Here is a 144,179-nt window from a genome sequence, read left to right on the forward strand (position 1 = left end):
TAACAAAGAGTTGCAGTCTGTTTTGGAATGGATGGCCAGTAATAAACTGGTCTTGAACATCTCTAAAACTAAGAGCATTGTATTAGGTACAAATCATTCCTTAAGGTCTCGACCTCAGCTGAATCTGGTAATGCATGGTGTGGCTGTTGAACAAGTTGAGGAGACTAAATTACTTGCCGTTACCTTAGATTGTAAACAGAGCGGCACATCTTGCTCTTCATTGTAATCAAAGGGCTGATATTAATACTATGCATGCCAGTCTCTCTTGGCTAAGAGTTGAAGAGAGACTGACTACATCACTTCTTTTTATAAGAAACAATGTGTTGAAAATCCCAAACTGTTTGCATAGTCAACTTACACACAGCTCTGACACACACACTTATCCCACCAGACATGCCACCAGGGGTCTTTTCATCGTCAACTTACACACAGCTCTGACACACACACTTATCCCACCAGACATGCCACTAGAGGTCTTTCCATAGTCCCCCAATCCAGAACAAATTCAAGAAAACATACAGTATTATATAGAGCCCTTATTGTCATGGAACTTCCTTCCATCTCATATTGCTTAAATAAACAGCAAACCTGGTTTTAAAAAACAGACAAAGCAACACCTCGCAGCACAACGCCTCTCCTCTATTTGACCTAGATAGTTTGTGTGTATGTGTTGATATGTAGGCTACGTGTGCCTTTTTAAAAATGTATGTAGTTCTTCATGTTCTGTGTTTTGTGTTCTGTATTATGTGCCATGTTCTGTGTTCTGTGCTCTGTGTTCTGTGTTCTGTATTATGTTTCATGTTCTGTATTATGTGCCATGCTCTGTGATCTGTGATCTGTGTTCTGTGTTCTGTGCTCTGTGATCTGTGTTCTGTGTTCTGTGCTCTGTATTCTGTATTATGTTTCATGTTCTGTGTTCTGTGTTCTGTGTTCTGTGTTCTGTGATCTGTGTTCTGTATTATGTTTCATGTTCTGTGTTCTGTGTTCTGTGTTCTGTGTTCTGTGTTCTGTGCTCTGTATTCTGTATTATGTTTCATGTTCTGTGTTCTGTGTTCTGTGTTCTGTGTTCTGTGCTCTGTATTCTGTATTATGTTTCATGTTCTGTGTTCTGTGTTCTGTGTTCTGTGTTCTGTGATCTGTGTTCTGTATTCTGTATTGTTCTGTATTCTGTATTATGTTTCATGTTCTGTGTTCTGTGTTCTGTGTTCTGTGCTCTGTATTCTGTATTATGTTTCATGTTCTGTGTTCTGTGTTCTGTGTTCTGTGCTCTGTATTCTGTATTATGTTTCATGTTCTGTGTTCTGTGTTCTGTGTTCTGTGTTCTGTGCTCTGTATTCTGTATTATGTTTCATGTTCTGTGTTCTGTGTTCTGTGTTCTGTGATCTGTGATCTGTATTCTGTATTATGTTTCATGTTCTGTGTTCTGTGTTCTGTGTTCTGTGCTCTGTATTCTGTATTATGTTTCATGTTCTGTGTTCTGTGTTCTGTATTATGTTTCATGTTCTGTGATCTGTGTTCTGTATTCTGTATTATGTTTCATGTTCTGTGTTCTGTATTATGTTTCATGTTCTGTGTTCTGTGTTCTGTATTATGTTTCATGTTCTGTGTTCTGTATTATGTTTCATGTTCTGTGTTCTGTGTTCTGTATTATGTTTCATGTTCTGTGTTCTGTGTTCTGTATTATGTTTCATGTTCTGTGTTCTGTGTTCTGTGTTCTGTGTTCTGTGTCTGTATTATGTGTCATGTTCTGTGTTCTGTGTTCTGTATTATGTGTCATGTTCTGTGTTCTGTGTTCTGTGTTCTGTGTGGACCCCAGGAAGAGTAGCTGCTGCTTTTGCAACAACTAATAGGGATCCTAATAAAATACCAGAAATAGCTAAATACCACAACCCAGGACCATAACACTACACTACAACACTAAACCACAACATTACACCACACCACCACTACACCAGAACACTACAACACTACACAATAACATCACAACACCACAACAGGACAACACAGACAGCAGCTGCTCCCACTACTGTACTACTGTCCCATTTACTGCCACATTACTACATGTTGCTGAGGACTGTCTGATCCTGTCATGTTTTGGTTGGAGAGCTCCAAAAATACTCCGTTATGATTCCCCATCCGGAGACATTTGTTGGAATTGTAGCAGGACAATGTGGTTGACACGAATGCATTTATTTTCGTTAGCCATTGTTCCTCAGTGCCCAGTTTGACTGCTCCTGTTGCCTTATTTAGTTCAGTGGAGTCAGACTGACGGCTACCAGTGTGTGTGTGTGTGTATGCGTGGTTGCACACAGACAAACACACACGCACACACACACACAGATACATATACAGTACATCCATGCTACACATAGATCACAACTACCAGACTGTTAATACACTGCCCCATCACCCCCCTGCACCAATACACATGTACATATTGGACTTACTATACTCTACTCTACTCTACTCTACTATACTATACATTGTACCTTTCTCTATTATACTTAACCTAAGTCACTATAACACCTGTAACCTCCCCCCGAGAGGTGAAAGAGGTCGGCATTCGACCATCAGGTCCAAGATGGGGGAACGACGGGGCGACACTTCCACTGGAGAAAAGCAGAGAATATTGTAGTTTCCATAGTCCTCCATTTTACTATGAAGTGAATATACAGTTGAAGAGGGAAGTTTACATACATTTAGGTTGGAATCATTCAAACTTTGTTTTTTTCAATCACTCCACAAATGTCTTGTTAACTAACTATAGTTTTGGCAAGTCGGTTAGGACATCTACTTTGTGCATGACACAAGTCATTTTTCCAACGATTGTTTACAGACAGATTATTTCACTTATAATTCACTGTATCACAATTCCAGTGGGTCAGAGGTTTACATACACTTTGTTGACTGTGCCTTTAAACAGCTTGGAAAATTCCAGAAAATGATGTCAAGCTTCTGATAGGCTAATTGACATCAGTTAAGTCAATTGGAGGTGTACCTGTGGATGTATTTCAAGGCCTACCTTCAAACTCAGTGCACCTTTGCTTGGCATCATGGGAAAATAAAAAGAAAACGGACAAAACCTCAGAAAAGAATTGTAGACCTCCACAAGTCTGGTTCATCCTTGGGAGCAATTTCCAAACGCCTGAAGGTACCATGTTTATCTGTACAAGCAATAGTACGCAAGTATAAACACCAAGGGACCACGCAGCCGTCATGCTCAGGAAGGAGACACGTTCTGTCTCCTAGAGATGAACGTACTTTGGTGCGAAAAGTGCAAATCAAACGCAGAACAACAGCAAAGGACCTTGTGAAGATGTTGGAGGAAACAGGTACAAAAGTATCTACATCCACAGTAAAACGAGTCCTATATCGACATAACTTGAAAGGCCACTAAGCAAGGAAGAAGCCACTGTTCCAAAACCGGCATAAAAAAGCCAGACTACGGTTTGCAACTGCACATTGGGACAAAGATCATACTTTTTGGAGAAATGTCCTATGGTCTGATGAAACAAAAATAGAACTGTTTGGCCATAATGACCATCATTATGTTTGGAGGAAAAAGGGTGAGGCTTGCAAGCCGAAGAACACCATCCCAACCGTGAAGCACAGGGGTGGCAGCATCATGTTGTGGGGGTGCTTTGCTGCAGGAGGGACTGGTGCACTTCACAAAATAGATGGCATCACGAGGAAAGGAAAATTATGTGGATATATTGAAGCAACATCTCAAGACATCAGTCAGGAAGTTAAAGCTTGGTCGCAAATGGGTCTTCCAAATGGACAATGACCCCAAGCATACTTCCAAAGTTGTGGCTTAAGGACAACAAAGTCAAGGTATTGGAGTGGCCATCACAAAGCCCTGACCTCAATCCCATGGAAGATTGGCGGGCAGAACTGAAAAAGCATAAAGCATGTGCGAGCAAGGAGGCCTTCAAACCTGACTCAGTTACACCAGCTCTGTCAGGAGGAATGGGCCAAAATTCACCCAACTTATTGTGGGAAGCTTGTGGAAGGCTACCCGAAACATTTGACCCAAGTTAAAAAATTTAAAGGCAATGCTACCAAATACTAATTGAGTGTATGTAAACTTATGACCCACTGGGAATGTGATGAAAGAAATAAAAAGCTGAAATAAATCATTCTCTCTATTATATTATTCTGACATTTCACATTCTTAAAATAAAGTGGTGATCCTAACTGACCTAAAACAGGGAATATTTACTCAGATTAAATGTCAGGAATTGGGAAAAACTGAGTTTACATGTAATTGGCAAAAGGTGTATATAAACTTCTGACTTCAACTACATATTGGCCAGTAGAAAGGAGAGAAGAGCTGGACGGTTCTCCTTTCACCTTAATCTTGCCAGGATCCCCCCTCTCTTGCCTCTGTAACTCCGGCTCTTCCTCTTGGGTAGCCAGAAAATTGGTTCAGAATTACAGAAAGAGCCCAGGGCAGATGAGTCGAAGTTAAATTCAGGTAAGTATCTTCCGATCTGATTGTCAAATTGTAAGAAATTATAGCGGATACATTGAGAAAATAAACTTAAATAAATGACAAACTAATCACAAAAAGGCAAAGAATTGGCGGGGCTGGCAAAACGCCATCCAGTACGGCGCCATCTTGTCACGGCTGGTTTATAGTCCAGGGGAGAGATCCTAGTAAATAATCATTAGGGAAAACCAAAGTACATCACAGGAGAAAATTGTTTAATGATGTTACAATGGCTTGTTCTAAATCAAGATGTATGGCTGAGATATTTAGAAAGATACACACTTCTTTACTCGTAGGACAGAACCCAGTGGTACTTGAATCTCTCTCTCTCTCTCTCTCTCTCTCTCTCTCTCTCTCTCTCTCTCTCTCTCTCTCTCTCTCTCTCTCTCTCTCTCTCTCTCTCTCTCTCTCTCTCTCTCTCTCTCTCTCTCTCTCTCTCTCTCTCTCTCTCTCTCTCTCTCTCTCTCTCTCTCTCTCTCTCTCTCTCTCTCTCTCTCTCTGTCTCTGTCTCTGTCTCTGTCTCTCTCTCTCTCTCTCAGGTTGCAATAATAAGGGATGGTACCCGCCTGACTCATCTTGAAACTATAAACCACTCAGCAGCATATTCCCAGTGTTTCAACAGTATTTGTCTTCTCTCTCGGTCCACAGAGCCATGGTCCTGCAGTGTTTCACAGTATCGGTCTTCTCTCTCGGTCCTGCAGTGTTTCACAGTATCGGTCTTCTCTCTCAGTCCACAGAGCCATGGTCCTGCAGTGTTTCACAGTATTGGTCTTCTCTCTCAGTCCACAGAGCCATGGTCCTGCAGTGTTTCACAGTATCGGTCTTCTCTCTCGGTCCTGCAGTGTTTCACAGTATCAGTCTCCTCTCTCGGTCCACAGAGCCATGGTCCTGCAGTGTTTCACAGTAAGCACTTCTACACTCTTAGAAAAACAGGTGCTATCTAGTACCTTAAAGGGTTCTTTGGCTGTCCCCATAGGAGAACCCATCAGACGGTTCAACATGGAACACAAAAGGGTTCTACCCGGAAACAAAAAGGGTTCTACCCGGAACCAAAAAGGGTTCTACCTGGAAACAAAAAGGGTTCTCTTATGGGGACAGCCAAAGAACCCTTTTGGAACCCTTTCGGAACTCATTTTTCTTAGATCAATCAAATGTATTTATAAAGCCCTTTTTACAAATGCCGATGTCACAATGTGCTCTAAGAGAGTGTGGGCCTCAACCTCATGTCCTTATTATCTTGATGTTTCCACAGAGGTCACACGATACGTTCTATAGACAATGTCGATGTCACAATGTGCTCTAAGAGTGTGTGGGCCTCAACCTCATGTCCTTATTATCTTGATGTTTCCACAGAGGTCACACGATACGTTCTATAGACAATGTCGATGTCACAATGTGCCCTAAGAGTGTGTGGGCCTCAACCTCATGTCCTTATTATCTTGATGTTTCCACAGAGGTCACACGATACGTTCTATAGACAATGTCGATGTCACAATGTGCCCTAAGAGTGTGTGGGCCTCAACCTCATGTCCTTATTATCTTGATGTTTCCACAGAGGTCACACGATACGTTCTATAGACAATGTCGATGTCACAATGTGCCCTAAGAGTGTGTGGGCCTCAACCTCATGTCCTTATTATCTTGATGTTTCCACAGAGGTCACACGATACGTTCTATAGACAATGTTGCACTCTGATTGTAGGACCTGAGCTACAGAGGGTCAGTGAGCACAACATACAGCAGCTAACTGCCAGAATAATGGAAACACTTGAGTCACTTGAGGATACTAAATGTATTGAAAGCAGGTGCTTCCACACAGGTGTGAACCACCTGAGTTAATGAGTTAATTAAGCAATTAACACATTCCATCATGCTTAGGGTCATGTATAAAAATGCTGGACAGGTCATTATTTTGGCTACCATGGCTATGCCCCTATAAGATGACAATGCCCCCATCCACAGGGCACGAGAAGTCACTGAATGCTTTGATTAGCAGGACAACTATGTAAACCATATGCCATGGCCATCTCAGTTGCCAGATCTCAACCAAATTGAACACTTATGAAATATTCTGGCGCTGCGCCCAATGCTCTATTAAGGCACTTTATGTTGGTGTTTCCTTTATTTTGGCAGTTACAGTGAATTTGGAGTAAAAGGTTACAACCTTATTCTAAAATGTATCAAATATTTTTTTTCCCCTCATCAATCTGCACACAAAACCCCTTAATGGCAAAGGAAAAACCGTTTTTTTTTTAAGTTTGCAAAATTAGAAAATATAAAAACTGAAATATCACATTTATTCAGAACCTTTACTCAGTACTTTGTTGAAGCAGCTTTGGCAGCGATTACAGCCTCGAGTCTTCTTTGGCATGACGCTACAAGCTTGGCACACCCGTATTTGGTGAGTTTCTCCCATTCGTCTCTGCAAATCCTGGCAAGATCTGACAGATGTTCGACTGGGTTCAAGTCCAGGCTCTGGCTGAGCTACTCAAGGACATTCAGAGACTTGTCCCGAAGCTCCTGCGTTGCTGTGTGCTTAGGGTGGTCTTTCCTCGATTCTGACTAGTCTCCCAGTCCCTGCTGCTGAAAAACATCCCCACAGCATGATGCTACCACCATGCTAGTGATGATGCCAGGTTTCCTCCAGATGTGATGCTGGGCATTCAGGCCAAAGAGTTGAATCTTGGTTTCATCAGACTAGAGAATCTTGCTTCTTATGGTCTGAGAGTCTTTAGGTGCCTTTTGGCAAACTCCAAGAGGGCTGTCATGTGAATTTTACTGAGGAGTGGCTTCCGTCAGGCCACTCTACCATAAAGGTCTGATTGGTGGAGTGTAGCAGAGATGGTTCTCATTCCGGAAGGTTCTGCCATCTCCACAGAGGAACTCTAGAGCTCTGTCAGAGTGACCATCGGGTTCTTAGTCACCTCCCTGACTAAGGCCCTTCTCCCCCTTTTGCTCAGTTTGGCCAGGCGGCCAGCTCTAGGAAGAGTCTTGGTGGTTCCAAACTTCTTCCATTTAAGAATGATGGAGGCCACTGTGTTCTTGGGGATCTTCAATGCTGCAGAAATGTTTTGGTACCCTTCCCCAGATCTGTGCCTCGACACAATCCTGTCTCTGAGCTCTACGGACAATTCCTTCGACCTCATGGCTTGATTTTTTTTCTCTGACATGCACTGTCAACTTGTGGGACCTTATATAGACTGGTGTGTGCCTTTCCAAATCATGTCTGATCAATTGAATTTACCACATGTGGACACCAATGAAGTTGTAGATACATCTCAAGGATGATCAATGGAAACAGGATGCACCTGAGCTCAAATTCGAGTCTCATAGCAAAGGGTCTGAATACTTATGCAAATAAGGTATTCTCTCTCCCAAGATCAGAAACCTCATCCCATGAGAAGCCCATAAGAGGTCCATGAGAGGCCCATGAGAGGTCCATGAGAGGTCCATGAGAGGCCCATGAGAGGTCCATGAGAGGTCTCTCATGAGAGGCCTATGAGATGTCCATGAGAGGTCCAAACCCTGGTTGCCGCCCACAGTGCCTGGCTGACCATAAAACAGGTTAACTCTGATAATAAACCATCTAAAACCATCTAAAAGGCCCAGCACCAGAACCCAGCCTCACCCCCCCCCCCCCCCCCCTCAGCCCAGACGTCACACAGTCAAGAATAACTCCTGGCTCTAAAACATGATTTCATTCAGTACATGATGTTAGCATAACGTAATACCTTAAAGTGATTTAAATAAACACAATGATGAACACAGAGAGAAAGATCCTAAAACAACTAACGGATCTCAGATGCATAACGTTCGCCTGCAGAATGACAAACAGACCGTGAGATTTGAACCATGGCGGTACCAGCGTGAGATTGGGATGCTCTCAAGTCCTATGCGTGTAATGGTAAATACAAAGCATACTGTGTTTAAACAGAACGAAGGGTGTATAAGTCATGTGAATTGCAGGACTTGATGGATATATTGCAGGATATATATACATCTCGGCTGCTAGGCCATGGAAACCCATTTCATGAAGTTTCTTTCAGATGTGATACTTGGCATTCAGGCCAAAGAATTCAATCTTGGTTTCATTAGACCAGAGAATATATAACCAATATATATTTTGGCCACGGTGGAGAGTTTGGAATCTGATTGATTGATTGCTTCTGTGGACAGGTGTCTTTTATACAGGTAACAAACTGAGATTAGGAGCACTCCCTTTAAGAGTGTGCTCCTAATCTCAACTCGTTACCTGTATAAAAGACACCTGGGAGCCAGAAATCTTTCTGATTGAGGGGGGGTCAAATACTTATTTCCCTCATTAAAATGCAAATCAATTTATAACATTTTTGACAGGTGTTTTTCTGGATTGTTGTTGTTGTTATTCTGTCTCTCACTGTTCAAATAAACCTACCATTAAAATTATAGACTGATCATTTCTTTGGCAGTGGGCAAATGTACAAAATCAGCAGGGGATCAAATACTTTTTTCCCTCACTGTATATATATATATATATATATATATTGATGATATATGGCAGGGTGTTATATAGTTATATATATTGATGATAAATGGCAGGGCGTTATATAGTTATATATATTGATGATATATGGCAGGGTGTTATATATATTGATGATATATGGCAGGGCGTTATATAGTCATATACTTTTGGACTATTTGCATTGACCCCCTCTCACCCTCACCCCCATTTTTAATGTGATGCTACTCTTTGTTTATTATCTATGCATAGTCACTCTACCTACATTTTAAGTTTACTGAAAATAAACGCAGTTGAAAGTGAGAGAACGTTTATTTTTTTGCGGAGGTTACCGGTGCCCCCGCACACTGACTCTGTACCGTAACACCCTGTATATAGCCTCCACATTGACTCTGTACCGTAACACCCTGTATATAGCCTCCACATTGACTCTGTACCGTAACACCCTGTATATAGCCTCCACATTGACTCTGTACCGTAACACCCTGTATATAGCCTCCACATTGACTCTGTACCGTAACACCCTGTATATAGCCTCCACATTGACTCGGTACCGTAACACCCTGTATATAGCATCCACAGTGACTCTGTACCATAACACCCTGTATATAGCCTCCACATTGACTCTGTACCGTAACACCCTGTATATAGCCTCCACATTGACTCTGTACCGTAACACCCTGTATATAGCCTCCACATTGACTCTGTACCGTAACACCCTGTATATAGCCTCCACATTGACTCGGTACCGTAACACCCTGTATATAGCATCCACAGTGACTCTGTACCATAACACCCTGTATATAGCCTCCACATTGACTCTGTACCAGTACCACCTGTATATAGCCTCCACATTGACTGTACCAGTACCACCTGTATATAGCCTCCACATTGACTCTGTACCGTAACGCCCTGTATATAGCCTCCACATTGACTCTGTACCGTAACACCCTGTATATAGCCTCCACATTGACTCTGTACCAGTACCCCCTGTATATAGCCTCCACATTGACTCTGTACCGTAACACCCTGTATATAGCCTCCACATTGACTCTGTACCGTAACACCCTGTATATAGCCTCCACATTGACTCTGTACCAGTACCCCCTGTATATAGCCTCCACATTGACTCTGTACCGGTACCCCCTGTATATAGCCTCCACATTGACTCTGTACCGGTACCCCCTGTATATAGCCTCCACATTGACTCTTTACCGGTACCCCCTGTATATAGCCTCCACATTGACTCTGTACCGGTACCCCCTGTATATAGCCTCCACATTGACTCTGTACCAGTACCACCTGTATATAGCCTCCACATTGACTCTGTACCGGTACCCCCTGTATATAGCCTCCACATTGACTCTGTACCGTAACACCCTGTATATAGCCTCCACATTGACTGTACCAGTACCACCTGTATATAGCCTCCACATTGACTCTGTACCGTAACGCCCTGTATATAGCCTCCACATTGACTCTGTACCGTAACACCCTGTATATAGCCTCCACATTGACTCTGTACCAGTACCCCCTGTATATAGCCTCCACATTGACTCTGTACCGTAACACCCTGTATATAGCCTCCACATTGACTCTGTACCGTAACACCCTGTATATAGCCTCCACATTGACTCTGTACCAGTACCCCCTGTATATAGCCTCCACATTGACTCTTTACCGGTACCCCCTGTATATAGCCTCCACATTGACTCTGTACCGGTACCCCCTGTATATAGCCTCCACATTGACTCTTTACCGGTACCCCCTGTATATAGCCTCCACATTGACTCTGTACCGGTACCCCCTGTATATAGCCTGCACATTGACTCTGTACCAGTACCACCTGTATATAGCCTCCACATTGACTCTGTACCGGTACCCCCTGTATATAGCCTCCACATTGACTCTGTACCGTAACACCCTGTATATAGCCTCCACATTGACTCTGTACCAGTACCCCCTGTATATAGCCTCCACATTGTACCGTAACACCCTGTATATAGCCTCCACATTGACTCTGTACCGTAACACCCTGTATATAGCCTCCACATTGACTCTGTACCAGTACCCCCTGTATATAGCCTCCACATTGACTCTGTACCGTAACACCCTGTATATAGCCTCCACATTGACTCTGTACCGTAACACCCTGTATATAGCCTCCACATTGACTCTGTACCAGTAACACCCTGTATATAGCCTCCACATTGACTCTGTACCGTAACACCCTGTATATAGCCTCCACATTGACTCTGTACCGTAACACCCTGTATATAGCCTCCACATTGACTCTGTAACGTAACACCCTGTATATAGCCTCCACATTGACTCTGTACCGTAACACCCTGTATATAGCCTCCACATTGACTCTGTACCAGTACCCCCTGTATATAGCCTCCAAATTGACTCTGTACCGTAACACCCTGTATATAGCCTCCACATTGACTCTGTACCGTAACACCCTGTATATAGCCTCCACATTGACTCTGTACCGTAACACCCTGTATATAGCCTCCACATTGACTCTGTACCAGTAACACCCTGTATATAGCCTCCACATTGACTCTGTACCGTAACACCCTGTATATAGCCTCCACATTGACTCTGTACCGTAACACCCTGTATATAGCCTCCACATTGACTCTGTACCGGTACCCCCTGTATATAGCCTCCACATTGACTCTGTACCAGTACCACCTGTATATAGCCTCCACATTGACTCTGTACCGGTACCCCCTGTATATAGCCTCCACATTGACTCTGTACCGTAACACCCTGTATATAGCCTCCACATTGACTGTACCAGTACCACCTGTATATAGCCTCCACATTGACTCTGTACCGTAACGCCCTGTATATAGCCTCCACATTGACTCTGTACCGTAACACCCTGTATATAGCCTCCACATTGACTCTGTACCAGTACCCCCTGTATATAGCCTCCACATTGACTCTGTACCGTAACACCCTGTATATAGCCTCCACATTGACTCTGTACCGTAACACCCTGTATATAGCCTCCACATTGACTCTGTACCAGTACCCCCTGTATATAGCCTCCACATTGACTCTTTACCGGTACCCCCCTGTATATAGCCTCCACATTGACTCTGTACCGGTACCCCCTGTATATAGCCTCCACATTGACTCTTTACCGGTACCCCCTGTATATAGCCTCCACATTGACTCTGTACCGGTACCCCCTGTATATAGCCTGCACATTGACTCTGTACCAGTACCACCTGTATATAGCCTCCACATTGACTCTGTACCGGTACCCCCTGTATATAGCCTCCACATTGACTCTGTACCGTAACACCCTGTATATAGCCTCCACATTGACTCTGTACCAGTACCCCCTGTATATAGCCTCCACATTGTACCGTAACACCCTGTATATAGCCTCCACATTGACTCTGTACCGTAACACCCTGTATATAGCCTCCACATTGACTCTGTACCAGTACCCCCTGTATATAGCCTCCACATTGACTCTGTACCGTAACACCCTGTATATAGCCTCCACATTGACTCTGTACCGTAACACCCTGTATATAGCCTCCACATTGACTCTGTACCAGTAACACCCTGTATATAGCCTCCACATTGACTCTGTACCGTAACACCCTGTATATAGCCTCCACATTGACTCTGTACCGTAACACCCTGTATATAGCCTCCACATTGACTCTGTAACGTAACACCCTGTATATAGCCTCCACATTGACTCTGTACCGTAACACCCTGTATATAGCCTCCACATTGACTCTGTACCAGTACCCCCTGTATATAGCCTCCAAATTGACTCTGTACCGTAACACCCTGTATATAGCCTCCACATTGACTCTGTACCGTAACACCCTGTATATAGCCTCCACATTGACTCTGTACCAGTACCCCCTGTATATAGCCTCCACATTGACTCTGTACCGTAACACCCTGTATATAGCCTCCACATTGACTCTGTACCGTAATACCTCGTATATAGCCTCCACATTGACTCTGTACCGGTACCCCCTGTATATAGCCTCCACATTGACTCTGTACCGTAATACCCTGTATATAGCCTCCACATTGACTCTGTACCAGTACCCCCTGTATATAGCCTCCACATTGACTCTGTACCGTAATACCCTGTATATAGCCTCCACATTGACTCTGTACCGGTACCCCCTGTATATAGCCTCCACATTGACTCTGTACCGTAATACCCTGTATATAGCCTCCACATTGACTCTGTACCGTAATACCCTGTATATAGCCTCCACATTGACTCTGTACCGTAATACCCTGTATATAGCCTCCACATTGACTCTGTACCAGTACCCCCTGTATATAGCCTCCACATTGACTCTGTACCGTAACACCCTGTATATAGCCTCCACATTGACTCTGTACCGTAATACCCTGTATATAGCCTCCACATTGACTCTGTACCGGTACCCCCTGTATATAGCCTCCACATTGACTCTGTACCGTAACACCCTGTATATAGCCTCCACATTGACTCTGTACCAGTACCCCCTGTATATAGCCTCCACATTGACTCTGTACCGTAACACCCTGTATATAGCCTCCACATTGACTCTGTACCGTAACACCCTGTATATAACCTCCACATTGACTCTGTACCGTAATACCCTGTATATAGCCTCCACATTGACTCTGTACCGTAATACCCTGTATATAGCCTCCACATTGACTCTGTACCGTAATACCCTGTATATAGCCTCCACATTGACTCTGTACCGGTACCCCCTGTATATAGCCTCCACATTGACTCTTTACCGGTACCCCCTGTATATAGCCTCCACATTGACTCTGTACCGGTACCCCCTGTATATAGCCTGCACATTGACTCTGTACCAGTACCACCTGTATATAGCCTCCACATTGACTCTGTACCGGTACCCCCTGTATATAGCCTCCACATTGACTCTGTACCGTAACACCCTGTATATAGCCTCCACATTGACTCTGTACCAGTACCCCCTGTATATAGCCTCCACATTGTACCGTAACACCCTGTATATAGCCTCCACATTGACTCTGTACCGTAACACCCTGTATATAGCCTCCACATTGACTCTGTACCAGTACCCCCTGTATATAGCCTCCACATTGACTCTGTACCGTAACACCCTGTATATAGCCTCCACATTGACTCTGTACCGTAACACCCTGTATATAGCCTCCACATTGACTCTGTACCAGTAACACCCTGTATATAGCCTCCACATTGACTCTGTACCGTAACACCCTGTATATAGCCTCCACATTGACTCTGTACCGTAACACCCTGTATATAGCCTCCACATTGACTCTGTAACGTAACACCCTGTATATAGCCTCCACATTGACTCTGTACCGTAACACCCTGTATATAGCCTCCACATTGACTCTGTACCAGTACCCCCTGTATATAGCCTCCAAATTGACTCTGTACCGTAACACCCTGTATATAGCCTCCACATTGACTCTGTACCGTAACACCCTGTATATAGCCTCCACATTGACTCTGTACCAGTACCCCCTGTATATAGCCTCCACATTGACTCTGTACCGTAACACCCTGTATATAGCCTCCACATTGACTCTGTACCGTAATACCTCGTATATAGCCTCCACATTGACTCTGTACCGGTACCCCCTGTATATAGCCTCCACATTGACTCTGTACCGTAATACCCTGTATATAGCCTCCACATTGACTCTGTACCAGTACCCCCTGTATATAGCCTCCACATTGACTCTGTACCGTAATACCCTGTATATAGCCTCCACATTGACTCTGTACCGGTACCCCCTGTATATAGCCTCCACATTGACTCTGTACCGTAATACCCTGTATATAGCCTCCACATTGACTCTGTACCGTAATACCCTGTATATAGCCTCCACATTGACTCTGTACCGTAATACCCTGTATATAGCCTCCACATTGACTCTGTACCAGTACCCCCTGTATATAGCCTCCACATTGACTCTGTACCGTAACACCCTGTATATAGCCTCCACATTGACTCTGTACCGTAATACCCTGTATATAGCCTCCACATTGACTCTGTACCGGTACCCCCTGTATATAGCCTCCACATTGACTCTGTACCGTAACACCCTGTATATAGCCTCCACATTGACTCTGTACCAGTACCCCCTGTATATAGCCTCCACATTGACTCTGTACCGTAACACCCTGTATATAGCCTCCACATTGACTCTGTACCGTAACACCCTGTATATAACCTCCACATTGACTCTGTACCGTAATACCCTGTATATAGCCTCCACATTGACTCTGTACCGTAATACCCTGTATATAGCCTCCACATTGACTCTGTACCGTAATACCCTGTATATAGCCTCGTTACTGTTATTTTATTGTTGGTCTTTAATTATTTTTTTATATTTTCTTTAGTTACACTAGCAGGCTAGTGATTGCTCAAATCAAATCACATTTTATTGGTCACATACACATGGTTAGCAGATGTTAATGCGAGTGTAGTGAAATGCTTGTGATAGACAAGGATTCCTTCCAAACAACTCATTGTTGAATTTGCAATTTTCAACTTGTTGTGTAATGTTTAGGTCCAATGGCCGATGAGCACCGATAAGTTCTCTATAATTTCTCTTCATTATTTATCGTCATATGTCAATGATTAAAAAGGATTTGCCAATAGATTGTCGACTTGATTTATGATGATGATGCTAGCTAAGATTTTGAAAGTATGATGTTGACATGATCAAAGCTACTGTCCAATCAAATCTACTGTAGATATCACGTGATTTGACGTCATTTTACCGGTGGCCAATGACCTTGAGCCTTCTTGGATGGGCACTCCTAATGTAACTCTATGGCAGCACCCAAGGGGCTTGAATTTTCGAGCTCTACCCTTAGACTTGGCGTTGAAGTAGTGTCCCCATGAGTGACAGAACACTGAGCCAATCACGGCACAACCAGAGAACATTACCAACACCCACACCCTGTATTTTCCACTTGGCTGCCCAACCACCACAGAAAACACTGAGCTGTGCTGAAACACCTGCATTTTTGGAGCTGCCTTTCTCATGAAAACAAAAGAGATCATGTACGTAGAGTATGTGGCTTAATTAACTCAATCAAAATAAAAAATAAACATTTTTACATTGTTTGCAAACTGATATGACACATAAATCCCAAAATAACATGCAAAACAGGCAAGCCGAAAAAAAGAAGAAAAACAAGTGGGGCTCATAACAAGTGTGGCTCTGCCCCACCTGTCCAGAATGACGGGTCGCCATTGATCTCAGTTACCAGCAGAGCAAGGTATCAAGCAGCTTGCAGGATTTTTACAGTGAAGAGCGGGCAGCACTGTTAACGTGTCAACGACAGCCTACACAAACTCTCCAAGCATCTGTCTCTCTGCTTCTCTCCGTTTCTCTCTTTCTTTCTTTCTTTCTCTACCTAATTTAACCACCTCTCTCCCCATGTAGGTTAAAGTATATTTCGCCATCTTTTGATATTGTGTTTAAAAGGTTAAAACGCATCAAATCAGTGCATATTTTTACCTTGTCTGCTCGGGGACTCGATCCGACGCTCTAACCACTAGGCTACCTGTTTCCCCAAATGGTTATATACAGAGCCACAAAAATGTGCGTATAATATTGATTGATCCAGAAATTGATCAAGTTTTATGTGTTCTTGTTTGTTTTTTTAATGGTCGAACTGATAAACTACACAAAATAATTCTCAAAGACCACTCACTTTATATAATTTACCTTCACAAAATATGCTCATAGCCTGCCTCAGAGCACACAGCAAACATCTCCAGTTATCACACAGTAGACCCAGCAAAGTTGTCACAGTTATCACACAAACTCACCAGACACTCTTTTGTTGATAGTGATTCCCGAAGATGAGTTATTCCACTCCAAATGTACCGCAGACAACCTAATGATACAGAGTGAGAGAAACGGACTGCTGCAAGCCTTGAAAAAGCGAAGTGAGGTGAGATGTCTACACATTGTCCCCCTTCCTCACGTTATAAACAAAGTCCGCATGCTGGTCTGGGAAGGCCACTCCTCCAATAGTCAATTACACTCCATGTTCCTGCGCTGCGCTTCCCAGCCCCTCCCGTACTCTCGCCAAGAAAATATCTGCTTATTTCACTCATGACGCACGCCGGGTGGGAACAAAGTGTTTGTGCAGGTGACAGTATTGGTTTGGTAATATAACAACGGGCAGAGACAAGTCATTAGTTTTATTCAGCAAGTTATTCCACCCTTCCAGTTCCAAATGATGAAAAATACAAATATTCAAAATGATATTTTTTTTAATTATAAAAATACAGGGTATAGAAAAGTTGTTTTTATTTTGCATATAGGTTGTAAGGTGCATGTATTAAAATTCAGATTTATATATATAAAAAAAACATTTAGATGATTACAATTATAAACACACAGGCAACACTCTCAACTTACTCTGAGCTTAGACCTCAGTGGATGATCCAGAACCATAGAGACAGATTGACTAGATTCTCCATAGAATTAAAAGGATTCCGCTTCTCATTCTATGTTCTATAGTTCCATCTCTATGATCAAAACTGGAGAGGCCTCGGAGGTACAGACAAACGTAACAGAATTCAGAATAAAATATTCCATTATCCAACTTCATAAACTTTGGATATTATTGTTATAGTATAGCATATACTTTCACTTCAATGGTGTGATGGAAAAATCAGTGGTTGGAATGGCTGGAATGAACAGGCACTGGTTTTACATTGAGTTTCAACATGGCTAGCACCCTTTTGAGTAAAAAAGAAGAATAATGATAATAATTACAAATGTAAAAATGTCAGGATAGACTTTTGTCTATACACAATCAATAAGATGGTAGGTACACTTTTCTAGAACACTGTAGACATTCCTTATCTCCTTGATTATACGACAACAATAAGTCAAGTATATTGTAATGACTATGACTGTAAAATATTCATAAAACAAAGGACAGGACTAACATTAACATAATCATGAGATGTTTCCTTTTATAATATAACACAAGCGGAAGGATATTTAGGAGTGAAAACCTTATTCTCGAGACCGTAAACAAAGTAGTCGTAGTCTTTTCCACTGTAGGAATAGAAGGCGTGCGTGATGGGAACCAACTCGATGGTTTGACGCTGTGAACAAAACAGAAGCATTTGAGTAGATATTACTACACAGGATCAACAGAGCCTCTATCCCAGGAAGGATCTGTTATATTTATTGTCAGTGCTGGCCTCTAGTGGCCGTTAAAGGTAATCACATTTTTGTTTTTTTACGACACATGATCAGCCTACCTCCTCATGCCTTTTGCACACAATGTATATAGACTCTCCTTTTTTTCTACTGTGTTATTGACTTGTTAATTGTTTACTCCATGTGTAACTCTGTGTTGTTGCAAATGAGAACTTGTTCTCAACTAGCCTACCTGGTAAAATAAAGGTGAAATAAAATTAAAAAAAATAAACAGAGCCTCTATCCAGGAAGGATCTGCGATATTTATGTCAGTGCTGGCCTCTAGTGGCCGTTAAAGGTAATCACATTTTAGGTTTTTTTAAGGAAGAAAGGCTGCAGTTGAACAGTAAAGAAACAAGCCTCTATGGGCCTCAGGTGGGGCGAAGTCCGTTCAGGAGTATTACAGGCTGAGATACCCTTTCCACACTATCATCTTGACCCAAATGAAACTGGGTTGACTCCAGAAACTCTGCTGGAAAAGTAATCAGGCTAGCTCAGTACGGCTTGGTCTGACTCGGCTTGGTTAGGTTCGGTATTGTGAAAAGCCCTAGAGCAGACTCACTGGCTGCAGGATGCGACTGACAGAGGAGAGGACGAAGGTAGTAAGAAAGAATGCAGTTGAGTAGTATTGGGACAGAACCCTTACAGGTGTAACTCATATTGCAGGATTCTACTGACAGAGGAGGAAGGAAGGAAAGGAAAGATGGAAGAAAGCAGGAGTATTAGGAAAGGTCCCTAACAGGGCTGAAAGACTAGAAGAACACCTGTTGTAGGATACGAGAGAGAGAGAGAGAGAGAGAGAGAAAATCATGAGTATTGGACCAGGACACTAGCTATAGGCCCAGAGATAACTCACCTGTTGTAGGATGAGTATTGGACCAGGACACCAGCTATAGGCCCAGAGATAACTCACCTGTTGTAGGATGCGACAGGGAACTTGCTGTGGTGAGAACTTGCTGTGGTGTTCCTGAGACGCCTTCCTGGAGGCGTCACAGATCTCCTGGTCAGGAAAACCCACGATGGGGTACACCTGTGGGAATGAGCCCGGTAAGGTTAGAGTATGATAACATAACACCACAGTGACAGGCATGTAGCCTGATGGGAGTTCTAGCCAACCTCTCTATCATGGTCACATACAGATCTGGGATCAGGTTAACACATCTTTACAGCCCTTCTACTCGAGGAAAATAAAATAGATATTTACCAGAATACTTTCATCAACGAAGAAGGCGTCCCCAGACACCTTCTCAAACTTCTTGAGAGGGAACTCAGGCAGCCGGTCCGGTACGAACTCAAACACGTGGTTCTTCCTGCAGGAAAATGGAGCAACGGGATGCTTCTGTTTCAGTGTTTCCCCTATATTCATTTACCAGCTGCCACGAGGTAATATGATGGAATCATTTGAGTCTATATTTTTTGGGCTGAGACGCTCTTAAATGGATAGTCGTTAGCTCAACGACTGGAAGTCTATGGGAATAGCTAGCATGTAATTGCGCTAACCCATTGCCACCACTGCTGAAATAAATCCTAGGGGAAATCCTTGCTTCTGTTGCTTTAAGAGTTTACACAATATTACACGTTACACAAATAGTGTTCAGCAGGACAATGACATGAACTGTTTGTTCAGCTTGTAATATGACTCTTCAGTTCAGTTCAGCAGGACAATGAAATGAACTGTTTGTTCAGCTTGTAATATGACTCTTCTGTTCAGTTCAGCAGGACAATAACATGAACTGTTTGTTCAGCTTGTAATATGACTCTCCTGTTCAGTTCAGCAGGACAATAACATGAACTGTTTGTTCAGCTTGTAATATGACTCTCCTGTTCAGTTCAGCAGGACAATAACATGAACTGTTTGTTCAGCTTGTAATATGACTCTCCTGTTCAGTTCAGCAGGACAATAACATGAACTGTTTGTTCAGCTTGTATTACGACTCTTCTGTTCAGTTCAGCAGGACAATGACATGAACTGTTTGTTCAGCTTGTAATATGACTCTTCAGTTCAGTTCAGCAGGACAATAACATGAACTGTTTGTTCAGCTTGTAATATGACTCTCCTGTTCAGTTCAGCAGGACAATAACATGAACTGTTTGTTCAGCTTGTAATATGACTCTCCTGTTCAGTTCAGCAGGACAATAACATGAACTGTTTGTTCAGCTTGTAATATGACTCTCCTGTTCAGTTCAGCAGGACAATGACATGAACTGTTTGTTCAGCTTGTAATATGACTCTTCAGTTCAGTTCAGCAGGACAATAACATGGACTGTTTGTTCAGCTTGTAATATGACTCTCCTGTTCAGTTCAGCAGGACAATAACATGAACTGTTTGTTCAGCTTGTAATATGACTCTTCAGTTCAGTTCAGCAGGACAATAACATGAACTGTTTGTTCAGCTTGTAATATGACTCTTCAGTTCAGTTCAGCAGGACAATAACATGAACTGTTTGTTCAGCTTGTAATATGACTCTCCTGTTCAGTTCAGCAGGACAATAACATGAACTGTTTGTTCAGCTTGTAATATGACTCTTCTGTTCAGTTCAGCAGGACAATGACATGAACTGTTTGTTCAGCTTGTAATATGACTCTCCTGTTCAGTTCAGCAGGACAATGACATGAACTGTTTGTTCAGCTTGTAATATGACTCTCCTGTTCAGTTCAGCAGGACAATAACATGAACTGTTTGTTCAGCTTGTATTACGACTCTTTGTGGCGTTAAGATCATCGTAATACCCTGACTACACCGCTCACGTTGCAAAATAAATGTAGAAATCTATATTATTCAATTATTTCACCCACACTGCTCACGCGCGCCAACGATTGTCTGCGTTGCCAAGGGCTAAAATAGAAGTCAGTTCTATTTGTGACGCAGATCACGCTGCAGGTCTTGCCTCTCCCATCTCCTCATTGGTTCATAGAAACAGGTGCCCACGTGCCATCTCCTCATTGGTTATACCCTCGTGGGTGATAGAAAGACGAACGAGTTTGGTGGCGGTAAGACACCTAATTTATGAAAGTTGACAATCGCAATATAAAGCCCAGAGAAGAAAAAGCCTGGAAGGAGCAGAGATGACTAGAATCGATTCGGTTGACCGTTTTATTTGTGGATTAATTGTCAGAGTAGAGGACCTTGTGCATCTCAGGTTAAATAACAACTCAATGTTTATGTCCCAGGACAAATTAGCTAGCAACAGAACGCTAGCTAAATAGGACAAATTAGCTAGCAAGTGTAAGCTAGCTAGCTAAATTGCCATAACAGTTTAATGTTTTTCGACCTGTCCCCAAATTAATGTAATTGGTTAAGAGTTTGTTTTGATATTTTAACCTGCATGTTGCGATCGCGTTTGGTGTGCGGGGACAAAATAAATGTATGCATGATAGAACAAGATGGCGCACACGAGCAGCCGACCCATTGTGACATCTTCGGGCCGTTAAAGGACCGACACTTTGTGACATCTTCGGGCCGTTAAAGGACCGACACATTGTGACATCTTCGGGCCGTTAAAGGACCGACACTTTGTGACATCTTCGGGCCGTTAAAGGACCGACACATTGTTAAAAACACTTGTAGGCTTAGGTTCCATCGGGGAAACCGGGCCCAGTTCAGTACCATGTGATGGTGAGCTGAATGAAGTGCATCAGGATTCTGTTGCCCTGACAGGTGGGGCAGGTCTTGTGTCCGTGTCCATGGCAGAACGTGCATCTAGAGGAGAGACATCAATCAATCAATTAGCCAATCAATCAATCAACAAATTAATAAATGATGTCCATGGCAGAACATACACCTGAATGAAAGAGACATTAATAAATCTATTAGCCAACCAATCAACAAAAGGTACATCTGGAGGAGAAAACTGGAACAAAGGAGAGTTTTAATCATCGAAACTCAAGTGGATATAATCAATCAATCACTAAATAAATCACTTAATCATAATTGATACAATACAATTTGCAGCTTATATACTGGTGCTGTCCTTTTACTGAACATGGAATATAATGACGTTACATTTCCAGGAAAATGTCTTAATGTCTTAACTAGTTTTTGATATCATGAACAGAGAGATTGTGAGTATCGCATTGTGATGAGGAAGCTCTTCTCTTGTCCTGGCACTGCAATGGTGGAACTAGCACGGACGACATAGAGCCAGTCAATTGAAGAGAAATGTACTTAATATGAATGTGATATGTGGCTGTTTTCACCTAGCTATCTTAAGATGAATGCACTAACTGTAAGTCGCTCTGGATGAGAGCTTCTGCTCAATGTAAAATATACTGTAAATGTAGGTGTCCTGCACCTCTTCCTTCCCCTCCCTTGGCAGCTGGAACATCTGTTGTTTCCGGCCCTGTTGTTACGTCCATGTCCTGTTGTCCTGCGACCATGTCCGTGGCAGAACGGACACCGCCTCTGAAACAGGGGACAGTCTATTAATACCTCTGAAACAGGGCCAAGAGGTTTCCCTGGCAACATGTCCGGACCCAAAAAACAACTCTGCACCCTGGTAGTTATAACATACGGGGTGATTCTCGGACATAGAGAGAATCTGCATTGAGAAGGCTTTTTAAGTCAGGATAGGCTTTAATTTATGTACGGAAAACCACCCCTATAACTTGCTGGTCAGGTCGCGTTGCTCAGGAAAACAACTCCTGGGCCTCCTAGACTAAAATGTCTAAAGAGAAGCGAGAGAGAGGGGATGTAAATAAGGAGGGAGGAGTTGCTACTTACATTTCCCCTCCCTGCACAGTGTGTGCAGCGCGTCCTACCACAGCCATGGCACCGGTGGCACGTCTGAAACAACCACAGCAGTGGTGAGGAGCGGAACACGCACACACACACAGGGACACACACACACACACGGGCGCACACACGGACACACACACACACGCACGCACACACACGCACGCACACACACGCGCACGCACACACACACATGGACACACACACACGCACACACACACACACACATGTATAACACAGACACACACACACGTGTCACACACAACCTTTACAACAGAATTTTGGACTCGGAAAAATGGCTAAATTACTGAAAAGCAGAGATGATGTATATTTTACTGAAAAGCAGAGATGATGTATATTTTACTGAAAAGCAGAGATGATGTATATTTTACTGAAAAGCAGAGATGATGTATATTTTACTGAAAAGCAGAGATGATGTATATTTTACTGAAAAGCAGAGAGGATGTATATTTTACTGAAAAGCAGAGAGGATGTATATTTTCCTGAAAAGCAGAGATTATGTATATTTTACTGAAAAGCAGAGATGATGTATATTTTACTGAAAAGCAGAGATGATGTATATTTTCCTGAAAAGCAGGGATGATGTATATTTTCCTGAAAAGCAGGGATGATGTATATTTTACTGAAAAGCAGAGATGATGTATATTTTACTGAAAAGCAGAGATGATGTATATTTTCCTGAAAAGCAGGGATGATGTATATTTTACTGAAAAGCAGAGTTGATGTATTTACTGAAAAGCAGAGTTGATGTGAAGGACGTAAGACTCTTTCCTTTCAGGAGGTATTAACGTAGACATACCTTTACAAAGGAGGAATGAGGGACACGCACTTTCAGGATCACATCGATGTATCTCTGCGGCTGTTGCACCGGGACGTCCCACGGAGGAGGGCTCATCCCGTACTGAGGTCCGTCTACCACCTGGCCTGAGAGATCGGAGGAAGAAACGCCATGGGATACCTCGCCTAGTTGCAGATCTGTGTGTGTTTTCTAGTTAAGCCAACTCCGTTGTCATGCGTTGTTGTGCCATACAATAGATGCCATACGCATGCTGTATGGGTACAAACTGGAACTTCTCAGATATGTGTGTATTTTGTAACTGACAGCAAATATATCAGTTTCTGACAAAACACCTTGTCTAGTTATTTGAAACAGACAAAGAGCTGTCCTGAGACAGTATGAAATTACCAGTAAATGGCTCCATCTCCCAGGCACTGGATCTGGACTCAGTATATGTCTCCAAACGATACTGCCAACAAGAGGTTTCATAAGAGATACTGCCAACAAGAGGTTTCATAAGAGATAATGCCATCAAGAGGTTTCATAAGAGATACTGCCAACAAGAGGTTTCATAAGAGATACTGCCAACAAGAGGTTTCATAAGAGATACTACCAACAAGAGGTTTCTTAAGAGATATTACCAACTAGAGGTGTCATAAGTGACACTACCAACAAGAGGTTTCATAAGAGACACTATCAACTAGAGGTTTCATAAGAGACACTACCAACAAGAGGTGTCATAAGAGACTCTACCAACAAGAGGTGTCATAAGAGACTCTACCAACAAGAGGTTTCATAAGAGATATTACCAACAAGAGGTTTCATAAGAGATATTACCAACAAGAGGTTTCATAAGAGATAATACTAACGAGAGGTCTAGTATGAAGGGCTAGTTAGCAGACTTACCCGATACATTGTAATAGGTTGTAACTCCTTGAAGGTCAGGTTTCTGGCAGGCTTGCTGCTTTTGGACCATTTGGAGCCCACAAACTTCAGGAGAGCTTCCCTAGCCACACTCTCTGACACTTGAGGTACCCTGTAGAATACATACTGTGAGGTCCAAAAGTATTGGCACCCTTGATAAAGATGAGAAAAAAGTATTGGCACCCTTGATAAAGATGAGAAAAAAAATACTGTATGAAATAAATAATATAAATACAGATATATTGTATTCTCAAACAAATGAAAAAGTATATATATTATACAATTGCTCAAATAAATAGATTTTTATTAACAAGATATGGGGAAAAATTATTGGCACCCCTCATAATAAATCATAGCCAAGAACATTGTACTGGAATTCTACTTCAAAAACAAATGTATCTCAGCTTAAAGCCCCCATGCAGTCTTTCTAAATGTATACTATTATAAATCATCACTGTGTGTCTAATAAATCACTCTGTGTGTTTATTTCCCTGGACTGCCTCTTGCCGTTGAAATGCTCAGTCTGATCGTGTGGGCGTGTTGTTACAAATTCTTCTATATTTACATACACAACCCTGATTGGCGGATAGGATTGTTTAGGCTCTTGAGCCTACCCCGCTTCCCTCTTAAAAGTAGGAGGATACATATGCAAATAAAAGATGACTAGTCATTGGTCAGAATAATCAGATCAGACTGAGACAATAAAAATATTGTGGGGGCTGTTTTGTCAGACTTCCATGCGGCTTTTGACATTATCGATCATAATCTGCTGCTGTAAAAATGTATGTGGTATGACTTTACACCCCCTGCTATATTGTGGATAAAGAGTTACCTGTCTAACAGAACACAGAAGGTGTTCTTTAATGGAAGCCTCTCCAACATACGGTGGATTGCGAAAGTATTCACCCCCCTTGGCATTTTTCCTATTTTGTTGCCTTAAATTGATTTACACAACATGCCTACCACTTTGAAGATCCAAATGATTTTCCTTGTGAAACAAACAAGAAAAAATACAAAAAAAAAACCTTTTCACCCCCCAAAGTCAATACTTTGTAGACCCACCTTTTGCTTCAATTACAGATGCAAGTCTCTTGGGGTATGTCTCTATAAGCTTGGCACATCAAGCCACTGGGATTTTTGCCCATTCTTCAAGGCAAAACTGCTCCAGCTCCTTCAAGTCTGATGGGTTCCGCTGCTGTACAGCAATTTTTAAGTCATAGCACAGATTCTCAATTAGATTGATGTCTGGGATTTGACTAGGCCATTCCAAGACATTTAAATGTTTCCCCTTAAAACACTTGTGTGTTGCTTTAGCAGCTTAGGGTAAATATCCTGTGGAAGGTGAATCTCCGTCCCAGTCTCAAATCTCTAGGTTTCCCGCAAGAATTTCTCAGTATTTAGCACCATCCATCATTCCTTTAATTCTTACCAGTTTCCCAGTCCTTGCTGATGAAAAACATACCCACGGCATGATGCTGCCACCACCATGCTTCACTGTGGGGATGGTGTTTTTGGGGTGATGAGAAGTATTGAGTTTGCGCCAGACATAGTGTTTTCCTTGATGGCCAAAAAGCTAAATTTTTGTCTCATCTAACCAGAGTACCTTCTTCCATATGTTTGGGGAGTCTCCCACATGTCTTTTGGTGAACAAACGTGTTTTCTTCTTTTTTTCATTTATTTCTTTCTTTAAGCAATGGCTTTATTCTGGCCACTCTTCTGTAAAGCCCAGCTCTGTGGAGTGTACGGCTTAAAGTGGTCCTATGGACAGATACTCCAATCTCCGCTGTGGAGCTTTGCAGCTCCTTCAGGGTTATCTTTGGTCTCTTTGTTGCCTCTCGGAAACCGTTGAGTGTAGGGGGCAGTATTTTGATGTTTGGATGAAAAACATACCCAAATGTCTTTTTCTCAGGCCCAGAATCTAGGATATGCATATAATTGTCAGATTAGGATAGAAAACCCTCTAACGTTTCCAAAACTGTCAAAATATTGTCTGTGAGTATAACAGAACTGATATTGCAGGTGAAAACCTGAGGAAAATTCAACCTGGAAGTGCTGTTTTTCCTGAAAGCTCTCTGTTCCTTTGCCTGCCTTCGCTCCATTTAAAGGGATATCAACCAGATTCATTTTCCTATGGCTTCCACATGTTGTGAACAGTCTTTAGAAATAGTTTCAGGCTTTTATTTAGAAAAATGAGCGAGAAAGATCACATCGCATCATTGGATGGCTGGGTGCCAGCAGCATTTCGCATGCGCAACAGCTTGGAGCAGACATTTTCTCTCTCTCTCCTATTGAAGAAGCTACAGTCCGGTTGAGATATAATCGATTATATATTGTAAAAACAACCTGAGGATTGATTATAAAAAACGTTTAACATGTTTCTACGAACTTTACGGATACTATTCTGCCCGGTCGTGACCTGTGGATTTATGAACATAACGCGCCAACCAAATGGAGGTATTTTGGATATAAAAATAATCTTTATGGAACAAAAGGAACATTTATTGTGTAACTGGGAATCTCGTGAGTGCAAACATCCGAAGATCATCAAAGACAAGCGATTCATTTTAATGCTTTTCTGACATTCGTGACCAATCTGCTTGGCTGCTAGCTGTTTGCAATGTTTTGTCTACTGAGAGAGATGTTCTTACATAAACACTTGTTATGCTTTCGCCGAAAAGCTTTATTGAAATCTGATACGCCAGGTGGATTAACAACAAGCTAAATTGTGTTTTACTATATTACACTTGTGATTTCATGAAAATTACATATTTGTAGTAATTTAATTTGAATTTGGCGCTCTGCAATTCAGCGGATGTTGACAAAAATGATCCCGCTAACGGGATGGGTGCATCAAGAAGTTTTAATGCCCTCGCCTGTTCCGTGAGTTTTGGTGGGCGGCCCTCTCTTGGCAGGTTTGTTGTGGTGACACATTCTTAAAAATTTTTAAAGAATGATTTAATGGTGCTCCGTGGGATGTTGAAAGTTTATGATTTTATTCTTAACCCAACCCTGATCGGTACTTCTCCACAACTTTGTTCCGGACCTGTTTGGAGAGCTCCTCGGTCTTCATGGTGCCGCTTGCTTGGTGGTGTCCGTTGCTTAGTGGTGTTGCAGACTCTGGGGCCTTTCAGAACATATACTGAGATCATGTGACAGATCATGTGACACTTAGACTGCACACAGGTGGACTTTATTTAACTAATTATTTAACTTCTGAAGGTAATTGGTTGCACCAGATCTTATTTAGGTGCTTCATAGCAAAGGGGGTGAATACAAATGCACGCACCACTTTTCCATTTTTTTTGTTTGTAGTTTTTTGAAACAAGTAATTTTTTTCCATTTCACTTCACTAATTTGGACTATTTTGTGTATGTTCATTACACGAGAGCCAAATAAAAATATATTTAAAATTACAGGTTGAAATGAAACAAAATAGAAAAAATGCCAAGGGGGATGAATACTTTCGCAATCTACTGTAAATGCCTGGAGTTTGCTAAACAACATTAGCTCTTGGATTGCCATGGTCAGATACAATAATAGATGACACTATAATAGATGACACTATATGACACTATAATAGAGCTCTGTGGCCAAGCACACCAGTGGTGGGTTTGGCGTCGAAAGTAGGATGCATATTTAGAAAATAACCTCATCCTTACTGTAAAATATGGTGGTGGATCTTTGATCTTTACTGGCCTATTTTGCTTCCACTGGTCCTGTGGCCCTTGTTAAGGTCAACATAACAGGACATTTTAGGCCGAAACTTGTTTGCCTCTGCCAGGAGGCTGAAACTTGGTTGCCTCTGCCAGGAGGCTGAAACTTGGCTGCAAGTGGATCTTCCAGCAAAACCATAACCGCGAACACACATCAAAATCCACAAAGAAATGGTTAATTGCCCACGAAATTAACATTTTGCAATGGCCATCTTAGTCTCCGGACTTCAATCCCATTGAAAACCTGTTGATGTTGAAGGACATCAAGGATCTGGAAAGATTCTGTATGGAGGAATGGGCTACGATCCCTCCCAATGTGTTCTCCAATCTCGTAAAACATTTTAGAAAAAGGATGTGACGTTATCCTCGAAAGGAGAGGGTGGCGAAGTACTGAAAACAGAAAATCTCTTTCTCTGAGTATTAGAATAAAATAATTTCCCAAAATAGTTTGCATACAATAACTCAATATTTGTATTATTTACTTAATACAGTATTTTTTGCTAATGTTTATCAAGGTAGTCTGGAGTGTAGTAGCAGTATAGTACTGTAGTCTGGGGGTGTAGTAGTACTGTAGTCTGGGGGTGTAGTAGTAGTGTAGTAGTACTGTAGTCTAGGGGTGTAGTAGTACTGTAGTCTGGGGTGTAGTAGTACTGTAGTGTGGGGTGTAGTAGTACTGTATTGTGAGGTGTAGTAGTACTGTAGTGTGAGGTGTAGTAGTACTGTAGTGTGAGGTGTAGTAGTACTGTAGTGTGAGGTGTAGTAGTACTGTAGTCTGGGGTGTAGTAGTACTGTAGTCTGGGGTGTAGTAGTAGTGTAGTAGTACTGTAGTGTGAGGTGTAGTAGTACTGTAGTGTGAGTGGTCTAACGGTCTTCAGCTGCTGCCTCTGGAGCACATGTACGATGTACAGCTCACAGCATGGTTTCAATTCCAGCCCACTGCTCTTTCAGAATTCTCTTTATCCAATAAACATAGTAAATACTTCTATATTACATAGCACAGTACTGTATCTAGTCTCACCTGACGTTAGGGACGGATGCATTCCTGTCATTCTCAGGTTGAGGGTTGTAGGCAGGAGGAGGAGGGTACAGCTGGTCTCCTGTATCTGAGGGAAATACAAGCATTTCAGTCATTCATATGAAGGCAATCATGAAGTTATTTTGGTAATTAAACTTCAACACAGACGGGTTAAACACTAGAATCTACAGCCAAGTCAATCACCTTGTCTGCTTCAGAAATGGCACCCTATTCCCAACACAGTGCATTACTTTTGGCCAGTGCCACATAGACATCTGGTAAATTGTAGTGCACTATGTAGGGAATAGGGTGCCATTTCAGACAGTTTCGATCACATTCAGTGTAGTGTTCTAAATGACAGCATAGTGTTCTAAAGGACAGCATAGTGTTCTAAAGGACAGCATAGTGTTCTAAAGGACAGCGTAGTGTTCTAAATGACAGCATAGTGTTCTAAAGGACAGCATAGTGTTCTAAAGGACAGCGTAGTGTTCTAAAGGACAGCGTAGTGTTCTAAATGACAGCATAGTGTTCTAAAGGACAGTGTAGTGTTCTAAAGGACAGCGTAGTGTTCTAAAGGACAGCGTAGTGTTCTAAATGACAGCGTAGTGTTCTAAATGACAGCATAGTGTTCTAAAGGACAGCATAGTGTTCTAAAGGACAGCATAGTGTTCTAAAGGACAGCGTAGTGTTCTAAAGGACAGCATAGTGTTCTAAAGGACAGCGTAGTGTTCTAAATGACAGCGTAGTGTTCTAAAGGACAGCGTAGTGTTCTAAAGGACAGCGTAGTGTTCTAAAGGACAGCGTAGTGTTCTAAAGGACAGCGTAGTGTTCTAAAGGACAGCATAGTGTTCTAAATGACAGCGTAGTGTTCCAAAGGACAGCGTAGTGTTCTAAATGACAGCGTAGTGTTCTAAATGACAGCGTAGTGTTCTAAATGACAGCGTAGTGTTCTAAATGACAGCATAGTGTTCTAAATGACAGCGTAGTGTTCTAAATGACAGCATAGTGTTCTAAATGACAGCGTAGTGTTCTAAAGGACAGCGTAGTGTTCTAAATGACAGCGTAGTGTTCTAAAGGACAGCATAGTGTTCTAAATGACAGCGTAGTGTTCTAAAGGACAGCGTAGTGTTCTAAATGACAGCGTAGTGTTCTAAAGGACAGCGTAGTGTTCTAAAGGACAGCATAGTGTTCTAAAGGACAGCATAGTGTTCTAAAGGACAGCGTAGTGTTCTAAATGACAGCATAGTGTTCTAAAGGACAGCATAGTGTTCTAAAGGACAGCGTAGTGTTCTAAATGACAGCGTAGTGTTCTAAAGGACAGCGTAGTGTTCTAAAGGACAGCGTAGTGTTCTAAATGACAGCATAGTGTTCTAAAGGACAGCGTAGTGTTCTAAATGACAGCATAGTGTTCTAAAGGACAGCGTAGTGTTCTAAATGACAGCATAGTGTTCTAAAGGACAGCGTAGTGTTCTAAATGACAGCATAGTGTTCTAAATGACAGCGTAGTGTTCTAAAGGACAGCGTAGTGTTCTAAAGGACAGCGTAGTGTTCTAAATGACAGCGTAGTGTTCTAAATGACAGCGTAGTGTTCTAAATGACAGAGTAGTGTTCTAAATGACAGCGTAGTGTTCTAAATGACAGCGTAGTGTTCTAAATGACAGCGTAGTGTTCTAAATGACAGTTTAGTTTTCTAAATGACAGTGTAGTGTTCTAAATGACAGCATAGTGTTCTAAATGACAGCGTAGTGTTCTAAATGACAGCGTAGTGTTCTAAAGGACAGCATAGTGTTCTAAAGGACAGCATAGTGTTCTAAAGGACAGCATAGTGTTCTAAATGACAGCGTAGTGTTCTAAATAACAGCGTAGTGTTCTAAATGACAGCGTAGTGTTATAAAGGACAGCGTAGTGTTCTAAAGGACAGCGTAGTGTTCTAAATGACAGCGTAGTGTTCTAAATGACAGCGTAGTGTTCTAAATGACAGCGTAGTGTTCTAAATGACAGCGTAGTGTTCTAAAGGACAGCGTAGTGTTCTAAATGACAGCATAGTGTTCTAAATGACAGTTTAGTGTTCTAAATGACAGTGTAGTGTTCTAAATGACAGCGTAGTGTTCTAAATGACAGCGTAGTGTTCTAAATGACAGCGTAGTGTTCTAAAGGACAGCGTAGTGTTCTAAAGGACAGCGTAGTGTTCTAAATGACAGCATAGTGTTCTAAAGGACAGCGTAGTGTTCTAAATGACAGCATAGTGTTCTAAAGGACAGCGTAGTGTTCTAAATGACAAGCGTAGTGTTCTAAAGGACAGCGTAGTGTTCTAAAGGACAGCGTAGTGTTCTAAAGGACAGCGTAGTGTTCTAAAGGACAGTATAGTGTTCTAAATGACAGCGTAGTGTTCTAAATGACAGCATAGTGTTCTAAATGACAGCGTAGTGTTCTAAATGACAGCATAGTGTTCTAAATGACAGCGTAGTGTTCTAAAGGACAGCGTAGTGTTCTAAATGACAGCGTAGTGTTCTAAATGACAGCGTAGTGTTCTAAAGGACAGCGTAGTGTTCTAAATGACAGCATAGTGTTCTAAATGACAGTTTAGTGTTCTAAATGACAGTGTAGTGTTCTAAATGACAGCGTAGTGTTCTAAAGGACAGCGTAGTGTTCTAAATGACAGCATAGTGTTCTAAAGGACAGCGTAGTGTTCTAAATGACAAGCGTAGTGTTCTAAAGGACAGCGTAGTGTTCTAAAGGACAGCGTAGTGTTCTAAAGGACAGCGTAGTGTTCTAAAGGACAGTATAGTGTTCTAAATGACAGCGTAGTGTTCTAAATGACAGCATAGTGTTCTAAATGACAGCGTAGTGTTCTAAATGACAGCATAGTGTTCTAAATGACAGCGTAGTGTTCTAAAGGACAGCGTAGTGTTCTAAATGACAGCGTAGTGTTCTAAATGACAGCGTAGTGTTCTAAAGGACAGCGTAGTGTTCTAAATGACAGCATAGTGTTCTAAATGACAGTTTAGTGTTCTAAATGACAGCGTAGTGTTCTAAATGACAGCGTAGTGTTCTAAATGACAGCGTAGTGTTCTAAAGGACAGCGTAGTGTTCTAAAGGACAGCGTAGTGTTCTAAATGACAGCATAGTGTTCTAAAGGACAGCGTAGTGTTCTAAATGACAGCATAGTGTTCTAAAGGACAGCGTAGTGTTCTAAAGGACAGCGTAGTGTTCTAAATGACAGCGTAGTGTTCTAAATGACAGCGTAGTGTTCTAAAGGACAGCGTAGTGTTCTAAATGACAGCATAGTGTTCTAAATGACAGTTTAGTGTTCTAAATGACAGCGTAGTGTTCTAAATGACAGCGTAGTGTTCTAAATGACAGCGTAGTGTTCTAAATGACAGCGTAGTGTTCTAAAGGACAGCGTAGTGTTCTAAATGACAGCATAGTGTTCTAAAGGACAGCGTAGTGTTCTAAATGACAAGCGTAGTGTTCTAAAGGACAGCGTAGTGTTCTAAAGGACAGCGTAGTGTTCTAAAGGACAGCGTAGTGTTCTAAAGGACAGTATAGTGTTCTAAATGACAGCGTAGTGTTCTAAATGACAGCATAGTGTTCTAAATGACAGCGTAGTGTTCTAAATGACAGCATAGTGTTCTAAATGACAGCGTAGTGTTCTAAAGGACAGCGTAGTGTTCTAAATGACAGCGTAGTGTTCTAAATGACAGCGTAGTGTTCTAAAGGACAGCGTAGTGTTCTAAATGACAGCATAGTGTTCTAAATGACAGTTTAGTGTTCTAAATGACAGCGTAGTGTTCTAAATGACAGCGTAGTGTTCTAAATGACAGCGTAGTGTTCTAAAGGACAGCGTAGTGTTCTAAAGGACAGCGTAGTGTTCTAAATGACAGCATAGTGTTCTAAAGGACAGCGTAGTGTTCTAAATGACAGCATAGTGTTCTAAAGGACAGCGTAGTGTTCTAAATGACAGCATAGTGTTCTAAAGGACAGCGTAGTGTTCTAAATGACAGCATAGTTTCTAAAGGACAGCGTAGTGTTCTAAATGACAGCATAGTGTTCTAAAGGACAGCATAGTGTTCTAAAGGACAGCATAGTGTTCTAAAGGACAGCGTAGTGTTCTAAAGGACAGCATAGTGTTCTAAAGGACAGCGTAGTGTTCTAAATGACAGCGTAGTGTTCTAAATGACAGCGTAGTGTTCTAAAGGACAGCATAGTGTTCTAAAGGACAGCGTAGTGTTCTAAATGACAGCGTAGTGTTCTAAAGGACAGCGTAGTGTTCTAAAGGACAGCGTAGTGTTCTAAAGGACAGCGTAGTGTTCTAAAGGACAGCATAGTGTTCTAAATGACAGGGTAGTGTTCTAAATGACAGCATAGTGTTCTAAATGACAGCGTAGTGTTCTAAAGGACAGCGTAGTGTTCTAAATGACAGCGTAGTGTTCTAAAGGACAGCATAGTGTTCTAAAGGACAGCATAGTGTTCTAAAGGACAGCGTAGTGTTCTAAATGACAGCATAGTGTTCTAAAGGACAGCGTAGTGTTCTAAAGGACATCATAGTGTTCTAAAGGACAGCGTAGTGTTCTAAAGGACAGCATAGTGTTCTAAAGGACAGCGTAGTGTTCTAAATGACAGCGTAGTGTTCTAAAGGACAGCGTAGTGTTCTAAAGGACAGCGTAGTGTTCTAAAGGACAGCGTAGTGTTCTAAAGGACAGCGTAGTGTTCTAAAGGACAGTGTAGTGTTCTAAATGACAGCGTAGTGTTCTAAATGACAGCATAGTGTTCTAAATGACAGCGTAGTGTTCTAAATGACAGCATAGTGTTCTAAATGACAGCGTAGTGTTCTAAAGGACAGCGTAGTGTTCTAAATGACAGCGTAGTGTTCTAAATGACAGCGTAGTGTTCTAAAGGACAGCATAGTGTTCTAAATGACAGCGTAGTGTTCTAAATGACAGCATAGTGTTCTAAATGACAGCGTAGTGTTCTAAATGACAGCGTAGTGTTCTAAATGACAGCATAGTGTTCTAAATGACAGCGTAGTGTTCTAAAGGACAGCATAGTGTTCTAAATGACAGCATAGTGTTCTAAATGACAGCGTAGTGTTCTAAAGGACAGCGTAGTGTTCTAAAGGACAGCGTAGTGTTCTAAAGGACAGCATAGTGTTCTAAAGGACAGCATAGTGTTCTAAATGACAGCGTAGTGTTCTAAAGGACAGCATAGTGTTCTAAATGACAGCATAGTGTTCTAAAGGACAGCATAGTGTTCTAAATGACAGCGTAGTGTTCTAAATAACAGCGTAGTGTTCTAAATGACAGCGTAGTGTTCTAAAGGACAGCGTAGTGTTCTAAATGACAGCGTAGTGTTCTAAATAACAGCGTAGTGTTCTAAATGACAGCGTAGTGTTCTAAAGGACAGCGTAGTGTTCTAAAGGACAGCGTAGTGTTCTAAAGGACAGCGTAGTGTTCTAAAGGACAGCGTAGTGTTCTAAATGACAGCGTAGTGTTCTAAAGGACAGCGTAGTGTTCTAAAGGACAGCGTAGTGTTCTAAAGGACAGCGTAGTGTTCTAAAGGACAGCGTAGTGTTCTAAATGGCAGCGTAGTGTTCTAAATGACAGCGTAGTGTTCTAAATGACAGCGTAGTGTTCTAAATGACAGCGTAGTGTTCTAAAGGACAGCGTATTGTTCTAAATGACAGCGTAGTGTTCTAAATGACAGCGTAGTGTTCTAAATGACAGCGTAGTGTTCTAAAGGACAGCGTAGTGTTCTAAATGACAGCGTAGTGTTCTAAATGACAGCGTAGTGTTCTAAATGACAGCGTAGTGTTCTAAATGACAGCGTAGTGTTCTAAATGACAGCGTAGTGTTCTAAATGACAGCGTAGTGTTCTAAATGACAGTTTAGTTTTCTAAATGACAGTGTAGTGTTCTAAATGACAGCATAGTGTTCTAAAGTGAGTCACACAGACAGCTGAATGAGCTGAAAAAGGAGGAGACAAACTGACTGAGACTCATCCCCTCCTTTCGTACTTCGTCACAGTTCAGTGTGTATGTGTGTGTATGTGTGTGTGTCTCTCACCTCCCCCTTTGGGCTCGTCGTACCCTGTCACACAGTCCAGCCAGCCAGGAGGGGGCGCCGACGGACCCTCCTCTGGAATGTTGGGATCAAACGCCCCTGTTGATGTCAGGGAAACATCTGGTTCATGTCCCAACTATCCATTAGACCACGCAACAGAAAACAACAAATTCCAATAGTACCTCCCCATTTCACTCTGTTTCAGACTGTTTCCTTTTGGTGCCTAATGGACATGACCCTGATATGAGTGGGAACAGGAGTCATTCCTGACTAATATCCGGGTCCGGGAGTGTTTCCTGACTCTAATAACCGGGGCCAGGAGTCATTCCTGATGCTAATAACCAGGGTCAGGATTCTTTCCTGACTGTAATAACCAGGGCCAGGAGTCTTTCCTGACTCTAATAACCGGGGCCAGGAGTCTATCCTGACTGTAATAACCAGGGTCAGGAGTCTTTCCTGACTGTAATAACTGGGGCAGGAGTCTTTCCTGACTGTAATAACCGGGGCCAGGAGTCATTCCTGACGCTAATAACCAGGGTCAGGAGTCTTTCCTGACTCTAATAACCGAGGCCAGGAGTCATTCCTGACTCTAATAACCAAGAGTCTTTCCTGACTGAAATAACCAGGGCCAGGAGTCTTTCCTGACTCTAATAAGTCTATCCTGACTCTAATAACTGGGGCCAGGAGTCTTTCCTGACTGTAATAACCGGGTCCAGGAGTCTTTCCTGACTGTAATAACCAGGGCAGGAGTCTTTCCTGACTGTAATAACCGGGGCCAGGAGTCTTTCCTGACTGTAACAACCGGGGCCAGGAGTCTTTCCTGACTGTAACAACCGGGGCCAGGAGTCTTTCCTGACTGTAACAACCGGGGCCAGGAGTCTTTCCTGACTGTAACAACCGGGGCCAGGAGTCATTCCTGACTGTAACAACCGGGGCCAGGAGTCATTCCTGACTCTAATAACTGGGGCCAGGAGTCTTTCCTGACTGTAATAACCGGGGCTAGGAGTCTTTCCTGACTGTAATAACCGGGGCCAGGAGTCTTTCCTGACTGTAACAACCGGGGCCAGGAGTCTTTCCTGACTGTAACAACCAGGGCCAGGAGTCTTTCCTGACTGTAACAACCAGGGCCAGGAGTCTTTCCTGACTGTAACAACCAGGGCCAGGAGTCTTTCCTGACTGTAACAACCGGGGCCAGGAGTCTTTCCTGACTGTAACAGCCGGGGCCAGGAGTCATTCCTGACTGTAACAGCCGGGCCAGATTCTTCAAAGTTCAGGTCTGGTCAGAAGAAACCCAGTTATGACAGAGACTCCGATGTCAAAGTTCAAAGATCAGGGGGCACTGGTTGAATTTGAACCCTGGGAGAAGAGCAGGGTTCTATTCTCCTAGAGAAGCAATAGCCGAAGCTGTTGGATATAGGCAAGGCCCTGGTTATAGTCCAACTTAAATGGCTTTATACTCTATGTTACAAGTTTAACAGAGCAGTAAACAAATTTGATAAATGTCCAATAGTGAAGTTTGTGTCTTAAACATAAGGGATTCAGTTCTAATACCAGGCAAACAGTCATTGCGGAAAACAACAGCCCCGGTCATTCTCATCATTGCTAACATTCTCTCTCACTGTGGTTTGTCTCATTAAAACCTTTGATACAGAATTGAATAATAGAGACAAAAAAAAGAAGATAAATGCTCGATTGAAAATAGTCATCATTCGGGATTGTCACATCATTAGAAACTTCTCTCAGTCAGGCCAACAACATTAGCCTACATCATAACATGAGTATCTGGCAGGCCTGAGTCATGGAAATGCCATTGAAATAGAAAAACCAACCACCGGCCCAGCTGACAGGCCCAGGCCGATAGTGGTCAAGTTCCTGAGGTTCAAAGGGCAACGTAACTGTTCTGGAAAGAGACAAGAACTTCAGAGGAACGTACATCTTCCTCAACAAGGACTGTCCTGAAGCCAGAAGAATAAAAAATAACTTATCCCAGCAATGAAAGTGACCAGCGCGTGTGGGAACATTACTTACATCCACTATGACAGGCTCATTGTCCACCCTCCCTCCCAGAAGCCTGGAAGGGGTGAGAGAGCCAAGCCTATAGCACACACACACACACACACACACACACACACACACACACGCTGTATGTTCTTTTTTTGTGTTATTTTCCATATTATGTCTACCTTTGATCAGCTACCCAGGAAAGGGCTGAAAATAGCCCATATTAACATATGTAGCCTTAGAAATAAGGTTCATGAAATCAATAACTTGCTAACATCAGATAACATTCATATATTAGAGACTCACATAGATCATTAATTTGATGATACATCAGTACCAATACAAGGATATAACATCTCTTTCTTATTTACCTTTATGTAACTAGGCAAGTCAGTTAAGAACAAATTCTTATTTTCAATGACGGCCTAGGAACAGTGGGTTAACTGCCTTGTCAGCTCGGGGGTTTGAACTTGCAACCTTCCGGTTACTAGTCCAACTCTCTAACCAATAGGCTACCCTGCCGCCCCTATAGAAGAGACAGAAATGCTTATGGGGGACAAGTTACTGTATACGTCCCTGTAATGCTTAGAGAAGATCTCATGTCAGGTGTTATTGAAGTGTTGTGGTTGCAGGTTCACCTGCCTCATCTAAAGCCTTTTCTTTTGGGGTGTTGCTATAGACCACCAAGTGCTAACAATCAGTATCTAAATAATATGTGTGAAATGCTTCATAGTGTTTGTGATGTAAACAGAGAGATCTACTTTCTTGGCAACCTGAATATTGACTGGTTTTCATCAAGCTGTCTGCTCAAGAGGAAGCTTCTTACTGTAACCAGTGTCTGTAATCTGGTTCAGGTTATTAACCAACCTACCAGGGTGTTTACAAACACTACAGGAACAAGATCATCCACATGTATTGATCCCATGTTTACTAATACTGTAGAACTTGGTTCTAAAGCTGTATCCGTACCCATTGGATGCAGTGATCACAATATATAGTGGCTATATCCAGGAAAGCCAAAGATCCAACAGCTGGACCTAAAATAGTGTATAAGAGATCATACAAAAGACTCTGCTGTGACTCTTATGTGGATGATGTTAAAAATATGTGTTGGTCTGATGTGATTAATGAGGAGTATCCAGATGCTGCACTTGATGAATTTATGAAATTGCTTCTTCCAATTATAGATAAACATGCACCTGTTAAGAAACGGACTGTTAGAACTGTTGAGGCTCCATGGATTTATGAGGAATTGAAGAACTGTATGATTGAAAGAGATGGGGGGGCAACAGGAAGTGGCAAATAAGTCTGGCTGCACATCTGACTGTCTGACTTACTGCAAATTGAGAAATGATGTGACTAAACTGAACAAAAAGAAGAAGAAACTGTATTATGAAGCCAAGATCAATGATATAAAGAATGATGGGAAAAAACTATGGAGTACTTTAAATGAAATTATTGGCAGAAAAACCAATTATTCATAAGCAAACCATTTGATGTTGCAAATTATTTTAATGAATACTTCAGGCCTGGAGGGAAGCCAAAGTAATTCCTTTACCCAAGAGTCATAAAGCGGCCTTTACTGGTTCTAACAGCAGACCTATCAGCTCGCTGCCAGCTATTAGCAAACTGTTAGACAAAATTGTGTTTGACCAAATAGAATTCAATTTTTCTGTAAACAAATTGACAACAGACTTTCAGCATGCTTATAGAGAAGGGCACTGAAAATGTACTGCACTGACACAAACGACTGATGATTGGTTGAAATAAATTGATAATAAGATGATTGTGGGAGCTGTACTGTTAATTCCAGTGCTGCTTTTCATATAATTGACCTATAAATAACCTGTTGTTGAGACAACGTACTGTATGTTTTATGGATGTTCAACCTCTGCCATATCATGGATTCAGAGCTATCATGGATTCAGAGCTATCTATCTAATAGAATTCAAAGGGGTTTTCTTTAATGGAAGCATCTCTAATGTCAAACATGTAAAGTGTGGTGTACCGCAAGGCAGCTCTCTAGGCCCTCTACTAGTTTATATTTTTATCAATGACCTGCCGCTGGCATTAAACAAAGCCTGTGTGTCCATGTATGCTGATGATTCAACCATATACGCATCAACAACCACAGCTAATGAAGTCACTGAAACCCTTAACAAGGAGTTGCAGTCAGTTTTGGAATGGGTGGCCAGTAATAAACTGTAAACTGGTCCTCACCCTCTACAAGAGCATTGTATTTGGTACAAATCATTCCCTAAATTCTAGACCTCAGCTGAATCTGGTAATGAATGGTGTGGCTGTTGAAGAAGTTGAGGAGAATAAATGTACCTTAGATTGTAAACTGTCATGGTGAAAAAATACAGTGCTTTGTAAAAGTATTTACCCCCTTGGCATTTTTCCTATTTTGTTAAATTACAACCTCTAATTGAAATTGAATAAAATTGTCCAAATTGGTGAAGTGAAATGAAAATAATGACATAAAAAAATTATAAACAGAAAAGTGGTGCGTGCATGATCTGTCACATGATCTCAGTATATATATACACCTGTTCTGAAAGGCCCCAGAGTCTGCAACTGTCACGCCCTGGCCTTAGTTATCTCTGTTTTCTTTATTATTTTGGTTAGGTCAGGGTGTGACATGGGGGATTTATGTGTTTTGTCTGGTCTAGGGGTTTTGTATGTTTATGGTTGCCTAGATTGGTTCTCAATTAGAGGCAGGTGTTTATCGTTGTCTCTGATTGGGAACCATATTTAGGCAGCCATGTTCTTTGGGTATTTTGTGGGTGATTGTCTTCTGTCTTTGTGTCATTGCACCAGATAGGACTGTTTCGGTTTTCACATTTATTGTTTTGTATTTTGTAGTGTTCTCGTTTATCATCTATATTAAAGATGTTGAACACTAACCACACTGCATTCCTTCAACGGAAGATAACCGTTACAGCAACACCACCAAGCAAGCGGCACCATGAACCTACGGAACCATATTGTACCTACTGAACTTACTGAACCATATTGTACCTACTGAACTTACTGAATCATATTGTACCTACTGAATCATATTGTACCTACTGAACTTACTGAATCATATTGTACCTACTGAATCATATTGTACCTACTGAACTTACTGAATCATATTGTACCTACTGAACTTACTGAATCATATTGTACCTACTGAACTTACTGAATCATATTGTACCTACTGAACTTACTGAATCATATTGTACCTACTGAACTTACTGAATCATATTGTACCTACTGAACTTACTGAATCATATTGTACCTACTGAACTTACTGAATCATATTGTACCTACTGAACTAGCAAGCAGCACTATGAAGACCAAGGAGCTCTCCAAACAGGTCAGGGACAAAATTGTGGAGAAGTACAGATCAGGGTTGGGTTATACAAAAATATCTGAAACTTTGAACATCCCACAGAGCACCATTAAATCCATTATTAAAAATGGAAAGAATATGGCACCACAACAAACCTGCCAAGAGAGGGCCGCCCACCAAAACTCACAGACCAGGCAAGGAGGGCATTAATCAGATGCAACAAAAAGACCGAAGTTAACCCTGAAGGAGCTGTAAAGCTCCACAGCGGAGATTGAAGTGTCTGTCTATACGACCACTTTAAGCCGTACACTCCACAGAGCTGGACTTTACGGACTTTACCATCGCTTAAAAAATAAAATTGCAAACATGTTTGGTGTTTGCTAAAAGGCATGTGGGAGACTCCCCAAACATATGGAAGAAGGTACTCTGGTTAGATGAGACTAAAATTGAGCTTTTTGGTCATCAAAGAAAACGCTATGTCTGGCGCAAACCCAACACCTCACATTACCCCGAGAACACCATCCCCACAGTGAAGTATGGTGGTTGTAGCAGCATGTTTTTCATCGGCAGGGACTGGGAAACTGGTTAGAATTGAAGGAATGATAGATGGCGCTAAATACAGGGAAATTCTTGAGGGAAACCTAGAGATTTGAGACTGGGACAGAGGTTCACCTTCCAGCAGGAAAATTACCCTAAGCATACTGCTAAACCAACACTCAAGTGGTTTAAGGGGAAACATTAACATGTCTTGGAATGGCCTAGTCAAAGCCCAGACCTCAATCCAATTGCTGTACACCAACGGACCCCATCCAACTTGAAGGAACTGGAGCAGTTTTGCCTTGAAGAATGGGCAAAAATCCCAGTGGCTTGATGTGCCAAGCTTATAGAGACATACCCCAAGAGACTTGCAGCTGTACTTGCTGCAAAAAGTGTCTCTACAAAGTATTGACTTTGGGGGGTGATTATTTATGCACGCTCAGGTTTTCTGTTTTTTTTGTATTTGTTCTTGTTTGTTTCACAAGGAAAATCATTTGTATCTTCAAAGTGGTAGCCATGTTGTGTAAATCAAATGATACAAATCTCCCCCTAAAAAAACTATTTTAATTCCAGGTTGTAAGGCCACAAAATAGGAAAAATGCCAAGGGGGGTGAATACTTTCGCAAGACACTGTATAGATCCAATGGTTGTAAAGATGGGGGAGATCTGTCTCTCATAGACAGACACCGTACTCCACAAAGCAAGTCCTGCAGGCTCTAGTTTGGGCTTATCTTGATAATTGTCCAGTCATGTGGTCAAGTGCTGCAAAGAAATACCTAGTTAAGCTGCAGCTGGCCCAGAACAGAGTGGCACATCTTGCTCTTCATTGTAATCAGAGGGCTGATATTAATACTATGTATTCCAGTCTCTCTTGGCTAAGAGTTGAGGAGAGACTGACTGCATCACTTCTTCTTCTTTTCATAAGAAACATTGTGTTGACAATTCCAAAATGTTTGCATAGTCAACTTAAACACCGCTCTGACACACACTTATCCCACCAGACATGCTACCAGGGGTCTTTTCACAGTCCCCAAATCCAGAACAAATTCAAGAAAGTGTACAGTATTATATAGAGCCATTATTGCATGGGACTCCCTTCCATCTCATATTGATCAAATGAACAGCAAACCTGGTTTTAAAAAACAGATAAAGCAACACCTCGCCCCTATTTGACCCAGATATTTTGTGTGTATGTTTTAATATGTAGGCTATGTAGTTCTGTCCCTGAGCTGTTCCTGTCTATTAAATGTTCTGTATGATATGTGTCATGTTTTGTATTCTGTGTTCTGTGTTCTGTGCTCTGTGTTCTGTGTTCTGTGCTCTGTGTTCTGTGTTCTGTGCTCTGTGTTCTGTGCTCTGTGCTCTGTGTTCTGTGTTCTGTGCTCTGTGTTCTGTGTTCTGTGCTCTGTGCTCTGTGTTCTGTGTTCTGTGTTCTGTGTTCTGTGTTCTGTGCTCTGTGTTCTGTGCTCTGTGTTCTGTGCTCTGTGTTCTGTGCTCTGTGCTCTGTGTTCTGTGCTCTGTGCTCTGTGCTCTGTGTTCTGTGCTCTGTGTTCTGTGCTCTGTGTTCTGTGTTCTGTGTTCTGTGTTCTGTGTTCTGTGCTCTGTGTTCTGTGTTCTGTGTTCTGTGCTCTGTGTTCTGTGTTCTGTGCTCTGTGCTCTGTGTTCTGTGCTCTGTGCTCTGTGTTCTGTGTTCTGTGTTCTGTGCTCTGTGTTCTGTGTTCTGTGCTCTGTGTTCTGTGTTCTGTGTTCTGTGTTCTGTGCTCTGTGCTCTGTGTTCTGTGCTCTGTGCTCTGTGCTCTGTGCTCTGTGTTCTGTGCTCTGTGTTCTGTGTTCTGTGTGAACCCCAGGAAGAGTAGCTGCTGCTTTCGCAACAACTAATGGGGATCCTAATAAAATACCAAGTTATTAGTCATATGTGTGGGATACGCAGGGTGGTAAACACCGTCCAACGTAATGCTGACTAGCAGGTTCCTTCTGGACAATGCAACAACAATAAGAAATAATAAAATATAACAATACTAACATAAAGTAAATGGCTTAGTAGAAGAGAATAAAACATTTTATCATAAGTATAATACCGGAATAATAATAATAATAACAATAATAACTGGCATATGGGTGGACTGGACAGTGCTCTCTCTCTCTCTCTCACAGGAAAAACAGACATTCGTTAGGAGGGAGAGTACAGGATGTTATATTGTCATCCACCAACAATCCTACTCTGTCTGGCTTCTAAAGATCACGTTGGATTTGAAAGGTCTAGGCTAGGGAGTAGTCAGGCAAACTTTTTAATCAAACAATATTTATTTCCAAGAACTGGAAGGCCGGGAGAGAGTCGAGCAACATAAGGTATATTATATTAACCAATAAACTTTATACTACAGTCATATTATTAGCAGCTAATGTCCATGTAGGTAGACCTGTCATGTGATGTTTACGTAGTATAATTTACATGCATTGTTTTACATACACACACACATGATGTGTAAACACTGTCGGTGGAAACATCTTTGTCCTCACATGACCCAGGTTTGATACAGCCTGAGGGAATAAGGAGTGGCTCCTAGATCTAGATAGATCAACATTATGTATGAGTTGCAAATGCCAATCCCCCACACACAGACTACTTACCTACTGATCTACCTTTGTATTATATATATATATACACACACACACACACACACACACACACACACACACACACACACACACACACACACACACACACACACACACACACACACACACACACACACACACACACACTACTTACCTACTGATCCACCTTTGTAATCTGTCTTTGTATCTTCATGCACAGTGATTCAATTAAAAAAAAAAAAAAATATTATTTAACAAGGCACGTCAGTTAAGAACAAATTCTTATTTAACATGACTGCCTACACCGGACAACGTGATACAGCCTGGATTTGAACCAGGGTCTGTAGTGACACCTCTAGGACTGAGATGCAGAGCCTTAGACCGCTGCGCCACTCGGGAGCCCCTAGTACACAAGCTACTTCGGTTTTAGTTATCATCATATAACATCATCATCACCACTCGGGAGCCACTACTACAACAAGCTACTTCGGTTTTAGTTATCATCATATAACATCATCATCATCATCATCACCACTCGGGAGCCCCGACTACAACAAGCTACTTCGGTTTTAGCTATCATCATATAACATCATCACCACCACTCAGGAGCCACTACTACAACAAGCCAATCATCACACTACTACAACAAGCCAATCATCACACTACTACAACAAGCCAATCATCACACTACTACAACAAGCCAATCATCACACTACTACAACAAGCCAATCATCACACTACTACAACAAGCCAATCATCACACTACTACAACAAGCCAATCATCACACTACTACAACAAGCCAATCATCACACTACTACAACAAGCCAATCATCATGGTGCCACTCAGGAACCTGTAGGGCCCAGACACCATCAACATGGTGCCACTCAGAACCTGTAGGGCCCAGACACCATCAACATGGTGCCACTCAGAACCTGTAGGGCCCAGACACCATCAACATGGTGCCACTCAGAACCTGTAGGGCCCAGACACCATCAACATGGTGCCACTCAGGAACCTGTAGGGCCCAGACACCATCAACACGGTGCCACTCAGGAACCTGTAGGGCCCAGACACCATCAACATGGTGCACCTCAGGAACCTGTAAGGCCCAGACACCATCAACATGGTGCTACTCAGGAACCTGTAGGGCCCAGACACCATCAACACAACATGGTGCTACTCAGGAACCTGTAGGGCCCAGACACCATCAACATGGTGCTACTCAGGAACCTGTAAGGCCCAGACACCATCAACATGGTGCTACTCAGGAACCTGTAGGGCCCAGACACCATCAACACAACATGGTGCTACTCAGGAACCTGTAGGGCCCAGACACCATCAACATGGTGCTACTCAGGAACCTGTAGGCCCCAGACACCATCAACATGGTGCTACTCAGGAACCTGTAAGACCCAGACACCATCAACATGGTGCTACTCAGGAACCTGTAGGGCCCAGACACCATCAACACAACATGGTGCTACTCAGGAACCTGTAGGGCCCAGACACCAGCAACATGGTGCTACTCAGGAACCTGTGATCAAGTGGTGGCTTTGTCTTCGTGCACCAGAATGCCCTTTTCATTCCATTGACCATGTGCACTACACAGCACCACCTTTTCCCTATGTAGTGGCACTATCTTTTGAACAGAGCTCTATGGGTCCTGTTTTAAAAAAGGTGTGTATAGAATAGGGTGTTGTTTGGGATTACAGTCCATGTGTACTACAGAAGTATTCATACGTGGGCTTTTCCCATTACTTCCAATTGTTAGTTTTGAATGTGCCAGCGTACAGAGCTAAATATACTACAAACTGGCCATTGGTGTCACTGAACACAATACCGTCACCAGTCTATAGAAATACCAAATGAGAAGCAGTTTCCCTTGCACTGTTATGAGATGGGAGTTTAAGATTATAGGTGATATATATGTCACTTAGCAGAGGCCTTTATCCAAAACAACTTACAGTACAGTATGAAACCAGTGTAAAAATGACTCACTACTGTAAGTGTCTCTGGATCAGAGAGTCTGCTAAATGACTCCCTACTGTAGTGGCTCTGGATCAGAGAGTCTGCTCAATGACTCACTACTGTAGTGGCTCTGGATCAGAGAGTCTGCTGAATGAGTCCCTACTGTAGTGGATCAGAGAGTCTGCTAAATGACTCACTACTGTAGTGGATCAGAGAGTCTGCTAAATGACTCACTACTGTAAGTCTCTCTGGATAAGAGAGTCTACTAAATGACTCACTACTGTAGTGGATCAGAGAGTCTGCTAAATGACTCACTACTGTAAGTGTCTCTGGATCAGAGAGTCTGCTGAATGAGTCCCTACTGTAGTGGATCAGAGAGTCTGCTAAATGACTCACTACTGTAGTGGATCAGAGAGTCTGCTAAATGACTCACTACTGTAAGTCTCTCTGGATAAGAGAGTCTACTAAATGACTCACTACTGTAGTGGATCAGAGAGTCTGCTAAATGACTCACTACTGTAAGTGTCTCTGGATCAGAGAGTCTGCTAAATGACTCACTGCTGTAAGTGTCTCTGGATCAGAGAGTCTGCTAAATGACTCACTGCTGTAAGTGTCTCTGGATCAGAGAGTCTGCTAAATGACTCACTACTGTAAAATGTCTCTGGGTAAGAGAGTCTGCTAAATGACTCACTACTGTAGTGGATCAGAGAGTCTGCTAAATGACTCACTACTGTAAGTCTCTCTGGATAAGAGAGTCTGCTAAATGACTCACTACTGTAAGTGTCTCTGGATAAGAGAGTCTGCTAAACGACTCACTACTGTAGTGGATAAGAGAGTCTGCTAAATGAGTCACTACTGTAGTGGATCAGAGAGTCTGCTAAATGACTCACTACTGTAAGTGTCTCTGGGTAAGAGAGTCTGCTAAATGACTCACTACTGAAGGTCTCTCTGGATCAGAGAGTCTGCTAAATTACTCACTACTGTAGTGGTTCTGGAGCAGAGAGTCTGCTAAATGACTCACTACTGTAAGTCTCTCTGGATAAGAGAGACTGCTAAATGACTCACTACTGTAGTGGATCAGAGAGTCTGCTAAATGACTCACTAATGTAAGTGTCTCCGGATCAGAGAGTCTGCTAAATGACTCACTACTCTAAGTGTCTCTGGATAAGAGAGTCTGCTAAATGACTCACTACTGTAAGTGTCTCTGGGTAAGAGAGTCTGCTAAATGACTCACTACTGAAGGTCTCTCTGGATAAGAGAGTCTGCTAAATGACTCACTACTGTAAGTGTCTCTGGGTAAGATAGTTTGCTAAATGACTCACTACTGTAAGTGTCTCTGTGTAAGAGAGTCTGCTAAATGACTCACTACTGTAGTGGATCAGAGAGTCTACTAAATGACTCACTACTGTAGTGGATCAGAGAGTCTGCTAAATGACTCACTACTGTAGTGGATCAGAGAGTCTGCTAAATTTTATTTTATTTATTTTTATTTTATTTTACCTTTATTTAACCAGGTAGGCAAGTTGAGAACACCTTTATTTAACCAGGTAGGCTAGTTGAGAACACCTTTATTTAACCAGGTAGGCAAGTTGAGAACAAGTTCTCATTTACAATTGCGACCTGGCCAAGATAAAGCAAAGCAGTTAGACAGATAAAACGACACAGAGTTACACATGGAGTAAAAACAAACATACAGTCAATAATGCAGTATAAACAAGTCTATATACAATGTGAGCAAATGAGGTGAGGAGGGAGGTAAAGGCAAAAAAGGCCATGATGGCAAAGTAAATACAATATAGCAAGTAAAATACTGGAATGGTAGTTTTGCAATGGAAGAATGTGCAAAGTAGAAATATAAATAATGGGGTTCAAAGGAGCAAAATAAATAAATAAATAAAAATTAAATACAGTTGGGAAAGAGGTAGTTGTTTGGGCTAAATTATAGGTGGGCTATGTACAGGTGCAGTAATCTGTGAGCTGCTCTGACAGTTGGTGCTTAAAGCTAGTGAGGGAGATAAGTGTTTCCAGTTTCAGAGATTTTTGTAGTTCGTTCCAGTCATTGGCAGCAGAGAACTGGAAGGAGAGGCGGCCAAAGAAAGAATTGGTTTTGGGGGTGACTAGAGAGATATACCTGCTGGAGCGTGTGCTACAGGTGGGAGATGCTATGGTGACCAGCGAGCTGAGATAAGGGGGGACTTTACCTAGCAGGGTCTTGTAGATGACATGGAGCCAGTGGGTTTGGCGACGAGTATGAAGCGAGGGCCAGCCAACGAGAGCGTACAGGTCGCAATGGTGGGTAGTATATGGGGCTTTGGTGATAAAACGGATTGCACTGTGATAGACTGCATCCAATTTGTTGAGTAGGGTATTGGAGGCTATTTTGTAAATGACATCGCCAAAGTCGAGGATTGGTAGGATGGTCAGTTTTACAAGGGTATGTTTGGCAGCATGAGTGAAGGATGCTTTGTTGCGAAATAGGAAGCCAATTCTAGATTTAATTTTGGATTGGAGATGTTTGATATGGGTCTGGAAGGAGAGTTTACAGTCTAACCAGACACCTAAGTATTTGTAGTTGTCCACGTATTCTAAGTCAGAGCCGTCCAGAGTAGTGATGTTGGACAGGCGGGTAGGTGCAGGTAGCGATCGGTTGAAGAGCATGCATTTAGTTTTACTTGTATTTAAGAGCAATTGGAGGCCACGGAAGGAGAGTTGTATGGCATTGAAGCTTGCCTGGAGGGTTGTTAACACAGTGTCCAAAGAAGGGCCGGAAGTATACAGAATGGTGTCGTCTGCGTAGAGGTGGATCAGGGACTCACCAGCAGCAAGAGCGACCTCATTGATGTATACAGAGAAGAGAGTCGGTCCAAGAATTGAACCCTGTGGCACCCCCATAGAGACTGCCAGAGGTCCGGACAGCAGACCCTCCGATTTGACACACTGAACTCTATCAGAGAAGTAGTTGGTGAACCAGGCGAGGCAATCATTTGAGAAACCAAGGCTGTCGAGTCTGCCGATGAGGATATGGTGATTGACAGAGTCGAAAGCCTTGGCCAGATCAATGAATACGGCTGCACAGTAATGTTTCTTATCGATGGCGGTTAAGATATCGTTTAGGACCTTGAGCGTGGCTGAGGTGCACCCATGACCAGCTCTGAAACCGGATTGCATAGCAGAGAAGGTATGGTGAGATTCGAAATGGTCGGTAATCTGTTTGTTGACTTGGCTTTCGAAGACCTTAGAAAGGCATGGTAGGATAGATATAGGTCTGTAGCAGTTTGGGTCAAGAGTGTCCCCCCCCTTTGAAGAGGGGGATGACCGCAGCTGCTTTCCAATCTTTGGGAATCTCAGACGACACGAAAGAGAGGTTGAACAGGCTAGTAATAGGGGTGGCAACAATTTCGGCAGATAATTTTAGAAAGAAAGGGTCCAGATTGTCTAGCCCGGCTGATTTGTAGGGGTCCAGATTTTGCAGCTCTTTCGGAACATCAGCTGAATGGATTTGGGAGAAGGAGAAATGGGGAAGGCTTGGGCGAGTTGCTGTTGGGGGTGCAGTGCTGTTGACCGGGGTAGGAGTAGCCAGGTGGAAAGCATGGCCAGCCGTAGAAAAATGCTTATTGAAATTCTCAATTATGGTGGATTTATCAGTGGTGACAGTGTTTCCTATTTTCAGTGCAGTGGGCAGCTGGGAGGAGGTGTTCTTATTATCCATGGACTTTACAGTGTCCTAGAACTTTTTTGAGTTAGTGTTGCAGGAAGCAAATTTCTGCTTGAAAAAGCTAGCCTTGGCTTTTCTAACTGCCTGTGTATAATGGTTTCTAGCTTCCCTGAACAGCTGCATATCACGGGGGCTGTTCGATGCTAATGCAGAACGCCATAGGATGTTTTTGTGTTGGTTAAGGGCAGTCAGGTCTGGGGAGAACCAGGGGCTATATCTGTTCCTGGTTCTAAATTTCTTGAATGGGGCATGTTTATTTAAGATGGTTAGGAAGACATTTAAAAAAATATCCAGGCCTCCTCTACTGACGGGATGAGATCAATATCCTTCCAGGATACCCCGGCCAGGTCGATTAGAAAGGCCTGCTCGCTGAAGTGTTTCAGGGAGCGTTTTACAGTGATGAGTGGAGGTTGTTTGACCGCTGACCCATTACGGATGCAGGCAATGAGGCAGTGATCGCTGAGATCTTGGTTGAAGACAGCAGAGGTGTATTTAGAGGGGAAGTTGGTTAGGATGATATCTATGAGGGTGCCCGTGTTTAAGGTTTTGGGGAGGTACCTGGTAGGTTCATTGATCATTTGTGTGAGATTGAGGGCATCAAGTTTAGATTGTAGGATGGCTGGGGTGTTAAGCATGTTCCAGTTGAGGTAAATAATACTTTTTTATAAATATAAATTGGTGAGGCGGGTTGCAGGAGAGTGTTTTGAAGATGAGTTGATGGAAAATAAAAGTAAAATGTATGAAAAAAAAAGTTGTAAATATATATATATATATATACAGGACACGACAAGACAAGGACAAAATACGTCTGAACTGCTATGCCATCTTGGTTGAATGACTCACTACTGTAAGTGTCTCTGGGTAAGAGAGTCTGCTAAATTACTCACTACTGTAAATGTCTCTGGGTAAGAGAGTCTGCTAAATGACTCACTACTGTAAGTGTCTCTGGATCAGAGAGTCTGCTAAATTACTCACTACTGTAAATGTCTCTGGGTAAGAGAGTCTGCTAAATGACTCACTACTGTAAGTGTCTCTGGATAAGAGAGTCTGCTAAATGACTCACTACTGTAGTGGCTCTGGATCAGAGAATCTGCTAAATGACTCACTACTGTAGTGGCTCTGGATCAGAGAGTCTGCTAAATGACTCCCTACTGTAGTGGCTCTGGATCAGAGAGTCTGCTAAATGACTCCCTACTGTAGTGGTTCTGGATCAGAGAGTCTGCTAAATGACTCACTACTGTAGTGGCTCTGGATCAGAGAGTCTGCTAAATGACTCACTACTGTAGTGGCTTTGGAACAGAGAGTCTGCTAAATGACTCACTACTGTACGTGTCTCCGGATCAGAGAGTCTGCTAAAATGTAAAATGTAAAATGTACAGTAAGGGCAAAATGGTCATAGGTATTTAGTATGTGTAAGTGTGATCCCTGCGGGAGTTGAACCCGTGACCTTGGCGTTGCTAACGCCATGCTTTAGGCCTAGATGAACACACTGATAATGAATGGTGGCAGGATAAGCATGGAATGTAAAGCTTGATTAGCATTCAGACAATGTACCTAGAATACGTCACAGATACAGAGAGCGGTAATGTGGTGTGGGGTGGGGGAGGGGTGTGTGTGGGGGGCTTGCATCTTGTTAGGACAATCCAATAGAATGGACATGGATGGGTCTTCTGAAAGCATAAAACCAAGAGGACGTAGGCCTACTGTATACAAGGAAAAAGCAGAACTAGCTACAACCCACAATTGTTTTTGTTTTTTTTACCTTTATTTAACTTGGCAAGGCAGTTTAAGAACAAATCTAGTCTACTAAAACTACTCGACTCGTCATTAGGCCTACTAGTGATTACATTCATTTGCCCAGCTCTCATGGCACAGCACTGCTCAATGCTTCTCAATAACAATGGCACAGTACGCAAATAGACTCTACGCTAGTCCTGGAAAGAAAAGAATGTTTGATTACTGTACCTACAGTGTAGGAGCAGTCCCATAGTAGGTGAACAAATACCAAGTTTATAATAGAACATGGTGAGGTGTGGCATATCCTTTCACTCAAACAAATGGAAAATAAAAAAATAAAATAAAAGAATAGTAAAATGAGTTGATTGACGAGGCTGGATCGAGCAACTAATCTAAATGGGATACTGTCTGTAGATAAAAGTTAATAAGAATAACTGTTATGATAAAACAAAAAAAATGGTCTGCTTGGAAAAGCCAACACAAAACACCAAGCACCTGTTGATAAGCAAGGCTACACGAGGAGAAGCCCTTGGAGACGTCATTGAAATTCAATTTGGAAACATAATAGTCTACACACTCACTACGCACACAGGCAAAAATACCTTAGACGCACATGAAACTGGATGGAAGGGCTTTGCGTGTAGCCAGAGGAAAGCATTTAAACTCCACAAAAAAAGGCTGTTACATTGATTGATATCCGTAATGAAGTTAAGAGACGTCATGGGCACCCTTAAAGGGGGGAATTCGCATCGTATCCCAGCTTGTCGAGTTTATTCTGTTTTGTCGACATTTGGAACGTCTAGCGACACATTAGCCGTTTCCATCAGGCATGTTGTCAAATGTTTTATCACACATGTACTTTTTACTAGCATAAAACGTTTGGATTGAAACCCGGGTGGTACTCACCTTTCCATTCACTGTTTTTATGCGAGTAAAGTCATACCGAATATAAAAACAAAACATGACAGCTGTAATGGAAACAAATAGTTTCAGTACAATTGTATAAATTCCGACATCATTTGTTAGTTCGACATAGTGGGAGATTTTTGTATCGGTAAAATTAATTATGCGCGAAATGGCGGTGGAAATGTCTTTACGCGTAAATATTGATATAATAACAATAACAACAAACTAAGTACATTTGGAGTCACGCGGTGATATGGTATGTGGTCCTCCCACTACAACTTGGCAAACCATGAAGTTTATTAGGATACAGATTAAATAAATTATGATGAATTTCAAATGGTTGTGAACGTATAGGGTGTTGAGTTTGACGCTGCTTTCCGATAAATATTGAGGGACTTATTCTGGTGACGTGATTATCAACACTTGACTGCAGTTTGACAAATTCTAATATTCTCGCTCTTATCCATAATAATCATCTCATCACGTGGACTTGCGCATAATACATCTTACCTACACAAAAAGATCCCACCATGTCGAACGAACAAATGATCTGTTTATAACATTGTACCGTAACGTCTTGTTTCCATCAGGGCTGTCATGATTTTTCTTTATAGGGTATGCATTTACTCGCATAAAAACTCTGGATGAAAACGTGGCGTTATGAATGATTTTGTAGGCTACACTGCAAAGTTGACCGCAAGAATCCCAAACAGATACAGAAAACATAATATTTTCAAACCTTGATTACATATGCCTCTCTGTTGATTGATTTATCGATTTTGTTTGTCCGTTGACAGAAAATACATCGGCCTACACACAGTATAAATATTTATTTATGCGTCGAAATACTGAATTAAAATACATTTGATCTGATATTCCTGATGATTTTACATACTTTTAATTTGGGGGCGTCAGAAAACTTGAGGGGGGGGGGGGGGGCAAATAAAGGGTTGCCTATTGGGGAACCATGCCCTAGGACCGTGGTTCCCAAACTTTTCCGGTTACTGTACCACCAACTGAATTTTGCTTTGCCCGACGTACCCCAGAAGTACCCCCTCATGTACATTTTAACATTAGGCCTATGGTCTCACGAGTCTTCTCAAGCTCCCCCGTTCATATGCCAAGTACCCCTGGTTGGGAACCACTGCAATAGGAGATGGCCAAATGTCCACTTTAACTTTCTTGTAGTAAATTACCAAAAAAAAAACGAAACTCACCAAGCTGTTCGTCATCCTTCTCGTCCATACCCTGGTTTGTTTATTTCAAACTATCTAAACACACTTAGGCAGGCTATACTGCATAAGAAGCACGACGAACTTTCTCTAAACCTGACCCTATTCCAGCCCCTTTTAATGTACTGTTTAAATTAATCCTCGGTCACATGACATGTATCAAGGAATGCTGAGTGCAAACCACGCCCGGGGAAAAAATAGATTTTGTTTTTACAAAACTGCCATATAATTACTTTGCTCCAACATTCGACGGGGTTCATAAAAAAATACATTTGCTATCTTCCATAGAGTACATTTTCTGAGTTGAAGAGTTTTGGTTTCTCTATTCTATCCTCTTCGCAGTGTGCTCTCACGCACACCGGACGAGCATGTTCAGTGTAGTGGTGGGCGTTCCGGTACTGTACTCCAGATCAGACCGAGGAGAGGCCAAATCAGACACAGGGAGTTCCGGTACTGTACTCCAGATCAGACCGAGGAGAGGCTATATCAGATACAGGGAGTTCCGGTACTGTACTCTAGATCAGACTGAGGAGAGGCTATACCAGATACAGGGAGTTCCTGTACTGTACTCCAGATCAGACCGAGGAGAGGCTATATCAGATACAGGGAGGTACTGTACTCCAGATCAGACCGAGGAGAGGCTATATCAGATACAGGGAGTTCCGGTACTGTACTCTAGATCAGACTGAGGAGAGGCTATATCAGATACAGGGTGTTCCAGTACTGTACTCTAGATAAGACCGAGGATATACAGTATATCATCCACAACCACAGGAGGTCGACACGACACATTGAGCCTCTATCCGAACAGTGATTCAGTTTCATACAACGTCAACAGGTAATAAATACTTAATGGAATTTTTAACCATAGTTTACACTAGATTATAAACTGGGTGGTTTGAGCCCTGAATGCTGATTGGCTGAAAGCCGTGGTATATCAGGGTATGACAAAACATTTATTTGTACTGTTGTACATCCCTGGGTCACTCTTCTGGGTCACTCTTCTGGGTCACTCTTCTGGGTCACTCTTCTGGGTCGCTCTTCTGGGTCACTCTTCTGGGTCACTCTTCTGGGTCACTCTTCTGGGTCGCTCTTCTGGGTCGCTCTTCTGGGTCACTCTTCTGGGTCACTCTTCTGGGTCACTCTTCTGGGTCGCTCTTCTGGGTCACTCTTCTGGGTCACTCTTCTGGGTCACTCTTCTGGGTCGCTCTTCTGGGTCACTCTTCTGGGTCACTCTTCTGGGTCACTCTTCTGGGTCGCTCTTCTGGGTCGCTTTGTGTGATGTATTGTTGTCTCTACCTTCTTGCCCTTTGTGCTGTTGTCTGTGTCCAATAATGTTTGTACCATGTTTTGTGTTGCTACAATGTTGTGCTGCTGCCATGTTGTGTTGCTACTAGAGGTCGACCGATTAATCGGAATGGCCGATTAATTAGGGCCGATTTCAAGTTTTCATATTTTTGGGAGCTGATTTGCCGATTTTTTTAATATATTTTTTTTTATACCATTTATTTAACTAGGCAAGTTAGTTAAAAACACATTCTTATTTTCAATGACGGCCTAGGAACGGTGGGTTAACTGTCTTGTTCAGGAGCAGAACGACAGATTTTCACCTTGTCAGCTCGGGAGATCCAATCTTGCAACCTTACAGTTAACTAGTCCAACTCTCTAACAACCTGCCTCTCTCTCATTGCACTCCACAAGGAGCCTGCCTGTTACGCGAATGCAGTAAGCCAAGGTAAGTTGCTAGCTAGCATTAAACTTATCTTATAAAAAACATGGTTGATGATATTACTAGATATTATCTAGCGTGTCCTGCGTTGCATATAATGTGACTGAGCGGTGGTAGGCAGCAGCAGGCGCGTAAACATTAATTCAAACAGCACTTTCGTGCGTTTTGCCAGCAGCTCTTCCTGTGTGTCAAACATTACGCTGTTTATGACTTCAAGCCTATCAACTCCCGAGATTAGGCTGGTGTAACCAATGTGAAATGGCTAGCTACTTAGCCCGCGCTAATAGCGTTTCAAACGTCACTCGCTCTGAGGCTTCTAGTAGTTGTTCCCCTTGCTCTGCATGGGTAACGCTGCTTCGATGGTGGCTGTTGTCATTGTGTTCCTGGTTCGAGCCCAGGGAGGAGCGAGGAGAGGGATGGAAGCTATACTGTTACACTGGCAATACTGAAGTGCCTATAAGAACATCCAATAGTCAAAGGTTAATGAAATACAAATGGTATAGAGGGAAATAGTCCTATGATTCCTATAATAACTACAACCTAAAACTGCTTACCTGGGAATATTGAAGACTCATGTTAAAAAGGAACCACCAGCTTTCATATGTTCTCATGTTCTGAGCAAGGAACTGAAACGTTAGCTTTCTTACATAGCACATATTGCACTTTTACATTCTTCTCCAACACTTTGGTTTTGCATTATTTAAACCAAATTGAACATGTTTCATTATTTACTTGATGCTAAATTGATTTTATTGATGTATTATATTAAGTTAAAATAAGTGTTCATTCAGTATGGTTGTAATTGTCATTATTACAAATAAAATGATAAAAAATGTAAAAAAATGAAATCGTCCGATTAATCGGTATCGGCATTGAAAAATCATAATCATAATCTAGTTGCTACCATGCTGTGTTGTCATGTGTTGCTGCCTTGCTATGTTGTTGTCTTAGGTCTCTCTTGTCGTGATGTGTGTTTTGTCCTATATTTATTTATTTATTCATTTAAAAAAATTCATCCCAGCCCCCATCCCCGCAGGAGGTATTTTGCCTTCTGGTAGGTCATCATTGTACATAAGAATTTGTTCTTAACTGATTTGCCTAATAAATAAATGTAAAATGTTAAATGTTAAATAAATGTAACGTTTTTTTTTTTTTATTAAAAAGAAGGTTGATAACCAGTTTATAATAGCAATAAGGCACCTCGGGGGGTTGTGGTATGTGGCCAATATATCACTGCTAAGGACTGTGTCCAGGCACTCAGCGTTGCGTCATACATAAGAACAGCCCTTAGCCGTGGTATATTGACCATATACCACACCTCCTCAGGCCTCATTGCTTAATTATAATAGTAGAATACTAAAACACTATACTAGAATAGAATAAAAAGGAATCACAATGTGAAAAGGTGTCTTGCGGTCAGGCAGGGAGTCTGATTAATCAGGCTGTAATACACAATTAATTGATACATACAGCCTGAAACTAATGCCAGAAATAATAATCATTGTGTAAATGTTCCCTACAAGCCAGAATATTGAATAAAATTACATTTAAACTTACAGTTGTCTGTGTGGTTTGTCCTTTAACTGCTCGAAATGAGACAAAATCTTCACAGGGAAATGTTGTTTAGGCCTACCTGACTTTTTAGAGAGCCGATAGGTATATGGTCCGGTATACAGAGGTAAAATGTGTTTTATATCGTATATTTGGTTCTCTCGTCAATAGTTATTGAACCAAGAATGTCATGTCAAATAAAACATGTATATATTCTGAATTAGCGGAGGATGGAGATCAATCAACACCCTTTTTTTGTGTGCATAAAAAAAATATATTTAAATCTTCTTTTTTTTTATATATAAACTTTAAAGAAAAGAAGTGTCGATTGTTCTCCATCCTCCCCTGATTCAGAATATAGAATGTTCTAGTAGGCAGGCAGTAAGAAGGCAAATATAGGTCTTAGGCAAATAGGCCTTAGGTGCAGAAACAGGGATTTTACTCACAAAAAACAATTGTTGTGATAGACTAGAGGAGAATAATGATGGTGGCAAAAACGATATATATATATATACACATACACAGTGGGGCAAACAAGTATTTAGTCAGCCACCAATTGTGCAAGTTCTCCCACTTAAAAAGATGAGAGAGGCCTGTAATTTTCATCATAGGTACACTTCAGCTATGACAGACAAAATTATTTTTAATGAATTAATTTGCAAATTATGGTGGAAAATAAGTATTTGGTCACCTACAAACAAGCAAGATTTCTGGCTCTCACAGACCTGTAACTTCTTCTTTAAGAGGCTCCTCTGTCCTCCACTCGTTACCTGTATTAATGGAACCTGTTTGAACTTGTTATCAGTATAAAAGACACCTGTCCACAACCTCAAACAGTCACACTCCAAACTCCACTATGGCCAAGACCACAGAGCTGTCAAAGGACACCAGAAACAAAATTGTAGACCTGCACCAGGCTGGGAAGACTGAATCTGCAATAGGTAAGCAGCTTGGTTTGAAGAAATCAACTGTGGGAGCAATTATTAGGAAATGGAAGACATACAAGACCACTGAGGAGCCTCTTAAAGAAGAAGTTACAGGTCTCTGAGAGTCATGTTAGGATATCAGTTTTCCTGTTAAAGCTTCTGTGCAGAATCAACTGCGCTGTTTCAGGTGCAACGTTGATGGTCATGTTGCAGTCGTGTGTAAGAGGGAGATTCCAAGATGTGGGGAGTGTGCAGGAGGTCATGGGACAGAGGAGTGTGTAGTTTTGGTGGATACAGTTGTGTCTGTCAACTGTAGGGGTGCCCATGTTGCTGGGGATCAGAAGTGTCCGGTGAGAGAGAGGCCTTTTCAGGTGTCTAGAGTCAGAGTAGTGCAGAAGGTGTCGTATGCTGAAGCAGTGAAGAAAGTAGAGGAGGATGGGTCAAGGGTCAAGGATCCTGACAGGAGAACATCTGTGCCAGCACAGAGATATAGACCAACGAGTGATGTTTGTTTCAGTAAGGTTGGCTTCTTAGCGTTCATAGCAATGTATATCAACTGTACCACAGAAATGGAATGTAAATGACAGCAAATAGATGTTGTGGTGGCAGCTGCAGAGAAGTATTTGGGTATACGATATTTGACTTCAGAAGAGTTACAGGGTGTGTTGAGTGGCGGTGTCCCGTCCTCCCAGACCGTTGGCATAGTGCAGGAGCAGATAGTGTCAAAGTAGTGGAATGGGGTAGTGGGTTTTTAAATGAGTGTAGGGTTAGTTGGGAAAGGTAATTTTAAAAATTGTTTTATATTTAAAAAATTCTCCAATTCCCCATTTTGTATCACAAAGTGTTATGGATCTATACTATAGTTCAGTTGGGGACGGTAAATGCAACATATTGAATGCCGACCGCCGGTAAACCTCCGCCATGTCAACTACAATGGGGACTGTGGTGATCGGTGAGAGGAAAGATGGCGGAAGTGGACGCTGATGCGGATTGGGAATCTAATGGCAGGAGAATCGAGGAGAATTGGAATATTGTCCAAAAGAATGGAAAACACAGCGAAGTAGTGTACAGTGCTGAGAATGTCCCTTCGTATCTTCTAGGAGTACGGTTTGTTAATGAGGAGCAGTTGGTCGGATTACCATTCTTGAGTGATTCCATTTGAGACATCCCAAACTGGTGGAGAAAGTGCTGGGTTAAGAGAAGGCTGTAAGGATCACGAGAGACGGCCTCATTTCGGTTGTTGTTGTTGTTGTTGTTGTTGTTGTTGTATTGCTGCAGATCAGAAAATAACGTGTGTTGCGTCTCACCTGAGTTAAGAAGTTTGACGTGTCGTGTCGTGTCTCTTCGGGAACAAGGGGGTGATATCTGGCGTCTCATGGGAAGTCGATGTTGAAGAGTCTAGAGTCTAGCTGTTCTTCTGGGTTTTTGTTTTATATGGAGTCTCATCCCTACTCAAGTGCAGTTGGGGTATATAAACTACATAGTCATAGCATTTATCCCAAGACTAATGCAGTGTGATCACTGTATAGATTTTGGACGTGGTTAAAGTGGATAGGCCTTCACTGTAGGCTACAGGGGTTCCATTTCACCAGCAGGACCCTGATATTTTAAAGGTTATTAAGAAGGTGGACATTGTGGCCTTTATAGCTGTGGTAATTAATCGCACTGCCAAGGTGGAGAGGAGGTCCAGGATAAGTTAGTTTTTCCCCTATCAGGAATGGATTTTTGTTTTGCCTTGTTTTTTTCAACCCGTCCAGTTGGTGGCGGCAATACACCTTTCAGGGTTGTAAGTCCGCCATAAAACCCATAGAAGAAGAAGCTTAGTCACAGATAGAACAATGTGATAGATATTTCACTGGATGTATAAATGTGAAGCATCCGCTTGGCGTTTCCACTCACTACCAAATATGGTAGCCATGTGGCCAGCAGTGGAAGATGATGGAAGATGGATTTCGTCCGACAATCTGCACATTTTCTAATCGATAAAACATTTGATCTCAATACAGTTTTTTATTTCCAAAACCAAGACATCTGTTATGAACAGAGTGGACTACGCTTTGAAGAATTTACCCTTTGCCAAAGTTGTAAAAAATCGCGTTGTTTACGAGAAGTGGGAAGGCGAATTGAGTTATTACATACGCACACTTCACAGAGTAGGCGTTCCTTAACGAAAATATGCAAATAATACTAGAACGAGCCAATAGAATCTCGCTAGCTCGTGTTTGGCTCTGCCCACTAGGACTCATTTATTTCCATTGGAAACGACAGGTTGTGATCTATCTTGGTTTAGTTATTTAAATGTTTGTTTGAAAGACACGGAAGAGGAAGGAAGAACAATCTCCACCCTCTTTCCTTCATCTGCCTCTAGATAGGCATACGAGACCGAACCGTAAGTGAACGTGATAATCTGACAGCATCGTTATAATTATACCACTTTAATCCATTAAAATCAACGATATTTATTATATATTCAATCGAACTTTATATATTTTATCATTATTGTAGATGTGTGGTTGTTATAAAGACGGACACTGCAATGTCCGACCAAATGATGTTTAAAAGTAGCCGCTAACGTTATTTAACTCTACAAGCAGCGACGGGTCTATTTTTTTGTTGTTGTTGCAGATCCATAGTTGTCCAAATGATATATGCTAGTGTATTCGGTCTATGGGTTTGACTACACGTAACTAAAAGTTGGGGAAACTAGGCGGTTTCGTTTTCTGAGACCATATGGCTAGTTGTCTAACTAAAGGGACGTGGCTGTCCCATCATGTCTGTGATCACAGCAGCCTATTTGTCCTTTCGCTGCAAATATCTCTACTGAAGCTGAAACACTGCACATCAACATGAACAAGTTGTTACAAATGATGCGGGTATATTAACGAGTCAACTTGGGGGAATTGGCTAGCAAGATACCTTTTTATTGTGTGGCTGGAAGAGTTTGCGTTCAAGAGAACAATTGGCAGTCATTTCATACGCTAAACACACACACACACACACAGTGACCAGTGTTTTGAGGAATACTATACATGATGATTTTGGGATCCTGAGTGGCGCAGCGGTCTAAAGCGCTGCAAAGTCACTACAGACCCCTGGTTCGATTCCTTACATTTGTTATTTTTATCTCTTCAATTTGAGGTATTTTTCTTAACTGCATTGTTGGTTAAGGGCTTGTAAGTCAGCATTTCACTGTGAGGTCTACACCTGTTGGTTAAGGGCTTGTAAGTAAGCATTTCACTGTGAGGTCTACACCTGTTGGTTAAGGGCTTGTAAGTAAGCATTTCACTGTGAGGTCTACACCTGTTGGTTAAGGGCTTGTAAGTAAGCATTTCACTGTGAGGTCTACACCTGTTGGTTAAGGGCTTGTAAGTAAGCATTTCACTGTGAGGTCTACACCTGTTCTATTCGGTGCATGTAACAAATAACATTTGATTTGATTGTAGAGTCCCACAGGGCGACGCACAATTGGCCTAGCATCGTTAGGGTTTGTCTGTGGTAGGCGGTTATTGTAAATAAGAATTTGTTCTTAATTGACTTGCCTAGTTAAATCAAGGTAAATCCATTTTTTTTTTACTAATTAGTCAATTGAACGCAAACACATCCAGCCAACCAATAAAGGTAGCCTGCGAGCCTAGCTACATGCATCGAGATGGCTACATTAAGCTATCTTGTGTTGCTAACCTAATTGACTTCAGCTTTTATCCTAGCCTCACGAAAGACACACACAATACAGGTTGGAGTTGGGGGGGGGGGGGGGGGGGGGGGGGCTGTTACACTGGGGTCTAACCAGTTACACTGGGGCCGTTACACTGGGGCCTAACCCGTTACACTGGGGCCGTTACACTGGGGCCTAACCTGTTACACTGGGGCCGTTACACTGGGGCCTAACCTGTTACACTGGGGCCGTTACACTGGGGCCTAACCTGTTACACTGGGGCCGTTACAGTGGGGCCTAACCTGTTACACTGGGGCCTAACCTGTTACACTGGGGCCGTTACACTGGGGCCTAACCTGTTACACTGGGGCCGTTACACTGGGGCCTAACCTGTTACACTGGGGCCGTTACACTGGGGCCTAACCTGTTACACTGGGGCCTAACCCGTTACACTGGGGCCGTTACACTGGGGCCTAACCCGTTACACTGGGGCCGTTACACTGGGGCCTAACCTGTTACACTGGGGTAAGGGCCTAACGTTACACTGGCAACTGGGGGGCCTAACCTGTTACACTGGGGCCTAACCCGTTACACTGGGGCCGTTACACTGGGGCCTAACCTGTTACACTGGGGCCGTTACACTGGGGCCTAACCCGTTACACTGGGGCTGTTACACTGGGGCCGTTACACTGGGGTCTAACCAGTTACACTGGGGCCGTTACACTGGGGCCTAACCCGTTACACTGGGGCCTAACCTGTTACACTGGGGCCGTTACACTGGGGCCTAACCTGTTACACTGGGGCCGTTACACTGGGGCCTAACCTGTTACACTGGGGCCTAACCTGTTACACTGGGGCCTAACCCGTTACACTGGGGCCGTTACACTGGGGCCTAACCCGTTACACTGGGGCCGTTACACTGGGGCCTAACCTGTTACACTGGGGCCGTTACACTGGGGCCTAACCTGTTACACTGGGGCCTAACCCGTTACACTGGGGCTGTTACACTGGGGCCGTTACACTGGGGCCTAACCTGTTACACTGGGGCCGTTACACTGGGGCCGTTACACTGGGGCCTAACCTGTTACACTGGGGCCTAACCCGTTACACTGGGGCCGTTACACTGGGGCCTAACCTAACGTGTCAGGCCTATGTACGGGTCTTAACCTGAACACAGCTTTTCTTCTTGTCTTTTTTTTTCTGCACTGTTCAACCAATCCCGTCAATGTCCAAACGCTGAAGTCGTGTCACAGGCTCGTTACATTTCCCCTGAAATGCAGACTCAACCGCAGCTAGGGCTCCCGAGGAGCAGTTGATGTGTTGGGGGGGGGGTTAGATCTTATGCTCAAGGGCACAACAACAGGCAATGACATCTAGACTTCCTCTAGGCCACCTCACATCCAGCAAGATTTTTCCTTTCAGACCTGGGATTCAAACTGGCAACCCTCCGTTTACCGACTTGCCTCTAAACGCTAGTTTACCTGATGCCTCAATGAGTAGTAGCTGGTCTCAAATGAGACATTTGGCTAACAACCCCTGTGGGTAGCTAATAAAATACTTGCTTCCTCCCGGGTACTGCTAACAGACGGTTTCTGTTCCTCCAGGCAACATGGCAGCATTGAGGCCTCTGAAAAGGCCCAAGATCGTCAAGAAGAGGGTGAAGAAGTTCATCAGACATCAGTCGGACCGCTATGTCAAAGTCAAGGTACGGTTGATGTTGGCCGCTATATAATTCATTGTAACAAACAGTATTTGAATCTTTGCAACGTTAATGGGCTGAACCAGGGTTGTATTCATTAGGGTAGGCGTTTTACAACCTCTTCTCGAATCCCCAGGGTTGTATTCATTAGGGTAGGCGTTTTACAACCTCTTCTCGACTCCCCAGCCGTTCCATGTTATTTGAACTGTTCTGCAGCCACCACACCTCATTTCAACTTCTCAGATAATCATCAAGCTCTTGATTAGGTAAATCAGTGAGCTAGTTTAGGGCTACAACAAAATCGTGTCTAAAACCTCTGTGGGGGTCCTCCCTGATGGCGAGGTTTGAAAACCACTGCATTAGGGCACATGGAAAACAAGTGATTCTTATTGGACAAATTCCGGTAGTTCCTTCCTGTGTCAGTTTTTCTTCTGTTTTGGTGTCTAATGAACATGACCCAGATGTTATTGTTGAGGTCTGGAACATACCTTCTTTTTTTTTTTCAAATGAAGAGCGATCTCTGAAAGTGACACTTGTTAGTGCTGCTGTTTCCTTAACCCAATGTGCCCCCCCCCACACACACACACACAACGCCTGTTTGGGTTTCTAGTCCCTCTTTAACGTGTGATTGGTCTGAATAGCGGGGGCGGAAGTAGAGTCCGACTGGTTTGAGCTACACACTATTTAAAGCGACGTTTGAAACGCTGAGACTCAAACGCGTGTAACATGTTCAGCTTCATTTCACTCACAAGTTGTTAGGAAGGTAACGGTTGTTTTTTTAAACATTTATTTTGACGTCTTATTTAACGAGGCAAGTCGGTTATTAAAGAACAAATCCTTATTTTCAATGACTTGTCTAAGAACAGTGGGTTATAACTGCCTTGCTCAGGGAGCAGAACGACAGATTTTGTACCTTGTCAGCTCAGGGGGATTCGATCTAGCAACCTTTCAGTTACTGACCCAATGTTCTAACCACTAGGCTACCCTGCCCTACATAGAAGACCATAGGAAATCCCAGAACATAGTGTCTATAATACTGTAATAAGCTCAAATAGTTGCTGTCACAAACACAATTGTCATTGACTAGTTTATTAATTACTTACTGTATTCATATTAAATTGAATTTTGATCAGGTTTTTGATTTACGTCAATAAAACGCAAGAATATAACTGATTCGTCAAATAGTTTTGTGTCCTACTTGTTGTCCTGAACAGAAAATGGTCAAATCACTTCATTGTGTGGCGATGCATCGGGACTGATGAGGCTAAAGATGCACCCTGTTTTTTTTTGGGGGGGGGGGGGGGTAATTTCAGCCGATAGTTTTGAAAGTGGTGCTCGCAATCCAAAAGTTGCCCTTTTTAAAAAAAAATCTTGTTTTACATCATCCATTTCGTATGATATGTCCTACAATTGTTTTAGTATTTTACGAATCCAATTTGTGTTTTAAGATCCTGGAGTTCGTCTTTAAGGAAGGGAGCAGGTGAACGGTCTGTCTTAACTGTCCTAAGCCCTTTCCTGACCAGTTTAGTCACCACGCTAGCTGGCTACTGTATTTGCAGGATATCGCCTTACTACTCGCCTCACTTATGTTTTTATCTTTTTTGTAGCAAAACTGGCGAAAACCCCGTGGTATCGACAACAGGGTGCGGCGGCGCTTCAAAGGCCAGATGCTGATGCCCAACATCGGCTACGGCAGCAACAAGAAGACCAAACACATGCTGCCCTCCGGCTTCAGGAAGTTCCTGGTGCACAACATCAAGGAGCTGGAGGTCCTCATGATGAGCAACAAGTACGATCCGATATTAATTTATTCCTCTGAAAGTGTACACTTGCGCTCTCCCCCTTCACGGGTTTAAAAGCATTGGATTGGTGTAAGCATTGACTGGATGAGCTTTTCAGCATTGTTAAATCCATGACAAGAACGGTTCAGAAATGGAATCTCACCTGTGATCGTTCAGCAGGGCTGCGTTCAGCTCAGCGGGGGCTGCGTTCAGCTCAGCGGGGGCTGCGTTCAGCTCAGCGGGGGCTGCGTTCAGCTCAGCAGGGGCTGCGTTCAGTTCAGCAGGGGCTTCGTTCAGCTCAGCGGGGCTTCGTTCAGCTCAGCGGGGCTTCGTTCAGCAGGGCACCACGTTTGTGGAACATTCACCGTAGAAAAGATGTTATATACAACTCATATAATAGACATGTATAATAAGGAGTCCTGTTGGCTTTATTCAGGACAGTTCATGAACAACGTTTGGGTTGCCTACTGAACGTAGCCCAGGGGTAGAAAGTAGACTGATGGTTCAGCATGTGGTGCAATGTTATGGTTTGGTTTGTCTAAGTCTTGTGAATCTTTTTTCTTAGAATCTGATTCATTATTTTGAGGTGTTCATTCAAGTGCAATATTTCATTTTGGCTTATGTTTGTGTCCTAGCCTGATCTCACAATAGCTCACATTCTGAAATGAAATAGCCTGGTCAAGCAGACAGACCGCTACCCTCCTATGTGGATTAACCCTTGTGTATGTGTGTCCTGTAGATGTCCTGCGTATAATGACCTATAAATCTAGTTGGGTCTAATTCCATTTGAATTAAATAGGCATTGAGAAATTAGAATTTCGTGGTTTACTTCCTGAATTGAAATTGAATTGACCCTGATGACATCCAGTTGTTTCCGGAGGAAATGAAATCTCCCCTTTTGCCCTCTTGTGTCTTGTTACTATAACTATCCCCCCCCCTCCTCCCCTCCACAGGACCCATGCTGCAGAGATAGCCCACAACGTGTCGTCTAAGAACAGGAAGTTGATCGTGGAGAGGGCAGCTCAGCTGGCCATCAAGATCACCAACCCCAACGCCAGGCTACGCAGCGAGGAACACGAGTGATCTGGGACCACGACTCTTTGTTTGTTCAATAAATGATCTATACACCTGTCAATAGTATTTACTGTATTTGCCTGTTTTTATATGGTTTGATTATATTAGGGTGGGGGGGTCATAATGCATTATAATGGCTTTAGGGTGATATATTAGGGGGGGGTGGTCATAATGCATTATGGCTTTAGTGTGATATATTAGGGTGGGGGGGGTCATAATGCATTATAATGGCTTTAGGGTGATATATTAGGGGGGGGTGGTCATAATGCATTATGGCTTTAGTGTGATATATTAGGGTGGGTGGGGTCATAATGCATTATAATGGCTTTAGGGTGATATATTAGGGTGGGGTGGTCATAATGCATTATGGCTTTAGTGTGATATATTAGGGTGGGGGGGGTCATAATGCATTATAATGGCTTTAGGGTGATATATTAGGGGGGGGTGGTCATAATGCATTATGGCTTTAGTGTGATATATTAGGGTGGGGGGGGTCATAATGCATTATAATGGCTTTAGGGTGATATATTAGGGGGGGGTGGTCATAATGCATTATGGCTTTAGTGTGATATATTAGGGTGGGGGGGGTCATAATGCATTATAATGGCTTTAGGGTGATATATTAGGGTGGGGGGGTCATAATGCATTATGGCTTTAGGGTGATATATTAGGGTGGGGGGGTCATAATGCATTATAATGGCTTTAGTGTGATATATTAGGGTGGGGGGGTCATAATGCATTATAATGGCTTTAGTGTGATATATTAGGGTGGGGGGGTCATAATGCATTATAATGGCATTAGGGTGGGGGGGTCATAATGCATTATAATGGCTTTAGTGTGATATATTAGGGTGGGGTGGTCATAATGCATTATAATGGCTTTAGTGTGATATATTATGGGGTCTTAATGCATTATGATGGCTCAAAGGCTGTGATCATCAACTAGATTCAGCTGCAGGCCAATTACCAAAAAAATACAAAGTATGTTGTTCAGATGGTTGGGGGGGCCAGGAACATAATCCCCAAAATAATTAGCAGACTGCAATCCCTAACATATATGTCAAACTTTGCCTACGTTTATATATAATCTTGTGTTTCTCTCTGCATGGGAATACTTGGAACCGGTTTACAAAATTAAAATCACTTGGAGCTGATTTTTCTGGTGGCTGATGTAAAAAGGGCTTTATAAATTAGATTTTAGTTTTTAATGTCCAACAATAAATGCAAAATAAAGCCACTCGCGGGACGCTAGTTGGGGAACCCTGCTTCAGTATTACAACCTTAGTCTGAAATGGATTCAAAAATAAATCTCATCTACTGACAATTATACTCCATGACAAAGTGAAAACAGGTTTTAGACATTTTTGCAAATGTGTTGAAAATAAACATACAGACTATGAGACTTGAAATTGAGCTCCGGTGCATCCTGTTTTCCATTGATCATCCTTGAGATGTTTCTACAACTTGATTGTAGGTCTACCTGTGGTAATTTATTGGACATGATTTGGAAAGGCACACATCTGCCTACATAAAAGGTCCCACAGTTGACAGTGCAAAAACCAAGCCATGAGGTCGACGGAGTGGTCCGTTAAGAGACGGGATTGTGTCACGAGACAGATCTGGAGAATGGCACCAAACATGTAGCATTGAAAGTCCCCCAAAGAACAGTGGGGACTTCAATAAATAAACTGTGGAACCACCAAGACTTCCTAGTGCCGGCTGCCCTTCCGAACTGAGCAATTGGGGGAGAAGGGCCTTGGTCAGGGAGATGACTAAGAACCAGATGGTCACTCTGACAGCTTCCCTACAGTGTAGCATGGTCTGACAGTGGAGCATGGTCTGACAGCTTCCCTACAGTGGTGCATGGTCTGACAGCGTCCCTACAGTGGAGCATGGTCTGACAGCGTCCCTACAGTGGAGCATGGTCTGACAGCGTCCCTACAGTGGAGCATGGTCTGACAGCTTCCCTACAGTGGAGCATGGTCTGACAGCGTCCCTACAGTGGAGCATGGTCTGACAGCGTCCCTACAGTGGAGCATGGTCTGACAGCTTCCCTACAGTGGAGCATGGTCTGACAGCGTCCCTACAGTGGAGCATGGTCTGACAGCTTCCCTACAGTGGAGCATGGTCTGACAGCGTCCCTACAGTGGAGCATGGTCTGACAGCGTCCCTACAGTGGAGCATGGTCTGACAGCTTCCCTACAGTGGAGCATGGTCTGACAGCGTCCCTACAGTGGAGCATGGTCTGACAGCGTCCCTACAGTGGAGCATGGTCTGACAGCTTCCCTACAGTGGAGCATGGTCTGACAGCGTCCCTAAAGTGGAGCATGGTCTGACAGCGTCCCTACAGTGGAGCATGGTCTGACAGCGTCCCTACAGTGGAGCATGGTCTGACAGCTTCCCTACAGTGGAGCATGGTCTGACAGCGTCCCTACAGTGGAGCATGGTCTGACAGCGTCCCTACAGTGGAGCATGGTCTGACAGCTTCCCTACAGTGGAGCATGGTCTCCCTACAGTGGAGCATGGTCTGACAGCTTCCCTACAGTGGAGCATGGTCTGACAGCTTCCCTACAGTGGAGGATGGTCTGACAGCGTCCCTACAGTGGAGCATGGTCTGACAGCGTCCCTACAGTGGAGCATGGTCTGACAGCTTCCCTACAGTGGAGCATGGTCTGACAGCGTCCCTACAGTGGAGCATGGTGGTGGCAGGGACTGGGGAAAGATTGAACGGAGCAAAGTACAGAGATCCTTGATGAAAACCTGCTCCAGAGCGCTCAGGGCCTCCGACTGGGGTGAAGGTTCACCTTCCAATGGGACAACGCAGGAGTGGCTTCGGTACAAGTGTCTGAATGTCCTTGAGTGGCCCAGTCAGAGCCCGGACTTGAACCTGATCTAACATCTCTGGAGAGATCTGAAAATGGCTGTGCAGTGACGCTCCCCATCCAACTTGACAGTGCTTGAGAGGATCTGCAGAGAAGAATGGGAGAAACTCCCCAAATACAGGTGTGTCAAGCTTGTAGCGTCATACCTAAGACGACTCGAGGTTGTAATTGCTGCCGAAGGTGCTTCAACAAAGTACTGAGTAAAGTAAAAATTAATTTAAAAAAAAAACGTTTTGCATTTGTGGTATTGTGATGTCATTATGTGGTATTGTGATGTCATTATGGGGTATTGTGATGTCATTATGGGGTATTGTGTGTAGATTGATGAGGGAAAAACTATTTAATCCATTTTAGAATAAGGCTGTAAGGTAACAAAATGTGGAAAAAGTGAAGGGGTCTGAATACTTTCCCGAATGCCCTGTATATTAGTAGGGGGCTGTAATGCATTATGCAAGTCTTACATTTTACACACTAGACGATGCACAGTTAAATGAACAAAACGTTTGTTTATTTGCAATGTATTCACAGAGAATACTGTATCAATATCACAGCCCTACCAAAATGGCACTGAATACCACTGGCCTTAAAGTCCTTGATCAGAAGGCACGTTTTCATCTCAACGTTGATTTTTAAGGCAGATGAATAATTGCCATTGATTAGGCCCTACGACATCCCGACTAGCCAATAAGGCACGTTTTCAACTAAACTTTCAAGGCAGAATATAAATATTTTCAGTGGCAGAGAATACGGCCTATGACAGTCATACAATTTCGCATCTAGCCAAAAATGTGGGCATTGGCTTCGGTTTCTGTTCTATTTTAAAGAATAACTTCAAATTATGCTGGGAGGGTGTCCCCTCCTATCGTTTGGTTCTAACTGGTGTCCATGCTTTCCACTGTGCTGGAGCGTGTGTCTCCCTGAATGCTCTCTAAGATGGAGGCCATCTCTGCGTTGGTGCGTATCTGGTTGGCAAAGTCGGCCATGGCAGGGCTCTTCTCCACCTCGCTGATAGAGAGCAAGGCTGCCACGGCCCTCATCGCTGAACGACGCAGCTCCTCCTGCTTCTCAAACTCCTGCTTCACTGACCCCGCCTTCACCTGGGACGACGATAGAAGAAGCAAATATTATGTAAGTGCTGTCATCTTTCATTGGCGACGTTAACGTAAATACAGTGAGCTCAAAGTATTGGGTCATTTTGGAGTCACTTTAATTTTTTTTAAAATAAGAATAGAATGTTTTTAAACACTTCTACATTAATGTGGATGCTACCATGGTTACGGATAACCCTGAATTAATCGTGAATAATGATGAGTGAGAAAGTTACAGACAAATATTGTACCCCTGAGACATGCTAACCTCTTACCATTACAATAACGGGGGGGAGGTTGCCAGACCTTACAGATAATTTTATGTGTGGGGTACAGAGATGAGGTAGTCATTCAAATATCATGTTAAACACTATTGCACACAGAGCTATGTGTTCACAGCACTAAACTAACAGGTTAAATTAACTAACGGGTTGTAGCTGTAGTGCCTTCAGAATGTATTCACACCTCTTGAATTTGTCCTAATTTTGTTGTGTTATAGCCTACATTTAAAATGAATTAAACTGTGATTCTGTGTCACTGGCCTACACACAATAAATACCCCATAATGTCAAAGTGGAATGACGTTTTTTTGACATTTTTTACAAATGAACTAAAAATAGAAAGCTGAAATGTCTTTAATAATAAGTCTTTAATAAGTATTCAACCACTTCGTTATGGTAAGTATAAATAAGTTCAGGAGTAAAAATGTGCTTAACAAGTCAAATAATAAGTTGCATGGACTCACTCTGTGTGCAATAAAATAGTGTTTACCATATATTTTTTGATGACTACCTCATGTCTGTACCCCACACATGCAATTATCTATATGGTCCCTCAGTCGAGCAGTGAATTTCAAATGTTCCAAAACATGCATCCTGTTCGCAATAAGGCACTAAAGTAAAACTGCAAAATCATGTGGCAAAGAAATGAACTTTATATCCTGAATACAAAGCTTTATGGTTGAGGCAAATCCAACAAAACACATCACGCTTCATATTTTCAACCATGGTGATGGCTGCATCATGTTATGGGTATGCTTGTCATCGGCAAGGACTAGGGAGTTTTCTTCGGACAAAAATAAACAGAATAGACCTAAGCACAACCTAGAGGAAAACCTGGTTCAGTCTGTTTCCCAACAGACACTGGGAGACAAATTCACCTTTCAGCAGGACAATAACCTAAAACACAAGGCCAAATATACATTGGAGTTGCTTATCAAGACAACATTGAATATTCCTGAGTGGCCTAGTTACACTTTTGACTTAAATCAGCTTGAACATCTATGGCAAGACTCGAAAATGGCTGCTTAGCAATGATCAACAATCAATTGGACAGAGCTTGGGAGAATTATCCAGGCGTGCAAAGCTCTTATTAGAGACTTACCCAGAAAGACTCACAGCTGTAATCACTTCCAAAGGTGATTCTAGCATGTATTGACTCAGGGGTGTGAACACTTGTTTTTTTTTAATGTTGGCAAATGTACTGAAAATGAAATACAGAAATATCTAATATACACATGTTTTCACTTTGTATTGAGAGAGAAAAAATGTGTTTTAATCCATTTTGAATTTCAGGCTGTAACACAACAAAATGAGGAATAAGACAATATATATATATGATATATATATGAATACTTGTTGATAGGGATATGAATACCTGTTGATAGGGATATGAATACTTGTTGATAGGGATATGAATACTTGTCGATAGGGATATGAATACTTGTTGATAGGGATATGAATACTTGTTGATAGGGATATGTATACTTGTTGATAGGGATATGAATACTTGTTGATAGGGATATGAATACTTGTTGATAGGGATATGAATACTAGTTGATAGGGATATGAATACTTGTTGATAGGGATATGAATACTTGTTGATAAGGATATGAGTACTTGTTGATAAGGATATGAGTACTTGTTGATAAGGATATGAGTACTTGTCGATAGGGATATGAATACTTGTCGATAGGGATATGAATACTTGTTGAAGGCACTGTAAGTGAATTTGTCCCAATACTTTTGGTCCCCTAAAATAGGGAGACTATGTTCAAAAAGTGTTGTAATATCTAAACGGTTCACCTGATATGGATGAAAATATCCTTGAATTAAAGCTGACAGTCTGACCTTTAACCTCGTAGTCACCTGTATCATTTCAAATCCAAAGTGCTGGAGTACAGAGCCAAAACAACCAGAAATGTGTCACTGTCCCAATACTTATGGAGCTCACTGTATATAACATTCTTGCAGGATGAACATCGAACTGTAATTCTGCTATAAATGTCCTTCATACTTTTGGTGAACGTTAGTTCGACCCAACCAAGCCGCACTGCTTCTTGACACAATGCCCACTTAACCCAGAAGCCAGCTGCAACAAAGTGTTGGAGGAAACACCATACACCTGGCAACCGTGTCAGCGTGCACTGTGCTCAGCCCACCACAGGAGTCGCTAGTGCGCGATGGAGCAAGGACCTCCCTGCCGGCCAAACCCTCCCCTAACCCGGACGACGCTGGACCAATTGTGCGCCCCCCCCCCATGGGTCTCCTGGTGCACGGCCGTCTGCGACAGAGCCTGGAGTCCAACCCAGAATCTCTAGTGACACAGCTAGTACTCCCTTAGACCACTGCGCCACTCGGATAGGCCCTCGCTTTTAATTATTTGAGGCTTGTGTGGACTGCCATGTCATAAGTCTCCTTACCTTCGTGGTGCAGGTAACCCTGAGAGGTTCGATCAGTCTGTCCAGTCTCTGGACCACAGCATTGGGACACAGACAGCAGAGTCTGGCCAGCATGATGAATGTCAACATCTGTGGGGGGGGGGGGGGGGGGGGACAGGCAGGAAGACATTTTAGAGAAATAAGATGGGATCTGTTTTCAATGCCGGACGTGCATACAAATGGAGGAATTCAGTTTGAGCACGAGCCACAGAATTTGGAGCGTGCAACATGGTTCAATGGGCCTTTTAAATCAGCACAATCTACTTGTTCATGTTTTCAAATTGCCACCGTCTTGGGAGTTAGAATTGGGGTCATATATACAATGCTAATGCAGATACAAAACAAGAGTAATGGAGAACACTGTAAAATACGGAGAACTTAGCAAAACAAGAGTAATGGAGAACACTGTAAAATACGGAGAACTTAGCAAAACAAGAGTAATGGAGAACGCTGTAAAATACGGAGAACTTACCAAAACAAGAGTAATGGAGAACGTTGTAAAATACGGAGAACTTAGCAAATGAGGCGGTTGTGGTAAGTACATCTTTATGGCATTGGTTGACAAATCTCTCATTGCATCAAAGTTGCTCTCTCTGGGTGAATTAAGATTTAGATTTAAAGATTAAAACCTCCCCAACTTTTCTGACCGACAGCGTGGCACTGCTCTCATCGAAAACCATTAAGTTGGCTGTGTACTTTAAGCATCATTTGTCCGGTTTAGGAGTGCCCCAACACACTAGTACCATGTTTTAACGATTTCAAAAGGCCTTGAAGAAGTTCGTTTGCGGTCCTATAAAGTTTACATGCAGACTTACTCTGATGTCGTAGTGGTCTTTAAGGCCTTCTTCTACGCGGTCGAGGAACTCGAAGATGTCCAAGCAGTCCAGACAGCTGTCCAGTAAAGTATACATGCACTCAAACGCTGCCTTTCTCACGTCCAGACCATCGTCCACTGTGTGCTTGAACGGACCCATCTCCACCTGACATAGACAGAGTAATGGAGGAAGAAGAGGAGGGTCTGGTGAGTGTGAGTGAGTGAGTGAGTGAGTGAGTGAGCAAGTGTGAATGTGTTTGTGTTTGAAAAGCAAGGTGACTAGCTTGTTATTCGATAATCCGTTAGTTATTTTATCACCTAAGTGTTATTTGAGAATCAGTTTATTGTTATTTTATCACCTAAGTGTTATTTGAGAATCTGTTTATTGTTATTTTATCACCTAAGTGTTATTTGAGAATCAGTTTATTGTTATTTTACCACCTAAGTGTTATTTGAGAATCCGTTTATTGTTATTGACGTAATGTTTGCCTGTTTACTGTGATTAAAGTGTTACCATCCTCTCATTTTGCAGCATACATACTATATTCAACATATAGTCAATACAGGGGATTTATCAAAATGCACACATTGGACTCCACTCGACACACACAGTGGCTTGTGAAAGTATTCACCCCCCTTGGCATTTTTCCTATATTGTTGCCTTACAACCTGGAATTAAAATATATTTTTTGGGGGGGGATCTGTATCATTTGATTTACACAACATGGCTACCACTTTGAAGATACAAATATATTTTCTTGTGAAACAAATAAGAAATAAGACAAAGAAACTTGAGCGTGCCTAACTATTCACCCCCCCAAAGTCAATACTTTGTAGAGCCACCTTTTGCAGCAATTACAGCTGCAAGTTTCTTGGGGTATGTCTCTATAAGCTTGACACATCTAGCCACTGGGATTTTTGCCCATTCTTCAAGGCAAAACTGCTCCAATTCTTTCAAGTTGGATGGGTTCCGCTGGTGGACAGCAACCTTTAAGTCATACCACAGATTCTCAATTGGATTGATGTCTGGGCTTTGACTAGGTCATTCCAAGACATTTAAATGTTTCCCCTTAAAACACTTGTGTGTTGCTTTAGCAGCTTAGGGTCATTTTCCTGCTGGAAGGTGAACCTCCGTCCCAGTCTCAAATCTCTGGAAGACTGAAACAGGTTTCCCTCAAGACTTTCCCTGTATTTAGCGCCATCCATCATTCCTTCAATTCTGACCAGTTTCCCAGTCCCTGCTGATGAAAAACATCCCCACAGCATGGATGATGTTCTCGGGGTGACGAGAGGTGTTGGGTTTGCGCCAGACATAGCATTTTCCTTGATGGCCAAAAAGCTCAATTTTAGTCTCCCACATGCCTTTTGGCTAACAGCAACTGTGTTTGCTTTTTTATTTCTTTAAGCAATGCCTTTTTTCTGGCCACTCTTCCGTAAATCCCAGCTCTGTGGAGTGTACGGCTTAAAGTGGTCCTATGGACAGATACTCTAATCTCCGCTGTGCAGCTTTACAGCTCCTTCAGGGTTATCTTTGGTCTCTTTGTTGCCTCTCTGATTAATGCCCTCCTTGCCTGGTCTGTGAGTTTTGGTGGGCGGCTCTCTCTTGGCAGGTTTGTTGTGGTGCCATATTCTTTCCATTTTTTAATAATGGATTTAATGGTGCTGTGTGGGAGGTTCAAAGTTTCGGATATTTTGTTATAACCCAACCCCGATCTGTACTTCTCCACAATTTTGTCCCTGACCTGTTTGGAGAGCTCCTTGGTCTTCATAGTGCTGCTTGCTTGGTGGTGCCCCTTGCTGAGTGGTGTTGCAGACTCTGGGGCCTTTCAGAACATATACTGAGATCATGTGACAGATCATGTGACACTTTGGGACCTTAGTATTCTTTGTTTTCTTTATTATTGGGTGATTATATGTAAATGTAACAACGAAAAAGTGATTCAAATACAACCATTCAATATAGGCTTCTGTGTTATTTAAAGCCTTTGCTATTAGAAGTAGATTCATTTTGCTAAAGTTTTTGCAGAACGATGAAGTGTCTCCATGAAAACGTATAGAATGGTATAATTCTCGTCTGCAACTGTTTGAAACGATTCAATGTAGTAAGTGGTATTGTCATATCAAAGAAGACATTTTAAGTTGCTAGCAAAAAATCATACTCATGCATTCAGATACATTCGTTGTCTGTCTGAAAATTAAATTTCTTAGGTAATCCTGGTGCCTTTTGTTCCATGACAGAGTTTGACTAGAATGAGCAAATACAGTACCCTTCTCACTTGATATTAAATTACATATGCTGTCAAAACCATCTCTCTCTTTTGGGAAAAAATAAATGTAAGTAAATTAATGTGCTACACAATTCTTTGGCTATTTTAAAAGTTACAGCCTTTACCGACCAAAACCATTCAATTACAGGTTGTAATGCAACTAAATAGGAAAAACGCCAAGGGGGATGAATATTTTTGCAATGGCAGAACACTGCTTTCCTGTCTTGCAGGAAATCACGCACAGAATGAGCAGTATGACTGGTAGCATTGTCATGCTGGAGGGTCATGTCAGGATGAGCCTGCAGGAAGGGTACCACATGAGGGAGGAGGATGTCTTCTCTGTAACGCACAGCATTGAGATTGCCTGCAATGACAACAAGCTCAGTCCGATGATGCTGTGACACATCGCCCAGACCATGACGGACCCTCCACCTCCAAATCGATTCCGCTCCAGAGTACAGGCCTCGGCGTAACGCTCATTCCTTCGATGATAAACGTGAGTCCACCATCACCCCTGGTGAGACAAAACTGTGACTCGTCAGTGAAGAGCACTTTTTGCCAGTCCTGTCTGGTCCAGCGATGGTGAGTTTGTGCCCATAGGCGACGTTGTTGCCGGTGATGTCTGGTGAGGACCTGCCTTACAACAGGCCTACAAGCCCTCAGTCCAGCTTCACTCAGTCTATTGTGGACAGTCTGAGCACTGATGGAGGGATTGTGCGTTCCTGGTGTAATTCGGGCAGTTGTTGTTGCCATCCTGTACATGTCCCGCAGGTGTGATGTTCGGATGTACCGATCCTGTGCAGGTGTTAAACGTGGTCTGCCACTGTGAGGATGATCAGCTGTTCGTAATGTCTCCCTGTAGTGCTGTCTTGGGCATCTCACAGTACGGACATTGGAATTTATTGCCCTGGCCACATCTGCAGTCCTCATGCCTCCTTGCAGCATGCCTAAGGCACGTTCACGCAGATGAGCAGGGTCTCTGGGCATCTTTATTTGGTGTTTTTCAGAGTCAGTAGAAAGGCCTCTTTAGTGTCCTAAGTTTTCATAACTGTGACCTTAATTGCCTACTGTCTGTAAGCTGTTAGTGTCTTAACGACCGTTCCACAGGTGCATGTTCATTAATTGTTTATGGTTCATTGAACAAGCATGGGAAACAGTGTTTAAACCCTAAACAATGAAGCTCTGGGAAGTTATTTGGATTTTTACGAATTATCTTTGAAAGGTAGGGTCCTAAAAAAGGGACGTTTCTTTTTTTGCTGAGTTTAGTAACATGTTTTCACAAGGAAACCTATTTCATTAAACTGTTGACCGCCCCTCTACGGGCTCAATAAAGGAATGAAGGAGAGAGAGGATGAGATGGAAACGCACGGTGGTCAGATATTCTGTAATGTGTCAGCCTATTAATTATGAAAATATAAAATATGACCTATTACGAGGCTATTCAAAATACAAAATTCACTATAACTGTAGCCCAACTCTCAATAAGTTTAATTTAGGCTAGACCAGTACCAAAGACATCTTTTGTATGTTTTTCTGCCAGGCGTAATAAGCAGTAGGCTATTGTGACGGACATTTTTCTGTTTGTGCTTTTCTAATGTCTGTGTTCATGTAAGTGACTGATTGAACGAATCCTCACTATCAGTATCTGCAATTTGACAGTACGCCCGGAAACTTGTTTAGAGAAAGGGATATCTCAGTTTTTAATCTCAGCTTAGAGAGCAGAAGCCTTGTGAGGTATTGGTCTGTCACATGCATGACCCAGTATTGGTCTGTCACATGCATGACCCAGTATTGGTCTGTCACATGCATGACCCAGTATTGGTCGTCACATGCATGACCCAGTATTGGTCTGTCACATGCGTGACCCAGTATTGGTCGTCACATGCATGACCCAGTATTGGTCGTCACATGCATGACCCAGTATTGGTCGTCACATGCATGACCCAGTATTGGTCGTCACATGCATGACCCAGTATTGGTCTGTCACATGCATGACCCAGTATTGGTCTGTCACATGCATGACCCAGTATTGGTCTGTCACATGCATGACCCAGTATTGGTCTGTCACATGCATGACCCAGTATTGGTCTGTCACATGCATGACCCAGTATTGGTCTGTCACATGCATGACCCAGTATTGGTCGTCACATGCATGACCCAGTATTGGTCTGTCACATGCATGACCCAGTATTGGTCTGTCACATGCATGCCCAGTATTGGTCTGTCACATGCGTGACCCAGTATTGGTCTGTCACATGCGTGACCCAGTATTGGTCTGTCACATGCGTGACCCAGTATTGGTCTGTCACATGCGTGACCCAGTATTGGTCTGTCACATGCATGACCCAGTATTGGTCTGTCACATGCATGACCCAGTATTGGTCTGTCACATGCATGACCCAGTATTGGTCTGTCACATGCATGACCCAGTATTGGTCTGTCACATGCATGACCCAGTATTGGTCTGTCACATGCATGACCCAGTATTGGTCTGTCACATGCATGACCCAGTATTGGTCTGTCACATGCATGACCCAGTATTGGTCTGTCACATGCATGACCCAGTATTGGTCTGTCACATGCATGACCCAGTATTGGTCTGTCACATGCATGACCCAGTATTGGTCTGTCACATGCATGACCCAGTATTGGTCTGTCACATGCATGACCCAGTATTGGTCTGTCACATGCATGACCCAGTATTGGTCTGTCACATGCATGACCCAGTATGTAGTATTGGTCTGTCACATGCATGACCCAGTATTGGTCTGTCACATGCATGACCCAGTATTGGTCTGTCACATGCATGACCCAGTATTGGTCTGTCACATGCATGACCCAGTATTGGTCTGTCACATGCATGACCCAGTATTGGTCTGTCACATGCATGACCCAGTATTGGTCTGTCACATGCATGACCCAGTATTGGTCTGTCACATGCATGACCCAGTATTGGTCTGTCACATGAATGACCCAGTATTGGTCGTCACATGAATGACCCAGTATTGGTCTGTCACATGCATGACCCAGTATTGGTCTGTCACATGCATGACCCAGTATTGGTCTGTCACATGCATGACCCAGTATTGGTCTGTCACATGCATGACCCAGTATTGGTCTGTCACATGCATGACCCAGTATTGGTCTGTCACATGCATGACCCAGTATTGGTCTGTCACATGCATGACCCAGTATTGGTCTGTCACATGCATGACCCAGTATTGGTCTGTCACATGCATGACCCAGTATTGGTCTGTCACATGCATGACCCAGTATTGGTCTGTCACATGCATGACCCAGTATTGGTCTGTCACATGCATGACCCAGTATTGGTCTGTCACATGCATGACCCAGTATTGGTCTGTCACATGCATGACCCAGTATTGGTCTGTCACATGCATGACCCAGTATTGGTCTGTCACATGCATGACCCAGTATTGGTCTGTCACATGCATGACCCAGTATTGGTCTGTCACATGCATGACCCAGTATTGGTCTGTCACATGCATGACCCAGTATTGGTCTGTCACATGCATGACCCAGTATTGGTCTGTCACATGCATGACCCAGTATTGGTCTGTCACATGCATGACCCAGTATTGGTCTGTCACATGCATGACCCAGTATTGGTCTGTCACATGCATGACCCAGTATTGGTCTGTCACATGAATGACCCAGTATTGGTCTGTCACATGCATGACCCAGTATTGGTCTGTCACATGCATGACCCAGTATTGGTCTGTCACATGCATGACCCAGTATTGGTCATGTGACAGCAAACATTAATTATGAATAAGCATGCAAATATAACGTGTCGGTATATAAGGGAACCAATGGGAGAGCTCACTTCATGCATCTAAGCTTGACTGTGACCACTCCTGCTTGCTGACAATAAACAGTGATTCATTTAAGATTAGGTGATAGATTGAGGTTAGGTGATATTGAGGCTAGCTGCAACACACACACACACACACACACACACACACACACACACACACACACACACACACACACACACACCACACACACACACACACACACACACACACACACACACACACACTCACACACACACACACACACACACACACACACACACACACACACACACACACACACACACACACTACCTCTCTGATAAGGTCCTTCCTGATCTGTGTCTCGTTGTAGAGGCTAGGCAGTACTGAGGCTAGCAGACCGCGGATCAGAGAAGGTTTGTTGTGGGCCGCTGAGTTGAACATCACCAAGGCGACACGACGTACATTCGGGTCTTTGTCCTGCAGAGTCTTCAGGAAGTCACCTGGCATAGAGAACAGGGTGATGTTCATTAAGAACCAAATGGGAAACACACCTGAATGAATTACAACCCTGGACATTGCAGCATGTTGTGGGTGCATTTTAAATGACACCCCATTTCTCCATAAAGTGCACTATTATTTTTAACCAGACGTGGCTTTAACCCAAAAGAAGTGCACTACGGTTGAATAAGGCTGTCATATAACCAGTGTAAAAATAAAATAAAAAAATAAAATGTTATATATTGAGTCACTTTGACATCTTACCTATGCATCCTTTGAGTAGTGAATCTATAGGTACAGGCTGATCAACGATGGTGAACTTAACAGCAGTGACCACGGTACTGCGGGCCACAGGGGACCCTGAGGACAGCTGTTGTTTGAGCCTGGGCAAGAGCTGAGCCGGGTTGACCATGGTGAGTTTCCCCAGACACTCCGCCACCACACTCCTCGTCCCCTCTTCGGCACACTCACGGTTCTTAAAGAGCAGAGCCCAGATATCCTCGACGTGGGCCAACAAGCTCTCCGTCGAGCAGGCGCTGATCACCTCTTTGAGGCTGTGTAACAGCAGGTACCTTCTCTTAGCCTGGCTACCTATCTCCGTCAGCATAAAGGGAAGGTAGTCCTCCAGGTTGCCCACACAGATGTTCCCCAGAGCACAGGAAGCGGCTGACTTGACTTCCTCGTTGGGAGAGGAGAAGGCCTCCAGGATCACGGTCTTTAGTTCCTTCTGACCCCCCAGGTTCATGGTACGCCCCGCCTCCCCCAGACACAGGAAAGACAGGATTCTGACGGACTCAGAACACTTGGGGTTCTTGACTTCCTGGATGAAGCCGGTGACCATTCCGGATGCTTCTTTAGGGCACACGGAGGATAGGGCAGCTACACACCTGGCCAAAACAAGAGACAATATAAAACTGAAAAAATTAAAACATAATTTTGTGTTTCTCATGCCTCTACAGGACGCTATAGGTATATCACTTATATCCATCCTCTTTATCTGTACGCTCAATCAATCAATCAATCAATCAATCAATCGAACAAACCACTACTCCTACCTGGCCACAGAGTAGTAAGACTGTCTGTGCATGGGTGTGGGGTCTGTAGCCTTCCCTGCGCCGTGGAAAGGACCGGTGAGAGCTTTCAAGAGGTCGTTATATCCCATGTTCCCAGCCTTAGTGACCACCAGGGCCTTGAAGAACTCCAAGATGGCCGACAGAGCCCCTCCTTGCAGCAACGGGGAATGAACCAGATGAAACACACCAGGTAAGACGGTGTTCCCGATCTTGGACAGGGAGGAGGGACACACCTTAGCTATACAGGTGAGAAGCATCACCGCCACCTGGGATATGTGCATGTCGTTCTCCTCGATCAGGGCAGGTAGCTCGTTGAGCACAGCCTCGATCATGGGCGGCTTCAGGCTGTCGCTGTAGTTCATAACTATCATGTTGAGGGCAGTCAGTGTGCTCAGCTTGAGGGCGCGCTGGTTCTTCCTGAGGAAGGAGGCTAGGATGGGGATGCCCTCAGTGAGTAAAGGTCGGAGGTCGATCCTGAGGGGCGATGTGGCGATGAGAGTCAGGGTCTTCACTGCTGTCAGCCTGTTAGGAGAAGAATTGGACCAGTTTGAAACAGAGATAGCCCTCAATGATGCTCCACATGTTGTCACAGAAGTCATTATTGAAGAGATACAGAGATGAACCCTCCAACTCTATGGATAACATATATTATTGTCATGGAGACACTTTTTGTCTTACACCCCCCCCCCCCCCCCCACACACACACACAATATACACATAAACCCACAGAGAGCTTTGATGAAAGAGTTAGCCACAGTTTAGTTTATGGGGTTGAGTGTCTTGCACGAGATAGTATTGGGATACTGATGCCAGTAACTCTCCTGTTGCAGGCTCACTTCCCAGCCTAGACCAGATCGTTTTTTTACAGTTGGGAGCAAGGATTTGTACCTGCAAAACACTAGGCTACCTACCTGGTGATCTCGTTCTTCAGTCTCTCCAGGAAGATCTGCAGTGTCGGCTGGAGGTCCCCGCCCAGCTGGTCTCCTAGGTGACACACGATGTGACCCATACAGGAAATGGCCCTCTCCTTCACTTCCTGGTCAATGTCTGCAGCCTTCAGCCTCTTCAGAGTGGCAGAGAATATATCCTTCACGTAGGGCTTGACATCGAAGGCAGGTAGTTTATCTAGAGTAGAATAGATACTTTTTATTTGGAACTGAATTCCTTATTCTACCTTTCATCCCAACCCTAGAAAAACAATGATCTGACGCCAGTAGCCAGTTCAGTCCTCACAATTTCATCCCCGTGGACCAGGACTTGAACCAGCAACCTTTATGATTACTGATCCACCTCTCTAACCTCTGGGCTACAGTACCTACCTCCTAACGGGCATATGATCTTGACCATCTGCTGAGTGACCAGTAGGGCTTCGGAGGTGATCTTATAGAAGGGGTCCTCCACACACTGCACCACCGGAGGCAGAATAACCTTCATGTGAGGCTGGAAAACGGCAGGTGGATGGCTGCACAGGAGGACATTGAGGAAAGAGAGGGCATCGATCTTCATGTTGGACGAGGTAGACTTGTCTGTAAGGGAGTGAACTATACCTGAAAAGAGAGATGCCAGAGAAAAGGTGAATATGAATGTCAAGATGGCTTTTTTTGGGGACATTGTAACAATATCCATTCCAGCATTATTTCCTTTTTAAGTTGTAGTACTATATTTTTTTATATATTTTTATATATTTTTTTAAATTATATATATTTTTTATTGACAGGAGATTTCCTGACCACGTGGCTAGAACGCGAAATTGTCCTGGTCCTTTGACTAACTACAGAGAAGAAATTAACAATTGTTGTAGCCTAAAACTACAGTAGGCCCTGAGTTTTTCCTGGCCAGGTCACATGATCGATGCCCTCTCTTTCCTCAATGTCCTCCTATGCAGCCATCCTCCTGCCTCAGGAGGACCCCTTCTATAAGATCTCCTCCGAGGCCCTACTCATCACTCAGCAGATAGTCAAGATCATTTTAAATGTTATGTAGCTCTGTCATTGAGCCGTTCTTGTCTATTATTGTCCTGTATTCTGTCATGTTTCTTGTTTATTGTGGAACCCAGGAAGAGTAGCTGCTGCTTTTGCAACAGCCAATGGGGATCCAAATGAAATCCGATTTGTAATGGAAAAACTACTGGCCCCAGAAATGAACAAAGGAATGTAGTAATTTAGATAAGAAGCTGCGGGTAAGTGAACGTGTGAGTGAGGTTACCAGGGATGAGAGTGAGGTTACCAGGGATGAGAGCTGGTATGTGAGGGTGTGAGTGAGGTTACCAGGGATGAGAGATGATATGTGAGGGTGTAAGTGAGGTTACCAAGGATGAGAGGTGGTATGTGAGGGTGTGAGTGAGTTTACCAGGGATGAGAGGTGGTATGTGAGGGTGTGAGTGAGGTTACCAGGGATGAGAGATGATATGTGAGGGTGTGAGTGAGGTTACCAGGGATGAGAGGTGGTATGTGAGGGTGTGAGTGAGGTTACCAGGGATGAGAGATGGTATGTGAGGATGTAGAGGTTACCAAGGATGAGAGTGAGGTTACCAGGGATGAGAGGTGGTATGTGAGGTTGTAAGTGAGGTTACCAGGGATGAGAGGTGGTATGTGAGGGTGTGAGTGAGGTTACCAGGGATGAGAGATGGTGTGTGAACGTGTGAGTGAGGTTACCAGGGATGAGAGTGAGGTTACCAGGGATGAGAGATGGTATGTGAGGTTGTAAGTGAGGTTACCAGGGATGAGAGATGGTATGTGAGGATGTGAGTGAGGTTTTACCAAGGATGAGAGTGAGGTTACCAGGGATGAGAGATGGTATGTGAGGTTGTAAGTGAGGTTACCAGGGATGAGAGGTGGTATGTGAGGGTGTGAGTGAGGTTACCAAGGATGAGAGGTGGTATGTGAGGGTGTGAGTGAGATTACCAGGGATGAGAGGTGGTATGTGAGGGTGTGAGTGAGGTTACCAGCGATGAGAGATGGTATGTGAGGGTGTGAGTGAGGTTACCAAGGATGAGAGTGAGGTTACCAGGGATGAGAGTGAGGTTACCAGGGATGAGAGATGGTATGTGAGGTTGTAAATGAGGTTACCAGGGATGAGAGGTGGTATGTGAGGGTGTGAGTGAGGTTACCAGGGATGAGAGGTGGTATGTGAGGGTGTGAGTGAGGTTACCAGGGATGAGAGGTTGGTATGTGAGGGTGTGAGTGAGGTTACCAAGGATGAGAGCTGGTATGTGAGGGTGTGAGTGAGGTTACCAAGGATGAGAGGTGGTATGTGAGGGTGTGAGTGAGGTTACCAGGGATGAGAGCTGGTATGTGAGGGTGTGAGTGAGGTTACCAAGGATGAGAGGTGGTATGTGAGGGTGTGAGTGAGGTTACCAAGGATGAGAGTGAGGTTACCAGGGATGAGAGTGAGGTTACCAGGGATGAGAGATGGTATGTGAGGTTGTAAATGAGGTTACCAGGGATGAGAGGTGGTATGTGAGGGTGTGAGTGAGGTTACCAGGGATGAGAGGTGGTATGTGAGGGTGTGAGTGAGGTTACCAGGGATGAGAGGTGGTATGTGAGGGTGTGAGTGAGGTTACCAAGGATGAGAGGTGGTATGTGAGGGTGTGAGTGAGGTTACCAGGGATGAGAGGTGGTATGTGAGGGTGTGAGTGAGGTTACCAGGGATGAGAGCTGGTATGTGAGGGTGTGAGTGAGGTTACCAGGGATGAGAGGTGGTATGTGAGGGTGTGAGTGAGGTTACCAAGGATGAGAGGTGGTATGTGAGGGTGTGAGTGAGGTTACCAGGGATGAGAGGTGGTATGTGAGGGTGTGAGTAAGGTTACCAGGGATGAGAGCTGGTATGTGAGGGTGTGAGTGAGGTTACCAAGGATGAGAGGTGGTATGTGAGGGTGTGAGTGAGGTTACCAGGGATTAGAGCTGGTATGTGTTTTCCCAGGGCTCCTGGCAGTACGTTGGCCAGCTCTGTCAGCAAACTGAAACAGCCCTGTCTAGACTTCATACTCTTCTCCTTCAGCTGCTTGTGGAGAGCCTTCACTACTGTGGGGACCTGGGAAACAACAAATAAACGACTGAGAAACACCACAAACGAATGAAAGCTCACATAAAAACGTACTGAAATATGTCTCCTAATTCACCTTGTCATCTCTGTATTGTGATATACACTATTACTGTATGCTCTGCTGCGGTCTTGGATGAGGACCCACTTTAAAAGGCATTTTATCCCCATGAGACTAACACCGGTTGATTAATGGTTAGAAAACAACAACAACAACAAACAACAACAACAACAACAAACAACAACAACAAAAAACAACAACAAAAAGCAAAACAAATGACCTGTTTCTTGAGCAGAGTGATGGCTGGGTCTTCTTGGACTCCAGGCTCTGTTGCTGTGGTGATGAGGCCCTGAGAAGGCCTGGTCTGTTTGAGCAAGGCAACAAAAGCTACAAAGATGTCCGTCTTGACGTTCTCCTCCCTCTCTTTAAACCGAGCCAGCAGGGTTGGAGCTACTGACCCATAGAGCTCCACTAGCAGGTCTCTCCTCGTGCTGATCACAGCCTCCAGACACTTCACAGACGACCTCCGTACCTTCCAGCTCATGTCGTCGTCGTCACTGTACTCGTCATCTGACTCTGCAAGGGAAAAGAATGTTGCCTTTGTTCCCATGTCCATATACGCATACCATATTACAATTCATGTCCAATAGATTGCATTGAAATTCCCTTACCCTGACCCTAACTCTAACCCCAAACCTGACCCTAACTCTAACCCCAAACCTGACCCTAACTCTAACCCCAAACCTGACCCTAACTCTAACTCTAACCCCAAACCTGACCCTAACTCTAACCCCAAACCTGACACAACTCTAACCTCAAACCTGACCCTAACCTCAAACCTCAAACCTGACCCTAACTCTCTAACCCCAAAACTGACCCTAACTCTAACCTAAAACCTGACCCTAACCCCAAAACTGACCCTAACTCTAACCTAAAACCTGACCCTAACCCCAAAACTGACCTTAACTCTAACCACAAACCTGACCCTAACCCTAACCTCAAACCTGACCCTAACCCCAAACCTGACCCTAACTCTAACCCTAAACCTAACCCTAACTCCAAACCTGACCCTAACTCTAACCCTAAACCTGACCCTACCTAACTCTAACCCTAACTAACCACAAACCTGACCCCAAATCTGACCCTAACCCTAAGTCTAACCCTAAATCTAACCCAAAATCGGACCCTGATCCTAACTCTTTTAATAATTGCATATCAGCATAGTTGCTGTTGATAGGTTTGTTGATAGTTTGAGTACCTTGGTCTTCATCCTCTCCGTCCTCTGTGTCCATGGACTCATCCCCATCCTCATCCCCACCCTCATCCACATCATAGTTGTAGTTGGGGTCATAGGTGATGTACCTCAGACACAGCTTGATCACCGTGGATATATGAGGGGACATCTCCTTGGGGCATCTTATATAGAAATAACAGATCAACTATTGAACTTATTTAGTAGTTATGGGTCTGTTTTTTCATCTGTGTCTAATCTTGTGTGAGCACTGGGCTCTGGTCAGCTAGTAATGGGTGGAATAAATCACAAGAGAAACCTCAAGTAGAGAGGGAGAGAGAGAGATTCACTAGAGTTTTTTTTGTGTTTTTACCTGCGGATGAAGGCTTCAAAGGCCTGGAAGCAGTACTCCCTGAGTTCATCGTCCTCCACACTGCAGAACGTCATCACCATGGGGATGATCTTCTCTAGGTGCTCACCTGGAACAAGAGCAATAAAACAACCACTTACCAGACCAACCAATACAATGCTGCTCTCTGGTGACTAAAAGTTCAACAATGTCCATTTTGATTTGCAACCACTTTGACAGATATCAAGTTGGTTTCAGAAAAAAATAATTACTTGGATGTCTTTTCATTTCCAGAACTTTTTAGTATAAATTCAACAATCAAGCTTAAAGAAACTGATCCCCAGCCAACCTCACCCTACCCTCTACCCTGTTGAACAGCACCTCACCCTACCCTGTTGAACAGCACCTCAACCTACCCTCTACCCTGTTGAACAGCACCTCACCCTACCCCTGTTGAACAGCACCTCACCCTACCCTGTTGAACAGGCACCTCACCCTACCCTCTACCCTGTTGAACATCACCTCACCCTACCCTGTTGAACATCACCTCACCCTACCCTGTTGAACATCACCTCACCCTACCCTGTTGAACATCACCTCACCCTACCCTGTTGAACATCACCTCACCCTACCCTGTTGAACATCACCTCACCCTACCCTCTACCCTGTTGAACATCACCTCACCCTACCCTCTACCCTGTTGAACATCACCTCACCCTCCTACCCCCTGTTGAACATCACCTCACCCTACCCTCTACCCTGTTGAACATCACCTCACCCTACCCTCTACCCTGTTGAACATCACCTCACCCTACCCTCTACCACCTGTTGAACATCACCTCACCTACCCTCTACCCTGTTGAACATCACCTCACCCTACCCTGTTGAACAGCACCTCACCCTACCCTCTACCCTGTTGAACAGCACCTCACCCTACCCTGTGAACATCCACCCTCACCCTAACCCTGTTGAACAGCACCCACCCTACCCTGTTGAACATCACCTCACCCTACTAACCCTCTAACCCTGTTGGAAACACTCACCTCACCCTACCCTCACCCGTTGAACAGCAACTCACCCTACCCTCTACCCTGTTTGAACATCACCTCACCCTACACCTCTACCCCTGTTGAACAGCACCTCACCCTACCCTCTACCCTGTTGAACCAGCACCTCACCCTACCCTCTACCCTGTTGAACATCACCTCACCCTACCCTCTACCCTGTTGAACATCACCTCACCCTACCCTCTACCCTGTTGAACATCACCTCACCCTACCCTCTACCCTGTTGAACAGCACCTCACCCTACCCTCTACCCTGTTGAACAGCACCTCACCCTACCCTCTACCCTGTTGAACATCACCTCACCCTACCCTCTTGAACATCACCTCACCCTACCCCTCTACCCTGTTGAACATCACCTCACCCTACCCTGTTGAACATCACCTCACCCTACCCTGTTGAACATCACCTCACCCTACCCTGTTGAACATCACCTCACCCTACCCTGTTGAACATCACCTCACCCTACCTGTTGAACATCACCTCACCCTACCCTGTTGAACATCACCTCACCCTACCCCTGTTGAACATCAACCTCACCCTACCCTGTTGACATCACCTCACCCTACCCTGTTTGAACATCACCTCACCCTACCCTGTTGAACATCACCTCACCCTACACTGTTGAACATCACCTCACCCTACCCTGTTGACATCACCCTACCCTGTGAACATCACCTCACCCTACCCTGTTGAACATCACCTCACCCTACCCTCTACCCTGTTGAACATCACCTCACCCTACCCTGTTGAACATCACCTCACCCTACCCTGTTGAACATCACCATCACCCTACCCTGTTGAACATCACCTCACCCTACCCTGTTGAACATCACCTCACCCTACCCTGGTTGAACATCACCTCACCCTACCCTGTTGAACATCACCTCACCCTACCCTGTTGAACATCACCTCACCCTACCCTGTTGAACATCACCTCACCCTACCCTCTACCCTGTTGAACATCACCTCACCCTACCCTGTTGAACATCACCTCACCCTACCCTGTTGAACATCACCTCACCCTACCCTCTACCCTGTTGAACATCACCTCACCCTACCCTGTTGAACATCACCTTACCCTACCCTGTTGAACATCACCTCACCCTACCCTCTACCCTGTTGAACATCACCTCCCCTACCTCTACCCTGTTGAACATCACCTCACCCTACCCTCTACCCTGTTGAACATCACCTCACCCTACCCTCTCCTGCCTGTTGAACATCACCTCACCCTACCCTCTACCCTGTTGAACATCACCTCACCCTACCCTCTACCCTGTTGAACATCACCTCACCCTACCCTCTACCCTGTTGAACATCACCTCACCCTACCCTCTACCCTGTTGAACATCACCTCACCCTACCCTCTACCCTGTTGAACATCACCTCACCCTACCCTCTACCCTGTTGAACATCACCTCACCCTACCCTCTACCCTGTTGAACATCACCTCACCCTACCCTCTACCCTGTTGAACATCACCTCACCCTACCCTCTACCCTGTTGAACATCACCTCACCCTACCCTCTACCCTGTTGAACATCACCTCACCCTACCCTCTCCTGCCTGTTGAACATCACCTCACCCTACCCTCTACCCTGTTGAACATCACCTCACCCTACCCTCTCCTGCCTGTGAATCACCTCACCCTACCCTCTACCCTGTTGAACATCACCTCACCCTACCCTCTACCCTGTTGAACATCACCTCACCCTACCCTCTACCCTGTTGAACATCACCTCACCCTACCCTCTACCCTGTTGAACATCACCTCACCCTACCCTCTCCTGCCTGTTGAACATCACCTCACCCTACCCTCTACCCTGTTGAACATCACCTCACCCTACCCTCTACCCTGTTGAACATCACCTCACCCTACCCTCTACCCTGTTGAACATCACCTCACCCTACCCTCTACCCTGTTGAACATCACCTCACCCTACCCTCTACCCTGTGAACATCACCTCACCCTACCCTCTACCCTGTTGAACATCACCTCACCCTACCCTCTACCCTGTTGAACATCACCTCACCCTACCCTCTCCCCTGTTGAACATCACCTCACCCTACCCTCTACCCTGTTGAACATCACCTCACCCTACCCTCTCCTGCCTGTTGAACATCACCTCCCCTACCCTCTACCCTGTTGAACATCACCTCACCTACCCTCTACCCTGTTGAACAGCACCTCACCCTACCCTCTACCCTGTTGAACATCAGCTCACCCTACCCTCTACCCTGTTGAACATCACCTCACCCTACCCTCTACCCTGTGAACATCACCTCACCCTACCCTCTACCCTGTTGAACATCACCTCATCCTACCCTTCTCCTGCCTGTTGAACATCACCTCACCCTACCCTCTACCCTGTTGAACATCACCTCACCCTACCCTCTACCCTGTTGAACATCACCTCACCCTACCCTCTACCCTGTTGAACATCACCTCACCCTACCCTCTACCCTGTTGAACATCACCTCACCCTACCCTCTACCCTGTTGAACATCACCTCACCCTACCCTCTCCTGCATGTTGAACATCACCTCACCCTACCCTCTACCCTGTTGAACATCACCTCACCCTACCCTCTACCCTGTTGAACATCACCTCACCCTACCTCTCCTGCCCTGTTGAACATCACCTCACCCTACCCTCTACCCTGTTGAACATCACCTCACCCTACCCTCTACCCTGTTGAACATCACCTCACCCTACCCTCTACCCTGTTGAACATCACCTCACCCTACCCTCTACCCTGTTGAACATCACCTCACCCTACCCTCTACCCTGTTGAACAGCACCTCACCCTACCCTCTACCCTGTTGAACATCACCTCACCCTACCCTCTACCCTGTTGAACATCACCTCACCCTACCCTCTACCCTGTTGAACATCACCTCACCCTACCCTCTCCTGCTGTTGAACATCACCTCACCCTACCCTCTACCCTGTTGAACATCACCTCACCCTACCCTCTACCCTGTTGAACATCACCTCACCCTACCCTCTACCCTGTTGAACATCACCTCACCCTACCCTCTACCCTGTTGAACATCACCTCACCCTACCCTCTCCTGCCTGTTGAACATCACCTCACCCTACCCTCTTCTGCCTGTTGAACATCACCTCACCCTACCCTCTTCTGCCTGTTGAACATCACGTCACCCTACCCTCTACCCTGTTGAACATCACCTCACCCTACCCTCTCCTGCCTGTTGAACATCACCTCACCCTACCCTCTTCTGCATGTTGAACATCACCTCACCCTACCCTCTCCTGCCTGTTGAACATCACGTCACCCTACCCTCTACCCTGTTGAACATCACCTCACCCTACCCTCTCCTGCCTGTTGAACATCACGTCACCCTACCCTCTACCCTGTTGAACATCACCTCACCCTACCCTCTCCTGCCTGTTGAACATCACCTCACCCTACCCTCTTCTGCATGTTGAACATCACCTCACCCTACCCTCTCCTGCCTTTTGAACATCACGTCACCCTACCCTCTACCCTGTTGAACATCACCTCACCCTACCCTCTCCTGCCTGTTGAACATCACCTCACCCTACCCTCTACCCTGTTGAACATCACCTCACCCTACCCTCTCCTGCCTGTTGAACATCACCTCACCCTACCCTCTTCTGCATGTTGAACATCACCTCACCCTACCCTCTCCTGCCTGTTGAACATCACGTCACCCTACCCTCTACCCTGTTGAACATCACCTCACCCTACCCTCTCCTGCCTGTTGAACATCACCTCACCCTACCCTCTACCCTGTTGAACATCACCTCACCCTACCCTCTCCTGCCTGTTGAACATCACCTCACCCTACCCTCTACCCTGTTGAACATCACCTCACCCTACCCTCTACCCTGTTGAACATCACCTCACCCTACCCTCTCCTGCCTGTTGAACATCACCTCACCCTACCCTCTACCCTGTTGAACATCACCTCACCCTACCCTCTACCCTGTTGAACATCACCTCACCCTACCCTCTCCTGCCTGTTGAACATCACCTCACCCTACCCTCTACCCTGTTGAACATCACCTCACCCTACCCTCTCCTGCCTGTTGAACATCACCTCACCCTACCCTCTTCTGCATGTTGAACATCACCTCACCCTACCCTCTCCTGCCTGTTGAACATCACGTCACCCTACCCTCTACCCTGTTGAACATCACCTCACCCTACCCTCTCCTGCCTGTTGAACAGCACCTCACCCTACCCTCTACCCTGTTGAACATCACCTCACCCTACCCTCTACCCTGTTGAACAGCACCTCACCCTACCCCCCTCCTGCCTGTTGAACAGCATCTCACCCTTCCCTCTCCTGCCTGTTGAACATCACCTCACCCTACCCTCTCCTGCCTGTTGAACATCACCTCACCCTACCCTCTCCTGCCTGTTGAACAGCACCTCACCCTTCCCTCTCCTGCCTGTTGAACATCACCTCACCCTACCCTCTACCCTGTTGAACATCACCTCACCCTACCCTCTACTCTGTTGAACATCACCTCACCCTACCCCCTCCTGCCTGTTGAACAGCATCTCACCCTTCCCTCTCCTGCCTGTTGAACATCACCTCACCCTACCCTCTCCTGCCTGTTGAACATCACCTCACCCTACCCTCTCCTGCCTGTTGAACAGCACCTCACCCTACCCTCTCCTGCATGTTGAACATCACCTCACCCTACCCTCTACCCTGTTGAACATCACCTCACCCTACCCTCTCCTGCCTGTTGAACATCACGTCACCCTACCCTCTACCCTGTTGAACATCACCTCACCCTACCCTCTCCTGCCTGTTGAACAGCACCTCACCCTACCCTCTACCCTGTTGAACATCACGTCACCCTACCCTCTCCTGCCTGTTGAACAGCACCTCACCCTACCCTCTACCCTGTTGAACATCACCTCACCCTACCCTCTACCCTGTTGAACAGCACCTGACCCTACCCTCTCCTGCCTGTTGAACATCACCTCAACCTACCCTCTACTCTGTTGAACATCACCTCACCCTACCCTCTACCCTGTTGAACATCACCTCACCCCACCCTTTACCCTGTTGAACATCACCTCACCCTACCCTCTACCCTGTTGAACAGCACCTCACCCTACCCTCTCCTGCCTGTTGAACAGCACCTCACCCTACCCTCTCCTGCCTGTTGAACAGCACCTCACCCTACCCTCTCCTGCCTGTTGAACAGCACCTCAACCTACCCTCTACTCTGTTGAACCGCACCTCACCCTACCCTCTCCTGCCTGTTGAACAGCACCTCAACCTACCCTCTACTCTGTTGAACATCACCTCACCCTACCCTCTACTCTGTTGAAGAGCACCTCACCCTACCCTCTCCTGCCTGTTGAACAGCACCTCAACCTACCCTCTACTCTGTTGAAGAGCACCTCACCCTACCCTCTACCCTGTTGAACAGCACCTCACCCTACCCCCTCCTGCCTGTTGAACAGCACTTCACCCTACCCTCTCCTGCCTGTTGAACATCACCTCACCCTACCCTCTACCCTGTTGAACAGCACCTCAACCTACCCTCTCCTGCCTGTTGAACATCACCTCAACCTACCCTCTACTCTGTTGAACATCACCTCACCCTACCCTCTACCCTGTTGAACATCACCTCACCCTACCCTCTACCCTGTTGAACATCACCTCACCCTACCCTCTACCCTGTTGAACATCACCTCACCCTACCCTCTCCTGCCTGTTGAACAGCACCTCACCCTACCCTCTCCTGCCTGTTGAACAGCACCTCACCCTACCCTCTCCTGCCTATTGAACAGCACCTCAACCTACCCTCTACTCTGTTGAACAGCACCTCACCCTACCCTCTCCTGCCTGTTGAACAGCACCTCAACCTACCCTCTACTCTGTTGAACATCACCTCACCCTACCCTCTACTCTGTTGAAGAGCACCTCACCCTACCCTCTCCTGCCTGTTGAACAGCACCTCAACCTACCCTCTACTCTGTTGAAGAGCACCTCACCCTACCCTCTACCCTGTTGAACAGCACCTCACCCTACCCCCTCCTGCCTGTTGAACAGCACCTCACCCTACCCTCTCCTGCCTGTTGAACATCACCTCACCCTACCCTCTACCCTGTTGAACAGCACCTCAACCTACCCTCTCCTGCCTGTTGAACAGCACCTCAACCTACCCTCTCCTGCCTGTTGAACAGCACCTCACCCTACCCTCTCCTGCCTGTTGAACAGCACCTCACCCTACCCTCTCCTGCATGTTGAACATCACCTCACCCTACCCTCTACCCTGTTGAACATCACCTCACCCTACCCTCTCCTGCCTGTTGAACAGCACCTCACCCTACCCTCTTCTGCATGTTGAACATCACCTCACCCTACCCTCTCCTGCCTGTTGAACATCACGTCACCCTACCCTCTACCCTGTTGAACATCACCTCACCCTACCCTCTCCTGCCTGTTGAACAGCACCTCACCCTACCCTCTACCCTGTTGAACATCACCTCACCCTACCCTCTCCTGCCTGTTGAACAGCACCTCACCCTACCCTCTACCCTGTTGAACATCACCTCACCCTACCCTCTAACCTGTTGAACAGCACCTCACCCTACCCTCTCCTGCCTGTTGAACAGCACCTCACCCTTCCCTCTCCTGCCTGTTGAACATCACCTCACCCTACCCTCTACCCTGTTGAACATCACCTCACCCTACCCTCTACTCTGTTGAACATCACCTCACCCTACCCCCTCCTGCCTGTTGAACAGCATCTCACCCTTCCCTCTCCTGCCTGTTGAACATCACCTCACCCTACCCTCTCCTGCCTGTTGAACATCACCTCAACCTACCCTCTACTCTGTTGAACATCACCTCACCCTACCCTCTACCCTGTTGAACATCACCTCACCCTACCCTCTACCCTGTTGAACATCACCTCACCCTACCCTCTCCTGCCTGTTGAACATCACCTCACCCTACCCTCTACCCTGTTGAACATCACCTCACCCTACCCTCTACCCTGTTGAACAGCACCTCACCCTACCCTCTACCCTGTTGAACAGCACCTCACCCTTCCCTCTCCTGCCTGTTGAACATCACCTCACCCCATGCTAAGGCTAGCTAGCTGCCTCACCAACTCGATGCCCTCCCTGGCGGCTGACGGTGGCCAGACACTGGATGTAGGTGCGTGTGGTGGAGGTCTGCTGTCCTCGGCCCAGCTCAGCCAGCAGGTGCTCAGTGAGCTGGGTGAAGAGAGTCGTGCTGCAGCTGGGCACCAGGTGACCTAGGGCCATGATAGCCCTCTTCCTCACAGCCATACGGGGGCTGGTCAGCTGGGGGAGCAGGCTGGTCAGGATGGAGGCATGGAAGCTGATCAACGTACCACTCAACCTATAGGGGTGAACAGAGAGGGTACAGGATCAGATTTTTAAAAACAACATTATGTAACATTCTTTCAAATATCTGAGCTGTGCTTGATTTCCCAAGTACAATGGTCCAAAAACTCTAAATGTAATCAAAAACACATCAATACTAGAATTGACCTGTATTTGACACAGATAAATACTGGTCGTCATGGAGTCTTCTGCTTTAAAAAAAATAATGTTTATTACACTCTAGAAAAGCAGTACTTACCTTCCCAACATGTCCGACAGGATGTCCAAGGCCTCCAGTTGAACGGAAACATCCTCCTGTTTGCACATGGCTCCTATCAGCTGAGATGTGATCTTCTTACACACGTTGGCAGTCAGGCTCTGACCTGGTAACTCAAAAGCAAAAGAGGAATTCTAGAACTGTATAATTTTCTGCATTCAGATTCTCTACCCTTTTACTGAAGTGTGCGCACTTGTAGGCTACACTACCTGGCCCAATCGCAAATGGAACACTAAGCCCTAAAACCTATGCCTATAAGGTTTAGGGGTGCATTTGGGATTGGGCACCTGTCATGGATTTAACAATGGTGGACACTTCCTCCAGTCATTGCTTTCACCAATCCGATTCGCTACATGGTTAGCTGACATAATATAAAACACTCTCATTGGACAGTTTCCATTTCAGGGCTCCTCCAAGGAGGAGGACCATACTGTAGTGTAGCTTGTACAACAACAACAACAACAACACACAGAGACTCGTACCTGCGGAGCATGGGGGCAGCTCAGCGATGACTGTCTTCAGACCCATACTGGAGATGTCTCTGAGTTGTTCCTTGTCTGACATCATGTTAGAGCAGAGTGTATCCACCATGATCTCAACCTGGTACTCTTTCACCTTCCTCACCAAGGGACCCAGACTGCAGCAGAGAGACAAAACCCAACGAACTGATTGAAAAACAAAATCAAATCAAAATCAAATCAAATGTATTTATATAGCCCTTCGTACATCAGCTGATATCTCAAAGTGCTGTACAGAAACCCAGCCTAAAACCCCAAACAGCAAGCAATGCAGGTATAGAAGCACGGTGGCTAGGAAAAACTCCCTAGGAATAAAGTTGTTACATCTGCAAGTGTTCCTTGAGAAAGACTTAACTGTCAACATGTAACTTTAAACTTTAAAAAACAAATCTGAAAAACCTTGTGACACACAGGAGATTTTATTTCACCTTTATTTAAATAGGCAAGTCAGTTAAAGAACAAATTCTTATTTTCAATGACGGCCTATCCCGGCTAAACGTCACTGGGCCAATTGTGAACCGCCCTATGGGGCTGCCTATCACGGCTGGTTGTGATACAGCCTGGAATCAAACCAGGGTCTGTAGTGACGCCTCTAGCACTGTGTGGCAGTGCCTTAGGCCGCTGTGCCACTCAGAAGCCCAAGTGGTGATGCCTTGTGCATTTTAACACTTTACAAACACAATGGTTATTATAAAGAGAGACATGCCAGCATTAGCCTACCACTTGACAGCCAGATTCTGCACCTCGCCATTCTTATCTTCCAGTAGCTTCAGGAGCATGGTGACCACCTTCTTCTCGCTGTCTTCATCCAACTTGATAGAATCCTTCTGAAGCTCCATCATCAGGTCATTGGTGGCCATGAATCTGGAGGAAAAGATGAGTCCAACATGACCGTTATTCCACTAACACAAAGTTATCTACTGTATTTTAGACAGTATTACTTTGTTATGGCCATGAACGTGGAGGAAATGAGTCCACTATCTGTTTTGGTTCTCACAAAATGAACAATAAAGTATATATACGATTGTAGTCGGAAGTTTACATACACCTTAGCAAATTACATTTAAACTCAGTTTTTCACAATTCCTGACATTTAATCCTCGTAAAAATTCCCTGTCTTGGGTCAGTTAGGATCACCACTTTATTTTAATAATGTGAAATGTCAGAATATTAGTAGAGAGAATGATTTATTTCAGCTTTTATTTCTTTCATCACATTCCCTGTGGGTCAGAAGTTTACATACACTCAATGAGTATTTGGTAGCATTGCCTTTAAATTGTTTAACTTGGGTCAAACGTTTCAGGTAGCCTTCCACAAGCTTCCCACAATAAGTTGGGTGAATTTTGTCCCATTCCTCCTGACAGAGCTGGTGTAACTGAGTCAGGTTTGTAGGCCTCCTTGCTCGCACACACTTTTTCAGTTCTGCCCACACATTTTCTATAGGATTGAGGTCAGGGCTTTGTGATGGCGACTCCAATACCTTGACCTTGTTGTCCTTAAGCCATTTTGCCACAACTTTGGAAGTATGATTGGGGTCCATGTCTATTTGGAAGACCCATTTGCGACCAAGCTTTAACTTCCTGACTGATGTCTTGAGATGTTGCTTCAATATATCCACATAATTTTCCTTACCTCATGATGCCATCTATTTTGTGAAGTGCACCAGCCCCTTGCAGCAAAGCATCCCCACAACATGATGCTGCCACCCCCGTGCTTCACATTTGGGATGGTGTTCTTCGGCTCCAAACATAACGATTGTCATTATGGCCAAACAGTTCTATTTTTGTTTTATCAGACCAAAGGATATTTCTCCAAAAAGTACGATCTTTGTCCCTGTGTGCAGTTGCAAACCGTAGTCTGGCTTTTTTATGGCGGGTTTGGGGCAGTGGCTTCTTCCTTGCTGAACGGCCTTTCAGGTTATGTCGATATAGGACTCGTTTTACTGTGGATATAGATTATTTTGTACCTGTTTCCTCCAGCATCTTCACATGGTCCTTTGCTGTTGTTCTGGGATTGATTTGCACTTTTCGCACCAAAGTACGTTCATCTCTAGGAGACAGAACGCGTCTCCTTCCTGAGCGGTATGACGGCTGCATGGTCCCATGGTGTTTATGCTTGTGTACTATTGTTTGTACAGATGAACGTGGTACCTTCAGGCATTTGGAAATTGCTCCCAAGGATGAACCAGACTTGTGGAGGTCTACAATTCTTGGCTGATTTCTTTTGATTTTCTCATGATATCAAGCAAAGAGGCACTGAGTTTGAAGGTAGGCCTTGGAATACATCCACAGGTACACCTCCAATTGACTCAAATTATGTCAATTAGCCTATCAGAAGCTTTTAAAGCCATGACATCATTTTCTGGAATTTTCCAAGCTGTTTAAAGGCACAGTCAATTTAGTGTATGTCAACTTCTGACCCACTGGAATTGTGATACAGTGAATTATAAATGAAATAATCTGTCTGTAAACAATTGTTGGAAAAATGACTTGTGTCATGCACAAAGTAGATGTCCTAACCGACTTGCCAAAACCACAGTTTGTTAACAAGAAATTTGTGGAGTGGTTGAAAAATGAGTTTTAATGACTCCAACCTAAGTGTATGTAAACTTCTGACTTCAACTGTATATTCTATTCTACCTCTTATTTTCATGGCTCTCCCTATCACACCTGTCATTCAATTATCATAATGTACAGTGAGTGATAAGTCATTTTGAGGTTCTAGAAGATAGCATTTACGTCATAATTATTATTGTTGGAACCACTTTAGTGAAAGGAGTAAGAATTTATTTTATCATAACCTTGACGTTATTATTGTTATGCATTTAATTTGTAATAATAGCCTAATCTACACTAAGCGTATTATTTGAATAGGTGAGATACGTTATAGGCCAGTTTTAAAGTCATTAGTAATACAAGTAGTCAAAAAGACTTAGTGGCAGACTGACACACACGAAAAAATGACAGTCATTGTTGATAGCCCACATTATTACTGTCATCCCACACGCAAACATGCATCGCAAAACACTCGGCCTTCTTACCGAAAGTCTTTGTCAGTAGATGTCATTTTCTCCAACAGATTGGAGATATGGTAGGAGATATTCGACATCTTGACTACCAATTACAGTTAATTTATATATGATAAAAGTTGAATGAATAACTTTGAAAATCGTGTAGCAGAAGTTTCACCCGGAGAACATGGCGAGAGACAGGGTGGCAATAGCGACGAGCTAACTTTGGACAAGAACAAACTGAGAAACATGACACTTTCAGGGTTCGTTATAAATAGGCACCACCGTGTTATGAGTGAGTCGAGAATGAATTCCTAGTTTATACTGACACCTGGTGGAACCAATCAGGAACCAACGCTCAGCGCATCAGAAACGTTTTTCTTCCTTAAATTGTACATTTTCTCGAAATCTAATGGCACAATCTATATTCGAGCCAATGTCTTAAGTAGTTGAACATGTTATCACTCCAACCTCGTGAAAGTGACAAACGGACACGTTTTAATTTTCGTCAAAAACAACTTTATATCGAAAGACGCGCAGTTCGTAGCGAGAAGACCGTTTGACCCGATGATTCTACGCATGAGTTTAGCCAACGTCGCCATGCAACCCAGTCTCTCGTTATTAGTACATAAAAACATTGTGCTAATTTGTAAATATATAATTTGTAAACATAATTAATGAGCGACTGGGTTGGGCCATGACATCGCCTACAAGTGTGATCGTGGAAGCAGTTCAATTCAATGGGCTTTATTGGCATGGGAAGCATATGTTAACATTTGCCAAAGCAAGTAAAATAGATAATAAACAAAAGTGAAATAAACCATTTAAAAAAATGAACAGTAAACATTACAATCGTTTAAAAAGTTTCTAAAGAATAGAGACATTTCAAATGTCATATTATGGCTGTGTACAGTGTTATAACAATGTGCAAATAGTTGAAGTAGAAAAGTTTAGGCCTATCTTCATATTGTGCTGTCTTTGAGCTGGATCCTATCCACATGAAGACTTCTGGGTTTTTCAGATTTTTACAGACCATGTCAGTACAGTTCAAAGGTTGCAGTCATATCAAATCAGTTAGTAGTAGACGAGGCATAGCTAGATACAGTTTCATCAGCTGTCTCAGATGATACCCGCAGGTGAAGAAGCCAGATGAGGAGGTCCTGAGCTGGCATGGTTACACGTGGTCTGCGGTTGTGAGGCCGGTTGACCGTACTACCAAAATCTCTAAAACGATGTAGAGAAATTAACATTTCATTCTCTGGCAACAGCTCTGGTGGACATTCCTGCAGTCAGCATGCCAATTGCACGCTCCTTCAAAACTTGAGACACCTATGGCATTGTGTTGTGTGACAGAACTGCACTTTTTAGAGTGGTGTTTTATTGTCCCCAGCACAAGGTGCACCTGTGTAATGATCACATTGTTTATTCAGCTTCTTGATATGACACATTTGTCAGGTGGAAGGATTATCTTAGCAAATGAGAAATGCTCATTAATAGGGATGTCCAAAAAATGTGTGAACAACATTTTAGAGACATAAGCTTTTTTGTTCATATGGAACATTTCTGAGATCGTTTATTTCAGCTCATGAAACACGGGACCAACACATGACATGTTCCGTTTTATATTTCTTTGTTCGGTGTCGCTAAGATAGTTGACTGAGTGTCATTGATTTGATTTTGAATGAGTTGTGTATCAGGTTAATTCCATTGATTTTGAATGAGTTGTGTATCAGGTTAATTCCATTGATTTTGAATGAGTTGTGTATCAGGTTAATTCCATTGATTTTGAATGAGTTGTGTATCAGGTTAATTCCATTGATTTTGAATGAGTTGTGTATCAGGTTAATTCCATTGCCCTGTATGTCTTTAATAAGCTTTTCCTCACGCGACTGTTATGCAACAAAACTATCCTCTGAATTGATTGTATCTAGCTATGCCTCGTCCATTACTAACTGCACCTTGACTGATTAGATTTGACTGCGACCTTTGAACTGTACTGACGTGGTCTGTTGTGTGTAAAAGCATGATGCCCAGATGGATTACTACGGCACCAGACTGGCCACCTGCTCTTCTGACAGCTCTGTCAAGAATCTTCCATGTCAAAAATGGAGAACAGATTACTTGTGGCGGATTTGAGAGGGTAAGTGTGACCGAAATGATTTCAGATCTAAATGTGATTGTTCTTTTGATCACAGTTCTTATCTTTTATTAGTTATTTAACCTAGTTATATATAAAAATAGATTTCTACCATGTGTCAGCTTAGTGGGAAAACATGTGATTGTGATGTTGGAACTTTTTTCCATATTTTTTTCACATTTTCAAACTCACACAGAGGGAAGTATAAATGTTGCTGTTTTATAATTTTCTCTCTCGCCACAGTCACGAGGGTCCTGTGTGGCAGGTGGCCTGGGCTCAGCCCCATGTACGGCAACATCCTGGCCTCCTGTGTTCCCGCGACAGGAAGGTGATCATCTGGAAGGAGGAGGAATGGTACTTGGGACAAAATGTACGATGACACGACTCTTCAGGTAAGAGCCTCTCCTGTAACCACTTAACCCTTAATTGCTCCAGGGGCACGGAACCTTGGCTGACCCCTGACCCTGTGCTCCAGGGGCACGGAACCTTGGCTGACCCCTGACCCTGTGCTCCAGGGGCACAGAACCTTGGCTGACCCCTGACCCTGTGCTCCAGGGGCACAGAACCTTGGCTGACCCCTGACCCTGTGCTCCAGGGGCACAGAACCTTGGCTGACCCCTGACCCTGTGCTCCAGGGGCACAGAACCTTGGCTGACCCCTGACCCTGTGCTCCAGGGGCACAGAACCTTGGCTGACCCCTGACCCTGTGCTTCAGAAAAGGCAAGCAAAATAAGCATTTCTGTGAACTGTAAAGAAAATAGGCAATAATGTATTCTTCTGGGAAACATACCAGTTGAGTTCACAATATATCACTAGCCACTTTAAACAATGCTACTTAATATAAGGTTTACTTACCCTACATTACTCAACTCATATGTATATGAATATACTGTACTCTATATCATCTACTGCATCTTTATGTAATACATGTATCACTAGCCACTTTAAACAATGCTACTTAATATAAGGTTTACTTACCCTACATTACTCAACTCATATGTATATGTATATACTGTACTCTATATCATCTACTGCATCTTTATGTAATACATGTATCACTAGCCACTTTAAACTATGCCACTTTGTTTACATACTCATCTCATATGTATATACTGTACTCTATACCACCTACTGCATCTTGCCTATGCCGTTCTGTACCATCACTCATTCATATATCTTTATGTACATATTCTTTATGCCTTTACACTTGTGTGTATAAGGTAGTAGTTTTGGAATTGTTAGCTAGATTACTCGTTGGTTATTACTGCATTGTCGGAACTAGAAGCACAAGCATTTCGCTACACTCGCATTAACATCTGCTAACCATGTGTATGTGACAAATATATTTGATTTGATGTTAAAGATCTGTGAATTTTGTTGTATGTTATTGGTTGTTATAAACCGTGTGGTTCGAGCCATGAATACTTATTGGCTGAAAGCCGTGGTATACCAGACCGTATACCACAGCTTTGACAAAAAAAAGACTATTTACTGGTATAATTATGTTGGTAACCAGTTTATAATAGCAATAAGGCACCTCGGGGGGTTGTGGTATATGGCCAATATACCACGGCTAAGGGCTGTGTCCAGGGGATCAACAGTGGGACATTAAGAAGATCAGCAATGCACACGTTTACGATTTAAATTAATGTACTTTATCACTGTGTGGTCTGACGTAAAACCCTACAGCTTTCTATTCTCATAACAGTATGCTGTGTTCGTATGAATAAAACCTGAATGTTTCAGACTAAAGTAGTTGACATTTGAATTGCTAGACATGTTGTAGTCGTATGAACAGGCTTTTTTTTTTTTAAACAGTCTGTCAATGTGACTGTGTGTTGTAACAACCCAATGTCCTCCCTCTGTCCTGTCAGATTGGCTGTAAATGCAGTGAGCTGGGCTCCAACGGTGGTGCCAGGTGGTCTGATAGACCAGCCATCGGGTCAGAATCCCAACTGCACCAAGAGGTTTGTCTCAGGAGGCTGTGACAACCTGGTCAAGCTCTGGAAGTAAGTCAAGGGGGTCTTCTCTGTTAATGTTTAAATGCACAGCACCGTTATAGTTCTATAAAACTACAGAATATATTCACTTACAATAGCAACATGATGAAATAGCGTGAGCCACTACATGGAAAGTGTTACTAAATAGGTTCCTATGGTAACCAGACAGGTAAATAGGTTCCTATGGTAACCAGACAGGTAAATAGGTTCCTATGGCTGCCAGACAGGTAAATAGGTTCCTATGGCTGTCAGACAGGTAAATAGGTTCCTATGGTAACCAGACAGGTAAATAGGTTCCTATGGTAACCAGACAGGTAAATAGGTTCCTATGGCTGCCAGACAGGTTTGTATGTCTTCTTTCTTAGAGAGGAGGATGGCCAATGGAAGGAAGACCAGAAGCTGGAGGCTCACAGTGATTGGGTCAGAGATTTAGGTTGAGCTCCCTCCATAGGGACTACCCAGGTACGTCTCTACTACTATCAGAGAAAAACAGTGTTGTGTTTGATTCAGGCTCGTCTCATACGACCAACGAACTGCCGAAGGTCAATTCCAGTTTAGTTCATTCCGTCAATTCCAACAATTTGAAAAAGTGTCCGTTTTATTTACAATAGAGATGTTTTCGCCCTCAAATGTCACTTCCTGAATTCAAATGGAGTTGGACACATAACCACGTTCTATCATCTTGTAAGGTCTGTTGGGACCCTCGTGAACGCCAGTTTAAAATAAAACAGTTTTTTGTTGTGGTCTTGTCTGCTATAAATGCTAAGACATTTATCTCATAACAAAAAACTCTCTCTTGCTGTCTGACTGCAGGACAGCGGGGTCTTCATCTGGACATGTGACGACCCTTCAGGTAACAAGTGGACGGATAAACTGCTCCACAAGTTCAACGATGTGGCGTGTCAGCCGGTCCATCACCGGAAACATCCTGGCTGTGTCCGGAGGGGACAACAAGGTCAGCACACACACACACACACACACACACACACACACACACACACACACACACACACACACACACACACACACACACACACACACACACACACACACACACGTCAGTGCACACACACACAAGGTCAGTACACACACACACACCAAGACACCAAGCAACCAAGGTCAATACACACACACACACACACACGACACCAAGGTCAGTACACACACACACACACACACACACACAAGACACCAAGGTCAGTACACACACACACACACCAAGACACCAATCAACCAAGGTCAATACACACACACACACACACACACACAAGGTCAGTACACACACACACACAACGTCAGTACACACACACACCAAGACACCAAGCAACCAAGGTCAATACACACACACACACACACAAGACACCAAGGTCAGTACACACACACACACACACACACACACACAAGACACCAAGGTCAGTAGATACACACACACCAAGGTCAGTACACACACACACAAGACACCATGGTCATTACACACAACAAGAAACCAGCAACGAAGGTCAGTACACACACACACACCAAGGTCAGGTTTGAATTGTTTGCTCTTTCACTAAATAAACCTTTTTACATTTTCTGTCATAAATGTTGAAAGCGAAAAAGAATATGAAAGCAATTCTTTATTTCAAGCGATGATTTTATTGATGAAATGCCAGAAATGGGTAACATTTTGATCTGCAGCTATATGTATAATTCACACCCACTTAGCAGAAGCTTTTATCCACAGCGACTCTGTGCTGTTACAAATGATCCCCTTGTTTGTCTTTAATTGTGACTGTCGTTGCCTGTCTCTAGGTGACTCTGTGGAAGGAGTCAGCGGACGGCCAGTGGGCTTGCATCAGTGATGTCAACAAAGTCCAGGGAGCCGTATCAACCATCACAGATGGAGCAGCGAGTTAACTACCACCTAACCTAGTCCCAGATCTGGGCTAACTACCGCCTAGTCCCAGATCTGGGCTAACTACCACCTAGTCCCAGATCTGGGCTAACTACCGCCTAGTCCCAGATCTGGGCTAACTACCACCTAGCCTAGTCCCAGATCTGGGCTAACTACCACCTAGCCTAGTCCCAGATCTGGGCTAACTACTACCTAGCCTAGTCCCAGATCTGGGCTAAATACCACCTAGTCCCAGATCTGGGCTAACTACTACCTAGCCTAGTCCCAGATCTGGGCTAACTACTACCTAGCCTAGTCCCAGATCTGGGCTAAATACCGCCTAGTCCCAGATCTGGGCTAACTACTACCTAGCCTAGTCCCAGATCTGGGCTAACTACCACCTAGCCTAGTCCCAGATCTGGGCTAACTACCACCTAGCCTAGTCCCAGATCTGGGCTAACTACCACCTAGTTCCAGATCTGGGCTAACTACCGCCTAGCCTAGTCCCAGATCTGGGCTAACTACTGCCTGTTAAACTCAGGAGCAGCCCTTCTCGCTCTTTGTAACGGCCCATATATTGTGACATTTTCTTACAGAACGTTTAAGGTGTCATCGTCTCCGATTATCCAGCTTAAATACTTATTCTATTAATTGGTCCAATTTGTTTGTTGGCTCAGAAAAACGCAGGTGTGAGTCCCAAATGGCACCCTATTTGCTATATAGTGCAATACTTTAGACCCAGAACCCTATTCCCTATATAGTGCATTGTTTTTGACCCTGTTTCGCAAATAGGTTTTGGCCTTTATAGGGAATAGTATGCCATTTGGGATGTCGTCCATGCATGGTTGTCATGAAACTCCACGTTCCGCAGCTCCTGAACTTCAAGGTGTTAATAAATGATTAATAACAAAGTGTTATTTTTACTAGTTTGTTTAATGATACTCGTTTAATGCATAATTATGCAAATGGAGGGTGAAATTAGAATATTAAACATGGCAGGAAACAGCGTTAAACCTGCACAGACAAAGATTATACTTGCTTGTCAAATATGAAACTGTTGAGATTTTCCAATTGATTGTTGAAAAGCGAGAATGTTACATTTTTGATATTTTCAAAATGATTTAAAAAAAGATCTTCAAAGGGAAAATCTGTATTGCTCAGCGGAAGATGTTGGATAAGTGAACATAGTTCACTCAGGACGTTTACCATTGGGGAATAAAATTGCCAGTTCCTGTCAGCTTAACGGGTTGGCTCTCTAGCTTTGGTCTGCTTAGTTCATTTGACTTCAATTGAACCAGAAAAATAACAGCGAGTGGATTGTCTCGCTTCTGGCTCGGCTATTTATTCCATGCCAAAGGCCATATTTGTCTATAACAGATCCTAACAGGGATGGGAAACTCCAGTCCTCAGGGGCTTGATTGGTGACACAACTATTACCCCAGCTGATACACACCTGACTCCAGTAATCAACTAATCATGGTCTCCAGTTTAGAATACAATTAGTTTTGTCAGGTGTGTTAGCTAGCGCTGAGAACCTGTGATACCAATCAGGCCCCTAAGAACTGGAGTTGCCTATCCCTGAATCAGATGGGCAGGCAGACACTGTGGGAGTTTGATTATGCTGAACCTTGGTGCACCAAGATATGGCCCGTGTCGTGACTGGGGGGGAAAAAATGGTGAGGGAGGAGCAGCCCTTGACAACCCGAACAGTAATCTGCTCCTCCTGGTGATTTTCAACAAGGCAGCATGGTGCATCGTCCAGGAGCATGTCATTTCCATAAAATACGTTTAAATTTTCAAACTAGTTTTCATGGGCAAGGCAGGTAATGCACATATTGGGATTTTGTCAAGATCAAACCCTTAAACGTGAAAACTCTGAATCTCAAATCATAACTCCACGTGCCTGACACACATCCCTTTGTTTTGAGCCTACTTCACCATCAGCTTTGAGTGGGGCACACGGCTCATACCCGGGAGGCAGCCAGGTGAAAACTGTTCGGGTAACCAGGCCACCTTAATTGAATCCCCTCATTGGTCGTGGTCCCATTACATTGCATCAGCAAATGGTTGCGTGCCACGTCAAAGACTGTGCCGTCAGGCACCAGATTGCTATAACATGATGTGGTTAGCTGATGTGTAAAATAACTATTCAAGCGATCTGGGAAAGATCTGGGATGCGTCAGCAATGTAGTCGGGCAGGAACGCACTCAAGGTCAGCAACATGGACCTGTGGGAGTGCACCAACAAGGTTTCTGTGGATGAGGAGATCCGGAGCCGATGATGGAGATTGGCCACATCCTCCGAAAGGCACTCCACCATCACCAGGCAAGTTCTCTGCTAAAACAACCAAAGGCAAAAGGAAAAGAGAGCACCAAGGAAACACCTAGAGAGGTACCAAAGAAACACCTAGAGAGGTGCCAAAGAAACACCTAGAGAGGTACCAAAGAAATACCTAGAGAGGTGCCAAAGAATCACCTAGAGAGGTGCCAAAGAAACACCTACAGAGGTGCCAAGGGAACACCTAGAGAGGTGCCAAAGAAACACCTAGAGAGGTGCCAAAGAAACACCTACAGAGGTGCCAAGGGAACACCTAGAGAGATGCCAAAGAAACACCTAGAGAGGTGCCAAAGAAACACCTAGAGAGGTGCCAAAAAAAAGTGGTCAGATGAAGCAGATGCTAAACTACAGGACTGTTTTGCAGCACAGACTGGAACATGTTCCGGGATTCTTCCGATGGCATTGAGGAGAACACCACATCAGCAACTGGCTTTATCAATAAGTGCATCGAGGACGTTGTCTCCACAGTGACTGTATGTGCAACCAGAAGCTATAGATAACAGGCAACATTTGCAAACAAGCAAAGCGTCAATACAGGACTAAGATTGAATCATACTACACCGGCTCCGACGCTTGTCTTATGTGTCAGGGCTTGCAAACTATTACAGACTACAAAGGGAAGCACAGCCGAGAGCTGCCCAGTGACACGAACCTACCAGATGAGCTAAATAGCATCAGCTGTTCCGGGCGACTGTGTGATCACGCTCTCCACAGCCGATGTGAGTAAGACCTTTAAACAGGTCAACATTCACAAGGCCGCTGTGCCAGACGGATTACCAGGATGTGTACTCCGACGAGCATGCGCTGACCAACTGGCAAGTGTCCTCACTGACATTTTCAACATCTCTCTGTCTGTAATACCAACATGTTTCAAGGAGACCACCATAGTCCCTGTGCCCAAGAACACTAAAGTAACCTGCCTAAATGACTACCGACCTGTAGCACTCACATCTGTAGCCATGAAATGCTTTGAAAGGCTGGTCATGTCTCACATCAACACCATTATCCCAGAAACCCTAGACCCACTCTAATCTGCATACTTCCCCAACAGATCCACAGATGATGCAATCTCTATTGCACTCCACACTGCCCTTTCCCACCTGGACAAAAGGAACACCTATGTGAGAATGCAATTCATTGACTACAGTTCAACCCCATAGTGCCCTCAAAGCTCATCACTAAGCTAAGGGGTGGCAGTGTAGCCTAGTGGTTAGAGCATTGGACTAGTAACCGAAAGGTTGTAAGTTCAAATCCCTCAGCTGACAAGGTACAAAATCTGTCGTTCTACCCTTGAACAGGCAGTTAACCCACTGTTCCTAGGCTGTCATTGAAAATAAGAATTTGTTCTTAACTGACTTGCCTAGTAAAATAAAGGTTAAACATTTTTTTTTTTTAAAGGACCCTGGGACTGAACACCTCCCTCTGTAACTGGATCCTGGACTTCCTGACGGGCCAACCTCAGGTAGTAAGGGTAGGTAACAACACATCCGCACAGCTGATCCTCAACACGGGGGCCCCTCAGGGGTATGTGCTTAGTCCCCTCCTGTACTCCCTGTTCACTTATGACTGCACGGTCATAACACCATCATTGCCGATGACACAACAGTGGTAGGCCTGATCACCGACAACGATGAAACAGCCTATAGGGAGGAGGTCAGAGACCTGACCGTGTGGTGCAAGGACAACAGCCTGTATATAGCCTCCACATTGACTCTGTACCGTAATACCCTGTATATAGCCTCCACATTGACTCTGTACCGTAATACCCTGTATATAGCCTCCACATTGACTCTGTACCATAATACCCTGTATATAGCCTCCACATTGACTCTGTACTGGTAACCCCTGTATATAGCCTCCACATTGACTCTGTACCGTAATACCCTGTATATAGCCTCCACATTGACTCTGTACCGTAATACCCTGTATATAGCCTCCACATTGACTCTGTACCGTAATACCCTGTATATAGCCTCCACATTGACTCTGTACCGGTACCCCCCTGTATATAGCCTCCACATTGACTCTGTACCGTAATACCCTGTATATAGCCTCCACATTGACTCTGTACCGTAATACCCTGTATATAGCCTCCACATTGACTCTGTACCGTAATACCCTGTATATAGCCTCCACATTGACTCTGTACCGGTACCCCCTGTATATAGCCTCCACATTGACTCTGTACCATAATACCCTGTATATAGCCTCCACATTGACTCTGTACCGTAATACCCTGTATATAGCCCCCACATTGACTCTGTACCGTAATACCCTGTATATAGCCTCCACATTGACTCTGTACCGTAATACCCTGTATATAGCCTCCACATTGACTCTGTACCGTAATACCCTGTATATAGCCTCCACATTGACTCTGTACCGTAATACCCTGTATATAGCCTCCACATTGACTCTGTACCGTAATACCCTGTATATAGCCTCCACATTGACTCTGTACCGTAATACCCTGTATATAGCCTCCACATTGACTCTGTACCGTAATACCCTGTATATAGCCTCCACATTGACTCTGTACCGTAATACCCTGTATATAGCCTCCACATTGACTCTGTACCGTAATACCCTGTATATAGCCTTCACATTGACTCTGTACCGGTACCCCCTGTATATAGCCTCCACATTGACTCTGTACCATAATACCCTGTATATAGCCTCCACATTGACTCTGTACCGTAATACCCTGTATATAGCCCCCACATTGACTCTGTACCGTAATACCCTGTATATAGCCTCCACATTGACTCTGTACCGTAATACCCTGTATATAGCCTCCACATTGACTCTGTACCGTAATACCCTGTATATAGCCTCCACATTGACTCTGTACCGTAATACCCTGTATATAGCCTCCACATTGACTCTGTACCGTAATACCCTGTATATAGCCTCCACATTGACTCTGTACCGTAATACCCTGTATATAGCCTCCACATTGACTCTGTACCGTAATACCCTGTATATAGCCTCCACATTGACTCTGTACCGGTACCCCCTGTATATAGCCTCCACATTGACTCTGTACCATAATACCCTGTATATAGCCTCCACATTGACTCTGTACCGTAATACCCTGTATATAGCCCCCACATTGACTCTGTACCGTAATACCCTGTATATAGCCTCCACATTGACTCTGTACCGTAATACCCTGTATATAGCCTCCACATTGACTCTGTACCGTAATACCCTGTATATAGCCTCCACATTGACTCTGTACCGTAATACCCTGTATATAGCCTCCACATTGACTCTGTACCGTAATACCCTGTATATAGCCTCACTATTGTCATTTACTGCTCTTCTTTAATAATTTGTTATTCTTATCTCTTACCTTTTTTTAGGTATTTTCTTAAAACTACATTGTTGGTTAAGGGCTTGTCAGTAAGCATTTCACTGTAAACACCTGTTGTGTTTGGCGCACGTGACTAAAAAACTTTGATTTGATCATCATCACTACCGTCATCATCACCTGTACCATCATCATCATCACTACCGTACCATCATCATCATCACTACCATCCTCATCATCCCTATCACCATCATCACTACCATCATCATCACCTGACTTCCGGCGCCGACAGAGATGGCCGCCTCGCTTCGCGTTCCTAGGAAACTATGCAGTTTTTTGTTTTTTTACGTGTTATTTCTTACATTAGTACCCCAGGTCATCTTAGGTTTCATTACATACAGTCGAGAAGAACTACTGAATATAAGATCAGCGTCAACTCACCATCAGTACGACCAAGAATATGTTTTTCACGACGCGGATCCTGTGTTCTGCCTTACAAACAGTACAACGGAGCGGATCCTATGCAGCGACCCAAAAAAACGACTCCGAAAGAGAGGGAAACGAGGCGGTCTTCTGGTCAGACTCCGGAGACGGGCACACCGTGCACCACTCCCTAGCATTCTTCTTGCCAATGTCCAGTCTCTTGACAACAAGGTTGATGAAATCCGAGCAAGGGTAGCATTCCAGAGGGACATCAGAGACTGTAATGTTCTTTGCTTCACGGAAACGTGGCTCACCGGAGAGACGCTATCCGAAGTGGTGCAGCCAACGGGTTTCTCCACGCATCGCGCCGACAGAAACAAACATCTTTCTGGTAAGAAGAGGGGTGGGGGCGTATGCCTTATGGCCAACGTGACATGGTGTGATGAAAGAAACATACAGGAACTCAAATCCTTCTGTTCACCTGATTTAGAATTCCTCACAATCAAATGTAGACCGCATTATCTGCCAAGAGAATTCTCTTCGATTATAATCACAGCCGTATATATCCCCCCCAAGCAGACACATCGATGGCTCTGAACGAACTTCATTTAACTCTCTGCAAACTGGAAACAATTTATCCTGAGGCTGCATTCATTGTAGCTGGGGATTTTAACAAGGCTAATCTGAAAACAAGACTCCCTAAATTTTATCAGCATATCGATTGCACAACCAGGGGTGGAAAGACCTTGGATCATTGTTACTCTAACTTCCGCGACGCATATAAGGCCCTGCCCCGCTCCCCTTTCGGAAAAGCTGACCACGACTCCATTTTGTTGATCCCTGCCTACAGACAGAAACTAAAACAAGAGGCTCCCACGCTGAGGTCTGTCCAACGCTGGTCCGACCAAGCTGACTCCACACTCCAAGACTGCTTCCATCACGTGGACTGGGAGATGTTTCGTATTGCGTCAGATAACAACATTGACGAATACGCTGATTCGGTGTGCGAGTTCATTAGAACGTGCGTTGAAGATGTCGTTCCCATAGCAACGATTAAAACATTCCCTAACCAGAAACCGTGGATTGATGGCAGCATTCGTGTGAAACTGAAAGCGCAAACCACTGCTTTTAATCAGGGCAAGGTGTCTGGTAACATGACCGAATACAAACAGTGCAGCTATTCCCTCCGCAAGGCTATCAAACAAGCTAAGCGCCAGTACAGAGACAAAGTAGAATCTCAATTCAACGGCTCAGACACAAGAGGCATGTGGCAGGGTCTACAGTCAATCACGGACTAGAGGAAGAAATCCAGCCCAGTCACGGACCAGGATGTCTTGCTCCCAGGCAGACTAAATAACTTTTTTGCCCGCTTTGAGGACAATACTGTGCCACTGACACGGCCTGCAACGAAAACATGCGGTCTCTCCTTCACTGCAGCCGAGGTGAGTAAGACATTTAAACGTGTTAACCCTCGCAAGGCTGCAGGCCCAGACGGCATCCCCAGCCACGCCCTCAGAGCATGCGCAGACCAGCTGGCCGGTGTGTTTACAGACATATTCAATCAATCCCTATACCAGTCTGCTGTTCCCACATGCTTCAAGAGGGCCACCATTGTTCCTGTTCCCAAGAAAGCTAAGGTAACTGAGCTAAACGACTACCGCCCCGTAGCACTCACATCCGTCATCATGAAGTGCTTTGAGAGACTAGTCAAGGACCATATCACCTCCACCCTACCTGACACCCTAGACCCACTCCAATTTGCTTACCGCCCAAATAGGTCCACAGACGATGCAATCTCAACCACACTGCACACTGCCCTAACCCATCTGGACAAGAGGAATACCTATGTGAGAATGCTGTTCATCGACTACAGCTCGGCATTCAACACCATAGTACCCTCCAAGCTCGTCATCAAGCTCGAGACCCTGGGTCTCGACCCCGCCCTGTGCAACTGGGTACTGGACTTCCTGACGGGCCGCCCCCAGGTGGTGAGGGTAGGCAACAACATCTCCACCCCTCTGATCCTCAACACTGGGGCCCCACAAGGGTGCGTTCTGAGCCCTCTCCTGTACTCCCTGTTTACCCACGACTGCGTGGCCACGCACGCCTCCAACTCAATCATCAAGTTTGCGGACGACACAACAGTGGTAGGCTTGATTACCAACAACGACGAGACGGCCTACAGGGAGGAGGTGAGGGCCCTCGGAGTGTGGTGTCAGGAAAATAACCTCACACTCAACGTCAACAAAACTAAGGAGATGATTGTGGACTTCAGGAAACAGCAGAGGGAACACCCCCCTATCCACATCGATGGAACAGTAGTGGAGAGGGTAGCAAGTTTTAAGTTCCTTGGCATACACATCACAGACAAACTGAATTGGTCCACTTACACAGACAGCATCGTGAAGAAGGCGCAGCAGCGCCTCTTCAACCTCAGGAGGCTGAAGAAATTTGGCTTGTCACCAAAAGCACTCACAAACTTCTACAGATGCACAATCGACCCCTGAAGTGACCCCTGAAGTGACCCCTGAAGTGACCCCCTGCAATGACCCCTGAAGTGACCCCTGCAATGACCCCTGAAGTGACCCCTGCAATGGCCCCTGAAGTGACCCCGGGAATCAATAGAACATTGCTCAGAGATTCACAAATACAACATACAGTAGCATTCAACTACCGTAGCATTCAACTACAGTAGCATTCAAAATGGGTGAATCTTTCCTTTAAGCCAAAAACAAGGTTTTACCAAGCTAAAGGTTGCGTGTTTGAATCACATCTTGTACAACTTCAGCTATTTAGTAACTTTAGTACCTTTTTTTTTTAGCTAATTTGCAATTACTTCGCTAACCCTAACCTTAACCCAGGCTATCCTAAATTCGGTCCTCGGGATGCCAAGGGATAGTCATTTTGGTTTTTGCCTTAAAATAATCAATTAATCATCATGCTTTGATCATTTGAATCAGCCGTGTGGTGTTAGGGCAAAAAACTAAACGTGCCTTGGGGTTCCTAGGAGCAGGTTCTGGAAATGCTGCCTTTTAATTCTTTTTTTTAACCTTTATTTAACTAGGCAAGTCACGGTTCTGACTTAGAATATATGGACAACTACAAGTGTGTCTGGTTAGACTGTAAATCTAGAATCGGCTTCCTATTTTGCAACAAAGCATCCTTCACTCATGCTGCCAAACATACCCTCGTAAAACTGACTATCCTACCGATCCTTGACTTCAGCGATGTTATTTACAAAATAGCCTCCAACACTCTACTCAGCAAACTGGATGTAATCTATCACAGTCCCATCTGTTTTGTCACCAAAACCCCATATACTCCCCACCATTGCGACCTGTATGCTCTCATTGGCTGGCCCTCGCTTCATATTCGTCGCCAAACCCACTGGCTCCAGGTCATCTATAAGTCTTCATCTATAAGTCTGCTAGGTAAAGCCCCGCCTCATCTCAGCTCACTGGTCACCATTGCAGCACCCACCCATAGCACACGCTCCAGCAGGTATATTTCACTGGTCACCCCCAAAGCCAATTCCTCATTTGGCCGCCTTTCCTTCCAGTTCTCTGCTGCTAGGTAAAGCCCCGCCTCATCTCAGCTCACTGGTCACCATTGCAGCACCCACCCATAGCACACGCTCCAGCAGGTATATTTCACTGGTCACCCCCAAAGCCAATTCCTCATTTGGCCGCCTTTCCTTCCAGTTCTCTGCTGCCAATGACTGGAACGAATTGCAAAACTCACTGAAGCTGGAGACTCATATCTCTCTTACTAACTTTAAACATCAGCTGTCAGAGCAGCTCACAGATCATTGCACCTGTACATAGCCCACCTGTACATAGCCCATCTGTACATAGCCCATCTGTAAATATCCCATCCTCATTCACATATTGTTATTTTTTGTTGTTGCTCCTCTGCACATCTATCACTCCAGTGTTTAATTGCTATATTGTAATTACTTTGCCACTACGGCCTATTTATTACCTTACCTCCATAATCTTACGTCATTTGCACACACTGTATACAGATTGTTTCCATTGTGTTATTGACTGTACGTTTGTTTATTCCATGTGTAACACACATGTGGACTTTATTTAACTAATTATGTGACTTCTGAAGGTAATTGGTTGCACCAGATCTTATTTAGGGGCTTCACAGCAAAGGGGGGAAATACAAATGCACGCACCACTTTTCCGTTTGTAATTGTTGTTTTTTGAACAAGTAATTTTTAAAATTGCACTTCACCAATTTGGACTATTTTATGTATGTCCATTGCATGATATCCAAATTACAGGTTGTAATGTTATCTTTATTTAACCAGTCAGTTAAGAACAAATTCTTATTTTCAATGACGGCCTAGGAACAGCGGGTTAACTGCCTGTTCAGGGGCAGAACGACAGATTTGTACCTTGTCAGCTCAGGGGTTTGAACTCGCAACCTTCCGGTTACTAGTCCAACGCTCTAACCACTAGGCTACCCTGCCGCCCCAATGTAACAAGATAGAAAAAACGCCAAAGGGGTGAGTACTTTTGCAAGGCACTGTAGCATATCATCAAATTGAGTGAGATGTACTTTACGTTTACTATGTTACGTCTACCCTTGAGCGCAGGTTGCCAAAAATGACCAATGTCCAACTGCTTAGGGTATGTTTTTTTTTGCCAACACTTCCCGGGACTCGCACGCTCTCTGAAGTGCCGAAAAGGGACACTTACTGCGGCGCTCGCTGACACATAATCTGAAGAGAAGTAGCAGTTTACGACCGTTCTCCTCCGTCATCATCGTTTGCCTTACTACAACATCATTATCTCTGTTCAGAGACCGCTTTCATCTTTACCAACATGCCCGGCTGGAGAATACATCGGACTTTATGTCTGCAGAGAATGAACGAACAAGGTAAGACCGTTGGTTTTTATTATGACAACAAGCAAAAGGCGATGTTGCTTGTGATGCTGAGGTTAGTCATTTCTTTCTGATCTGAGATATTTAGGCACAATATTTGAAGCTGTATTGAATGAAATGAGGGGTAGTTTTGATGTCTCAGGTTGGAATAAAGCGCGACTGGGGCTCAGAGCTGCGCGCCGCTCTTAGCAGCACGTGTCTTTATAATTTTAGTTGCCGCTTTCCTCTTGCGACAGCTGTGTTGTTACGAGATGTTTTCATTATGACTGTTTCTGTAGCCTAGCCTTGGGTTCACAGATTGTGTGGTTCCGTAGTGAACTGGTTCTGGGTCGTGTGTGTCTGTGTCTGTCTATTCGACTTGGCAGAATTCCAACTCACTCAGTTGTCTATTAGGCTACTTTACAATAAGTTGTCATTATGCACATGTATGGAGTCCGTGGATTTGAGTCCGAAACACTGTTGCTTCATGGGCTACAGTAGATGTACCACACAAGTGTTCTACCTTCTAAAGCATGTGACGTGACAATGAGTACACATTTGAATTTACTGGAGAAATAACTTTGGGTATCCACTGTGTGTTTGGGTTTATGTGCCAGCCAGGCATACAGTAGGTCACCTGAACTCTCCTGCTAGTTTGCATTTGGTGTCAGAGGTGGGATTTTAAAGGGAGAGGCTCAACCAGCCTCTTATCTTGTGCCTCTGCCTACATATTATCATGGGAGGAATGCAGGGAACCCAACTGGTTCGGTTGAGGAAAGACTGGTAACAGGTAATCAGTCCCAGTATCTTGTCTGTAAACCAAGATACTATATGAACAGGTAAGAAACCATGCCAATTTTTTTAAATATATTTTTTTTAAACCAGGAAATTAGTTGTAGAACTGCTACATGTTCTCCCAGCCTCATGGAAAAATGTATAGAATAGCAGGAAATTAGCTTTAAAAATGTATAGAATAGCATGAGGTTTGCTATAAAACTTCACGTGTGTGTGTGTGTGTGTGTGTGTGTGTGTGTGTGTGTGTGTGTGTGTGTGTGTGTGTGTGTGTGTGTGTGCACTTTCTAATCTGAGCCAAGAGGTGGGACTGTCTGAAGGTGTTATCTTCAGACTGGGGGTGGGTGAGGGGCCTGGTAAACCAGGGTGGTAAACCAGGGTGGTAAACCAGGATGGTAGCCTGGCTACGAGACAGAGTAAAGGGAGGTTAATTAATGTGCAGGTTATCCCTCCAGACACTTCTCTATCCCAATGATGTTGAAAACATACTATTCCGATTCTAGAAGCTCATGTGCTCAATATTATTAGATGTACTTCCCCCTCTCTGATATATATATATAGCCTAGTGGTTAGAGCGTTGGGCCAGGTAGCCTAGTGGTTAGAGCGTTGGGCCAGGTAGCCCAGTCGTTAGAGCGTTGGGCCAGGTAGCCTAGTGGTTAGAGCGTCGGGCCAGGTAGCCCAGTGGTTAGAGCGTTGGGCCAGGTAGCCCAGTGGTTAGAGCGTTGGGCCAGGTAGCCCAGTGGTTAGAGCGTTGGGCCAGGTAGCCCAGTGGTTAGAGTGTTGGGCCAGGTAGCCTAGTGGTTAGAGCGTTGGGCCAGGTAGTCTAGTCGTTAGAGCGTTGGGCCAGGTAGCCTAGTGGTTAGAGCGTCGGGCCAGGTAGCCCAGTGGTTAGAGCATTGGGCCAGGTAGCCCAGTGGTTAGAGCGTTGGGCCAGGTAGCCCAGTGGTTAGAGCGTTGGGCCAGGTAGCCCAGTGGTTAGAGCGTTGGGCCAGGTAGCCTAGTGGTTAGAGCGTTGGGCCAGGTAGCCCAGTCGTTAGAGCGTTGGGCCAGGTAGCCTAGTGGTTAGAGCGTCGGGCCAGGTAGCCCAGTGGTTAGAGCGTTGGGCCAGGTAGCCCAGTGGTTAGAGCGTTGGGCCAGGTAGCCCAGTGGTTAGAGCGTTGGGCCAGGTAGCCCAGTGGTTAGAGTGTTGGGCCAGGTAGCCTAGTGGTTAGAGCGTTGGGCCAGGTAGTCTAGTCGTTAGAGCGTTGGGCCAGGTAGCCTAGTGGTTAGAGCGTCGGGCCAGGTAGCCCAGTGGTTAGAGCATTGGGCCAGGTAGCCCAGTGGTTAGAGCGTTGGGCCAGGTAGCCCAGTGGTTAGAGCGTTGGGCCAGGTAGCCCAGTGGTTAGAGTGTTGGGCCAGGTAGCCTAGTGGTTAGAGCATTGGGCCAGGTAGCCTAGTGGTTAGAGCGTTGGGCCAGGTAGCCCAGTGGTTAGAGCGTTGGGCCAGATAGCCCAGTGGTTAGAGCGTTGGGCCAGGTAGCCCAGTGGTTAGAGCGTCGGGCCAGGTAGCCTAGTGGTTAGAGCGTTGGGCCAGGTAGCCTAGTGGTTAGAGCGTTGGGCCAGGTAGCCCAGTGGTTAGAGCGTTGGGCCAGGTAGCCTAGTGGTTAGAGCGTTGGGCCAGGTAGCCTAGTGGTTAGAACGTCGGGCCAGGTAGCCTAGTGGTTAGAGCGTTGGGCCAGTAACTGAAAAGTTGCTGGATCGAAACCCTGAGCTGGCAAGTGAAACATCTGTTGTTCTACCCTTGAACAAGGCAGTTAACCCACTGGTCCCTGGCTGCCGATGATGTCGATGTCTCTGATTCAGAGGTGTTGGGGGTTAAATGAAGAAGACACATTTCAGTTGAAGACATTTAGTTGTACAACTGACTAGGTATCCCCCCCCTTTCCCCTTTCCAGTAACCCAGGTTGTCTGTATACCAAGGCTGCTTCCTATCCTCAGTGTACTACTTTAGACAAAGGGCTCACATAGGGACGCAACCCAATAGTTTTTAAGTGAAAATAAACCTATGCACTTTTGTTATTGCCTGGTTTCACACTGCGTTTATCAAGCTCTCAAAAAAAAAAAATGCTACAAAATATGTAATTTTTTTGAAAATAATATTGATGAACATGTGTGAATGATTCGGATAATCGTGTCCGTAGATTCATGAGTAATTATGGGGGTAAATTCATCCCTGCAGGGAACATTAACATAATTGCACTTTTAACGTCCACACGCTCACACCTTTTAGGTGTTTTTAGGTGTTAATTACTGGTTGTGTAGTCTGTGTACTCACGGCTGTGTAGGCTGTGTACTCACGGCTGTGTAGGCTGTGTACTCACGGCTGTGTAGGCTGTGTACTCACGGCTGTGTAGGCTGTGTACTCACGGCTGTGTACTCACGGCTGTGTAGTCTGTGTGTGATGGAGCTTTCCAAACAGTTTATTGTACAGATGGGGTGTGTGTGTGCGTGCATGTATGCACACGTTGCAAGTGTTTGTGTGTATGTGCATTTGTGTGTGTGCGTGTGTTGCCCTGATTACCCTGAGGGCATTACAGCCCCCCAACATGGGTCTGTACTATAGCACCACAGCTTGGGACTGTCATGACTGACTGATCACTGTTGGCATATGCATGATCGCTCAGTAAAAGCAGATATTTTAGTTTACACTTAATTTTATTTCTCCTTTCCTTCTGGTGTGCTTATAAATGAGTCAATGGCAAAATATTCGAATGGATGTAGACCACTGAAAGTGCACGTGTGTGATGTGTAGCTGTGCTCAATGACACGTTTCCATTCTTTCTTGTGTGCTGATGATGATGTACAACATGTACAGCGCCTTTGGAAAGAATTCAGACCCCTTGACTTTTTCCCACATTAAAAATGGATAAACCCAAAAATATATCCTCAGCAATCTACACACAATACCACACAATGACGTCATAATACCCCACAAGGACGTCACAATACCCCACAATGACGTCACAATACCCCACAAGGACGTCACAATACCCCACAATGACGTCACAATACCCCACAATGACGTCACAATACCCCACAATGACAAAGCAATTATTTTTAAAGAAATGTTTTCAAATGTATAACAAAACAGATACCTTACTTACATTTTAGTATTCAGACCCTTTACTATGAGACTCGAAGTTGAGCTCATGTGCATCCTGTTTTCTACAATGTTTCTACAACTTGATTGGAGTCCACCTGTGGTAAATTAAATTGATTGCACATGATTTGGAAAGGTACACACCTGTCTATATAATGTCCCACAGTTGACAGTAAATGTCAGAGCAAAAACCAAGCCATGGTTGAAAGATTTGTCCGTAGAGCTCCGAGACAGGATTGTGTTGAGGCACAGATCTGGGGAAGGGTACCAACACATTTCTGCAGAATAGAAGGTCCCAAAGAACTCAGTGGCATCCATCGTTCTTAAATGGAAGAAGTTTGGAACAACCAAGACTCTTCCTAGAGCTGGCTGCCCGGTCAAACTGAGCAATCGGGGGAGAAGGGCTTTTGTCAGGGAGATGACCAAGAACCTGATGGTCTCTGACAGAGCTCTAGAGTTCCTCTGTGGAGATGGGAGAACCTTCCAGAAGGACAACCATCTCTGCAGCACCAGCAATCAGGCCTTTATGGTAGAGTGGCCAGATAGAAGCCACTCCTCAGTAAAAGGCACATGACAGCCCGCTTGGAGTTTGCCAAAAGGCACCTAAAGAGTTCTCAGACCATGAGAAACAAGATTCTCTGGTCTGATGAAACCAAGATTGAACTCAAGATTTCCCTCAATCCTGACAAGTCCCCCAGTCCCTGCCGCTGAGAAACATCCCTAAGGCATGAGTCCCTGAATGTCATTGAACCCGGACTTGAACCCGATCAAACATCTCTGGAGAGACCTGAAATTAGCTGTGCAGCGACGCTCCCCATCCAACCTGACAGAGCTTGAGAGGATCTGCAGAGAAGAATGGTAGAAACTCCCCAAATACAGGTGTGCCAAGCTTGTAGCGTCCTACCCAAGAAGACTTGAGGCTGTAATCACTGCCAAATGTGTTTCAACAAAGTACCGAGTATTCAGACCCTTTACTTATGTAAATGTGAAAACATTTTTATTTTTAATACATTTCCAGTTTTTTTGCTTTGTTTTTATTGGGTAATGTGTAGATTTGATACATTTTAGAATGAAGGCTGTAACCTAACAAAGTGGAACAAGTCGAGGGGTCTGAATACTTTCCAAAGGCACTGTATATTCTATAGGTTAAAATACTCAGAAAGAATACCAATGTAAGGTTCTCAAGTTAAGTGCACATGGTGTGTGTAGTGGGTCTTTGTGATATATACAGTACCAGTCAAAAGTTTGGACACCGACTCTTTAGGGTTAGTTCACGTGGAGCACTCTCTTTAGGGTTGGTCTACGTGGAGCACTCTCTTTAGGGTTAGTCTACGTGGAGCACTCTCTTTAGGGTTAGTCTACGTGGAGCACTCTCTTTAGGGTTAGTCTACGTGGAGCACTCTCTTTAGGGTTAGTCTACGTGGAGCACTCTCTTTAGGGTTAGTCCACGTGGAGCACTCTCTTTAGGGTTAGTCTACGTGGAGCACTCTCTTTAGGGTTAGCCTACGTGGAGCACTCTCTTTAGGGTTAGCCTACGTGGAGCACTCTCTTTAGGGTTAGTCTACGTGGAGCACTCTCTTTAGGGTTAGTCCACGTGGAGCACTCTCTTTAGGGTTAGTCCACGCGGAGCACTCTCTTTAGGGTTAGTCCACGCGGAGCACTCTCTTTAGGGTTAGTCCACGCGGAGCACTCTCTTTAGGGTTAGTCCACGCGGAGCACTCTCTTTAGGGTTAGTCCACGCGGAGCACTCTCTTTAGGGTTAGTCCACGCGGAGCACTCTCTTTAGGGTTAGTCCACGCGGAGCACTCTCTTTAGGGTTAGTCCACGCGGAGCACTCTCTTTAGGGTTAGTCCACGCGGAGCACTCTCTTTAGGGTTAGTCCACGCGGAGCACTCTCTTTAGGGTTAGTCCACGCGGAGCACTCTTTAGGGTGATAATGTGGTTGGAGGACTCAGAGCATCATGTCTCTACTTTTCCTTCTCTCTCTGCCTCTCTCTCTCTCTGCCTCTCTCTCTCTCTGCCTCTCTCTCTCTCTCTGCCTCTCTCTCTCTCTCTGCCTCTCTCTCTCTCTCTGCCTCTCCTGCCTCTCCTCTCTCTCTCTGCCTCTCTCTCTGCCTCTCTCTCTCTCTCTGCCTCTCTCTCTCTGCCTCTCTCTCTCTCTGTTCTTCTCTCTGTCTCTCTCTCCTCTCTGCCTCCTCTCTCTCCTCTGCTCTCTCTCTCTCTCTCTCTCTGCCGGCTCTCTCTCTCTCTGCCCTCTGCTCCTCCTCTCTCTGCCTCTCTCCTCTGCCTCTCTGCCTCTCTTCTCTGCCTCTCTCTCTGCTCTCTCTGCCTCTCTCTCCTCTCTCTCTCTCCTCTCTGGCCTCTCTCTCTGCCTCTGCTCTCTCTCTCTCTCTGGCCTCTCTGCCTCTCTCTCTCTCTGCCTCTCTGCCTCTCTCTCTCTCTGCCTCTCGCCTCTCTGCCTCTCTCTGTCTCTCTCTCTCTCCGTCTGCCTCTCTCTGTCTCTCTCTCTCTCTCTCTGCCTCTCTCTGATCTCTCCTCTGCCTCTCTCTCTCTCCTCTCTGCCTCTCTGCCTCTCTCGCTCTCTGCTCTCTCCTCTCTCTCTCTGCCTCTCTCTCTCTCTGCCTCTCTCTCTCTCTGCCTCTCTCTCTCTCTGCCTCTGTCTCTCTCTCTCTCTCTCTCTCTCTCTCTCTGCCTCTCCTCTCTCTCTGCCCTCCTCTCTCTCTCTCTGCCTCTCTCTCTCTCTCTGTCTCCTCTCTCTCTCTCTCTGGCCTCTCTCTCTCTCTCTGCCTCTCTCTTCTCTCTCTGCCTCTCTTCTCTCTCTCTCTCTGCCTCTCTCTCTCTCTGCCTCTCTCTCTCTCTCTGCCTCTCTCTCTCTGCCTCTCTCTCTCTCTGCCTCTCTCTCTCTCTGCCTCTCTTTCTCTCTCTCTCTCTCTCTCTGCCTCTCTCTCTGCCTCTCTGCCTCTCTCTCTTGCCTCTCTCTCTCTCTCTCTCTCTCTGCCTCTCTCTGTCTCTCTCTCTCTCTCTCTCTCTCTGCCTCTCTGCCTCTCTCTCTCTCCCTCTCTCTCTCTCTCTCTCTGCCTCTCTCTCTCTCTCTGCCTCTCTCTCTCTCTCTGCCTCTCTCTCTCTCTCTGCCCTCTCTCTCTCTCTCTCTGCCTTCTCTCCTCTCTCTCTGCCCTCTCTCTCTCTCTCTCTGCCTCTCTCTCTCTCTCTCTGCCTCCTCTGCCTCTCTGCCTCTCTTGCCTCTCTCTCTCTCCTCTCTCTCTCTCTCTTGCCCCTCTCTCTCTCTGCCTCTCTCTCTCTCTCTGCCTCTCTCTCTCTCTCTGCCTCTCTCTCTCTCTCTGCCTCTCTCTCTCTCTCTCTCTGCCTCTCTCTCTCCCTCTCTCTCTCCTCTCTCTCTCTTCTCTCTGCCTCTCTCTCTCTCTCTGCCTCTCTCTCTCTCTCTGCCTCTCTCTCTCTCTCTGCCTCTCTCTCTCTCTCTGCCTCTCTCTCTCTCTCTGCCTCTCTCTCTCTCTCTGCCTCTCTCTGCCTCTCTCTCTCTCTGCCTCTCTCTCTCTCTGCCTCTCTCTCTCTCTGCCTCTCTCTCTCTCTGCCTCTCTCTCTCTCTCTCTCTCTCTCTCTCTCTCTCTCTCTCTCTGCCTCTCTCTCTCTCTCTCTCTCTCTGGCCTCTCTCTCTGCCTCTCTGCCTCTCTCTCTGCTCTCTCTCTCTCTCTCTGCCTCTCTCTGTCTCTCTCTCTCTCTCTCTGCCTCTCTGCCTCTCTGCCTCTCTCTCTCTCTGCCTCTCTCTCTCTCTCTCTCTCTGCCTCTCTCTCTGCCTCTCTGCCTCTCTCTCTGCCTCTCTCTTCTCTCTCTGCCCTCTCTCTCTCTCTCTCTCTCTCTCTCTCTCTCTGCCTCTCTGCCTCTCTCTCTCTGCCTCTCTCTCTCTCTCTGCCTCTCTCTCTCTCTGCCTCTCTCTCTCTCTGCCTCTCTCTCTCTCTCTGCCTCTCTCTCTCTCTCTCTCTCTCTGCCCTCTCTCTCTCTCTCTGCCTCTCTCTCTCTCTCTCTGCCTCTCTCTGCCTCTCTCTGCCTCTCTCTCTCTCTGCCTCTCTCTCTGCCTCTCTCTGCAGGCCATTGTGCCTGCTGTATTTATCCTATACCATTAAAACACTTTTTTTTGGTCCTAATACCTATGTAGGTACACACTGTGGCAGGCAGGCTTAATGTGTGCTGAGAATAATCCAGCACTCTGATTCACAGGATAACTAATTACATTTTCCACGCAATACGCACGTACCTTTATGTACAGTAGTAAGTCATCGGTAGATACGTATCTGTCTATGACTCGCACTTCCCTGCTTTGAGATGCAAAGATGAGACTGGCTGGACCTGTCTGACATGAAAATACAGGACTCATATTTATTCAGTTAGATCTCTGTCAGGAAAATGTAGTGTGTGTGTGTGTGTGTGTGAGAGAGATGCAGGGTCTTGTAGGTCTGTGGGTCTAGTAGGGACTACAGACAGGCAAGGGAGACATGATCCTGGTGACCCTATGACCCTGCTGGATGTCCTAGAGCCAGGGTGACCCTACGACCCTCCTGGATGTCCTAGAGCCAGGGTGGCCCTACGACTCTCCTGGATGTCCTAGAGCCAGGGTGACCCTACGACCCTGCTGGGTGTCCTAGAGCCAGGGTGACCCTACGACCCTGCTGGGTGTCCTAGAGCCAGGGCGACCCCTACGACCCTCCTGGATGTCACAGAGCCAGGGTGACCCTACGACCCTCCTGGATGTCACAGAGCCAGGGCCCTTAGTCCCAGAACTACAGTCTACTGGGATTCCTACACCTCCACTCCCATGTGCACCAGGCAGACCTCCTGTTTACTGACCCTATGTTACTACAAGGCCTTGGGTAGACCATATGGTCCTGGATTACCTACCCAGAACTCTCCTCTTAGAGCTCTGATCCCATGAGTACTTGGGAGACAGTTCCTCGCTCTGTCTGTTCCTAATGTTACTAGATCCACACCACTATTGCTCTTTAGAGGGTAGAACAGAACCTGGTGTACAATATGCTAGGAATGTAATTCTACCAGAGTTAGATCTGTATACATTTTTCTACAACCAGTGGCCCATAAGAAGAGGCTTTGAGGGCTGTTGTTGTTGTTTGAGACAGAACTACAGTCATTTCCTCCTAGTGGTTGACTCTTCATAGCTGCTGTTTGAAAGATGCCATCTTGCAATGGGGCTTAGTTGTCTTTCCGAAGAAACAGAAAAACCATCAGTCATCTATCTTGTCTGTCAGTCAGTGTGGTGCTGTTTCCTGCGAGCTGAGTTGAGTGGTAGGTTAAAAGTTAAGACAAGTGTCCATAGCCACTCATCAGGCGTGCGTGTGTGCGTTAAGACAAGGGTTCATACACACGCTGTGTGTGTGTGTGTGCAGCCACTCTTCAGCAGAGCCAATCGCAGTCCCTGTTGGACAGTAAAGATCTGTCAATTGCATTATGGGTAGAAGTTTTTCTCCTCTCAGGGGACGCACACACACACACACAGTGGAGGGCCGATTTTGGTGGTGTAAGAAATGAGGACGCAGCTAGGGGAATGATACGCTGACAATGCACCGTAAGGTGTGGTTGGGTCGTGTCTGTGTGTTTCGTAGTCTAGTAAAGGAACCTTGGAGACAGGAAGCCTGCTGCAGTAGTCTAGTAAAGGAACCTTGGAGACAGGAAGCCTGCTGCAGTAGTCTAGTAAAGGAACCTTGGAGACAGGAAGCCTGCTGCAGTAGTCTAGTAAAGGAACCTTGGAGACAGGAAACGCCTTCTGCAGTAGTCTAGTAAAGGAACCTTGGAGACAGGAAGCCTGCTGCAGTAGTCTAGTAAAGGAACCTTGGAGGCACACTTCTCATAGGACCAGGATAGAGTTCTGAACACACCATCCATTATTTGAAAGGAGCAATAGAAGGAAACTCTGTAGTAGTGCCACTTTGAAAGGTTATAGAGATATTTGTACCCCACAGACAGACAGACAGACAGACAGACAGACAGATACGAGTGTGCCTATTGTCACAAAGACTGACTCTCTCAGGCAATCTCCCCTCGTCTGATTGCTACTCAGGTTTAGAACGGAAACCAATAAATGCCGAACATGGGAGAATTCTTCACAGCACATCCTCTCTAATCAATTCAAGCTATTATCTTGCAGGAAGTAGCATTTCGCTGCCTGGCAGTTACAATGTTTGTATTGGACTGCTTTTTAAACCGACCAATAGCATTAATCCATTTACATGGAGAGGCTGTTGTTATACGGTGTTCTCCTGTTATTGGTCACGTGGTTAGCAGATGTTACATGGAGATGGTTAGCAGATGTTACATGGAGAGGCTGTTGTTATACGGTGTTCTCCTGTTATTGGTCACGTGGTTAGCAGATGGTTAGCATATGTTATTGGTCACATGGTTAGCAGATGTTAATGGCCACGTGGTTAGCAGATGTTACATGGAGATGGTTAGCAGATGTTACATGGAGAGGCTGTTGTTATACGGTGTTCTCCTGTTATTGGTCACGTGGTTAGCAGATGTTACATGGAGATGGTTAGCAGATGTTACATGGAGAGGCTGTTGTTATACGGTGTTCTCCTGTTATTGGCCACGTGGTTAGCAGATGTTACATGGAGATGGTTAGCAGATGTTACATGGAGAGGCTGTTGTTATACGGTGTTCTCCTGTTATTGGTCACGTGGTTAGCAGATGTTAATGGCCACGTGGTTAGCAGATGTTACATGGAGATGGTTAGCAGATGTTACATGGAGAGGCTGTTGTTATACGGTGTTCTCCTGTTATTGGTCACGTGGTTAGCAGATGTTAATGGCCACGTGGTTAGCAGATGTTACATGGAGATGGTTAGCAGATGTTACATGGAGAGGCTGTTGTTATACGGTGTTCTCCTGTTATTGGTCACGTGGTTAGCAGATGTTAATGGCCACGTGGTTAGCAGATGTTACATGGAGATGGTTAGCAGATGTTACATGGAGAGGCTGTTGTTATACGGTGTTCTCCTGTTATTGGTCACGTGGTTAGCAGATGTTAATGGCCACGTGGTTAGCAGATGTTACATGGAGATGGTTAGCAGATGTTACATGGAGATGGTTAGCAGATGTTACATGGAGAGGCTGTTATACGGTGTTCTCCTGTTATTGGTCACGTGGTTAGCAGATGTTAATGGCCACGTGGTTAGCAGATGTTACATGGAGATGGTTAGCAGATGTTACATGGAGAGGCTGTTGTTATACGGTGTTCTCCTGTTATTGGTCACGTGGTTAGCAGATGTTAATGGCCACGTGGTTAGCAGATGTTACATGGAGATGGTTAGCAGATGTTACATGGAGATGGTTAGCAGATGTTACATGGAGAGGCTGTTGTTATACGGTGTTCTCCTGTTATTGGTCACGTGGTTAGCAGATGTTAATGGCCACGTGGTTAGCAGATGTTACATGGAGATGGTTAGCAGATGTTACATGGAGAGGCTGTTGTTATACGGTGTTCTCCTGTTATTGGTCACGTGGTTAGCAGATGTTAATGGCCACGTGGTTAGCAGATGTTACATGGAGATGGTTAGCAGATGTTACATGGAGAGGCTGTTGTTATACGGTGTTCTCCTGTTATTGGTCACGTGGTTAGCAGATGTTACATGGAGATGGTTAGCAGATGTTACATGGAGAGGCTGTTGTTATACGGTGTTCTCCTGTTATTGGCCACGTGGTTAGCAGATGTTACATGGAGATGGTTAGCAGATGTTACATGGAGAGGCTGTTGTTATACGGTGTTCTCCTGTTATTGGCCACGTGGTTAGCAGATGTTACATGGAGATGGTTAGCAGATGTTACATGGAGAGGCTGTTGTTATACGGTGTTCTCCTGTTATTGGTCACGTGGTTAGCAGATGTTAATGGCCACGTGGTTAGCAGATGTTACATGGAGATGGTTAGCAGATGTTACATGGAGAGGCTGTTGTTATACGGTGTTCTCCTGTTATTGGTCACGTGGTTAGCAGATGTTAATGGCCACGTGGTTAGCAGATGTTACATGGAGATGGTTAGCAGATGTTACATGGAGAGGCTGTTGTTATACGGTGTTCTCCTGTTATTGGTCACGTGGTTAGCAGATGTTAATGGCCACGTGGTTAGCAGATGTTACATGGAGATGGTTAGCAGATGTTACATGGAGAGGCTGTTGTTATACGGTGTTCTCCTGTTATTGGTCACGTGGTTAGCAGATGTTAATGGCCACGTGGTTAGCAGATGTTACATGGAGATGGTTAGCAGATGTTACATGGAGATGGTTAGCAGATGTTACATGGAGAGGCTGTTGTTATACGGTGTTCTCCTGTTATTGGTCACGTGGTTAGCAGATGTTAATGGCCACGTGGTTAGCAGATGTTACATGGAGATGGTTAGCAGATGTTACATGGAGAGGCTGTTGTTATACGGTGTTCTCCTGTTATTGGTCACGTGGTTAGCAGATGTTAATGGCCACGTGGTTAGCAGATGTTACATGGAGATGGTTAGCAGATGTTACATGGAGAGGCTGTTGTTATACGGTGTTCTCCTGTTATTGGTCACGTGGTTAGCAGATGTTAATGGCCACGTGGTTAGCAGATGTTACATGGAGATGGTTAGCAGATGTTACATGGAGAGGCTGTTGTTATACGGTGTTCTCCTGTTATTGGTCACGTGGTTAGCAGATGTTAATGGCCACGTGGTTAGCAGATGTTACATGGAGATGGTTAGCAGATGTTACATGGAGAGGCTGTTGTTATACGGTGTTCTCCTGTTATTGGTCACGTGGTTAGCAGATGTTAATGGCCACGTGGTTAGCAGATGTTACATGGAGATGGTTAGCAGATGTTACATGGAGAGGCTGTTGTTATACGGTGTTCTCCTGTTATTGGTCACGTGGTTAGCAGATGGTTAGCATATGTTATTGGTCACATGGTTAGCAGATGTTGGTCATATATACGTGGTTAGCATTTGTTATTGGTCATGTGGTTAGCATATGTTATTGGTCACATGGTTAGCAGATGTTATTGGTCACATGGTTAGCATATGTTATTGGTCACATGGTTAGCAGATGTTGGTCATATATACGTGGTTAGCATTTGTTATTGGTCATGTGGTTAGCATATGTTATTGGTCACGTGGTTAGCAGATGTTAATGGCCACGTGGTTAGCAGATGTTAATAGCCACGTGGTTAGCAGATGTTAATGGCCACGTGGTTAGCAGATGTTAATGGCCACGTGGCTAGCAGATGTTATTGGTCACGTGGTTAGAAGATGTTAATGGCCACGTGGTTAGCAGATGGTTAGCAGATGTTATTGGTCACATGGTTAGCAGATGTTGGTCATATATACGTGGTTAGCATATGTTAATGGCCACATGGTTAGCATATGTTATTGGTCACGTGGTTAGCATATGTTAATGGCCACATGGTTAGCATATGTTATTGGTCACGTGGTTAGCATATGTTATTGGTCACGTGGTTAGCATATGTTATTGGCCACGTGGTTAGCAGATGTTAATGGCCACGTGGTTAGCAGATGTTAATGGCCACGTGGTTAGCAGATGTTAATGGCCACGTGGTTAGCAGATGTTAATGGCCACGTGGTTAGCAGATGTTAATGGCCACGTGGTTAGCAGATGTTATTGGTCACGTGGTTAGCAGATGTTATTGGTCACGTGGTTAGCAGATGTTGGTCATATACACGTGGTTAGCATATGTTAATGGCCACATGGTTAGCATATGTTAATGGCCACATGGTTAGCATATGTTATTGGTCACGTGGTTAGCAGATGTTAATGGCCACGTGGTTAGCAGATGGTTAGCAGATGTTATTGGTCACATGGTTAGCAGATGTTGGTCATATACACGTGGTTAGCATATGTTAATGGCCACATGGTTAGCATATGTTAATGGCCACATGGTTAGCATATGTTGTTGGTCACATACACGTGGTTAGCAGATGTTGTTGGTCACATGGTTAGCAGATGTTGTTGGTCACATGGTTAGCAGATGTTGTTGGTCACGTGGTTAACACCGGGCTGTGGTCGCGCGCGGATAACACCGGGCTGTGGTCGCGCGCGGATAACACCGGGCTGTGGTCGCGCGCGGATAACACCGGGCGGTTTCCCCATCATGCCACTATCCACAATAATTCAGCCCACTGACGTGCACGCTTGCTTTGCTGAGATCCATGCATCTATGGAGCTGCAGTCTACACACACACACACACACACAGGTCAACTATGGAGGTGTAGTACACACACACACACACACACACACACACACACACACACACACACACACACACACACACACACACACACACACACACACACAGGTCAGCTATGGAGCTGTAGTCTGCACACACACACACACAGGTCAGCTATGTAGGTGTAGTCTACATAGGTCTGGTTTGCTACACTAAGTCGGTAACACACTTGCTGTCTGGAATGATTGCCATGTTGTGATCCTGTAGCTAGCCAGTCTGGAGCTGTATCCTAGACACACATTTGATTCAGAGTCCGCACACACACGATACAGACTCAGTCCGAGAAACAAGTGTCATGAGCAGCGCAGGTCATTTCAGCTGTGTGGAGTACAGTGGAGGCTGGTGGGCGGTGCTATAAGGAGGACTGGCTCATTGTATTGGCTGGAATGGCATTAATGGAACAGAGTCAAAACGGGTCAACGATATGGAAACCGCATGTTTGACTCCCTCCTATAGCTCTTCCCACCAGCTTCCACTGGAGCATAAGGGTTTTTACAAAGGTTCCAAGTTTAGCTTCCTTCTCTAAACTCTATCCTGCTCTGTCGATTCACACACTTTCTGTGTTGCGTTAATCTCTCTAGTCGGCTGCTCCACCCTGTTGAACTAACTAACTATCCTGGATTTGCACTCGTCCAAGTTCATTCTCTCTCTCTCTCTCTCTCTCTATTTTTAGTCTTTCTGTTTATACCGCAGATGATGAGCCAGTTTGGAAATAAGTGTTTTAGTTAATACCACATCATCTGATCAACTACACATGATGTCGATGTATGTTGTTTATATATATATCCATACCCGAACATGGCTTCCAATCTAATCCATATCATTACCTCCACAACACAGTCAGATAGCTCTCTCCCTTCTGGAGGATGGTGGAAAGGAAGTCTGTGGATCGGCAGCTAAATCTGGGTCACACTATCAACTCATAACAAATCCTAGTAGAAATCTTTTTATCTTTTTTTTGTGTGGGTTTTAAGGATGATTGGCTTTTCATTGTGCTTTTCCCAGCAGCATCCACATAACGCTATAATTCAGAGATTAGTGTTTTCAAGCTGTACAGCTAATGATGGCAGTGCTCATGTTAATCTGTGACCGTTTTACCTCAGGAGCAACACGTGAAGCGGCACATATGCAGCTACATTTTGAGGTTTGTGTGTGCGTGTGTGTGTGTGTGTGTGTGTGTGTGTGTGTGTGTGTGTGTGTGTGTGAAACGTTCCCCTTGGTGACTATCCTGTCTTCACCGCCACATCGCGTATCCTAAAGTTATGTAACCTAAAATGTATGTAACCTAAAGTTGTGTTTCACTGTCACATTCGCCTTGCTAGCATTCTCTCCGAGCGTGCTAGCATTCTATCCGGGCGTGCTAGCGTTCTCTCCGGGCGTGCTAGCGTTCTCTCCGGGCGTGCTAGCGTTCTCTCCGGGCGTGCTAGCGTTCTCTCCGGGCGTGCTAGCGTTCTCTCCGGGCGTGCTAGCGTTCTCTCCGGGCGTGCTAGCGTTCTCTCCGGGCGTGCTAGCGTTCTCTCCGGGTGTGCTAGCGTTCTCTCCGGGCGTGCTAGCGTTCTCTCCGGGCGTGCTAGTTAGTGTAACTGGCTGGTTTTGTACTTGCTTATGACTCCACCATCTTGACCAAGAGAAAATCCTCAACGATGTGTGTGGGGGGGGGGCGACGACCTTTGGGTTTACAGGTCTCAGGCAAGGCTATCTCTTTTTAAAGTGATTCCAAAACATATAACTTACCCTCCTGTCTGTCTTGTTACTACTGTGGATTGTTAGCAGCAGTGCTAATGTAGAAACATTCGCTCTGTCCTGTCACCATATAATGGGGCGGCAGGGTAGCCTAGTGGTTAGAGCGTTGGACTAGTAACCAGAAGGTTGCAAGTTCAAACCCCTGAGCATGGTACAAATCTGTCGTTCTGCCCCTGAACAGGCAGTTAACCCACTGTTCCTAGGCTAGTTAAGAATTTGTTCTTAACTGACTTGCCTAGTTAAATAAAGGTAAAATAAAAATTAAACAAAAAATCATGACCCTTAGAGAAGCGTCCGCACCGTGCTGCCCATGCCTAAAATGAGTTTGTCTGCTCCCAATTTGTTTTCTAATCATGAAGTTGATTTGCAAAGGAAATGCCTGGAGTTATTGTCTTGTTACTCATTCAGAGTGTCATACCTCCTGAACAGCTGAGATGTCACACTATCCTCACATAATCACACTCTGGTCAAAGGGTTTGTGACAAGATGATTTGTCAACACTTTCTCTAAGAAGAAAAACCTTTTTCATTTATCAAACATACAATCTGGGAATTTGAGAGGTGTTAAATTTCTCTTTCATCCCTCAGCTTCATACCGGAACAAGTGTCGGGGCTGCCATTTTGCTGGAAAAACTATTTCCAGATTGTAGCTTTTACAGTGTCAGTCCAAATCATTATCAGATATTGCGTTCCTTTTCAGTCAATGGGTTTGTGACATGATGATTTACCTAAGAAGAAAAGTTTCACAGCATATATTGTCGTTAAGTCAGGTCACATCAAATTGTATTAGGCACATGCGCTGAATACAACAGGTGTAGGTAGACCATACAGTGAAATGCTGAATACAACAGGTGTAGTAGACCTTACAGTGAAATGCTGAATACAACAGGTGTAGTAGACCTTACAGTGAAATGCTGAATACAACAGGTGTAGTAGACCTTACAGTGAAATGCTGAATACAACAGGTGTAGTAGACCTTACAGTGAAATGCTGAATACAACAGGTGTAGTAGACCTCACAGTGAAATGCTGAATACAACAGGTGTAGTAGACCTTACAGTGAAATGCTGAATACAACAGGTGTAGTAGACCTCACAGTGAAATGCTGAATACAACAGGTGTAGTAGACCTTACAGTGAAATGCTGAATACAACAGGTGTAGGTAGACCTTACAGTGAAATGCTGAATACAACAGGTGTAGTAGACCTCACAGTGAAATGCTGAATACAACAAGTGTAGTAGACCTTACAGTGAAATACTGAATACAACAGGTGTAGTAGACCTTACAGTGAAATGCTGAATACAACAGGTGTAGTAGACCTTACAGTGAAATGCTGAATACAACAGGTGTAGTAGACCTTACAGTGAAATGCTGAATACAACAGGTGTAGTAGACCTCACAGTGAAATGCTGAATACAACAGGTGTAGTAGACCTTACAGTGAAATGCTGAATACAACAGGTGTAGTAGACCTTACAGTGAAATGCTGAATACAACAGGTGTAGGTAGACCATACAGTGAAATACTGAATACAACAGGTGTAGTAGACCTTACAGTGAAATACTGAATACAACAGGTGTAGTAGACCTTACAGTGAAATGCTGAATACAACAGGTGTAGTAGACCTTACAGTGAAATGCTGAATACAACAGGTGTAGTAGACCTTACAGTGAAATGCTGAATACAACAGGTGTAGTAGACCTTACAGTGAAATGCTGAATACAACAGGTGTAGTAGACCTTACAGTGAAATGCTGAATACAACAGGTGTAGGTAGACCATACAGTGAAATACTGAATACAACAGGTGTAGTAGACCATACAGTGAAATGCTGAATACAACAGGTGTAGTGGACCTCACAGTGAAATGCTGAATACAACAGGTGTAGTGGACCTCACAGTGAAATGCTGAATACAACAGGTGTAGTAGACATTACAGTGAAATGCTGAATACAAAATGTGTAGGTAGACCTTACAGTGAAATGCTGAATACAACAGGTGTAGTAGACCTTACAGTGAAGTGCTAAATACAACAGGTGTAGTAGACCTTACAGTGAAATGCTGAATACAACAGGTGTAGTAGACCTTACAGTGAAATGCTGAATACAACAGGTGTAGTAGACCTTACAGTGAAATGCTGAATACAACAGGTGTAGTAGACCTTACAGTGAAATGCTGAATACAACAGGTGTAGTAGACCTTACAGTGAAATGCTGAATACAACAGGTGTAGTAGACCTTACAGTGAAATGCTGAATACAACAGGTGTAGTAGACCTTACAGTGAAATGCTGAATACAACAGGTGTAGTAGACCTTACAGTGAAATGCTGAATACAACAGGTGTAGTAGACCTTACAGTGAAATGCTGAATACAACAGGTGTAGGTAGACCTTACAGTGAAATGCTGAATACAACAGGTGTAGGTAGACCTTACAGTGAAATGCTGAATACAACAGGTGTAGGTAGACCTTACAGTGAAATGCTGAATACAACAGGTGTAGTAGACCTTACAGGGAAATGCTGAATACAACAGGTGTAGTAGACCTTACAGTGAAATGCTGAATACAACAGGTGTAGTAGACCTTACAGTGAAATGCTGAATACAACAGGTGTAGTAGACCTCACAGTGAAATGCTGAATACAACAGGTGTAGTAGACCTCACAGTGAAATACTGAATACAACAGGTGTAGTAGACCTTACAGTGAAATGCTGAATACAACAGGTGTAGTAGACCTTACAGTGAAATGCTGAATACAACAGGTGTAGTAGACCTTACAGTGAAGTGCTAAATACAACAGGTGTAGTAGACCTTACAGTGAAATGCTGAATACAATAGGTGTAGTAGACCTTACAGTGAAATGCTGAATACAACAGGTGTAGTAGACCTTACAGTGAAATACTGAATACAACAGGTGTAGTAGACCTTACAGTGAAATGCTGAATACAACAGGTGTAGTAGACCTTACAGTGAAATGCTGAATACAACAGGTGTAGTAGACCTTACAGTGAAATGCTGAATACAACAGGTGTAGGTAGACCTTACAGTGAAATGCTGAATACAACAGGTGTAGGTAGACCTTACAGTGAAATGCTGAATACAACAGGTGTAGGTAGACCTTACAGTGAAATGCTGAATACAACAGGTGTAGTAGACCTTACAGGGAAATGCTGAATACAACAGGTGTAGTAGACCTTACAGTGAAATGCTGAATACAACAGGTGTAGTAGACCTTACAGTGAAATGCTGAATACAACAGGTGTAGTAGACCTCACAGTGAAATGCTGAATACAACAGGTGTAGTAGACCTCACAGTGAAATACTGAATACAACAGGTGTAGTAGACCTTACAGTGAAATGCTGAATACAACAGGTGTAGTAGACCTTACAGTGAAATGCTGAATACAACAGGTGTAGTAGACCTTACAGTGAAGTGCTAAATACAACAGGTGTAGTAGACCTTACAGTGAAATGCTGAATACAATAGGTGTAGTAGACCTTACAGTGAAATGCTGAATACAACAGGTGTAGTAGACCTTACAGTGAAATACTGAATACAACAGGTGTAGTAGACCTTACAGTGAAATGCTGAATACAACAGGTGTAGTAGACCTCACAGTGAAATGCTGAATACAACAGGTGTAGGTAGACCTTACAGTGAAATGCTGAATACAACAGGTGTAGTAGACCTCACAGTGAAATGCTGAATACAACAGGTGTAGTAGACCTTACAGTGAAATGCTGAATACAACAGGTGTAGTAGACCTTACAGTGAAATGCTGAATACAACAGGTGTAGTAGACCTCACAGTGAAATGCTGAATACAACAGGTGTAGTAGACCTTACAGTGAAATGCTGAATACAACAGGTGTAGTAGACCTCACAGTGAAATACTGAATACAACAGGTGTAGTAGACCTTACAGTGAAATGCTGAATACAACAGGTGTAGTAGACCTTACAGTGAAATGCTGAATACAACCGGTGTAGTAGACCATATAGTGAAATGCTGAATACAACAGGTGTAGTAGACCTTACAGTGAAATGCTGAATACAACAGGTGTAGTAGACCTTACAGTGAAATGCTGAATACAACAGGTGTAGTAGACCTTACAGTGAAATGCTGAATACAACAGGTGTAGTAGACCTTACAGTGAAATGCTGAATACAACAGGTGTAGTAGACCTTACAGTGAAATGCTGAATACAACAGGTGTAGTAGACCTTACAGTGAAATGCTGAATACAACAGGTGTAGTAGACCTTATAGTGAAATGCTGAATACAACAGGTGTAGTAGACCTTACAGTGAAATGCTGAATACAACAGGTGTAGTAGACCTTACAGTGAAATGCTGAATACAAGAGGTGTAGTAGACCTTACAGTGAAATGCTGAATACAAGAGGTGTAGTAGACCTCACAGTGAAATGCTGAATACAACAGGTGTAGTAGACCTCACAGTGAAATGCTGAATACAACAGGTGTAGTCAACCTCACAGTGAAATGCTGAATACAACAGGTGTAGGTAGACCTCACAGTGAAATGCTGAATACAACAGGTGTAGTCAACCTCACAGTGAAATGCTGAATACAACAGGTGTAGGTAGACCTTACAGTGAAATGCTGAATACAACAGGTGTAGTAGACCTCACAGTGAAATGCTGAATACAACAGGTGTAGTAGACCTTACAGTGAAATGCTGAATACAACAGGTGTAGTAGACCTCACAGTGAAATGCTGAATACAACAGGTGTAGTCAACCTCACAGTGAAATGCTGAATACAACAGGTGTAGTAGACCTCACAGTGAAATGCTGAATACAACAGGTGTAGTAGACCTCACAGTGAAATGCTGAATACAACAGGTGTAGTAGACCTTACAGTGAAATGCTGAATACAACAGGTGTAGTAGACCTCACAGTGAAATGCTGGCTACAACAGGTGTAGTAGACCTCACAGTGAAATGCTGAATACAACAGGTGTAGTAGACCTCACAGTGAAATGCTGAATACAACAGGTGTAGTAGACCTTACAGTGAAATGCTGAATACAACAGGTGTAGTAGACCTCACAGTGAAATGCTGAATACAACAGGTGTAGTAGACCTCACAGTGAAATGCTGAATACAACAGGTGTAGTAGACCTTATAGTGAAATGCTGAATACAACAGGTGTAGTAGACCTTACAGTGAAATGCTGAATACAACAGGTGTAGTAGACCTTACAGTGAAATGCTGAATACAACAGGTGTAGTAGACCTTACAGTGAAATGCTGAATACAAGAGGTGTAGTAGACCTTACAGTGAAATGCTGAATACAACAGGTGTAGTAGACCTCACAGTGAAATGCTGAATACAACAGGTGTAGTCAACCTCACAGTGAAATGCTGAATACAACAGGTGTAGGTAGACCTCACAGTGAAATGCTGAATACAACAGGTGTAGTCAACCTCACAGTGAAATGCTGAATACAACAGGTGTAGGTAGACCTTACAGTGAAATGCTGAATACAACAGGTGTAGTAGACCTCACAGTGAAATGCTGAATACAACAGGTGTAGTAGACCTCACAGTGAAATGCTGAATACAACAGGTGTAGTAGACCTTACAGTGAAATGCTGAATACAACAGGTGTAGTAGACCTCACAGTGAAATGCTGAATACAACAGGTGTAGTCAACCTCACAGTGAAATGCTGAATACAACAGGTGTAGTAGACCTCACAGTGAAATGCTGAATACAACAGGTGTAGTAGACCTCACAGTGAAATGCTGAATACAACAGGTGTAGTAGACCTTACAGTGAAATGCTGAATACAACAGGTGTAGTAGACCTCACAGTGAAATGCTGGCTACAACAGGTGTAGTAGACCTCACAGTGAAATGCTGAATACAAGAGGTGTAGTAGACCTCACAGTGAAATGCTGAATACAACAGGTGTAGTAGACCTCACAGTGAAATGCTGAATACAACAGGTGTAGTAGACCTTACAGTGAAATGCTGAATACAACAGGTGTAGTAGACCTTACAGTGAAATGCTGAATACAACAGGTGTAGTAGACCTCACAGTGAAATGCTGAATACAACAGGTGTAGTAGACCTCATAGTGAAATGCTGAATACAACAGGTGTAGTAGACCTTACAGTGAAATGCTGAATACAACAGGTGTAGTAGACCTCACAGTGAAATGCTGAATACAACAGGTGTAGTAGACCTCACAGTGAAATGCTGAATACAACAGGTGTAGTAGACCTCACAGTGAAATGCTGAATACAACAGGTGTAGTAGACCGTACAGTGAAATGCTGAATACAACAGGTGTAGTAGACCTCACAGTGAAATGCTGAATACAACAGGTGTAGTAGACCTCACAGTGAAATGCTGAATACAACAGGTGTAGTAGACCTTACAGTGAAATGCTGAATACAACAGGTGTAGTAGACCTCACAGTGAAATGCTGAATACAACAGGTGTAGTAGACCTCACAGTGAAATGCTGAATACAACAGGTGTAGTAGACCTCACAGTGAAATGCTGAATACAACAGGTGTAGTAGACCTTACAGTGAAATGCTGAATACAACAGGTGTAGTAGACCTCACAGTGAAATGCTGAATACAACAGGTGTAGTAGACCTTACAGTGAAATGCTGAATACAACAGGTGTAGTAGACCTTACAGTGAAATGCTGAATACAACAGGTGTAGTAGACCTCACAGTGAAATGCTGAATACAACAGGTGTAGTCAACATCACAGTGAAATGCTGAATACAACAGGTGTAGTAAACCTCACAGTGAAATGCTGAATACAACAGGTGTAGTAGACCTCACAGTGAAATGCTGAATACAACAGGTGTAGTAGACCTTACAGTGAAATGCTGAATACAACAGGTGTAGTAGACCTCACAGTGAAATGCTGGCTACAACAGGTGTAGTAGACCTCACAGTGAAATGCTGGCTACAACAGGTGTAGTAGACCTCACAGTGAAATGCTGAATACAACAGGTGTAGTAGACCTTACAGTGAAATGCTGAATACAACAGGTGTAGTAGACCTCACAGTGAAATGCTGAATACAACAGGTGTAGTAGACCTCACAGTGAAATGCTGAATACAACAGGTGTAGTAGACCTTATAGTGAAATGCTGAATACAACAGGTGTAGTAGACCTTACAGTGAAATGCTGAATACAACAGGTGTAGTAGACCTTACAGTGAAATGCTGAATACAACAGGTGTAGTAGACCTTACAGTGAAATGCTGAATACAAGAGGTGTAGTAGACCTTACAGTGAAATGCTGAATACAACAGGTGTAGTAGACCTCACAGTGAAATGCTGAATACAACAGGTGTAGTCAACCTCACAGTGAAATGCTGAATACAACAGGTGTAGGTAGACCTCACAGTGAAATGCTGAATACAACAGGTGTAGTCAACCTCACAGTGAAATGCTGAATACAACAGGTGTAGGTAGACCTTACAGTGAAATGCTGAATACAACAGGTGTAGTAGACCTCACAGTGAAATGCTGAATACAACAGGTGTAGTAGACCTCACAGTGAAATGCTGAATACAACAGGTGTAGTAGACCTTACAGTGAAATGCTGAATACAACAGGTGTAGTAGACCTCACAGTGAAATGCTGAATACAACAGGTGTAGTCAACCTCACAGTGAAATGCTGAATACAACAGGTGTAGTAGACCTCACAGTGAAATGCTGAATACAACAGGTGTAGTAGACCTCACAGTGAAATGCTGAATACAACAGGTGTAGTAGACCTTACAGTGAAATGCTGAATACAACAGGTGTAGTAGACCTCACAGTGAAATGCTGGCTACAACAGGTGTAGTAGACCTCACAGTGAAATGCTGAATACAAGAGGTGTAGTAGACCTCACAGTGAAATGCTGAATACAACAGGTGTAGTAGACCTCACAGTGAAATGCTGAATACAACAGGTGTAGTAGACCTTACAGTGAAATGCTGAATACAACAGGTGTAGTAGACCTTACAGTGAAATGCTGAATACAACAGGTGTAGTAGACCTCACAGTGAAATGCTGAATACAACAGGTGTAGTAGACCTCACAGTGAAATGCTGAATACAACAGGTGTAGTAGACCTTACAGTGAAATGCTGAATACAACAGGTGTAGTAGACCTCACAGTGAAATGCTGAATACAACAGGTGTAGTAGACCTCACAGTGAAATGCTGAATACAACAGGTGTAGTAGACCTCACAGTGAAATGCTGAATACAACAGGTGTAGTAGACCGTACAGTGAAATGCTGAATACAACAGGTGTAGTAGACCTCACAGTGAAATGCTGAATACAACAGGTGTAGTAGACCTCACAGTGAAATGCTGAATACAACAGGTGTAGTAGACCTTACAGTGAAATGCTGAATACAACAGGTGTAGTAGACCTCACAGTGAAATGCTGAATACAACAGGTGTAGTAGACCTCACAGTGAAATGCTGAATACAACAGGTGTAGTAGACCTCACAGTGAAATGCTGAATACAACAGGTGTAGTAGACCTTACAGTGAAATGCTGAATACAACAGGTGTAGTAGACCTCACAGTGAAATGCTGAATACAACAGGTGTAGTAGACCTTACAGTGAAATGCTGAATACAACAGGTGTAGTAGACCTTACAGTGAAATGCTGAATACAACAGGTGTAGTAGACCTCACAGTGAAATGCTGAATACAACAGGTGTAGTAGAGCTTACAGTGAAATGCTGACTACAACAGGTGTAGTAGACCTCACAGTGAAATGCTGAATACAACAGGTGTAGTAGACCTTACAGTGAAATGCTGAATACAACAGGTGTAGTAGACCTTACAGTGAAATGCTGAATACAACAGGTGTAGTAGACCTTACAGTGAAATGCTGAATACAACAGGTGTAGTAGACCTCACAGTGAAATGCTGAATACAACAGGTGTAGTAGACCTTACAGTGAAATGCTGAATACAACAGGTGTAGTAGACCTCACAGTGAAATGCTGAATACAACAGGTGTAGTAGACCTTACAGTGAAATGCTGAATACAACAGGTGTAGTAGACCTCACAGTGAAATGCTGAATACAACAGGTGTAGTAGACCTCACAGTGAAATGCTGAATACAACAGGTGTAGTAGACCTTACAGTGAAATGCTGAATACAACAGGTGTAGTAGACCTTACAGTGAAATGCTGAATACAACAGGTGTAGTAGACCTCACAGTGAAATGCTGAATACAACAGGTGTAGTAGACCTTACAGTGAAATGCTGAATACAACAGGTGTAGTAGACCTCACAGTGAAATGCTGAATACAACAGGTGTAGTAGACCTTACAGTGAAATGCTGAATACAACAGGTGTAGTAGACCTTACAGTGAAGTGTTAAAAAAAACTTCAAAAAAAAGTTAGAGATAAGAATAAGAAATAAAGAGCAGCAGTAAATAACAATATTAGAGATATTGGGGTGTCGAGGAATTGAGGAATTTAACATCAAATTGTATTTGTCACATGCGCCAAATACAACAGGTAGACCTTTCAGTGAAATGCTTCATTACAAGCCCATAACCAAATACAACAGGTAGACCTTTCAGTGAAATGCTTCATTACAAGCCCATAACCAAATACAACAGGTAGACCTTTCAGTGAAATGCTTCATTACAAGCCCATAACCAACAATGCAGATTTAAGAAAAATAAGTGTTTAGTAAAAAATAGATAAGTAAAAAAATTAACTAGCAAATATTTAAATAGCAGCAGTACTATAACGAGACTATATACAGGGGGTACCAGTACAGAGTCAATGTGCGGGGGGGGGGGGGGGGGGGGGCACCGGTTAGTTGATGTAATTGAGGTAGTATGTACATGTAGGTAGAGTTATTAAAGTGACTATGCATAGATGACAACAGAGTAGCAGCAGTGTAGAAATTGGGGGGGAGGGGGCAATGCCAATAATCTGGGTAGCCATTTGATTAGCTGTTCAGGAGTCGTATGGCTTGGGGTTAGAAGCTGTTTAGAAGCCTCTTGGATCTAGACTTGGTGCTCTGGTACCGCTCGCCGTGTGGTAGCAGAGAGAACAGTCTATGACTAGGGTGGCTGGAGTCTCTGATAATTGTTAGGGTCTTCCTCTGACACCGCCTGGTATAGAGGTCCTGGATGGCAGGAAGTTTGGCCCCAGTGATGTACAGTTCGCTCTACCCTCTGATTAGCCTCTTCTGTCTTCTAATTGTAGTCAGTAGCACTCACTTCTGTCATCATAAAGTGCTTTGACTTGACTAGTCAAGGATCATATCACCTCTGTGGTGAAGGTAGGAAACAACACCTCTACTTCACTGATTCAACACAGGGGCCCCACATGGGTGCGTGCTCGGCCCCCCTCCTGTATTCCCTGTTCACCCATGACTCTATGGCCATGCACGCCTCTTACTCTACCCATGTCAGAGATACAAACTTGGTCTCAACCTTTTAAGTCTTTACTGAAGACTCATCTCTTCAGTGGGTCATATGATTGAGTGTAGTCTGGCCAGGAGTGGGAAGGTGAACGGAAAGGGTCTGGAGCAGCGAACCGCCCTTGCTGTCTCTGCCTGGCCGGTTCCCCTCTTTCCACTGGGATTCTCTGCCTCTAACCCTATTACAGGGGCTGAGTCACTGGCTTACTGGGGCTCTCTCATGCCGTCCCTGGAGGGGGTGCATCACCTGAGTGGGTTGATTCACTGTTGTGGTCATCCTGTCTGGGTTGGCGCCCCCCCTTGGGTTGTGCCATGGCGGAGATCTTTGTGGGTAGGTTGGTGGTTGAAGATATCCCTCTAGTGGTGTGGGGGCTGTGCTTTGGCAGAGTGGGTGGGGTTATATCCTTCCTGTTTGGCCCTGTCCGGGGGTGTCCTCGGATGGGGCCACAGTGTCTCCTGACCCCTCCTGTCTCAGCCTCCAGTATTTATGCTGCAGTAGTTTATGTGTCGGGGGGCTAGGGTCAGTTTGTTATATCTGGAGTACCTCTCCTGTCCTATTCGGTGTCCTGTGTGAATCTAAGTGTGCGTTCTCTAATTCTCTCTTTCTCTCTCTCTCTCGGAGGACCTGAGCCCTAGGACCATGCCCCAGGACTACCTGACATGATGACTCCTTGCTGTCCCCAGTCCACCTGGCCGTGCTGCTGCTCCAGTTTCAACTGTTCTGCCTTATTATTATACGACCATGCTGGTCATTTATGAATATTTTAACATCTTGGTCATGTTCTGTTATAATCTCCACCCGGCACAGCCAGAAGAGGACTTGCCACCCCACATAGCCTGGTTCCTCTCTAGGTTTCTTCCTAGGTTTTGGCCTTTCTAGGGAGTTTTTCCTAGCCACCGTGCTTCTACACCTGCATTGCTTGCTGTTTGGGGTTTTAGGCTGGGTTTCTGTACAGCACTTTGAGATATCAGCTGATGTACGAAGGGCTATATAAATAAATTTGATTTGATCTTACTCAATTATCAAGTTTGCAGATGAAACAACAGTAGTCGACCTGATTACCAACAATGACGAGACAGCCTACATGGAGGAGGTAATGGCTCTGTGAGGGTAGTGGAAAATAACCTTCCCCAACGTCAACAAAACAAAGGAGCTGATCATGGACTTCAGGAAACAGCAGAGGGAGCACACCCCCTATCCACATCAACGACACTGCAGTGGAGAAGGTGCGAATCTTCAAGTTCCTCGACGTATACATCACTGACAATCTTAACTGGTCCACCCACACAGACAGAGTGGGGAAGAAGGCACAACATCACCTCTTCAACCCCAGGAGGCTGATGAAAGACTCTCCAAACTTTTACAGGTGCACTTGCAACAGTATAGACTTTACGTCCGTCCCCTTGCCCCGACCTGGGCGCGAACCAGGAACCCTCTGCACACAGACAACAGTCACCCTTGAAGCATCGTTACCCATCGCTCCACAAAAGCCGCGGCCCTTGCAGAGCAATGGGGGAACCACTACTTCAAGGTCTCAGAGCGAGTGAAGTCACCGATTTGAAACGCTACCAGCGCGCACCACCGCTAACTAGCGAGCCATTTCGCATCGGCTACACACTATTGAGAGCATCCTGTCGGGCTGTATCACCGCCTGCTACTATATAGACTTAATCTCTGGCCACTTTAATAATGGAACACTGGGCACTTTAATAATGGAACACTGGTCACTAATAATGGAACACTGGTCACTATAATAATGGAACACTGGTCACTATAATAATGGAACACTGGTCACTATAATAATGGAACACTGGTCACTATAATAATGGAACACTGGTCACTATAATAATGGAACACTGGTCACTTTAATAATGGAACAC

General features: G+C 44.3%; 3 protein-coding genes and 1 pseudogene across 3 annotated transcripts; 2 read left to right on the forward strand and 2 right to left on the reverse strand.

Annotated features, from left to right (window-relative positions):
- Positions 1-17,287: 17,287 nt before the first annotated feature.
- ssuh2.1 (ssu-2 homolog, tandem duplicate 1) lies at positions 17,288-54,051 on the reverse strand. The gene is made up of 12 exons (XM_020473929.2): positions 53,510-54,051; positions 35,495-35,590; positions 29,436-29,520; positions 24,687-24,816; positions 24,189-24,249; positions 23,802-23,926; positions 22,970-23,032; positions 22,542-22,651; positions 21,857-21,949; positions 19,453-19,558; positions 19,162-19,278; positions 17,288-18,151 (listed from the first exon to the last, which is right to left on the reverse strand). Exons 1-12 carry the CDS (start codon positions 53,535-53,537, stop codon positions 18,017-18,019), a joined length of 1,149 nt encoding a protein of 382 aa, XP_020329518.1. The 5' UTR covers positions 53,538-54,051; the 3' UTR covers positions 17,288-18,016.
- A 5,572-nt stretch (positions 54,052-59,623) lies between these two features.
- LOC109881823 (60S ribosomal protein L32-like) lies at positions 59,624-66,005 on the forward strand. Its single transcript, XM_020473928.1, has 4 exons — positions 59,624-60,119; positions 62,990-63,090; positions 64,692-64,873; positions 65,819-66,005. The coding sequence occupies exons 2-4, from the start codon at positions 62,995-62,997 to the stop codon at positions 65,946-65,948; spliced, it is 408 nt and encodes a 135-aa protein (XP_020329517.1). The 5' UTR covers positions 59,624-60,119; positions 62,990-62,994; the 3' UTR covers positions 65,949-66,005.
- Positions 66,006-69,307: 3,302 nt separating this feature from the next.
- Positions 69,308-99,166, reverse strand: cand2 (cullin-associated and neddylation-dissociated 2 (putative)). The gene is made up of 17 exons (XM_020473927.2): positions 98,978-99,166; positions 96,658-96,801; positions 95,902-96,056; positions 95,402-95,525; positions 94,902-95,158; positions 86,727-86,832; positions 86,381-86,538; positions 85,403-85,698; positions 84,971-85,112; positions 82,400-82,627; positions 81,992-82,205; positions 81,063-81,602; positions 80,272-80,894; positions 79,840-80,009; positions 73,444-73,608; positions 72,611-72,718; positions 69,308-69,918 (listed from the first exon to the last, which is right to left on the reverse strand). The coding sequence occupies exons 1-17, from the start codon at positions 99,043-99,045 to the stop codon at positions 69,694-69,696; spliced, it is 3,723 nt and encodes a 1,240-aa protein (XP_020329516.1). The 5' UTR covers positions 99,046-99,166; the 3' UTR covers positions 69,308-69,693.
- Positions 99,167-101,052: 1,886 nt separating this feature from the next.
- LOC109881826 (protein SEC13 homolog) lies at positions 101,053-104,980 on the forward strand (annotated as a pseudogene).
- The last annotated feature ends 39,199 nt before the right edge of the window (positions 104,981-144,179 follow it).

This window comes from Oncorhynchus kisutch, linkage group LG1, assembly GCF_002021735.2.
Source record: "Oncorhynchus kisutch isolate 150728-3 linkage group LG1, Okis_V2, whole genome shotgun sequence".
In the NCBI taxonomy this organism is placed as follows: domain Eukaryota; kingdom Metazoa; phylum Chordata; class Actinopteri; order Salmoniformes; family Salmonidae; genus Oncorhynchus; species Oncorhynchus kisutch.

Coding starts and splice junctions, on each gene's coding strand:
- ssuh2.1 (XM_020473929.2), bottom strand. CDS start 53,537: ATGGACGAGAAGGATGACGAACAGCTTG. Junction 29,521..35,494: donor CGACGAGCCCAAAGGGGGAG/GTGAGAGACACA, acceptor TATTTCCCTCAG/ATACAGGAGACCAGCTGTAC. Junction 18,152..19,161: donor CCTGTCGCATCCTACAACAG/GTGAGTTATCTC, acceptor TTTTGTTCACAG/CGTCAAACCATCGAGTTGGT.
- LOC109881823 (XM_020473928.1), top strand. CDS start 62,995: ATGGCAGCATTGAGGCCTCTGAAAAGGCCCAAGATCGTCAAGAAGAGG. Junction 63,091..64,691: donor ACCGCTATGTCAAAGTCAAG/GTACGGTTGATG, acceptor TCTTTTTTGTAG/CAAAACTGGCGAAAACCCCG. Junction 64,874..65,818: donor GTCCTCATGATGAGCAACAA/GTACGATCCGAT, acceptor TCCCCTCCACAG/GACCCATGCTGCAGAGATAG.
- cand2 (XM_020473927.2), bottom strand. CDS start 99,045: ATGTCGAATATCTCCTACCATATCTCCAATCTGTTGGAGAAAATGACA. Junction 86,539..86,726: donor TTTGAAGCCTTCATCCGCAG/GTAAAAACACAA, acceptor TTTCTATATAAG/ATGCCCCAAGGAGATGTCCC. Junction 85,113..85,402: donor TCACTCTGCTCAAGAAACAG/GTCATTTGTTTT, acceptor GTTGTTTCCCAG/GTCCCCACAGTAGTGAAGGC.